Source organism: Eulemur rufifrons, chromosome 19 (assembly GCF_041146395.1).
Source record: "Eulemur rufifrons isolate Redbay chromosome 19, OSU_ERuf_1, whole genome shotgun sequence".
In the NCBI taxonomy this organism is placed as follows: domain Eukaryota; kingdom Metazoa; phylum Chordata; class Mammalia; order Primates; family Lemuridae; genus Eulemur; species Eulemur rufifrons.
In genome coordinates this window covers 101,162,541-101,306,719 of record NC_091001.1, presented here as the reverse complement: position 1 = coordinate 101,306,719, position 144,179 = coordinate 101,162,541, and the positions used below count along the sequence as shown (strand labels likewise).

General features: G+C 41.0%; 3 protein-coding genes across 3 annotated transcripts; all 3 read right to left on the bottom strand.

Annotated features, from left to right (window-relative positions):
- Positions 1-42,174: 42,174 nt before the first annotated feature.
- TTC32 (tetratricopeptide repeat domain 32) lies at positions 42,175-48,147 on the bottom strand. Its single transcript, XM_069494489.1, has 3 exons — positions 47,654-48,147; positions 43,408-43,574; positions 42,175-42,655 (listed from the first exon to the last, which is right to left on the bottom strand). The coding sequence occupies exons 1-3, from the start codon at positions 47,803-47,805 to the stop codon at positions 42,516-42,518; spliced, it is 459 nt and encodes a 152-aa protein (XP_069350590.1). The 5' UTR covers positions 47,806-48,147; the 3' UTR covers positions 42,175-42,515.
- A 4,706-nt stretch (positions 48,148-52,853) lies between these two features.
- On the bottom strand, positions 52,854-111,302 carry WDR35 (WD repeat domain 35). Its single transcript, XM_069494342.1, has 28 exons — positions 111,251-111,302; positions 110,448-110,565; positions 105,445-105,516; positions 103,979-104,071; positions 102,000-102,128; positions 99,295-99,428; positions 97,889-98,054; positions 97,612-97,757; positions 93,539-93,664; positions 92,180-92,365; positions 88,770-88,802; positions 88,336-88,396; positions 82,000-82,144; positions 79,145-79,214; positions 76,028-76,081; positions 74,230-74,339; positions 73,403-73,613; positions 68,606-68,686; positions 65,899-66,035; positions 65,373-65,576; positions 63,996-64,142; positions 63,212-63,344; positions 60,842-60,952; positions 59,748-59,912; positions 58,724-58,864; positions 57,982-58,138; positions 53,329-53,569; positions 52,854-53,004 (listed from the first exon to the last, which is right to left on the bottom strand). Exons 1-28 carry the CDS (start codon positions 111,272-111,274, stop codon positions 52,854-52,856), a joined length of 3,546 nt encoding a protein of 1,181 aa, XP_069350443.1. The 5' UTR covers positions 111,275-111,302.
- A 3,280-nt stretch (positions 111,303-114,582) lies between these two features.
- MATN3 (matrilin 3) lies at positions 114,583-135,501 on the bottom strand. Its single transcript, XM_069494971.1, has 8 exons — positions 135,276-135,501; positions 130,242-130,808; positions 127,166-127,291; positions 126,232-126,357; positions 124,733-124,858; positions 121,787-121,912; positions 116,138-116,248; positions 114,583-114,638 (listed from the first exon to the last, which is right to left on the bottom strand). Exons 1-8 carry the CDS (start codon positions 135,499-135,501, stop codon positions 114,583-114,585), a joined length of 1,464 nt encoding a protein of 487 aa, XP_069351072.1.
- Positions 135,502-144,179: the final 8,678 nt, after the last annotated feature.

The following is a 144,179-nucleotide window of genomic DNA, read 5'->3' as shown; positions in this document are numbered from 1 at the left end:
GCAATGATCCTCTGCCTCGGATGCTGCTGCCAGGGGATGGGTGAGAGGCTGGGTGAGAACGGAGTGAGAATGTAAGACAAACTTCTGACCCACAGAAAAGAAAGTAAGCAAACACCATGTAAGTTTTATTCTTTTTAATGTTCAGAGTTTTAAAAATAGAAAAATATTAGAGATTCCACATAATCAGTTTTCACTTTAAAGAAAAAGAATTCAAGTCCTCCTTTAAAAATACTTTGTCCAAATGGATTGTGTTTTGCGATCAGTTAAGAAAAAGATATTAGAAAACAGCAAAAGGCAATGATAGAAACATTTATATAGCACTTAAGGTATGCGGACCACTATTCTTAGCACTTTGCATGTATTAGCTCATTCAGTCCCCACAAGATAGGAGATTGAATAACACTCTTCTGCCGTGTTACAGGTGAGGGAACCTGGGTAAAAGAGAGTGAAATAATTTGCCCAGAGCCCCGTGGCTGGTAAGCGGTAAAGCTGGCATCAGAACCTGGGCAGGCTGGTGCCAGAGACTGTGCTCCTATCCCTGTCTGCGCTTAGTGGCCCTAAGACAGGGGTGTGTACACAGGGGGAGAGAGACTTTTCAGTAATTGACTTTAAGGGCCTTTAAAACAGTCACAGTTCCAAAATCACTGGGCTAAAACACAGGATGCACACTTAGTGTTAACACTTGCTCTCACCATAGGTGAACTAGGCCAAGAGCCAGAGCTTTCTGACCCCACTCACCTAGGTGAGAACTTTGTCTTGTACAGGTACATTAAAGTCAAACACTTCACAGTCCCCCCTCTCTCCCTGGGGTTCTGAGAACGTCCTTTAGAGACCCCGCGCTTCCTGAAAGGGCTACCTGCTGTCTGCCCACCTGGACCGTGCCACCCCAGGACGACTGTGAGAGCCAGTGGCTGTGCCCACGCGGGGCAGGATCCACCTAGAAGAGTGGTTCTAGAACCTAGATGGGTTTGAGGTTTTTTCCCCACTCAAAACATATCATGAATATCTTTTCCCTTCAATAGATTTGAAGATACTTTATCATAGCTTAATGATTGTATAGTTTACCTTTATAGTATGAGCCATAATTTTCACCAGTCTCCTAGCCATGAACATTTAGAGTTTTTTCAAGTTTTTCATTAATCAGAAATTAATCAATAGTCCAGTGCATTTTCCACAACTTTCTCCACTTGAACAGTTTCCTTCTTAGGACAAATGTGGTTTTTTTTTTTTTTTTTGAGACAGAGTCTCGCTCTGTTGCCCGGGCTAGAGTGAGTGCCATGGCATCAGCCTAGCTCACAGCAACCTCAAACTCCTGGGCTTAAGCAATCCTTCTGCCTCAGCCTCCCGAGTAGCTGGGACTATAGGCACATACCACCATGCCAAGCTAATTTTTTATATATATATATTTAGTTGGCCAGATAATTTCTTTCTATTTTTAGTAGAGACGGGGGTCTCGCTCTTGCTCAGGCTGGTCTCGAACTCCTGACCTCGAGCGATCCACCCGCCTCGGCCTCCCAGAGTGCTAGGATTACAGGTGTGAGCCACCGCACCTGGTCCAGGACAAATTTTTTAAAGCAAGATTTCTGGGCCAAAAAATACAGGCATTTTATATTGTGATACTTGCTGTCAAGCTGATTTACACAGAGGTTGTAGTAATTTATACTCTCATTAACTAAGCATTTCTCAACACCCCAACTAATTAATACTGTTCCTTTTTGTTTTCAATCTGTTCACCTTCACCAGTAGGCAAAACAACATTTCATTTTTAATTAGCAGTTCATCATTAGTGATGTTGAATGTCTTTTTACATGTTTCTGACCACTTTATTTCTTCTTTTCTGTAAATTTCCTGTTCAGTCTGTTTGTCCATTAGTCTATATGGGTTGTTCTTTCACCTTTTTTGCTTGTAAAGGCCTCGTGCATATCGGCTGATTAACTCTGCCATAAATGCTGCACGTATCTCTCCCAGTTTGTCATTTGACTTTAAACATTAATAGGATTTTCCCAGGGCAGATTGCTTTTTCATTTTGTTAAATAAAACTTATACATCAGGAACCTCTAGGGGGTTTTCTTCTGATTAAAAGAGTAAATATTAAAATTAAATCAGACCCGTATACTCCTAAATAGCCCACACATAACGCAACCTTCCCTCCAAGAACAATGATTCTAAGCTCTGGGGAGAATAAAGATGATTAGGTGTCTCGGTGACACACACCCCTGGTATCTACACTTTTCCCCTTCTCAGCCTCTTTTCTTTGACTCATAGAGCTCACAGTAAGGCACTATAGTAGCCATCTATATGATCATCTCCCTTCCAAGGCTCCTGCTTTTTAAAGGTGGTATACACTCAAAGGTTTAGTTTTAGCATTGGAACTTAGCCCTCTGACTTCTTGCATTTATTTGAATAATCTTTAAGACCTGCCAAGCACCCTGCATAGTTTGGGCCTGTGTTGGATGGCAAATCCATTGAAGTTCCTCTCTGGTTGATAGTGGAGTCACTCTGTACCATCCCAAAAAGACAGAGAAGACAGGAAGACAGACCAGCAAGGGGAAAGCCCCAAGCAGGGGTCTGCCAGCTCAAGGCCTTGCCCCAGCCTGACTATGACTGTGGTGGTAAATGGAGGTTGTCGCCTGTGAACAAACCCAGCCCTCTGCCAACAAAGCCCAACTACTGCCAAACTTCCGAGGCCTCCAAGTACACCATGGCCAGAGCCTACTTGAAAGATGACTACACAGGCATAAAGTAGAGCCAAGAACCAAAATACTTTGTCTTCTGCTGTTTATTCGAAAGTCACGATTGTGTGTTCCCTCGTCTTTCAGGGACATCAAACATGTAATAACATTGTACAGGGACTTCTGAAGGCCTGGCCACTGGCACAAGCACAGAGGAGATGTCAGGCAGGTGCTGGGAACAGTGTATCCTTGGCAGATGTTCAAGGGGCTGACTACACTTGGCTAGACTTGCTATCTAAGAAGTGTGTCTCATCCCAAAACTGTGGTCATCTGGGAACAGTCATGGCACACGGTTCCCCACCCTCAAAACCAGTGCTTCACCTGCTGCCTCCTCAAGAGGAGGTTGGTGAAGATCCAGACGTGAGGTAGACATCTACCTTGACTTCTCACGCTCTTCCAGACCCATACTTCTTCACCCCGTTTGTACAAATCCTGGTTCTCTGGAGGCTCATACTGTCAAGCAATATTACCCACTACCACTCCCTACCACTCACTCATCCAAAACTCCAGTATCTGGCTAGCAGTCACCTCCACCAACCAAAGTCCTCAGGTGACCTCGCATCTACAAGGATGTGCTGGCCAGCACTGGGCGGCTTCCACTTTCTTGAGCTTCTAATCAACAGTGACCTTCACCTCCTCCTCTCCACTTTAACAATCATTCCTTTGGTACACCCCAGACCTTGTCTTTATCTGTACCATCTCTGAAATCTCAAATCAGTCACCTACCCGAGATTCCACCTTAATCCCTCTCTTGTCAATATTCTCAGACCAAACCCTCCTCCATTGAAGTCCCACTGCAACCACCTAACAAAACGGCAACCCTGGATCTTTTGACTCTCGAATTCCCTGTGCCTGAGCCTAGCTGAAGCAATGGACTCACTTCCAGGTTTAGAGTAGCTATGAATGCCTGGCCACCAGCTCATCCAACACTGCTCTTGTTTTCCTGAGGAGCTACTTCAAATGTCCTCCACTGTTGAACCTTGGACTCTTGCCCCCATGCTCTTTCACCTCTCACACCTGGGAGATGACCTCACCCCTACTTCACAGGACAGGCAGCAGCCACCGGACAGAAGCTCACCAGCAGCTTACTGCCAAACCTCCAAACTGTCCCCTCTGCCACCCTTCCTTTCTTGCTCCCACTAAAATATTTAATAGGAGAAGTTTTCCTTCTTCTGCCCAAGGCTGATCCTTCAACATGTTCTTCCCCCAATGCCCTTCCTCCTTCAGAGTCTCATTCTGTTGATCATGTCCTGTCTCCAACTCCTCCTTCATGCTATTTGTTCTTTACCATTAGTGCTTAAACATGCTCCGATCTGCCCCAACTTTGAGCAAACAAAAACAAAGCAGCCTTCCTCCACTCCAGGCACCACCTCAAACCTCCTCGAACTCATTTCTCCAGTTCATAGCCAGACATTTCTAACCTTTTTTATTCTAAAAGACAGATACAGAAAACCAATGTAAGTGTATAGTTTAATGAATTATTATAAGGTGAATAACCTTGTCGAGGTGTTCAGAAAGGTGTATTTTTCCAGCCACTCCAGAATCCTTACAGGTGCTCCATCCCAATCGTAACTTCCTCTTCCCCTAAAAGGAGTTATTATTCTGACTTTCATAGCAATCACTTTCTTGTGTGTTTTCATAGTTGCACCACCCAAGGTGCATCTGTAGTCACTACTGTTTAGTCTTGCCTGCTGTTCATTTGCCATCTCTTCTAAGTATCTGTTATCCAAAAGTTCCCCCTTGACCCCTTTCTTCTCCTTTCCTTACAATGTGTCAGTTAAGGAACCTTGGCCATGTGACTTGAAGAGTCTCTCACGGTCTCTACGTTTTGGCAATTGCACACTCATGGTGCAGTTCAACATGTTCCTGTTTTTCCTGTAAATTGACAGCCAAATCCAGAGGCTTGATCAGGCTCAGATTTGATCCATTTATCAAGAAATTAACTTACATGTTGATAATTCTCAAATAAGTATCTCGTGTTAAGATCTCTCCCCAGAATATAAGGCCCAGCTACCCAATTCTCCACTCAGATGTCCTGCCTGAGATGTCCAGATACCTGTCACGTCCCCAGCATGCTTCTAATGCAATGATTCACATCTCGGTAATTGGTGCCTCTACCTACCTAATCACCCAAATCAGGACCCAGGCAGTCCCCTTTGACTCATTCTTTCCCTTTATCTCCCGCAATCCGATCAAAAACTGAAACCGACTCGTCCATGTTGCTGTCTGGCATCATCTGCTTCTCTCTGCCCACAGGCTCCTTACCCCAGCGCACATTGCCATCACCTGGCTGCATCTCGGAGGCAGCCTCCCACCTGGCCGTCAGGTGCAGCCTCCCACCTGGCCACCCGGACTCTGGTGCGGCCCCTGTAGTCCATCCCCTGAACTGCAGCCAGAGCAATCAGCCTGAAACACAAACTGGATCACGTCAAGCTACTGTTTAAAAGTCTTCACAACGCTCTTGGAATAAAGTACAAAATTTTTCTTAAGAAGTTTTTTACAAGGCCCAGCATGATCTGGCCCCTGTTTGCGTCTCCATCCTCTGCTCTTAATAACCTTCACTTTTCACTACCCACAGCTCACTCCCAGCTCCAGCTGTAATGAACTTTGATGGCTTCAAGTGGCACCATAATTTCCTCCAGGAAGTCGCCCCGAGCCCTGGAGTTTGGGTTTGATGCTTCTTTCAACATTAATTACACAACTTCATAATTCCCAGTCCGCTTGTCTGCATTCCTGACTTCCCCAACTAGAGCAGAGTCTCTCCTTACTGCCAAGACTCATGCCACAGCGGCCTTACCAACTGCCAGGTCAGGGACCCCTTTCTCTGGGTCCACCATGTGTGCCTTTGGATGCTCAGGTCCTGTCTTAGATGGTCCTTCACATTTAGCAGACTGTTCTCAGTCAGAGATAGGTTGTCCTTACTGGAAAGTCCTTCTAAAAACATCAAGTCTCACCCTCTCATTTTACAGAGGAGAAAACTGAGGCACAAAAAAAAGACCTCATAGAAGTGGTAGTTGAGTCAATACCAGAATCCAGGGCCATTCAAAGGATGTTTCCTTCTACCAGGAAGCCCAGGAGAGCTGCTCCAGGAGGCCCTGGGGAAAGGAGTGGGCCATGAGAGGTTTCTTAGTTCAAAAGAAGGTAAAGCCACATTGTTCTAGGAATCTGGCAAAACTACAGCTGCTGATCCTAACTGGAGTCTACTCAGCTCAGTGTTGGGACTAAATCCCAGCTCTAAAGGGCATGACCATGAAGCACCCCCCCCCATGGTGACTGAGTGACTCCTCCAACCAGTCAGGTGGCATAGACAGAAACATAGACGTCGTCATAGGACCCCTGTGGATCCCATTGTGGCCACAGACGCCAGATTAGCCAAAGAGAAGGTAAAACAAACAACTGAACCAAATCTTGGCCTTGCTTACCTCTGAATTATCTTCATTCTTGGACTCTAAAGTAGCAATGTAACCACAGTGGCTCTCAGCTAACACTCCACCAGCTTAGCACCCTCATGGCTCCAATAAAAGTCCGAAGATTCATTCTGATTTGCTGACTTGCACCATTTGCCCATTCCTGAACCAGTTACTGTGGCCAGGGAGATGGAATCAGCAGCCCTGGGTCACGTGTTCACTCCTGGAGCCTATAGGTGGATGGGGTGGGGTCAGTTGTCAGTCCCACCTGAGCCTCATGGAGTGAGAATGGAGGAGGACTACTTCCCCCAAGGAGAGCTGAGGTGCTGTTACCTGCAGCAGGGAAAAGGAATGCTGGATGTGCAAAAATGGCAGCGTCTACTACATTCCTGTGTGGTGCCAAAGCTGCTTCTGGAGTGGAAACAGCAGAAAGCAGGGGAGCCCCCAGCTTTCATGAGAAATGACTCTTCGATGTCTGTGAACCCTCAGAGTTCAGGATAAACAAATGTTTCTACTAGATCTCGGCTCTCTTCTGAATCACAGGCAATTGCTTTTCCAGCTTTCATTAGTTTTCTCCCACTTGGTGAGCCATTCTGAACCAGTTAGAGAAGCAGCTGAAATGGTTTCAGGAAATGCCTGGTCTTCTTTTCATACAGAACACCTGGTGCATTCATTCACACCCTGGCTGCAAGCCTCTGCTGCATTCAACATTTCATCTTCTAACTTGTCCAAAACTGCTAAGAACTCATGCTCCTAACCCACTTAGTTTTTCTATATGTCTATCCCTGGCAGTAGCTTTGACACTCCTTAGCTGTCATTATTTTTCACATAGGAACCAAGGTTTTAATCACCTCATAGCAGTTACAGCGTCCATGATGAACAGAGAATGTGAGCTACCCTGAGATGTGGCAGCCTGCTGGGAGCTAAGGTCCAGGGGAGAAAGAGCTGTGGCCTCTGCCCCAGGCACCTACTCACCCTCTGCTGATGGCTGCATCATCTCCGCCACTCTTGGCCCCTCCACTCCATACCCAGGACTGGAGCCCATGATGGGAGCCCAAACCAGTTAGGTCATCACGGTTCCCAGTCACAGTGATTAACCTGGGATAGATTTGGGAACCCATCAGACCCAATGAGAGGCAACAGTGTCATGTCCAGGAGAGACTCAGCTGCTACTTCCTGCTGAACTTGAATCTCAGGGACTGTCAGGCTGTGAGCTAAGGCTGCCATCGTGTACCCCAAGGGAGGGCTCCTGCCTCCAGATGAGTCAGCCCAAGGAAAGTAGAGCTGAGAACTGGAGAGAGACAGATGAGAGGGATGCTGGATCCCGTCGACATTGACGGAGTGAGGTGGTTCCTAAAGTCAGCCCAACCTTTGCCCTTTCAGAGAAGTAAGCTGATAAGTTCTCTTTTTGCTTACGCTAGTTTGGCTTGGGATTTCTGTCCCTGGAGATCAGAAGTTCCCAAGTGGGTACAACCCTATTGTAGCTCACACCCTCTCAGGCTGCACCAGCGCATGGCTAATCATCTGGTCACATTAACAACAGCACGATGGTGGCTCTTAGCTCCCACCTATTGCACAGGCACTCAGCGTTCCTCCAAGGCTCCCTCAGTTATTTCTCAGTGGGCATTTCCCCGGTGGGTGTCTCACATGTGTTCAGGGACTATTCTGGTTGTGTTCTTTTATAACACCCCTTGTAAAATGACTGTGGCCACAGGAGCGGGATAAATAGATTGACTCACCATGAACATGGGCAGGGCTGGAGGACAGCGGTTGTAGTTGGCAGCCTCCAAGAGGACCGTAAGATTAACGTGGAGGAGAGGCTGCCCGCTGAAGAAGGGGGCACCGTTACCAGAAGAGCAGGGAAGAGCGAGCCAAGCAGACAGACAGTGGGCGCCCCCCGGGCAGGCAGGCAGGGAGCACCGCCATCACCAGCTCCTCTGATGAGGAGAGGAAGGCCCGGGGAAGGGAAGGGACTTGCCAACGGCTGCTGCATGAGGACGTGGTGGAGCTAAGACTGGAGCCCGAGGTCCAGGGTCTTCCCCTGATCACCCACTTCCTTTGCTGGAGGGCCTGGCACAGACTGTAAAGAGTCAGGAACGTGTACCTGTTCACACTGCCAGTTCTGCCCAACCCACTGTCGAGTGTGAGCGCATTCCCAGATGGTGGGGCAAAGGCAAGTCCAGTTGACCTCCCCAGCATCCCACAAGACACCAGGCCCCTGCTCTGCGGCATTTACTTCAGGGCCAGGATGAGTGCGGAAGGCCTCCCCTCGGAAACAGCCATTCCATGGAGTTAAGATGTGGTCTTTTTGCCTCAAGCTTGACTCAAATACTACGTGACTCGCTGGCACCCCAGCCCTCTCCCACCGCACTAAGATCCTACAATTCTCTCCTGACCCGGTGCGCTCGTTCCCCTCGTCCTTAGCCTCTCTCTCCATCATCCTGGGATTCCCTTGCCCACGTCTATAACCCAAGGCCTTTTCTCTTTTTCCTCTAAGTTTTTTCTTCTTCACACCAAACCCCACTTGGGCGTTCAAGCCTCAGGCTCCTCAGAGGGAAGAGCGGGGACTTGGGAGCGGGAGGCCTGGGGCCAGGAGCTGGTCCTGGTGCTGCAAACCCTGGTGGCTGAGCCAGTTCCGCACCTCTCGGGCTCCAGCTTGCTCTTGCCAGGACCACAGGCTGCAACGTGAGGACTTCCCCATCATCTGGCCCACTGCAGGCACCAAGAATTCCCCCCTCTTCCCCAGCCCTGACCCCAATCCTCGTGAAACCAAATTCTCCAGCCCTCACACCAGGGCTCCTTTCTGTTCCCAGGTTAGACCTGAATGATGGGGAGAGATACTCATGCCCCCAGAGACAGGGCAGTCCAGGGCTGTTTCTGTTTTAAAAATAAACCATATGACTCTTTCAGATTTGGAGGTTGAAGAGCAAACAGAAAGGGGATATAAGAGAAGCTTCGGGGCTGATTGCCAAAAATGTTTCCCACCCTCCAATTTCTAAAACTGGGAGCATCTCAAGGGGAAGCCGACCACATGGTCTTGATTACTAAAACTTCACTCATCAGGCTGGTATCCTTTCAAGCATCCGGGATGGCCAGCAGGCGAGAGGCTTTTCAAAACCCCTTCCCCTCCACACTGGGGCTGGCAGGGGTCCAGGAGAGGCCCTGGAGCAGGAGCACTTGTGCAGCCCCCTAGGGAGCTGAGCCAGAGGAGAGCTCTACAGAGGATTCCACGTGACCGAGATGCAGTGACCCATGACACCAAAGTCCGAGTGGAAGCCTCGGCACTGGACCCAGGTATGATGGACGCACAGGTGTGCCCAAGGGTGTGGATGGCAACGTGTGCCACACCACACACAACCGGCCCCCTGCGGGTGTCACTCACACACACACACACACACACACATATGCACACACACAGCAATGGTCCCTGCAGGCTGGAGAGGCACATCCAGGGAGCTCAGTCTCTGCCGCAGCCAGAACACCATCTGTGAATTAGATGGGAACCTGTGCGTGGACTCTTGCCACACACACACTCCTGAGAGCCCATCACCATCATCAGTCATTGTAGCTGTTCTAAGAGTTAACGTCCCTCCTCCCCATTCCGGGCACGGAGTCCACACAGCTGTCGGCCAGAGCGGGTCTGTGCTCCCTGCGCCCCGGCCCTGTGATGGGCTTCGCAGCTGACACCTGTGCCCCACAACAAACAGGTGTCCACAAAACACCAAGACCCTCAGACACACAAAGAGGAAGAAAGTCCCCCAGGGCTCCGGAAAGTTCCCTCTGGAGTTGGCTATTAGAGGCCAGGGAAGAACTCAGGGAAGCCAAAGGAGGAGATGGGGCCAAATGGCTCATGCAGTCTCTTTCCTCAAATGGTGGCCTTTATCTAGGCACAAAAGACAGCAAAGGCACAAACCCAGTAGAATCTAGCACCGGGGAGATGTGTTTTCCCACCAAAGTGTCTTCAGGAGAATGTCCTTTCCCGTGAGCTGATCAGAGCCCACACTCCCTGGGATCTGAGCAGAGCCCTGCCTGAGTCACCCATCCTAGCCCGGAGTGCCTGCACCCAGGTGGCCAGCCTAGCACGACTCCACTTACAGGCTGCAAACCGGCTCTTCCACTCTGTCCTGGGGACTCCTCCTGGTGGGCGGAGGCTCCTGGGCTCAATCTATACCCAGCACTCAAGCGTGGAAGCCCCACTGTGAGCACCAAAGGGTGAGCCGCCAGGGACTCCCCAGGGCCACCTGGCTGAGGGAGGGGTGCGGTGCCAGCAGGGAAGCTGAGGTTCATTTTCTGATTGAGAAACACACAGATGGTGACAGCAGAAACAGTCAAACCCAGCAACTGATTACTCCCCAGATACGAAATTCTAGAATATGCTGCTGTCTGCTCAGAAAGGGCTTGCTGCTTCCCTAAACACCTCCCAGCTACATTCACTTTTCAGGAAAACTGCAGGGTGAGATCACAGATGATGGCTCTGGAAGGCGTATATAGGTCCGATATAGGGTTTCAAACGGGAAACTGAGGCCCAGAGAGGAGAAGGCAGTCCTGTTCAAGGCAGTGCAGAGCTGGGCCATGAAGCCAGGCTAGTCCAGCAACTGAGAACACAGGCTTTCAGGACAGGTGGTCCTGAGTTCAATTCAAACTCCACTGTTGCCGACAGCTAACACCAACTTCTCTAGGACTGGAATCCTTATTGGCGACATGAGAACACCACTAACCCACAGAGTTAAGTGAGAACTAAATGAGGCACATTAAAGAATCCAGCATATAGTAGGAGCTTAATAAATGCCTATCTCTGACCCTTCTCACTCCCTTCGTCCACCACTCTGAACATAGCCCTGGATGCTTCTTGAGCATTTGACTGGCTGATGCCTGGGAGTTCTGGCCCAAACAGAAAAGGCTGCCCTCAGAGAGTGGACCCTGTCAGTTCAGCCCTTCCAGAACGGGGGCCAGTGGAACCTGACGTGCCAGGGCCTGCGGAAAGACCCACAGCCTCCAAGTGGAGCCCAGAGCCCACTTCGCCCTCCTCCTTGTGCTCTGAGCCTGCCCGAACAGCGGCACTGAGGCTCCTTATTTTATTTGGCAGCCTTGGTAGCCCTCCCCCAGAAGAGGAAGAGGAACCTGATTCACAGCATCACGAAGCCCCAGGTCTGGCTGGGGGACTGGGAGGGGCCCTTGCTGGCTGCAGAACATGAAGGGCCCCCTGGAGCACAACAGGCTCTGTGGCCCGGAAGACAGAGCCAGCACCAGGACAGTACAGGCCTTGGGCAGGTCATAGGGGCATCATACTGCCTCATCTACACCACTTCTCAGTTACCAGATGCTTCCATATCCATCTTCTCAGCTCAGGCTCTAATGGGACCTCTCAAAAGAGGGTGACTCTAAGATGGATCCTAGCAAATGAGCACCTGCAAAGATCGTACTAGGAATTCCTCTAAGGAGTAAAGGTAGAAGGAGGTGGCTTTGAGGTCCCTCCAAGACCCATGTGTCTGTGAGGCCACCAGAGAGTTAGAGTCCAACTCCATCAAAGGTTCAGGGAACTGAATGGACGACCCCAAACATCACTTACTAAGAAGCTGGTTACTTTTATGGGGTCCATAAAAGACACCTCTTCTCTCTGGGCCAGGTGTGTCCAACAATGTAGCTACAAGCTAAAAAGCCAGACCTCCCTACTCAACCCAGAAATTGGAAACTCTCTTGCAACGTGAGCCCAGCAAAGCCAGATCTGCAGCACTGACCCAGTGAGGAAACTAGGCCACCCAATGGGGGGCCGCCGGCAATTGGCGCCTGCCAGTGAAGCAGTCCAGGCTGAGCCTCCCGGGACACACACATCTCTGTCCGCTCAGTCTCCACACCATTAACAAGCGGAGGTTCCCGCAGGCTGAGCCTCACCAGGCTCATTGGGCAGGAGGAAGGCTTCTTTTCCAAGACAAAGAAAGTCACTTTGCCTGGGAACCTGCCATCGCCAAAGTGGGCCATCTGTCTCCCCTAGATGCTGAGACCTCCCTGCCAGGCTGGGGAGGTGTCTATGAAGAGGTCACAGGGTGAGGAGGGACATTCGGTGCCATTCTAATCCAGGCCCCCACCTGGCTTCCACCCTGAGCATCTCTGTAGCTCTGAATCAACACTGCCAGCACCCAGGACTCATGAATGAACGCAGCTTAGAAATGTTCTTCCTTCGTGTTGAAATCTGCCTGCCTGTTTCCCCCACCACACCTTCATTTATTCCACAAACAGTTATTAATCACCTACTATGAACTGAGCAGACATGGCGCCTGCCCAGTCTAGAATTTGAAAAGAACAACTATGGGCTTCTGGGTCCCCAATTGCCCATCCCTCCCTCTGTCCTTCCCTCTGTCCCCCTCTCCACTCCCCATCCCCCTAATTCATCTCCTCCTTCAGCTACTCCTGCTGTGGGGGGGCTTCACAGGACTCTGCAGAAGAGGCGGGAAACCCTGATAACTCACCCCAACATGTTTGCCTTGAGGGGTTTGAGGACCGGGGCCCTCCAAGGCAGCAGCTGCCCTAGGTCAGTGGAGGGCGACCCGAAGAGGGTGGGCCCCCCAAAGGCCTGAACAAACCCACCTGGCTGACAAGGGAAGGCTCTGGGAATGGAGATCACCAAGCAGTGGACAAGTAGTTCTTTAAACCACACAGGAGGAGGGCGCTCCTCCTGCCTTCATTCTTGGGTCTTTGGGAAGCTCTGACGCCGTTTGTTTTGCTGAGCTAGGGATGGGGGAAGAGTCAGAACGCCACATTCTCCCATCCTTATAGGTGCCCCACCCTGTGATTTTCAAGCGACGTTGATGGAGCCCCCGGGAGTGCACAGAGCCCTTCTGGGGTGCTGAGGGAGGGGCCATAGGGACAGGGTAGCCACGGCCCTGCCCTACCAGAAGAGCAATTCTGAGCTTATCTATTCTACATGTGGGGCTTTTTGTTTGAAGAAAGTCTCCCGTGGATCTTTTTGGATGCCTTGCTTCTTAAAAGAGAAGATAAAACGAGGGCCCAAGGAAAGAAGGGAATGGCAAAGGAATGGTTGGTGGCTGTCTCCTGACGGCCCCACCAGACTTCTTTTCATTTCATTCAGCAAAGTGCTAGGACCACTTAAGGGTAAAAGGAGCTGCACAGGACACCGGAAGTGAGACCAGGCCAGGGTGAAAATTATTCCCTAATTGTGAACCATAAGAAATGCAAATAGATGGGCTCTCTTCACCCATGGAAACCACAGCCAGTCCAGGCTTGGCCTGGGCACCTGATACCAGGACCGGTCCCTCTGCTAGATGGTTCCCAGGACAGTTGGTGGCCCCCACACCATCAAGCCAGCTTCAGGGCCCGCTGCCAGGCTCTGCCCTGTGCTCCACCACCTCGGCCCATCTGTGGAATCGAGCGTGGAGCTTATGCTGAGGGGCGTTACCTGGCGCAGGTATGGAATCCTTCGAGGCCCAGGCCAGAAGGCGCTGGGCAGGGCCCCAGGTGGGGGCTGAGCCGGGGAGAGGAGACATGGTGTCAGCGTCTAGCTAGTGCTCAAATAGATCATGAATAATTTGCTGGAAGCAGCTGAAGGCCGTACATATTCTACAGCCATCAAATGTGGACTGTACACTGTTTTTAAACTTATTTCGTTTTCTCTTTTGCCAAAAAAAGAAAAAGAAAAAGACACAAGTTTGGGGCCATGAGAACAACCCTGCTTCCTCTGCTCCGCAGCCCTGTTTCCCGGGGCCTGGGCTTTTATGGGTGTTTTGTCTGCAACAGGCTTTGGCCATGGACATGTGAGCAGAATGAGGTAACTTGCAAATCCTCTGGCTGCGTCGCGGCTGATGCCTCCGAGAGTTGGCAGAAAGAGACAGGCAGGCAGGCAAACACCCCAAACGCGTGGCCATGGACCACAGGCAGCATGTCCCACGAATCAGGGGCTTCAGACCGGGGGTCTGGGATGGGAAGCTCAGGAAGGCAGGACCAGACCCCCCCCCCCCAGCTACAGGAGGACGAACTCACCTCACGTGCGCTGTGGCTCTGGGCGCTGGGTGCCGCAGTCCTGAGAGCTACAGTGGGTCCCCGTTCCAAGTGCATCCCGAGGAGCTGCCCACTCGCAAATGGACCCTGTGGTGCTGGGCAAGAGAAAATGGCAAAAAGGTGGCCGCAGCCTGCTTTTCTACAGCCCATTCCTGTTCCTCCCTGCAGAGGTGAGGCAGGGGGACACCCCAGCAGCCAGGTGGCTGGGCACTGAGGGAGATCTGATTTAGGAAAAGAAATATGACATTTCTTATACCCAGTGGCATGGATCAAATTCATACAGGTGACACGCATTCTGAGGTTTATCACAGTTAGAGCTCACCGGAAGTCCACACCCACAGACACTAAGCACCCACCTTCTGTCCACACCTCTGCCGTGACCTTGGTCAACCCAGCAGGTCCCACGCACCCAGGGAAGCCTGGCTTGCTGATGTTCCGGAGTCTTTCCTGCCCAAGGGAAATCTTGGGATTGACCAAGGCTTTTGCATTTAGTGAGCCATCAATAAACACTGAAACACTCCCAAGTCGAGATAAACACAGCTCTCCCTAGATGAACGGATGTGGACATGGCATTTTTCCTTTTCTCCGTTTACTCACCTATTTGACAAAATTTCTGGGGTCGCCATGGTAGACATAGCCAGTGCTCACAATAGCTGGTTCTTCCCTTCCCGGGAGTGGAAAACCACACGTGTCAGCCCCTCACAGTCAGGTGGGGCCGTGGAACTCATCCTGGCCACTGGGCCGTGAGCGGAATGATGAGCGTCACTGCCGAGCTGAAGCATTAAAGAGCGCTGGGGACCCTGCTTCACTCCCCCGTCCTGCCACGGCAATCAAGAAAGGCCGTGTGCCCCAGCTGGTGCAGCCGCAAGACGGCAGAGCCCCATGACCCTGAGTGGCTTCGTGGAGCAGAATCCTCGTTCCCTGATCTGGATGGATGGGAAATGTGAACAAGAAATAAAGATCGTATTAAGCCACTGGGGTTTCTGCAATAGTTTGCTACCTACCTAGCCTATCCTGACTGCTAGCATGGCAAGCCCCATAAAACCCATCCCCAAAAGAGAAATTAGCAGAAAGTGCAGAGCCCGCATGGAGGGTACAGGGAGGAAAGCCGCAGAAATCAGGGCCTGAGGGCCGCCAAGGGCAGCTTTGCCAAGTTCACAGTCTCTGGAGGTCAATCCACCTTGTCTCATCCCAGCCAGCAGCTACGCCGCACCTTGCTGAGATGCTTTGCCCCTCCCCAGTCACCTGTCAGGCCACACAGCAGGTGAAGGAGACCAGCTGGGGCTGGGAACAGGACCAGCTACATCACTGAAGGGGCCCAGTGCTCTCGTTCAAGACTTACTAAGAATTTCAAAACGGCAACAGTGCGAGGCTCTTCTAAGCAGGGCACGAAGTCAGGAGGCTGCAAGACGGAGGCACCGGCAGGAGTGGGAGCATCACACAGTGACCCTGCAGTCCAGGCTGAGCCACAGCACTCCGTTCCTAAAATGCCCCCAGGAGGGGCTCCACAAAAGACTTCCTCAGGGCCATGGAGCCAGTGGATGGCACTGATGCAGCTCCCAGGACAGGCCTCCCCTCACCCCATGCCAGCTGGGCGACTGGGGATGCTGCAGCCGTGAGCTTAGCCCTCTGGTGGCTCAGCAGGCCCAGTCTCAGCCCCACCGGTGACCTACTGCGTGACCCTCCAAAAGGCACAGTGCTTTCAGGGCCTGTTTCTTCCGTGGCAAACTCCAAAGTTTATGATCACAAAGGCACTGCTGGCTGCAAACTCATGATTCTTCCCAAGAAGACAAGTCAGGCCAGCCTTAGGGGGCCTGAATTTGAAGTCCTCTTGGCAACAGATGGAGAGACAGGGGTGCATGACTTTAACTCCTTCCTGGCGCTTCTGCAGCCAACCTCCTTGTGGGATCCTGGGGCCCACCTGCCTGGCCACAGGTCTCTGGGAGCATCACACCACTGTGGTGCGATCTCACATCGCGGGGGCTGCTCCAGGCCAGAGCTTGGCCATGGAAGTGGCCGTCAGCCTGCTGTCCAGCTGGCAGCGTGTGGGATCTCGAACAAAGGCCGTGTGGAAATTGCCTGTAAAATTACTCTCTTGCTCCCCACCCAGCTCTCACAGACCCCACAGAACAATTTATAAAGCCCAAGTGGGGAAGACTTCATCCACTACCAACCACCCGCTGGCCCCAGGCTGGAACGGGCTCCAACCCAGAGAGGCTGCGTCACTCTGCGCGGGCCCCGCTGTGCAGGCCGGGGTGGCATGGCCTGAGGACAAGGACTTGGCAGAAGCACAGCACCCCCAAAGCCATTTCTCACAAGTCACCATGCCTGGGTCATAGAGCTGAGACTGACATGTTCACGTAGCATTTCATACATTTTTTTCCAAATATCTATTTTAATATTACTATTAAAGTGATGCCTAGACAGAGTTAAAAAGTCAAATAGCACAGAAAGTAGTACATTGAAAAGAAAAAGCCTGCCACCTAACATTAAAAGAATTACCTAAGAGGAGAGTCCAGCCCCCCTCTGCTGTTGCGGAAACTGTAGGAAGAAAGGTCCTGTGGCTTGTCCGAGGTCACTCAGCAGGTCTGTAACGGAGCCCAGGGCCTCCGACCACCAGGGCAATTGGTCCCTCTGGATGGCATTTGCTACACTCTGCGTCCTAGCGCTGGGAGGTCCAAAGTGCCCCCGGTCTATCCTGAGCCCCACACAAGTGCTAAGGCACCACCCACACTGAAAAATCATGGGAAAAGAGGTTGTCCCTGGTTCTTTTTTGCACCTGTGAAGCTCGATGTCCACAAACAGGTTCTTTGCTCCACATGGACCTGGCTTCATTTTGCCCCAGGGTGTGGCTCCTGCCAACCCTCCCCAAGCTCCCCCACGAAACCCTACTGGCATCTCTTTCATTCATCCCCCAGGCTCCTCAGCTGCAGAACCCAGGCCTGGGCACCACAGCCGGTGGGCTGAACCCAGGTCCACAGAAACCTTCAAGCACCTGCCCTGACAGGGTCTGAGCCAGGGCCGACGGGATGGCCGGGACGAGGGGGAGAAAGTTTCCAGTGCAGTGTCTGGGAGATGGGGCTGCCCCTGCAGCCAGAGTGGACTCAAGAGGAGAACACAACATGTCATGGTTGCTTGAGTGGAGAGAAAAGAAATGAATTTCTCATTTGTGGACATGATAAAATTGCAGCATCGTTGGGCCCAGGGGAAAACATCCAGTAGACCACGAGAAAGGCAGCCTGGGGACACAGGGCCGGGCCACCTGCTGGAGGTGCACAGGCTGCCCTGCCATCGCTGGGAGACAGTGTCCTGGAGGCACCGTCTGAGCCCCCAGCCAGAGCTGTGTAACCTGGGAAAATCCCCTTATCATTTGAACCACCAGAAGCACCCAGAATTGTAGGACTGAATTTTAGGAGAGCCCGGGAGAGAACGCTTTATGGATCACAGAGAAGAGGGGAGACTTCTCCCTGTCCTAGGGCAGGAGGCTTCTCAGAGCATCTGTGGCAAGCACCTCTCTCACTTGTCTTGCACTCGTCCGCCAGGACCAAGTGACTCCCCTGGAACTTAGCACATTCTTTAGCTGAAACGTGTATTTTTTTAAAAAGTGTTTCTTAATTTAAGCTAAATATCTATCTTTTTGTAATTATTGCTAACTGGCTAAAGTACAGTCTCTTAAAGCAGTTTTTTGCAACCTTTTTTTTCTATAATGTGTAAGTGATGACCTACAAATGCACATCCATGGGCATCTGTTCATGCATTCATTCGACAAATTGTAGACAAATTGTACTGAGTATCTGCTAGGTGCCAGGCACCGGAGCAGAGAGAATATGCAAGAGACAAAAACCCTGCCCCATGAGCCCTGTATCCATTATTGTTTATAGTAATAAAAATAATAAGTAGAATATACAACATCTCAAACAGAGATAAGTTTAAAAATAGATAAAGCAGGGATGAGACAGTACTGGGATACCTGTTAAATAGAGCAGTCAGGGAAGGGCTCATTGAGCAAAGACCTAAAAGAAGGGAGGGAGCCAGCCAGCCATGCAGACATCTGGGGGAATAGCCAGCAAGCAGCGGGAGCAGTAAGTGCAAAGGCCCTGAGGTAGCAAAGCCAGGGCACACATGAAACAGCCTTAGGGTTGGCACAGTTTCGTGGAGTCCGAATGAAACTCCATCTCCAGCTCTTCCACTCAACAAAGAGCTGACTGAGAATGGAAAGAAATGAGGAGACATTGTAGAGATGAACCTTGAATCTGCTCTAATTCCTCTCTAAAAATGCATGAGTTCTTTATTATTAGCAACAGATTGTGCTGGTGACACACCTCCCATTGAAGACATCTCCCCAGCACATGGCCACAGCTGAGAATAAGCCCAATGGGCTCCAGCCTCAGGATGCTCTTTGGAGAAGAGGAGAAACACTCACGTCCCTCCCTGTCCTCCCGGTCCCCTCTGGACCCCCTCCAGCTTGTCTAGGTCAATCAGTCACTCTCCATCCTTCTTTAAATCATGACGTGCAGCCCACAACATGCGCGATGGAGGAAAAGCACGCGGCACATCCGTTCACACGCAACTCGGGTTGCCTTAACCCAGACGCCTGACCTCCATGTTGGGGAGCTGGCGCACTGGGCCCGCCCGCCCCCTTTGTAATTCACGTCACCTCCAATACCAGAAACATGTATCATACAGATCTTTTCCCTTTTCTTTTTAAGATGTTCCCAAGAAAATCTGTATTTAATTTATGGGCAATTTATAATGGAAATAGACCATATAAAATGTATACAAATGTGTAGGGCTGCATATAGGGCTTGGAAGGAGACAGTTTAGCTTAGCGATAATTAACGTGAAGGGTCTCTTCCCTGCTGCCAGGTAGACGTTTGGATTGCCCCGACTTTCGTTAAACTTAAACCAGAAAGGGCTCGGGGGCCGAGGTCCAAACATTCCTCAAGTCTAGGGAGGATGTCAGGACACGTAGCCGACGACAATACATTTCACCAGGATTGCCAAAGCCCTGCTTAAGTTTACAAGATGCCTGTATTGCATTACGCGGACAGAGGACGCTGGCCTATGCACCACGGTCAGTCTTCTGGAGAAACAGAACCATCTGCAATGCCCCAAACCAACAGGAGGCCACAGGGCTTGCAAAACAGTCAGCAGACACACAGGACACCTATCTGTCCCCACCCCGGGCTCTTCAGGCCTACAGAGCCAAGACGGCTGCCGTTCCCAGCCCAGGGCTGCCCTGCTTGAGTCAAAGAAGAGTTACAGAGACTTCAGAGTTGCCAGAAGCTATTTCCAGGGGACTTTGATCAACTGATGCTGTAATCTCTGAAGGGAAACATACTTCATTTAGAAGGTATTCTTTGGTGTCTTTCCCAAGGAGAAGGCATACTTGTTTTTGGAATAACAGAGCACTTACTCTCTCGTGCGCTCTCTCCCTCCCTCTCTCTCCCAGCCATGAGCACTTTAATTGTGATGGTGCACAAACAACCTTGCTGAACACAGTGAGAAATCGTAGAACATACTGTCGGCCAGAAAATCCTGTTTTCAACAGTGCCCAGTTAGGAGCCAAAATCCTATATGGCAGAAACACCCCAACCCAAGGGCCAAGCCCGGGCTCCAGATTTCACCAGCGTCCTTCCCCATCCCCCAGCCCCATGCAGGGCGAGACCCCATTGTGGGGGAGGTGGGCCACCCTAAAACCCATATGGGTCCCTAGAATCCCCTGAATGCCATGCTGAAGGGTGGTACATTTCAATAAGTTTTTCCTGGCATAGTCTGACATGGTTTTAGATCAATTACCTCATTTTTCAACAATGAAAAGATTAAACAGTTGTTAAGGGTTATAAAATGATTTAATATGCTATTAAGCGGATATGTAAACTATCAAAGTAGAAATTTGCAGAGAGGGACTTAAATATCAATTATATTCATATCCAACGTGTACGCAGCTCCTCCACGCCCCTCCCGGAAGCCCACGCCCGGCCCCCTCCCCGCCGCCGTGGGGACACGCGGCCCCTCCGAGGGCGGCTCTGAAAATCCAGCTCCTCTGCTCTGGGTTCACGGGAATTTTTCGGGCCAGAGAAACAATGAGGTTCAGAGTGTTCACGGCGCTTTTTTTTTTTTTCCTTGAAATGGAGAACAAAATCAAATTTGGGGGAAATTTGGGGGATAAGTATTTGTGCTGAATGATGGGAAGCCGTTAAGTGCCTCCCGTGAAACCAGAGTAGGGCTCTACCTTCTGAACTTTCGCTGGTTTTCACTCATTCACTGCTGGCAACGTTTCAAAGAGTAATTTTTTTTTTCAAATTATCTTTTAAAGCAAAATGAAAAAAAAAAAAATCTTTTCTTCATCTGTCTCCTCTCCTAGCATTAACTTTTAAAAATATTGGTTCTTCAGGCTCACTTTACTCCCCAAACAGTTCTGCCTAAAACACTGCAGCCCCTGACAGTGACCTCTTCTCGGTTTCCATAGCGCCTGGTTTACATACTCAATCTAATGGGGTACAGCACGCACCCCGTCTCAGCTCACCTCTCGGCCCCTGGACAGGTTCCGATGGAGCAGACCTCATCAGGAGGACGACTCAATAACCCATTTTATCAACTCCAACCACAAGAGGGAAGTGAAGGTGGACCCCACGGCGTGGGGAGTTCTGGGTCAGTTTTCATAGAACACAGATGTGCCCCCCCCCCACTGTCTCTCTCCCTGTTCACGCCAACAAGAGGAAATAACATAAGAACAGCACCAGGAAGGCAGACTCTGCAACACACCCGTGTGGTCAGACTAGGTTCCCTGCCCCTGCCAGGCCTTCAGACCCCTGGATCCTTCCCTGGGACCCCAGGAAGTCTTCAGAGATGATGAAGAAGGAATGAGGGGGGCACTGCTGCCCTGCTCCTGGCTCCTGACAAGAGCCTGGGGGGATCAATCTAAAGAACGTTCGGGAAAATGTTTTGCAGAATAAATATCTCCCAACCCCAAACTACTACTGCCCAATGCCCAGAAAGCCCATATCATGGCAATGTTTGGTTGCAATTATTTAAAAAATGCACATTCCATGCTTTTCAAGGAGAAGCTGGACTCCCAAGTTAGCAGTAAATCAAAACAGCCCAAACGGATTGACTGACGTCTTCAGAGCAACACTGGAGTCTCTTGTGCTCCTTAACATCTCCGCGTGTCCCCACCCACGGAGGAGCGTGCCTGGCCGTGTCCTCTGTGGCACTCCGCACAGCAGGCACCACCACATCGTAACAGAAGTTTCCGGAGTGCTCGTCACGGTGACTCACGAGACAGATGAGGCGCGTGTCCCTGCGCGGACGGCCGTCTTCCCCTGCTCAAGGAAGAAACCCGTTCCTGAGCAGGAGGCCGGCCCCGCACGGCCGAGGTGCCTTCCAGGGCACCTTCCCCGCTGGCTGTGTGTATGAGGTCTGTCCTCACCGCCCGCGTGTCAGAGCAATGACTCGTCCCCAAGTCTCCAAGAATGAGGCTGACGGGGCTGGCAGAGAAGCAGCCCAGTGACTTCAAAGTGTCCCCTCCTCCCATCCCTCCTTCTCACACCAGTTCAGCGGCAGATGAAGGGACCCAAAGTTCAATTCCTTCCTGTATGTGATTAGCAGGGAGGGGTCCCAAGCTTGACCCTTTCCCCATTTATCCCAGCAAGCAGCACCCACGGGGCCTCTGGCTCCAAAGGATGGGCACGTGTCTGGGTGAGGTGGGACGTGGTTCCGGAAGTAGCCACGGTGTATCCGTCAATCCCACCTGGAGCGGCTTTGCCAGAGGCCACCGTGAGGTCCTCTCCAGTCTCTGAAGAGTTGAGTCCTTTGCGCTGTTTTTGTACCAGAAAAGCGGGGCACAGGGGTAGCTGCAAATGTCCCCAAAAGTCATTGTCTGGAACTACTGACTCTGTCCTCCCCAAAGGCGCGCTGCACACTCCTCAGGGACATCAGCAGAGCTCCCTGAGGAAGGTCACCTCGGGTTCTGTTAAGTGAGAGCAAACGCTAAGTCAGCATGACTAGGTTGTGCCCCTTTGCGCTTCAGACAGTTTCTGCCATCGGCAAATCTTGTTTGGGGTCTGAAACGGGGCAGAAGTGGGGAGCTGGGTCCCCAGCAGAGGGAGGGGATGAACTGAGGGCTCTGCACCTGCTGAGAGGCCCTGGCCAGGTGTCCCCAGCCCTCACCAAGACCTACCCAGGTCTGTCCCACCTTCAGAGCACATCAGACCCCGGCCAGAGCCTCGGGAGAGAAGGGGGCCCCCACCTCGGGCTGCCCGGCCAAGATTTCCTGAGAGGCAGGTATCAGAGCTGTTTCTAGAAGTGGCCGCTTCTCTCCCTCCTTGTGAAAGGCATCCAGCAAAGCTGGGCACTCTACTGAAATGCGCTGAGCAGGTGCTTATTTTTCGTCATGTGACAAGATGGGATAAAACTGGGCTCTGCTCACAGAGGAGGCTATCACCATGACCCTGGAGGGCTTTTCTCCAACAGGCAGTCTCTGCACTCTCGAGCCAGGAGCAGAGATCCCAGCAGGCCCCCCCTTCCCTGCCTGGCTGCTCTGCACACAATCTGGGTGAGGGGAAGAGGTGGGTGAGAGAGCCTCTGGGACACGAGTGACCCCAGAATCCAGGGTGCCACTTGGGAGATCCAAGGACCCCATGCCCAGTGCCCAGGGAGGCTCAGCTCCCTCAGGAGGCACTTCCAGAATCCCCAGGCTGCCCGAGAGCCCTTCTCCTCTGCTCTTTATACACATATGTCACGAAATGCTCAGGTGACTTTGAGGAAGGGGTCAGGACACCCACACTGCAGATGAGGAGACTGAGGGGAGAGGCCACACAGGTCATAGGTGGTGGGACAGGATTGGAGCCCATTTCTCCTACCTTAGCTGGTGTTGTTTCTCACAGTGACCACACGTGTGCGTGCACGCATGAATGCACATACACACTCACACATACACACACATGCTCCCATGCATGTGTGCATGCACACACTCATACACATATGCACACATGTACACACACTCACACTTACACGCACACATGCATGCATTTCACACACACACACACACACACACACACACGCAGGCCCCCGTAAGGGACAGACCTGGGCATGCGCTGGTGGCTGCTTTCCTGCAGCCACAGCTTCCAGGAGCATCATCGCTCCCTCCGTTTTTCCTGGGGGGAGTGCAAGGTCAGGACGGAGAACACAAATAATAGAAATAATGGATCACCACACTCAGATCGTCTCATTTCAGTGTAACCACAGTTCTCTGACCCTTGATTACTCTCAAAACCATTCTTGTCATATAATATATGAACTATGCATAAACAATTCTGGGTTATGATGTGTTTCCTAAAACTAAGAGAACTTCAGCCATAACACTGACAATTTGTTTCTGGAAATTAAACCCTGGGAACAGTGAAAATAAAGTCCATCAATTTATGAATTGTATTTCCGTACATACTTCAATTCCCAGCGCTTGCGGTGAAACAGAAACACGGTTTTGTTTCTGACGGCGTTGCCCCTGAGACAGCGGGTCTGACGCTCCTCGGTTCTCCGCTTCAGGCCGGGAAGCCAGGCCTTCCAAATAAGGTCCCCGCTGACGACCTGGGTGACCTAATGCTCCAGGAAACGACAAGAATAAACCCCAGCAAGATGGATTTGCTGGTTGCTCTTGGGAAACAGGCGCCTCCGCCTCTGCCCAGTCCCTGGCAGGAAGGGGCACGAGCTTGGGAGATGCTGGGACAGGCCGGCCAAGGCCTCAGGTGGCCAGGATGGTGTCTCGTGAGGAAGCCTACCTGTCCCCGGGACTCCTGCAGGCTCCCTACACCTGGCAAGCTGGAGGCCCAGCCAATGTTTGCCAATGATGGATGAGGGAGGTGTTTCCGTGATTATAGTGGCTAAGCGAGGTGAAGAAGGGGTGGGTTCTGGTGTGGGGGGGAAGGTGGAGAGACACTGGGGAAAGTGATACGAGCACGGTGGGTCTGGACATGCGGCAGGATTTCAGCGTGCGGAGCTAACAACAAAGGGGTGAGGGAGAGCAGACAAGGTACAGAGAACCTCGTGAGCAAAGCTGGGGGGGCAGAGGGGCCTGCAGTGCCCGGGAAGGGCGGGCAGGTCAGTGGGGTGGGAGCTCTGGGCTGAGCTGGGGAGCTGCGAGGTGGGGACGCGGCAGCTAGAGGCATAGATGCCGGCGTGGTATTTCCCAGCAGGGACTGCCTCCCTGCTCCTTCCGCCAGGACAAACCCAGTTATCCTCCAGCTCCACCTCCTCCAGGAGGCTTTCCCTGAATTCCTCGACAGGCAAGGAGCTTCCTCTTCCCTGCTCTGATTTCTACAGCTCGCAGTCTCTTCTGCCTCACCCAGCTGTCAGTTCAGGCCCACGAGGTGTGTGTAGGCATTTCGTGGGTTTGAAGCTCCACGTCTATAGACCGTACTCTCCTGGAGGAGAGACAACTTCCTACCTATGAGCTCCCTGATGGCATGGCTTAACCCAGCTCCAGGCACACCAGGACTTCAGGAGGGACCCACCAAGCCCGAGGGAGATGGTGTGGAAGGGGGCAAGCCACCAGGTCCCACCCCTACCCACTACTCGACTGGCCAGGACTCTGCCTGCCTTCCCAGTGCCTGGTCCAGGAACTCTAGCTTCTAGCCCCTTCTTCAGGGCTCCTGCACCCTGCTCAGAAGACAGCCCTGCCTTCTGCACCTCCTCCTAGACCCTCTCAGTTCCCCACCATGCCAGCCCTCCACCACTAAAGACCACAGGTCGCTGCTAATCAAAGCCAGTGGTGTAGCCTGCCGGGGGCCAGGCTCTCTGGGCATGGCCACTTCCGGCCAGTCCGGCTCCCAGGAGGCACCGTCCAGCCCCAGGAGCAACCGACTGGCCAGGGAGGCTGAAAGCAGCCTAGCCCAGCCAGCTGCCCCACGTTCACGAGGCCAAAATGGGGCCGTGGGGGAGAGGGGAGAAGGGCAGGGTCGGCTGGGCAGGGCTCGGCGGGTCCTCCCCACTGAGGAGGAAGTGGCAAGCCTGGCCCCGGCCTCCTGGCCCTGGCAGGGGCGAGCGGTGGTCTGCACAGGGGGCCCCACCTGTGAAGAAGCCAGAGCCAGTCCTGGGCCTCCTGCTCAGTGGCACAGACGCGAGCCTTCGGGATGCTGACCCCCGTCAACAAGAAAACATGCCAACCTGTTTAATGGGTGTCTTAGGGGACAAACACACTATAAAATTGTTCTTCGTTCAACAAAGACTCCTCCTCAGGAATTAACAAACTCCTCTTTGAACACGTAAGTTCCCCCAGAAGACCTAAGTGAGGCCGTTCCCTGGAGTCACACTGCCCAAGGGCCGATCACTCGGCCCTGAGTGTGACTCGGCTTAATCAGCTGCTTTCCTGCGGCCTTCTGGTAGAGTCAACCTTCTGAAAGAATGGATTCTGCTGGGGACTGGTGCAGGGCGGTCATTTTGGAGCAAGGAGCACAACAGGAGGCTTGGAAGAACAGCGGGGAGAAAGAGCAGGGTCTGGCCCGCTGGCCAGGTGAGGGGACAGAGAAGAGCTGCCGTCTCAGGCGGGAGGCAGCAAGGAGCCTCCTCTCAGACCAGGGCACTGGGTTAGCTCGCTGGGGAGGCCACAGAAAGTGCCACAAACAGAATTTACTGTCTCACCACCCTGGAGACGACAGGTCCAAGGCCAAGGTGTCGTGTCAGCAGCCTTGCTCGCTTCTGGGGGCTGGGAGGGAGGATCAGCTCTGGCCTGTTCCCAGCCTCATGTAGAAGCATCGCTCAGCCTCCACCTTCATGTCACATGGCATTCCTCCTGCGTGCTCCTCTGTGACCAAATGCCCCCCTTTTATAAGGACACCCGTCATATTGGATCAGGGGCCCACCCTACTCCGGTTTGACCTCATCTTAACTGATACATCTGCAACGACTGTATTCTCAAATACAGTCACATTCCGAGGTACTAGGGGTTAGAATTTCAACCAGTGAATTTGGAGAGGGGACACGATTCAACCCATAACAGGGACCTCTTCTAGGCTGAAACTGCAGCCCAGCCCCTCAGCCTGGACTCACTGAGTGGCCTTGAGCAGGTCACTGCCCTGCCTGAGCTCAGCTGGCTCCCCTGTGTCTCCCGTGTGTCCTCCCCAGTGAGGACAGGCTGCATCTGTGACATGTGGGCACCTGGGCAGGGGCTGTTCTAGACCTCAGAGGCTGCCCCATCCCTGCTCAAATAGAGCACAGAGCCTTGTTACCAGCACGCCCAAGCCCCAGGGTGAAGGTCTGGGGAACCACAGGGTGCGAAGTCCAGCCTGACACCAGGAGCCCTGGAGACTCCTTAAACAGGTGAGCTTCCACAGAAAAGCATGTCACTGAACAGTTCCAATAAAATCCAGCTGTTGTCTGCAAACATCTTGCGCTGACAGGGAGCAACAGCACCGTATCTGGCTGAGACGGGCCCGCTGCCTTCAGAGCAGAGCCCAGACAAGGGGACAGCTCCCAGCGCTGCACAGGCCGGCACACAGTAGGCCCTCAGAGAGCCGCAGGTAAGGCAGTCCCACTCATGGAGCGAGGGCGACACCCAGTGGCCACATGGAAAATGGCATGCTCACCCTCAAGGGCTGAGCAATAGAAAGGCAAGTGTGACCTGCCACGCTCAGGCCACGTGTCAGTGGCTGTGTCAGATTTGAGTCCCACAGCCTCTGGACTTCAAGTTGAGACTTCAGGCCCCAGAAGGGGCAGCACAGCCTCCTCCACCTTTACGGGGCCATCTGGCGGCCCGCGTAGCTACTTAAATCATGCGTGTGAGCGGGGCTGCTGGGCCGGCCCATTCAGAACCCTCATGCGACTGCGGACAGCCTGGCTGACCATCCCGTGGCCTTCCGTCCCCCAGAATTGCACACAGCGGGGCTCCCAGCCTCCTCCCACAGGCCCAGCAAGGGAACCCAGTGCTGACCTGGGCCCTAGGCCTGGCCCCACCCCTGCCTGGACTCACTCTCCCCACCCCTGGAGTGGAGAGAAGTGAGTGAGGCCAGCTGCAGCTCTGCCTCTTTGTGAGCAACGGCCTTCAAGGCCCGGAGCCTTGACATCTGCAGAGCTATGTTCAAATCCTCCACTGCCCCTCCCAGGCCTCCCCAGTTCACTGAACTTCTGTGGGCCTTTTCCCCTTCTTGGGTCAGCACAAGGATTCCGTGATACAAGGTAGGTGATGATACAATGTATTAAAGCACCCCCCAGAGTACCTTTCTAGCGCCTTAGTGGCGGACTCTCATTTCACCTTGGTCTTCACGTCAGTGCTGTAGAAAACAGCTGCACCATATACACGACAGCCCCAGGTGCATGGAATTGAGTGATTGAGGAAGATCGGAGAGATCCTCTGCTCTCTGGCAGAGCCTCTGCCATGGATCTCACACAGCCCTGATATCTCTCTCTCTCACACACACACACACACAAGCTGCCCACACAAGGTGCTTACTCATGGACCACTTCAGGGTCAAGTCCACCTTGATCCCCGACCCCGCACAATCCTCCAGCCAGGAACCTCAATTATCCCTCCTAGAAGCCCCGTCCACTGCTGCCCACATCCCCACTCCTCCAGGGGCCTGGAGAAGACTGAGGAAGGCCAGAGAAGAGCAGGGCAGGACCTCTCCACTCACTCCCCAAACAGGGCTGCCCAAGGCAGAGCCCTGGAGCCCAGAAACAGGGGTGGGGAGGGTCCGGCCCCCAGCCTGGCTCAGAGCACTCAGCAGAGGGGCTGGGAAGGGCTCCAGACAGTAAACAGATGTGGTCATTAGCGTATGAGACAGAACCAGCAGGCCAGTCACTGGGTCTGCCTCTTAGGCAGTGGGTATCAAATAAACCTCAGTTTCAGGCCCGGAGAAGCCTCTGCCAAACCCTCCTGCTAAGGGTGGGGGTGGCGTTCCCCTAGGGCTGGGGGCTATGACCCTTCCCAAGGCCAGCCTCACTGGGAGGCCGGCGACCTCCCCCCCACCAAGATCCATCAGCCGGCCGCAACCTGGGGAGGCCCAGCAGGCCTTTCTACTCCTCAGTGACTTCAGACAAGGGGACACAGAGCCCAGAGGGTTTAGGGGAACTGTCCCAAACCACAGAGCTAGTAAGTGCAGAAGGAGGTGAAATTAAGTTTAATATATTTTATTTGACCAAATATATCTAAAATATTATTTTGATACATAATATAAAAATGTTAGAGATATTTTACATTCTTTTATTTGTACTAACTTCAAAATCTGGTATATATTTAACACAGCCTATCTCAATTTAGATGCTAAATTTTCATCAAAAATACCTGATCTGTACTTGAATTTCATCAACTTGGCAGTTGCAGATTCACATACTCTAAATGTGAATTCGTTGTTCCAAACATACTCTAAAATTCTCTGGTAACTGAATTAAGTATTTTTTTTATTTTAAATCAATTCAAATAAAATCAGGGCCAGGGCATGGTGGCTCACACCTGTAATCCTAGCACTCTGGCCAGCCAAGGCAAGGGGATTGCTTGAGCTCAGGAGTTCAAGACCAGCCTGAGCAAGAGCAAGACCCCATCTCTACTAAAAATAGAAAAAAAAAATTAGCTGGGCATGGTGGAGCTCATCTGTAGTCCCAGCTACTCGGGAGGCTGAGTCAGGAGGATTGCTTAAGCCCGGGAGTTTAAGGTTGCAGTGAGCTATGATGATGCCACTGCACTCTATCCGGGATGACAGAGCAAGATTCTGTCTCCAAAAAAAAAACACAAATCAAGTCAGAAATTCAGTTCCTCAGTAGCTCTAGTGACACTTCTAGTGTTCAGTAGCCACGTGTGCTAGTGGCTAGTGTGTACCAAAGTGGACAATGTAGCACTAGATCTTTTACATAATCCTTAAATAGGGCCATTCCCAGATGCAGAGTGCTTAGAAAGCCATGTCTTTTCGTGCCCTGTCCAAGAACTCAGTGTCTACAGACTTCAGATTATTGGGCTGTGTCCCCAGTCCCTCCAGCTGGCTCAGGGGTAGGGCTAATAGAGCATCCAGGGAAGTATCTCATTGTTTTCAAAGGAACTATCACCAAGTGTGGGGGAGGGGGTCTGGGATTCGGAGCCTGGTATTCAAAATTTCAAAATTCTGCTTTGTTATTTTCTTGCTTCCGGTCACACGATTGGTTATTTAGTCCTGCTGAGTTTCAGTTTCTTCATTTGCACAATGGAGAGAATACTGTCTACTTCACAGATTAGTTAGGATTAAATGAGCATCTATGTAAATAAAGCACCTGGTACTTACTAGGCACTCAGTAAACTATTGTCTGCCTTTTTTCTCCTGCTTCCCATGGAAACAATTGTTTGTTGTGTAGTTTCAGCATTGTATGTTTGCTCTTAGCCTTAAAGAAATAATTTGTGGAAGTCCTGGTGTGACCTGGACAGGTCATTTCTCCTTCCTGAATCTTGCCTTCTGCAAAATGGGGACATTAACCTCATTAAAGTAACTGAAGACTTCAGAAGTGTTGATAAAGCATCCAATACATAGATTTCCTGATGCGGAAAGGAAATGTCTCACCCCCGACCAACAACCCCCAAAGTTACCCCATTTTGTGCCTAGATGGAGAAGGCTTGTTATCGTCCCCATCCCATTCTCATGCTCTAACTCCTCTCCTCATGTCTGCTTGGAGAAAGCCCTCCCTCTTACCAAAGTTGGGGGGATGAGGCCCCATAAGGCTTCCATCTTAGGATAGAACATGGCTGGGAAGGAATTGGCCTTGGGTCAGTCCTGGCTTCCTGAGGCTCTGATGCAGGAACTTCTCCTGCTGGAACAGAATGGCCTCTGCCTGTGGGGAGCTCCAGATGCTGTGGAGGCTTCCAGATCACTGGTCCTTTAAGGTCTCTCTCCTGCCATAACGCCGTCTTCTACTGTCCACCCACTTCTGTTCTCAGGTACGGCTGCACTGCCTGGCCCAAGTCTGCCTACGCTTGGGCCCCACGGTGGAGGCCAGTGCACTCCAGAGAAGGAGAGGGGAGCTGAGAGCAGGCCCCTAGCCACGCCGTCCACAGGAACACTGGAGTTCTCCCCCGACAGTCCTTACTGTAAACATCTCTGCATTTCTCCCCTCTGTTGCTCCAAGTGAACCCCACTTTCTCAAAGCTGCCTCAAGTCCTGACCAGACTGACCCTCCTGCAGGGTTCCCTGGACAGCACTGCACATGTCACGGCGTGTCTCGGCTGGCCCTGAGTGCTGTCAGCCTGAGGGGCTCTTGCTTGAAGAGGCCTCGCATGCGGAGCTGGGTGAGTTCTAAGGGCTCTTTGGCCAAAAACGCCTGGCTCTCGCCCATCACGCTTGTCTAGTGTCTGGCTATGCTAATTTGCAGGCATGTTACGAGATGTTTAACAAGTCTGATTATCCTTCTAGAAGACAGTCCTGGTATGAAGGTCATCTGAGCCTGGACAGTCTTCCTGCCTCAGTGACTTCCCCACCCCATGCCCACTTTGAACTCAGGCCAGGAACGTGTGACCATCTGGCCTGGGTTCGGTGACTACGGGGTTATGTGCCCGCGAGCCACAAGAGCCAAGTCTGAGTGGGAACTCTGTGGCAAGCATGGCACTTGACCCTGCCACCCCTGAAATTGCCGTTTCCACTTAGAGAGCAGCCCAGAGGTCCTGGCCGGCCATCTCGCTTCCGGGCATGGTGGCGGCTGCTGTGCGGGTGTTGCCCAAGATGACCTGTAGTCATACCACGAACGACAACGGCCCCCAAGTGTAACGAACACATTTAACTAAGTGCACACCAGCACTGCCGTCCTGTCAGCAGTGTTCTGTCTCAGTGACCCTGCCCCTCCCCAAACACGGGAGAACTCTCAGGGCTCCACAGCAGAGGCCCCTGAAGCGTGTTGGAATCTGCTTAGTGAAGTGAGACGACTCACTGACGCCATCTTGTCTGGCTTCTCAGGTGCCAGCAGACCTATGAGCACAGGAACCGGAATAGTCACCGTACCCAGCCTCACTTAGTGGAGGAGAAGACTGCCCTGGTACAGCCCCAGCCCCGAGGGCTGCCCAGAAGCTCCGAGTTCCCGATGGACACCTGAAGCGGCCCGGCCAGCAGCCCACCTCCACTTCAGTGCCTGTCTGCCCGACCCCTCCAGAGCGTAGCTCTGTTCCACATTGTCCTACTTGTCAAGCCCAGCTTGTCCCACTTCACACGCGTGTTTCCCGCCGTCATCTGCCTGGCCTGCTTCTCCCCGCAGGGTCAATACTCCTCTCAGCCCTGGGAGTCCGACACAGTCTGACGTGGCATGGCTCTCCTCCCCGACGTGTGAGCCAGTGGCCTCAGATCTGGGCCTCTTGTTTGGGGGCCCTTCCCAGCCAGGTCCTGAAGCAGTCTCTCTGAGGGAGGTGGGAAGAATGTTTCCCTCGAGCCTATTACCAAGCTTGCCTCCTTTCCAGATCTTGCTGTAATGGGCTGAGCCCTCGACTCGGCCCACACTCTTTCCTGGCCCGTGCAACCATCTGTCTCAGAAGGGCAATGTTCCTCGCTGTAAAAATGGGTGGTCCATCTTGTTATCCTAGCTGAGCATCAGGTGTTGGTTGGCTATAGGGCCGGGAGGCGGAGGGGGGTAGCTGTTGGCCTTGGCGACAAAGAGCCCTGACCGCCTAAGTCAGTCCCTGCTGGCCAGGACCCCTGCTGGGCCATAAACGCTTCTCCCCGTCGAGGACTTGGGCCTCGTTCCTCATCAGGATCTTAGAGACACCAAGAGCATCAAACAAAAGGCAGAACAGTTCAAGTACAAAGTATTGATTACTGAAAGGAGACCCTTAAAGGGCCCCTAATAAGATGAGGTTTGCATGTTGTCATTGGACAAGACCTGCTTTAAAAAGCAAAAGGCCTTAAATAGCAGGTATAACGTGATTGACGTAAGTACTCGGAGAAGAGAAAACAGCTGTGAGGACAGTGAGAGGCTGTAGCGAGGGAGGAGCAGTCCAGAGGCAGCTTGGGAAGGGAAGAGCCTGCGCGCCAGGGAGCAGACGGTGCAGCAGCCTCGTGCAGCCGGCCTCACCCCTTCTTTCCCCAGCCACAGGGTAGAGTGGGGCGAGAACCAAGCCCATCGCCTGGCCCCTTCCTCTGCTGGGCAGCCTGCTTCAGAGTCTGCTTCTCCTCTCCTCCCTTCCACAAACCTTATCTGGGCAGCAGCCCCCCACACCCTCCCCGACGTGGCACTGCCGGCCACCGTTGGGGTCACATCCAGTTCTGAGGCTCTGCTGGTGCGTCCCCTCTAAGTTATATCCTCCAACCCTGTCCTCCCAAAGAAGCCCAGCGTCCCCTCTAGCTCTGCCTGTCTGCATTACCAGCTGGTTCAAAACCCAGTGCTCGTTCCTGGGCCCCTCCAGACACCAGGGAGGCTTGGCCAGGGAGGACAGGCAGCCAGGCGAGCAGCCCCTCCCACCCTCTCCCCTTCCCAAGATTGCTCATGAGGTGTGTTCTTTTTTCCATGAAACTTGTATCCTTAAAATAAAGTCCCTTTTGACTTGAGCTAATTCTGGGTAAGTTTTTGACCCTTGCACCTGAATTTGTCCCAAGGCAGAAACAGAGCTGGGATTGGCTTCCCCGATGGCTGAGTCACTCGCCTTCCTGTTTGTCTCCCTCGCTCATATCCACTTCTTGTAGGCGTGAATTAAAGTAGAACCAGGCAGGCAGCACTCCTGCTGGTGACCAATGTTCCACAGTAAAATGGAGTGTGACAGCAGCTGGCGGAACAGCAGGCTGCCCGGGGCTGTGGACTGCATCCCACCCCCACCACGAACCCAGCAGCGGCGCCCGCCCTGGCACCAGGCGCCCATCAGCTGAGCAGAGCAGGCCGAGCTCGGGCCCCGTGAGGCCAGGACGGCGCCTGTCAAGAGCAACTGTCCCCTGTGGGGCACAAAGAGGGAGGAGCTAGGTTTGCCCTGGATGAGGGGGTTCCCAGGATGCTGGACTCTGGGCAGAGGGTCACCCTAGAGAAAGCTTAGGTGCAGGAAAAGAATCTGAAACAGCCTGCTAACTTTGACTCCAGCCTAACTTAATTATGATTGCCCCTTTCGATAAAAAAAGAAATGATGCCTGTCTTGAAGGGATATCATGAGGTTTAAATGAGCACACGTGGAAAATGGCAGGCATCTGCCTCACTGGAGGGTTCTCTAGGCCGCCCACCCTGTTTCTCCCTACCCCTTCTCCAGGTAGGCTGCCTTCCTCGCACCTGGGGTTGTATGTGAGATTACGGTTCTCCTTCCCACACTTGCGAGTTACCTTATAACCAGTATTTAAGTGGGTGGCAATGCAATTGCGTCAGCGTCCCCTTCTCCAAAGTTCCTTTCCACACACGCCCCCACCCCTGCTTGAGACACGTGTCCCACCCCTTAACTGCGCCTCGGGGCATCCTGCCTACCACAGGGACGTGATTGCAGTGCCCATAACGTTAGGTTTCTGGGCCTTTGCACAATTCTCAGGGCTGGGCACGTGGGGCTCCGATCCCGGAGGGTGGCCCTGGGCAAGGAATTGAATCTTGAGAGAGGTCTGAGGTTTGCTCTCAGTCATCGTTCTCTTGTTAACCAACTGCTTACCCTTTGAACCGGAACCTTCTCCCCTGCTTGCCCACCTATAAAAGAAAGGAGTAACTGATTTCTCCAGTTCCTGCGAGCTCAAGCATTCTATGACGGACTAAAATCGTACGCCCTGAGGCAATTCGAAAGGAATTGTGTCTGGTAATGTGACATCGAGCAGCCAGCCCGAGGACGTGCACTTGGGGCGAGGACAGTCTCCCCGGCCGGGCTGCTTGCTGCGGTGTTAACTGGCCATGATGGAACATCGCAGCGATTTATGAGAGTTCACGAGTGGGAAGTCTGAGGAGGCTATACATTAGTCATGTCTGAAAATCCCTCTCCCTGACGCTGCAAGCCAGAGGAGCTAGCCACAGCCACGTGCCCAGATGAAGGACTTATCGATCCAGAAAGGGGAACAGTTAGCCAGCATTGCTTTATTTGCCCAATAGCAATAAAAATAACTTTTTCCAGGGAGAAAACCCACATAAAACTATTGGAGACAGTCTGGATCGAGTCGGGCCATGACATAAAATTACATGGTACCGATGATCTCCGACTTGAGGGAGGAAGCACAGTGCCTCCCCTCAAACACTCAGACCCTCGAGAGACTCGGGAGAACAAAGGAAGGTCTTCCTCCCTCTGCCCCTTCCTCCTCTCCCTCCGCCCCAGCCCCCACAGGCTGGTATAGAGCAGGCAGGGGAGGGGAAAGTGGTCAGTTATCCCAGGACGTCAGTGGCCTTCTGCTTAGAGCAGGGCAGAGTGCCTGAGAGACACACAGCCAACTCGGCACCTGCCCTCAGGGTCCCTTTCTTGAGGAGGGAGAGGAGCACATGGAATGAAAGGGCATCTGCAACCAGATCCCAGGCCAGTGACGTGGACTAGTGGTTCTCACACCTGAGTGTGCCTCAGAGTCCCCGGAGGGCACAGCAGATAGCTGGACCCTGCCCCCAGGGAGTCAGATTTGCTTGGTTTGGGGTGGGGCCCAAATTTTGCATTTCTAACACATTCCTAGTTTCTGCTGGTCCACAGACCATGCTCTGAGACCAGCACCGCAGACCAGGGCTCCCCGTGCCCCCGTGTACACATCAACCACCTGGGACCCAGGTAAAATGGAAGTTCTGACCCAGTAGGTCTGGCGCAGGGCTCAGAGTCTACATCTCTAACAAGCTCTCAGATGACACCAGTGTCGGCCGTCTGTGGACCACAGTCAGTAGCAAGGGTGCTCCTTCTAGGCCGGAAGTGCAACGGAAACTGGAGAACGAGATACGTTTGGGTTGACACTGGCAGGGAAGGTTTAATGGCAGTTGTCGGGACTTGGGCTGATCCTTGAAGAATGAGCAGGATTTAAATAAATGAGGGAAAGAGGGTGTCCCGGGAGAGAACCCTGAAAACAGGCGGGAGGTAGGAATGAGAATAGCAAGGGCAGAGGAGTGGACGGTGGCCGTTGTCACAGATGGTGCAGGGACAGAGCGAGGCTTGGGGCCCCACACGCAGGCGCCTCGCTCCATCTGCCTCCACCCACCCTCCCCACTGAGGAGGCTGGTCCAACTCCAATAAGTCTACTGGCAGCTGGTCTTCATGATGGAAATAATTATTGTTCTCCGAGCCCCAGACTGACAGCTCCCAATCCTGCCTGCTCAGCCAACTTGGATATTTTTTCACCTGGCTTGTTAGTAATGGTTTGTTGTTTGGCAGCCTGAAGTAACTCCCACTTTTCCTTTCCAATCGCAAGTCAGAGGAGCCCAGTTCTCCAAGAGCTGAGTGTCTCGAAGCCACACAGGGTGGTGATGAATTTCTCAGCCGGCAGCCAGAGCAAACCGGCATGTTTTGTACGATGCTTAGTCACAGGTTCCTCTCCCGGTCCAGTCAGGGTCATGACCAAATAAAGAAGAGCCGTACCTTGGAAAAAGCTTTCCCTACCTTGGAAATCTTTAGTTTATAAGCTTGTTCTAACCAAAGGCTCACCTTTTTTTCAACACAGCTGCATTTATAGGTGCAAGAACATGAAAGCACACGTGCGAACAGCCTGCCATTTAAAAACGCAACCAGCATTTATTGGGTTTCCCAGCACTGCCATAACTAAGTACCACCAACTGGGTGGCTTATAACGGAAATTTATTCTCTCACAGTTCTGGAGACCGCAAGTCCAAAACCAAGGTGTCGCAGGGCTGCGCTCCTCCGCGGCCTCTGGGAAGACTCCTTCCTTGCTGCTTCCAGTCTCTGCCGGCCCCCGGCATTCCTTGGCTTGTGGCAGCGTCACTCCAATCTCTGCCTCCGTCTTCACAAGGCGTTCTCCCCATGCGTCTGTGTCCAGATTTCCTTCTTCTTATAAGGACACCAGTCACACAAGGTGGTGTCACATAAGGACACCAGTCATACTGGATTAAGGACCCACCCTACTCCATCTATGTCACCTTAACTAATTAGATCTGCGATAACTTCATTCCCAGATAAGGTCACCTTCTGAGGTACTGGTGGTTAAGATTTCAATATGTCTTTTTGGGACACAATTCAACCCACAACACGTCCCTATTTATAAAGCTTTATTCCCTGCTGAATTCCACCTCCTCTTTTCCAGGGCTTTTCTTCTCTGAATTACACCAGAATAGTGACCTGTTTTAAACAAAATGAAAACCGAACCATAAAATGGGCCCTAGTCTCAGTGTCAACTGAGAAGTGGTCAAACACTTGTCCACCCCGTACCTATTAGCCAGTGACGTATCTGCAAGATCTAAACAGCGAGTTGGCGAGCAGATTATAACTGATTCCTTTATCCTTTCCGCATATTTGAGGCCCTTCTGTATGCCCCGCACTGTTCCAGGTGGAGGATATAGCAGTGAACAAAATAGACAGAAACTCCTGGCCTCTCGGAGCTTACCTTCCAGCAGGGGAAGAAAGGCAGGCAAAATAAATAAAAAGATGGTTTGGGTAGATAGAAAAAAAAGTGAGATGAGTATGAGTGGGATTTGCAATTTTAAACGGGGTGGTCAGAAAAGGGCCAGGATAAGGCCGTGGGCAGGGAGGGAACAGCAAGTGCAAAGTTCCTCACCGTGAGCCTCTGTGAGAACTCTGCTCCTTACCTAGTGACAGGAGAAGCCACTGCACGCTCCCAAACCTTCGCTCTGGCGGCTGTGTTGAAACAGACTGTGGGAGTGAGAGCCAAAGCAGGAGACATCCAGTTCAGAGGGGGTGACGTCTTGGCCTGGGTGGTAGCACATGAGATGAAAATTGCTGGACTCTGGGTGTGTTGAGGTAGGAAAGGGAGTCTGGCCTGGGACGTGGGACAGTGCGGACACCGTGTGCTGCGGTGGGGAAGGACACGTTAAGCGTGTGCCACATCAACTCCACGTGTTAGAAAGAGCTTTCTAATTAAGTGGAAATAGGTTCAAGTACATGTGGTGCCAGAAGAATATATATCCAGAGGTATTCTTGGTACAAACTAGTCAAAATTGCCTAGAAGGAATAGAGCCACTAAGGTGGTGAACAGAACTAAAAGGAACTCGTCAAAGGCATGACTAGCAGCCATGAAAACGGAGCCTTACAACGCTTTGTTGCTGGTTGTTCTGGTTAAAAGTAGTTACCTCTGGAGGGGAATGTGGGGGAGGGAGGGTCTTACTTTTCATTTATACCTCCTGTACTGTTTTAATTTTTATTACCATATCCATGTATTAACTTTATAATAAAAAATTGGCAAGCATTTTAATGTGGTTTTAAAAATTATGAGTCTAAGTAGAATGAGGTAGACTTCTATGTTCTTATAGAAAAGAATGTCCAAGATAATAAATGACTTAAGTTACTGAATAATCATATATATACCATAATGCTATGCATGTGTGTGCAAAGGTGTGTCCATGTATTTGTACAAAGAAAAGCTCTGGAAGGATATGAACTTAACAGTGGTTACCCCAAGAAAGTGAGAGTGAGAATACCAGGGAACTTGTGCATTTTACATTATATTTTTCTGCAGTTTTGCTACTTTTAAAAGGAGTACTTTTTACATATGTTTTAATTGAAGGTGAAGGCCTTTCCTTGAGCCGGAGCTCAATTAAACCTCCACACAATCCAAACAAGAATTTTTGAATATTTTACAGAAATAGGCAACAGAAAAAATAGAAATTTTTTTAGTCTCCCTTAGCTCTTATTTCTGCTAGAAATAACATGACTATATAATGTTAAGCTCTATTTAAGGTTTTTGGTTGTTTTTTCAATAACAGTGTCAAAATGTTTTGTTTTAAAGTTAAGTGTGACTCTTAGAAGAATATAGAACGAAAACATGAAAAATGTTTAACTCATTAATGAGAGAACCACCAGGGTGGTAAAAGAGCATTTGAAGAACTGAGTATATATGGGCAATGAAGAAAGAATTTGGGAATAAAGTTGCTAGGTTAGATACAAAACCGGTTAATGTTCTTCAGGGCAATTAAGCCAAAAACTTTGGGGTTATGTTTTCCACCAGACAAAATTTATTTGCAGCTCCTCTAGACAAAAATCTACAAGTTACATGTAACCCCACAGAGTCTGGGCCCTAAGCAAGCACAAGTAGAAAATCAAAGGCCTCCTAAAGAATTAAAAATAGTCCTCGGGTGGGGCTGTGGGTGTGATATTGAAAGGACATGCAAATCCTCCTTTTGCCTCGTTTCTAAGTGTTGGATGCTTTTTCTTAACATAAGATACAAATTTTCACATTGGCGACCAGGGCTTTCAAGTTTCCAAATGAAGTTTGCTTTTAATATTAATCTGCTTTTCACCATGTTTTGTGTCTGTTTTCAATAAGGGAGAAAAATAACCAACAAGCAATTCTAGCACTGCAATAATGTTCCATTATAAAAATTAAACATAGCATTGTTTTGATATTCACCTTGACGGGCACTAAAACATTTTATGAGCAATTTAGATTTTGTATCAAGACAAAAAAATAAGTCCACACATCTGCTTTCAGTTGATGCCAGCAGCAAAAAATCGATACTAATTGCAGTTTCAAATATTTATATGGATTTTGGACATAACTTTGGGCAAATGAATTTCTTAGCCTCAGCTTCTTCCTCCGTGAAAAATAAGAGCCTCTTCACCGCACTGTCGTGTGCATGACTGTATGCTGACACATATACACCTGGGATTATACTGTTGGACTCTTGATTTTACTGTTATATTGATTAATGAATATATGCATATTCATAATTTCTGGTTTTGGACTTTTTTTATCATTTGCCTTTTGCTACATGGATGTGTGCTTTTATCTTCTTATAATTTAAAAAGCATACTTTTTGTAAAGAGTATTATGGTGTCTTCTGAAGTCCCCTAACATTGGATGTAAAATTTAACCAAACATTCTTTCCCTGTCTGAATTATGGGAATCCCATTCCCATAATTTATTGTCACATTTTCGAGAAATGTAGAAAACACCAAAACGGGAATTCATATAAAAGCTGTTAAAATTACACTTAGCTCACATGGCAACTATTCAGTCAGCTTTTCAGTAGGCTCTTGAAAAATTATGTTTGTCAACAATTACTTTTTAAAAAATAACAATCTGTTAACCCAAACACACTAAATAAATTCAACATCACAGTGTCAGGTAGAGACATACCCTCTGATTTACTCTGCACAAGCTTCTAGTCAAAGAGTATCACATGCAACAAGTTGGAATCGTGCTACATATTTAGATGAAACCAGAAGAGGTAACATCATTTAGAACTCTTGGATCTGTTTTGTGCATGTGCTGTCATGTATTTTGAAGCACTCTCAGGCTTAGCTTTTAATTTGCCTAAAGGTGTTTTCTGTGTTATAACTTTATTATTAAGTGCAGTTTGAATGGAAGACCCGGAGACCCAAAAAACTTGAAAAAACTGGTTTTCAAAAATGGTGCAAAATCATAATATACTTTAAACCCACTGAATTGTACATTTTAAGTGGGTGAATTGTATGATTCATTAATTATATCTCAATAGAGCTGGTTTCTTTAAATGCTTCAGAAAGAAGAAAAAACATAGTAAACATTCATGCTATTATAGTTTATATTGAAGCTGTCTACTTTAAAATTGTTACTTATAGAAACTTGTTTTTATTGCTCAATTATTTTTCTGTTAAAAGTGGGTATCTTGGGATAAAATGGAATTCATAATTTTTCCAATTCAAATTAATGGAAATATTTTTTTCATTTAATGGTATTTCATTTAGCAGAAGCATTTCCAGGACAAATTAAAATCATTAAGCAAGAGATAAGGTTTAATTACTTGAAACTAAGTTAAATTTTTAAGGGGGCTAGTCTTGGCAGAGAGGGAGGCACTGCCATGAGGATCGGTGTAAATGCTGAATGGATTTGCCCTGAGTGGAAGAGCTGAAATATTATTATATTCACTGAGAAAGATTTAAGACCTGCAAAATGGTAGGGAGCCAAGACTACATTTAGGATTGAGAGGGTAGAGAGGCCAGTGAAAGACAGAAAAACCAAGAAAGATAAAGAAAAGAGAAAATAGATAATGACTAAAAGCTGGAAATTTAGTTTGCTATTCCACCAGTTGGACTATAGTTTGCTATTATTGAGTTCCAAATTTCAGAAAAAAAACAGCTACGTGCTTTATAACTACTGTTAGGAGTAATTTTCTAAACTCAAAAGTAACTTATTATTTTACCTAACTGTGTGAAAGAGAAACTTTATAACAAACCACAATTCTTTTCTTTGTTTTTGCAGAGAAAAAAACTGGAAAACAATACAGTTTGGGTACTTTCCTCAGAGAAAAGGAAAGAACTCAATAAATACTGAACTATGGGAAATATGAATGATAAACATAAAGAATATCTCTTAAGGTAAATATCAAAGCTATAGGTCAATCAGAAACTTAGAATCTGAATGTGTAATGCCCGAAGTTTTGAAGCTAAACAAGGTGAATGTATCATTCTTTAGTTATTCCCAGTAACATGACAAGAGAAAAATAAGTGCCTGGGTCCCCAGGTAGACAAGTGCTGATTCTGAACTGCAGGGATTTTTTTTTTTCCCTGATAAAACCCAATGAAATTTTTAAGCAATTTTTCTTTTTCATATTACATCTGATCCTAGTCAAAAATAAAGAGAATATGAGCCAAGAGAAAGTTATTTAAGTATTATTTAAGTCCATGATTCTCGGGATGGAATGGCTTTAAGCTCTCCCAAGGTCTAGGGAACTTGCTTTTTAAAAAAACAGTTTTCCTAAAAAGGATTTTTCTACATTTTCATGCAACCTTGTAAGTTCTTTTAAAGACATTTCCAACAAATAGAAAGATAAATCATTTTGGAAAATGTGAATAATTCCAGAAATATATTTTTCATTTCTAGGCCATCAAACTTAATTTCTTAATATTCACTCACCTGCAGCCTAAATTCTCCACATTATTTTGCCAGATATCACTTATTAACTACAAATAGGGCAATTAGTTTTTCTGCTTCATGAGATCACTTATACTCAAATAATATTTTTTATGCTGATGATGGTGATCGCATCTGAGAAGGCCACAGACGTTACTCTGAGCCTTCCTCTGGAAACACAAAGCAAATACACTTTCCTTTCTCCCGATTAGGGTAATTTCCACCCTAGAACAGCTTTCCACAGCAGTAATAAACTACTTTAGGAGATCCAGAGATGCAGGGTCTGAATCTTTGAAAGCCAGACTACACCAATAAAAACCCAAAAAAGGAGATGGGATATGGCTGGCTTTGGCTTATCCTCCCTTCAAGTTATTCCCAGTTCTCGACAGCCTCATCAGAGCCTAAATGTTTGCTGGAAGTACCCAAATAAAACCGACTTTTTAAAGCTTCTATTTACTAAGTGCTTTTTGTCATTTCCTTGCCTCTCTATACATTCCCCCTCCACCCCCAATTTATTATATAGAGAGTTTGAACAGCGCTTGGCTTGTAGTATGTATTCAGCAAATGTTGATGATGAAAATAATTGTCATTACCCAGGAACAGAAAACTGTTCACTATTTAAACCTTAAACTATCTTCTCAATGATTTCTAGAGAAAATCAAGTGTAAGTTAGATTCTTTCCAACTGCTCTCCTATAGGACATGTGTTTATTTTTAAGCCCAAATGTTATGTCTCTCTAGGCTAGCTACATAAAACAGCTTTACTCTCAAGCAAATGCTATGCGGAGAAAAGGGGCAGGGGACTAGACCAGATTAAAAGAACTCAAAGAGACATAACAAAATACAATGAAACTTGATTGGCTCTAGTTCCAGAAATAAAAATCTACCCATTTTGGAAATAACTGGAGAAATCTGAATGTGAGCTGGACATGAATTATTAATTTTATTAGGCATTTTAATGGTATTGTGGTTATAAAGGAGGATCTCTTCAATCGTAGAAGATGTGGGCTGAAATATTTACGGTTGAAGTGTTGTGATCTCTGCACCTTATTTTCAAACGGTTCAGCAAAAATTATATATTTAAATATAGAGAAAAAGCAAATGTGGCACAATGTTAACTGATGAATCTAAGTAAAGAGTTTACAGATATTTACTGTATTATACTTGCAAATTTTCTGTAGATATAAAATTTTTTAATAAAAATTAGGAATAAAAAATAGCAAAAAAATAGTTTTACTGAAGAAAATACCACATGTTTCTTTAAATATTTTACTGTAATAATATGCACTTATACATTGATATTACTTATTTATACTTTATAAAAAGCATACCTATTCAACCTGGAATTAACTTAAACACATTATTTAAATTTCAGTGCTAATGCATGAATCTCTTTATCTTAAATATAAATCAAAATAGCTCAATATCTATTTTAAATTACATAACTAGATGAAAGTGTAAGGATCATGCTCTAGTATTTTAATAAAGTTTAAAATCTCAACAATTATTTCCAATATTTCTTCTTTGTTTTTCTTCTTTGTCTAGAATAGTCTGTTTTAAGCTCAAAGTAGCATCTTGAAATCCAGGATTAATGTCTAATACCTTCTTGAAATCTTCCAAAGCATCATCAAAATATCCTGTACCAGAACCCAAAAAATGGAAAAGAGAAAAAAAAAGCTGAGTATTTCTATCTATTATTCATAGCAAAGTTTGGATATACATACTTTTGCTTTTATATTTACAAGCTTCCAACCACTCCTAGTAAAGGGATTTTTTTCCTCTTAATGATGATGATATAGGGATGTGTACATCACAGTCATTCTGTGTGCTCTTTTGGAATAATACACCTAAAATTACCTATGGGCTTATTTTATTAACATTTAACAGATAAATAGCATAAATCATAAAATTTCAACAAAACTATACTGCCTATGGTTAGATAATTGCAGTGAAATTAAGAAACAGAAAATTTTCTTTTTTTTAACACTTAAAATGAGAAATACTACCTACATAGTCCTTTTAATCCAAGGATCTTTTAAACTTCACTTTCTATTGTCTTATGTGTCTTCAAAGAGTTATAACTCAGAAAAGTTTTACAGGCGACCATCAGCATTACCCTCATTTCACCGCTGGGAATGCACAGGCACAAAGCAATGGGGTCACCCCCGCTCCTGCGCCCAGGTCCAATTCCCACCCCAGTGCTCTGCTGTGATCCACGCCTTTGGAAAGCCTAAAATAAACTCAGGTACGCTTCCTTTGTTCCAAGCTCTAAACCTAAATTTTGTGTAACTTTAAAACTTAATTACCACATTAGTTTACAACATTTGAGAGCTCTGAAATAACAGAATGCAGTCAATGACAAAAGCAAAAAAACAAAAAAAATTCTTACCCAGCCTATACAGTATCAATCCTCTGTTGTAATACGGAACTTCAAAATTGGGTTGGACTTCTATGGCAGATGTGTAGTCATCCATGGCTTCATAAAAATCAACCCTGAAGTACTTGATTTGCCCCCTGTTGTTATATGCAGTAGCCAAATCCTCAGGGTTGCATTTGCTTTAAACAAAAAGTTCACATTAAAAACACCGTGTTAGCAAATTCCTCTCATTTCCACTTTCATTCTCTTTTGGGTATTGTCAAACTTCATAGGCTGTAACATGCAGTATCTATACTGAAAAACCAAGCTGAAGAAACCAGGTACAAATAAATAAACTGAAACCCATTTTTGTTTAACCCCGTTTTCTACTGTTGTAACACTATACCACTACAATGTCAATCTGCAAAGCACATTAATTTTATAGTGTGTTCCAAGCCCCTGTTCACTGCCAACTTGTTTTGCCGAATATTAAAATGATTGTTCATTTTCTAAGCACACACCAGCAGGGCAAAGAAGACAGATCAGATACATGCTGAGCAAAGGGAAAGCCAGCCCAGAGTTCAAGTTTGTTACGGATATGTCACAATGTGAATCAATTTTATTCTCAAATTTTTAAGTGACCTTAAAACAATGAGATTTGAAATCAGTTTCTACCAATAAAGAAATAAAGTTAACCCTAGGTGAAAATTCAACACACTGATCCCCAGGGAGTGATCTCCGGGTACAGAGCTGCCCTCCCTCCAGCCTTAGCTGAGATCCCCCCAACACCAGGCTGGCTTCTTCTGAGGATGGTGGGCTCCTTTAGCCCCGCTAGGACTCTGGCACACTTTGGAGGTCCTGCACGCAGAACTGGCTCTGCACCTGAGGGCGCTCGAGGCTGCCCAAAGAGCTTTAAATCAGCAGACTTTCCTGTAAGGGACCGGATGCCCAGGCAGCTCTGACTAGCCACCAGCTCAACAGGTCACAGCCCCTTGCTGCCCAGAACCTTTCTCCGCACAGGACAAATCAGCTGCACAGAGAGCACTAGAGGCTTTGCTCTCAGTCAGGGACAATTTTGTTTCCCTTTGTTTTTCTCAAAGTGATTTTCAAATTTGCACCGACCAGAGAAGATGCAGGTTAAATTTATCTGTAATTTATTATACTCCATAGTGCAAAGAAATATTTGTGACTACAGTGTTACTATAATAAAAGCTACTTCTCTTAACATCGTGATCCTTGAGATTTCAGACAGGGACAGTCCCTGCTACCAGGGACTACTGCTACCAAAAGAAGCCCTCACAGCCCAGGAGCCTCCTTCAATCTAAGTTTGCCAATAATGGAGAGGGACTGTTGAAATTTCAGAAAATTTCCTTTCTGTGAGCTATGACTGAGAGAGACCGGGTACAAGGATACTTCTGGATGTCACTAGCACCTCTGTTAAAACCTACAGAACAAGAGGACACACTCCCTTCATCTACCTCTGTTATGACACTAGTATATGCTGTCTAGGAGGGTATGAAGAAGAAGGCAGCCTCAGGATGCCAGTAAGGTTTCAGCCATTCAATTTCAAGCTTCAAAGCTGTTACAAATTCTTAATATTAACTATATGTTAATTATATATTAACTCTTAATATATTCAGAGGCTCAGAGAATGTTAGATTTAAAATTAGATCTCATTACAACAAATTCTACAAGCCTACTTTCTGTGTGGAAATTTTGTTTCATATTTAAAAGAAATGAGCTAACAGTTGAAGCTGAATTTTTTTATAATATTAAAATCATTGTAATGATAGTATTTCTTGTAATGGAATTTAACCAAGTTACCTAATCCAAATGTGCATTTTTAACATTTGCTAACTTTAACAACAACAAAAAAATTGGAAATTAGGTTTATGGCTAAGGCTGCACTTTTGGATATTAAAAGAAAATGTTACCAACCATTCAGAGTGAAAGGCAAAGACTGCAAATACTGTTGCAAAATGATTCAATGACCCAATATTTTAAAAATAAATGTAAACTCCAAAAGATTAATCTAAGGGAAAAAGTTGAAATGACAGAATTCAGTTTCAATCCATGAGTTCCTAGAAGAATTTTAGAACTGTGAGGAAACTGAAGGCTCTTTTTACTGATGAGAAACTGTGGCTGAGAAAAGGTACTAATCATGGGGCAGAACCAACACAGGAATTCAGGCATGCTGAACTCCCTTCTGCTGAGATACAGCAAATTTTCTTTCCTATGCTGCTAAGGGGCTAGTATTACATTTGCTGCAGACACTTTTGTTCCAAGGCTGAGATGTGTAAAGGAGGAAGAATAACAAGACTAGACAGCAGCAACATACTTGCTGCTGATGAATACTTTTTGAAAGCTACTAGATAAGTTTATTCTTGAAGCTTGAAACAAGGATAGGAAACTAAGTTTTCCATGTTTACTAATCTCTTCTTTTGGGAGGGGTGCATTGAGACAAGGATGGTGGTACCATCTGCCTGTTCAGAAACTTCTATTAATTATATTCTGGTGTATTACTGAAATAAGAAAGCAATTTTATCTTTCTGGTTTAACTCCATGAGTTTAACAAACAGGATAAGAATCAACTTCTTAGTGTTTAGTTAAGCCTCATACAAAAGAACAGCTGGCATCCTGTCAAGAAAAAGCAAATCCTTGAGGGGAGAGGAGAGTGATGGTGCAGACAACTCAGAACTGTCAAAAAAACGAAAAGAAAAAGAAGCTGTTCAACCAACCTCTCTCTGTTCTTTCTTTTCACAGCCTGGTCCACTTCATACCATCAACAAGCAGAACAAAGGTAAAACTTGGAGTAACAACAAATGCTACATATTCAGGCATAAACCACAAAGATGCCTTAGGCAAGCAAACATTAGCAGGTGAGGCTCTTAAACATCACAAAAAGAAAGACAACCAAACATCATATTCTTCCTGGTGAAAGTACCTACAAAGTATTCTTGCCATATATTTAATCTGAATTGGATCAACTCTCAAGATTTAACTACCAATTCACAAGCAATATGAAACAGATGACTGTATTAAACGACATCAGAGAAATGCATTCAGAAATCTTAAGTATGGAAACACTCAGGACAGAGGAAACAATCTCCTCAACAAATAAACTGAAAGGAAAAAAATGGGAAGGAGGGCCTTATACATTCAGAGAGACCTGATGTGTATCCTGACTTGAACCATTGCTAAATACAAACTAACCGAAGAACAAAACACCTTTTTAGTCAGGAAAGTTCCAACACTGACTATTTGAGATTAAGAAATTACGTGATAATACTGATGTCGTGGTTAGGTCTCTTTAAGAATTCTTAGCCACAAAAAACAATGATAAACTAGCACCTCTTGTATTACTGTGGATAGAGCTAGAGCCCATTTCACTAAGTATCACAAGAATGGAAAAACAAGCACCACATGTACTCACCATCAAATTGGTACTAACTGATCGACACTATGTGCACAAACGGTGGTAACATTCATCGGGTGTCCGGCAGGTGGGAGGGGGAGGAGGGGATGGGTGCATTCACACCTAATGGGTGCGGTGCGCACCGTGTGGGGTATGGACACGACCCCGGCGGGCAAGGGCAATATATATGTAACCCAAACACCTGTACCCCCGTAATATCCTGAAATTAAAAAAGAATCCTTAATATTTAGCAATACATTCTGAAACATCCTGGATGAATACTACGTCTGAGTGAACTAATAATGCTTAAGCCGAGTGATAAATACCTGGATGTTCATTATATTCGTTTCCATATACTTAACTGTTTCTCTTAGCAAGTGAAAAACAAAACCAAAAGCCCTCGCTGTGAGGTTTTGGTCCGAGTCGCGGTACTGCGTTCTAGCGCGGCACCACCTGGCCGTGTCTCCTTCCCCTCCCCAGGTCTTGGATACCCCGCCTGTTACAGTGATGAGTGGAAAAGCCCTGTCGCCTCTAAGTCTCCGGATCAGAGAGTGAGCAACGCGGCAGGCAGGACACCGGGGTGAGAGGCTGCGGCGCGCATGAGGACCGCGCAGGGGGCTCCGCTCCCGGAAGCTCTTCGCACCGTCCCCACAGACGGCTCCTCGCGGGGGGCTCCCTCCCCGCGTTCTCTGCCAGCCCCATCCTAGGCCTCGCCTTGGCCTTTCTGGGAAGACGAGCATCCTCGTGCTGGGTCAAGACACAGGGCCGCCAGTGAACTCAAGTGGCCGAACAAGAGTTGCAGGCGACACCAGCCGCGCACCTACCCAAAGAGAAACCGAGACCCCCATTTCTCGCGATAGTTACCTCCCGGGACTCGCGCGGAAGGAGGCAGCACAGGCGCACTGGCGAATGTAAACGGAGTACAGCGCCTCGGCCTCGGTGTACTCGCCCTTCTTGAAGTGAGCGTGGGCAAGGTCTAGGGTTGCGTGGCTTTCTTGCCCCCGCTGCCCTTCCATAGCGGTCGAAGACGTAGCTTTTGGTGTGGAAAGGGGGTTGATTTCTGAGCGATTAGAGGCGGCACCACAAAGCCACTTCCGCACCCCGGAATTTAATTTGACAGCAAAATTTGGGCGCTAGGTTTGTGCCTTCTGAGGACCCGTCGTCTCGCGAGATAATTGGTCGGCTGCTGGCAGAGTGCTTGGGAGTCCAGAGTAGCTTTCACAGGCTTCTGCGAACTGCGTTTTTATCGTTATTACCGTTGGTTCCGACTGCCTCGTTTCTCAGAAAAACATCAGATCCACAGTAGCAAACTGGCTTCCAAATCCATTGTCTGAATAGCTGGGCGCCCGCCCTTAGTTATAGCGGATTGGGGACTGATCATGCCGGAAGCGGAAGCAGCCACGGTTTGTTTGTGAATGGCTCATTGATCTGCGAACTTTTTGTAGCTCTCTGCGGGTTCCGGCGTCCCTACTTGGCGACACACCGCGTTTAGGGTGTTCTGAGTAGGCTTGGCTAACCTGAGACACTTTGTGTGGAAATTGCAAGAGGTTTATTGTCCCGCAGCCCTAGGTTCGAATTCAAATTCTGCTGTTTATCAGCTCCAGAACCCTAGAGGGCAAACTTACCCGCCTTTTTGACCCTCTGGAATTGTGTTAGGATTAAATAGTATATTGTGGGAGTCTGGGGCTTTTGATCTTACTTTACATTCTCTGGCTGTTTATGCCAAAGGGAAGTCCAAATAGTAATTCAGACGTTTCCTTCAAATTAAAATTATGTAAAACGTTTTGTTAACCACAGTACAGTACATACGTGCTGTCCGGGTCCCTCAGTTGTTTTACTTCCCAAACTGCTCGAGGCCCCTTCCGTCAGAAAAAGTGAAGATGAAAAATATATTTGGGGCGTGATATTTGCATGAAAAAAATCTCACCAGGGAGCAAGCCAAGCAGAAAAAGCAGCACGTGTAAAAGCCATGAGGTAGAAGATTTGTCTTGTTCAAGGAAAAACAAAGATATTCATGGCTAACACCCAGTGATTTAAGGGGAAAGTAGCACGATATGTAGTAAAGACTGGGAATTACAGGCGTGAGCCACCGCGCCCAGCCTACTCATGTATTTTTAAAATTTTCTACTATGAACATTTGTTACTTTTGTATTAAAGAAAAAAGTGAATTGAGAATAATCTTAGACAGTAGGGGCAACATATATTGCTATTTTCATTTTAGAAACTCAGTAGCAAAATCTCAGAGCTACAACATATCAAATTCAATACGTACTCTTGATTTTCTCTTAAAAGTCTAATAACATATTTTCTTCCTTCATTTCTAAATGAGAACTCAACGTCGCCACTAAGAAGTAATTCACTGCAACCTCCAATAATCTGACATTTGCCTAGTATCTTTATAAGGTCATAGGATTTTTTTCCCCATTTGGTAGCAAAAGTGGTATTGTACATCTATTGTACCTCCTGCCCCTTCTCCCTTTCTCCACTCTGAAGCCCAATACCCTCCTAGACAACCACCATCAAAATATTTAAATGAAGACAAAGCAAACACCATGTTATCCATAAGTTATAAATAAATGAAACTTAGAATAAATGCAAGTCAATTTTTCTTCAATATTTATTATTTTTATATTTTTTCACTTAATGCCACATAAATCCTAAGATGTCAGCTCTTGCAATACAGAAAGATAATTTCAAAGTGTATTTTAGCAAAATAACTTATAATGAAATTAGCATTTGTGAATTATAGCAGGTCAACAATGCTGTGTTGCTTGTTAGGCACCTTACTTATCAGTCAAAGCTTTATCAGTCGGTTCCATCATTTCAATACTTTGGCCTACCACACTACTTTGAAACATAATATAATTCAGCGCAGTTTTGTGATGATGAACATCTCAGCAGTACTCAAAGGGAGTCAGTTCATATTTATTGAAAAAACAGAACATAACTGTTTCATTATGCTGTTTTCAATATACTAATTCTGCCTTTCCAACTTCTCTCCAAGTATTTGTTTTGTATGGTCAATTTTCCTTCTTTTTGTCCCTTTCATCAGGGGAAAGTTTGTTAGTGTTGTTATCTTGAAATTTCCTTCCTGTTTAATGAAACCAACTGGATCAACTCATACTGTGAGTTCTTTCTCTAGTACCAATTTCAAGACAAAGGTCCCCAGGACATTATGGCAGATCATTAAAGCTTTCACAGATATAGATCCCAAAGAGTCATAAGCTTTTACAATAGTAGAAAAGATGTATCTGTGAGTATAAATGCATGTGTATACACATATATATACACAGGCACACACATAGACACTACATATGCACATATGATAATTAGTTCCACAAAGTATGAGAGGTTGTTTTTAGAGAATTTGGTTTCTGGATCAAAATTTAACAAGAAATATCCACAGCAAATCAGGATCTATCTGAAATAATTAGAGGGAAAATTCTAGGGCTTAGGCAGCATAGACTTAGTGACAAATAAGAAGGCTCCAAAAGAGAGTTCCCAAAAGATATGTTAGGAGAAGTCTGAGAAGTCAACACATGATTCTGGAATTGAAGCAAATAGGAATATAACCAACAGGCCACAGTAAGAGGTAGCAGCAGGACAATCTAATGAGTTCTCAGCTAATTCCTGTGACAGTAAAGGGAAAGGGAAAGAAGAGATACTTGGGCATTAAACCATGGACCAAGAATCACAACTCTGAACAAACTGTCCTGAAGGAAACTTTCACACAGGCAGAGCTAATAACAAGTGTGCCACCCCTACAGCCTTGAGAATCTCTCTTTCATTGATGAAGCAGAGAATGGTCTTATCCCTGAAAATAGAAAGTCCTACAGAAAGATGTAAGTAAGTTCAACAGGAGATAGATATATTTTCTTGGACAGACCTCTTTGTTAGGATGTGATTTTTTGATCTGGGGAAATATTCCATTCTGGTATAGAAGAAAAAAAATGAAATAGATGAAATTCATTGTGTTAAATTTAGAGAAGTTAGTAATTTATGAGACATATTAGACAAAGTAAATAGAGCATATATGTGTGACCAAAGATAGAAAAGGACAGACGGAGCAAGAGATACCAAATATTCATGAAGCACTAAAAATACAAAGAACAACAAAGGCCCTAAATATTCATGACACAGTAAGTATGCATGAGACATATAAAGCCCTCAATATGTGTAAGGTCTGGATTCAGTTACTCATTGGTGACTTATTCTGGCCTGTCCTCTATAGTAAAAGTCATGACTGCTCAGCAGACTAACTGGCAAGCTACAGCTATGGCCAAGTGTACTTGCCCCTGAGCCCCTCCTATAGAGCAAGTGTACCGCTGGCCTCAGGCACATTTCATCTGATTGTGTGCCCTGGCTCAAACCTCAACCCTGGTCCTCTTCATAACCCCACTATCAGGGGAAAGCTGAAGTGACAGAGTGGGAGTCAGGACATGAGAACGTTATCTAACCCAGGATTCAGGTACTGTGGTCTTTCCAATCCACTGGCACCTACCCTTCTTTTTATCTAATTTTTTTCTTTTATTTTTCTTTCTTCTTTTAGTTTACCCCTCTCACTGCATACTTATTTTATATATTTATATGTTTTTCTTCTTCTGTCTATTTTTTTGTTTGTTTCTACCCTATCCTAATATGTTAATCTACCCCATCACTTTCTCCTTGTTGCTCACTGTGTATTCCAAATTGATTTAAAAACCAAATTGATTTTGAACATCCTCATTTGGTTTGTAAGCCTCTCTGATCCATGTAAGCCTCTCTGGAATAGCTTTCTTGGTAGCATATTTGGAGGCTACCATAGTGCCAATGTCATTTTCCACAAGGCACGTGAGCAGAGACTTCAAAGACTTCTGTTCCTCTCATTTTATTTAGGCACATGAGCCCACTATGTATCCTAAAGTTCACCTAGGCTCTAAATCTCTCCTTATAGTTCACTTCCCAATCTGTAACAGGTATAAATTGTCTCTGCAGGACCAAAAACATGTCACATTGAGAGAGTGAACTAACCTAAGTATTGTAGCTGCAAGAACAAAGTTTAATATTTCTCTCCATTTATTGCCTCTACTAAATATCAGCCAAACTTCAGAAAATAATCTTAATGAAATAGTACTAAAGTCTGGTCTTTAGGCACAAAATGAGAGTCCATGAGAAATAAACAGAGAACATTATTAGCTACATAAAAGGGGTAAGAAATTATCATTACTGATCACAATTTTTCTTTTAAATTAACGATAATAAATCAAAACACATGTATATCAAGAAAGAATCACTCCCTATAACAAGAAAGTTGTTTAAATGAAGGGTCCAGCTTGGTGACAATGTTTCAGCGGAAACTATAACTACAAGTGAATATTTTTGTGTAAATTCTTATCATTATAGATAAAGTCAAGTTTTCTGCACAATAGTATTAAACAGTAAATGCCAAATGCTATCTCTTGAATGAGACTAAAAGGGTAGATTTTTAAAAGGATGAAGAATAAGGATATTGGAAACAATTCATACTGTGAAAATTGTCTTAAAATGCCATCACTTCACTTCTGGAAATAAAATATAGATAACATTCAATACTTAATTAAAGTAAACACCATTAGAAAGAGAGCTCATTTCAGTATTACAACTGTTTAACCTCCTTGTAATACAAGTTATGTCAATTCTCTAAATTGATCTTTGCTCCACTCCCATACTTCCCCCATCTCCCCGCCCCCCTCAAGATATTTTAATGAATTAGTACCCTTGACACTCTGAGAAAAACATTTCTTATTTGGAATATTGCCATGGTATCATGCAACCAACCACAAGATAGATAAAAGATAGATAGATAGACAGAAAATAAGGTTGATTTTGATAAGTTTTATATGAAAAACAGCCTTATTATTGCATAGTTGAATTTCCACACAAATATTATTTTATTATTATTATATATATTTTGTGTAGAAATACAACTATAAGATGATGAGCTTGATTTTCACATAAAACTTAGAAAAATCAACATTACACATACAGTTCTAGCTATGTATATATGCTACCTATATTTTACAATTATATACAGTTCATCATTCCTTTATGCCACTGAACTATGGCATAAGGGACAGAAGTTGTAGTTACTAATTTCCTGAGCAAGAACACAATGCTTGCATACACTGCACATCCAGAACTGATACTCAGTGATTGGGCTCCCTGTGGCAACGCATGTTGGCAGTTTCCCTTCTCCACTGTAAAAGTAAGAGGAAAAGTAATTAATTATATTTTAAAGCTTTTAATTAGTCTAAATTTATTAAATGCACTTTAAAAACTGAAGAATAAAAAAATTCAAGATTAACTTCCAATAAAATACTTTCATTTCAAAAAGTTTTTTCAAGTAAAAATTTTTGCAAAAAAAAAATAAAGCATTAATACACTCATAAGACTAAATAAAACAGGGTATAATATTAATGTAAACTGCTTAAAAATGTAGTACTTTAATTCCCACATTATACATTATACATACACAAATCTAAGCTGCTAATAAAGTAATCTACTAATTACAATCAGCCTACCCTTCCAGAAGGCTATCCAATTCAGATTTTCTGTTATCCTTTGGAGTATGTTTGGTGAAGATTTCTAGAGCAAGGTCTTCATATTGCTGCTTCTGTTCTGTACTGAGGGTGTCCAAAGATTCAAGTTTAATGAAAGCTTTGGAACAAGTACCGAAAGCTCTGCTGGCACATGCACAGAGTGCTAACAGAGAATAGATCTCAACAGCAGGGATAATGTCTTCATAGTCTCTCAGGTGAAGAGCTAGGAAAAAGAGGGCAATTTGAGTTTTTAAAAATAATCAACATATCATGAACATGCATGGGAAAGAATCTATGTTAAGGTGTTTTAGTTTAACCTACATGAACTTTAACAAACATAAAGCAAACAGTGTGAGAGATGAGAGCACCAGTAGGAAGAAGTAGGCTACATGATCTCCTAGGTTCTGTGAAGCCAGCTAACAGCTCAGGTCCCATGAGGGCACATGGCTCGGCCAACTTAGAAATATACACACAGACAAAAACAATTGTGAGGTTAAAACACCCTTCTTTTCTTCCATTAATGTTAGAAATTTCTGTGGCATTCCAGAAAAAGTAAATTAATATCATAATTCTCAAAATGATACCATGTTTCTTTTTGTAAAAAATAAAAAAAGCAAAGTAGTAGTGAAATCTTGTGTTCTCTGTTTCTTTAAAGAGATTATTGTTTTTCTGTCTTACTGAAACAACAGGACCTTGAGAAAAAAGAAGTGAAAATGAGTTTCTAAATGTTAATTCAGATAATTTATTTTGACAGTTATCACACCTTATTTTCAATTTTTCTACAGTAGAGATATAGTCTTTCTTAAAAATATATTGTAGAATTAATATCATATTTGGAATCAATTTTTATCTTTTTCTTCTCTAGACCTTGCAATCATAAAAATATCATAATATATTGAAAATTTCATAAAACAATATATTCATGTAATTTATAATTAGATTTCTATAAACTGGTTCTCAGGTAAAGTGTTTACAACAAAATTTAGTGGAAAAAATTTATATGAAATACAATCATTCAGTTACACTAAACAATACCCTCTAATTTCACATATGGAGCATAATAAGTTCACAGGTAATAACTTACAAGCCATATATTGTTTCAGATCATTTTATCACTAAAACAAAAAAAAAATGAAGCATATGGATATCTTTATCCAGCAGGTAAAGTATCTCAAGTTAAAGATCTAATTTTTCTTTTAATATATGTCTACAAACAGTGTATAACTTATACAAAAAACAACCATAATAAACAGTATCTAATTTATATAATATTAACCACAAAATTAAATGAATGTCAGTTATAAAATAAACATATAAAAATAAAAATCATTCTTATATATAACTAAGAACCAATTAGAAAAAAAATTGTACAGTCCCATTGCTAATGACAACATAAATAGGAATAAATTGCAAAAGAAATGTTCAGAGCATACAAGAAGAAAACTACAAATCTTTAGAGAGAAACACAGATACACAAATAGTTTTTTAAACTGATGTTTCTAGAATGAGAGACCAGGGCAAGATGGCTGACTAGAGACATCGCTTACCAGACTATCCCAGAAGGAAGGAAGGGTTTCAGATAAAGGAGAGGGGAGAAAGGACACAGTTCAGGTGTAGGTCAGAGAAAGAAGTACCAGAGCCCACCAGGGACCTCACAGAGGGAAACTGCCAAGCAGAGGAGGGGGAGGAAAAAGGAAAAAAGATATCAGTAAGGATCAAACCCAGAGAGGCTCAGAGTCCAGTGAAGGGGTGAGGGAGAATCCCCTTGCTCCTTCCCGCACTCCTTCAGTGATCAGCAGGCTACCAAATTACTTGGAAGCTTTTCCACCTCCAGGAGTCCAAGCACTGGGGAAACCATGGAATTGTGGAGAAATTGATGTTTCTGATGAATATCACATGTTCTCACTCAGATGTGTGAGCTAAAAAAGTTGATCTCATGGAGTAGAGAGTAGAATGATGGTTACCAGAGGCTGGGAAGGGGGTGCGGGGAGCAGTGAAGGCAGGTTGATTAATTGGTACAAATCTACAGTTAAATAGAAGCAATAAGTTCTAGTGTTTGACAGCACAGTAGGGTGACTACAATTAACTATTATTTATTGTATATTTCAAAATAACTAGAATAGAAAACTTAGAATGTTCCCAACACACACAAAAAAATAATAAATGTTTGAGGTGATGAATAGCCTAATTACTCTGATTTGAGCGTTACACATTGTATGCATATCACATGTACCTCATGAGTATGTACAATTATTATGCATCAATTAAAAACAAAAAAAAGCAAAATTTTAAATAATGCTTCTGGATGAGGAAATCCATAAACATATAAATGATCCCAATATTCATGTATTAAATTAATGCAATTCTAATCTAAAATTCACTGGGACTTCATTCATTGAGGTGGGACTTCTCCCACCCTCAGAAAGATTGTAAAGTTGTTCTGGATGACAAATACAAGAAAATACCCAGAATATTTTTCAAAAAGAAGAGTAATCTCTGTGGCCATAGCACCCTGAACGCGCCCTATCTCGTCTGATCTCAAAAAAAAGAGTAATAATGGAGATCTTAAATACCAAATATTAAAATGTAAAAGTAACGTGACTAAGAGGGTAGTACTAGAATAGAAATACATGAATAGAAAATAATAGTCTGGGAGGAAGGAATGAAGAATATGTATAATTTTAGTTTCATGAAGGTAGAATTTCAAATCCATGAGGAAAGAATAAATTCTTAATAAATGGTTTTATGATAACTAAGAAGCTGTAATAAAATATAATATTTAATAGCCTTGACATGATGCACTTCCTAAGCATGAGCCCTAAGTGAAAAATATGAACTAAAGACTGACAGATACGACTCTATCAAAAAACATTATTAATATCATCGTCACAGCTACCACTTATTGAGGGCTGATGATGTCCAGGCACCATAATAAGAGAACTTTCTTTCAGGAATTTCTAACTTAATCATTAAAACAACTTTAATCCCCATAAAAGGGGATTTTTTTACACAAAAAAGAAACTCAAGCTTAGAAAGGTTAAGTAATTATAATTTATAAATGCTAGGGAAAAATGAATATATATGAAAGAGCATTATATAATCTCTAAATAGCTCTAATAAAAATAATGAAAAAATAAAAATCATCCCTATAGAATTCCAGAAACAAATATTAATAAAAGAATTTCTCTAAAAGTTTGTTTTTTAAAGATTATGCCATTAGAATACAGGTTCATGATCTATTAGGATTAGGGTGTGACATGCATTTGGTAGTGATGTGAGCAGCAAATGGATGGTTTCCCCAATGTGACGGAGGATGGGTGGATGGTGACAGTGCCTGCACTGCTGTCACGGCCACGCTGAAAGAGCAGTAATGGTTTAGTCACTCATATGCTTTCGTTTATAATATAATTCTCATAATTATGCTCTTTGGAGTTAATAGATCTAAACTCTAAAATATTGTTATTGTTAAGAAGAAATTAAAATCCTGTTGCCACATGTAAATAATCTTCTACAAATTATAGTACAAAAATACCACGGATGTAGCTCTTAAAAATGATCACATAAATCTGAGTTCAACAATGAGGAAAGAAAGTAGAACATATTGTTAAGCAAGCTCTGGCATGGAGAAATGTCTACAGGGAAATTTACCTAAATTTAGCAATGATTATCTCTCAGTTACAGGATTATTTTAATAAATTATTAGATTATTTTACCTTTTTCTTTGTATTTTTCTGTTTTGGTTGAAATTATTAGATAATTTTTATAAAAACAAGATAAATTCTATGGCAATATATGTATAAAATATGGAGATACTTTACAGCATATTATTGTTTTAAAAAAGCACTCCCAATATTGTAAAAAAACAAAATTATTTTTGAAATTATTTTAAAATAAATATATTTAAAAATTAAAAAGTCTTGGCCGGGCGCGGTGGCTCACGCCTGTAATCCTAGCACTCTGGGAGGCCGAGGCGGGTGGATTGCTCAAGGTCAGGAGTTCGAGACCAGCCTGAGCGAGACCCCGTCTCTACTAAAAATAGAAAGACATTATATGGACACCTAAAAATCTATATAGAAAAAATTAGCCGGGCATAGTGGCGCATGCCTGTAGTCCCAGCTACTCGGGAGGCTGAGGCAGTAGGATCGCTTAAGCCCAGGAGTTTGAGGTTGCTGTGAGCTAAGCTGACGCCACGGCACTCACTCTAGCCTGGGCAACAAAAGTGAGACTCTGTCTCAACAAAAAAAAAAAAAAAAAAAAAAAAAAAAAAAAAATTAAAAAGTCTTAAAAATATATGTACATATATATCTCCAAAAGGATACGAACTTGATTATTGAGTGTTTAACTTTGAATGAAAAGCCATATGAATGTTACACATGTTCTTTTTTGCTTATCTAAAACTTCTGACATTTCTGTGAACTATATGTATTGTTTTCTATGTATTAAAAAAATAAAAAGAACTTCAAAAAGTGGAATGCACAAAACAAATTATATATAGCATAATCTCAAACATATAAAAATAAACCCATAGGAAAAAATGTTATTGAAATTAATATAAAGGCAAATTGGAAGAGCTGGCCCTTCATACTCAATTTAAAATTTTTCAGATCTACTATATACATTAGGCGACATGCCCACCTGTCTTCAATGCAGTGTCAACATATCCCTCATAGAGCTGCCTCTGTGCAAGTATAAAGAAGTGGTAAGCCTCAGCCCCTCGCCATGCATTATCTGTGAAACGACTAGTTGTAGACAGAACTTCCTCTTCCAGCAAACCAGCCAAAGCAGAAGTGGCCTACAAGTAAAGCCAACACCCACTTTCTGTCAGCACAAACGCACACAGTATCAACGCCCACATAACAATAGTCATTACAGTTAAGATAAGTTCGTAAATTTTTATTCATTAAAATATCTAAATGAGCAGATTTTATCATTATATAACTGTCATTACTGATTTAATTTTTTATTATAGTTCATATTTTGTTAAACTGGTGTGATCAAATTTTAAAATACAATTGACTAAACTTTAAGTTAATATGCGATTTATTTATTAAAATGGTATACATATTCTATTCTAGGAAAATTTTTAAAACTCACTGATTAGAAAGGAGATTTACCAGGTAACCAAAATTTAAAAAAAAAATAGGAAACTAAAGCAAAGAATACAGATTAGTATTGTAGAAAAAATAATTTTCAATATTGCTAAGTAGAAATTTCTAAATTTGAATAATAATTCTAAGTCATTCCCTTTCTTCATATCATTTAAGGAAACAAATGCAGACATGCAAATTAAATGACTTATCCATAAAGAGAAGTTTGGTAGTTTTGTTTTTTCTTAAACACTTCAGATGATTTAATGGTATTAAATGCGCTACCTTACCTCTGAACTCTTTCCTTTAACTTTTCCTCGTTGGGCATTTTTCATTTGTTCATGGTACTGCTCTATAAGTAAAGCGGACAGTACATAGAGCTTCTTAACACGTAAAGGTTTAGTTCTTTTCTTTGCCTCTTCATCTGCAATCTAAACATTTAAAAAATTGGAGGAAGATACTTCTTAATCTATATTTGTACAAATATAATCATTTCCAAAATTAACTGAAATTTGATTCTCTAAAAAAAGAGGAAAAATCAGTAGGATGGAATATAAACACCATCTGTTTATGACAAATATTTTAAAATTCATTTTTTTTCCTTAGTACTTATATGTACTTAGTTCTTTCCTTAGCATTTAGCCCTTGGAGTTAGAACTCCTATCAATCTTAGAACATAACAGGTGTTGTTAAATAACTAAATCGGAATGAAGAAAGTGTTGATAAAATGGCTAATATTTTCCACAACACAGAGATTTTAAAAATAATGTTCCAAGTACACAAAAACACAATGGTGTTAACATGGCACATCCTCCAGAAGTTTACATTTATTTAAATGATATTGAGGGAAAGTTTTCCTTCTTTCATTAAATCAAATGGGAAAAAAATAGAATAGAATGTAAAATTTGTATACATTAATACCATACTATTAATAGTTACCTTTCCTCCAAATTGATACCATGTAAAGTGTAATATATAAAACTTGTACATTTAGAAGGGCTCAAAACTCTATTATCAACAAAATTTAATTCCCAGTTGTAGGAATTTGTACTTTGTAGCCCAGCAAATTCTTTAACTCTTTGTTAACTTTAGTATTAAATATATAATTGTTTAAGTATCAATAAGTTGCTAGTATTAGTAAATAGCCTTGTTAGTAACAGGTAATAATACTAAAATAATGCATAGTTGCAGTAGTAATAAAACCAGAGGGGTTTTGCTGTAACAAATATTTGTTTCCAAAGAAAATGGAAAATGTGTATATAAAAAGATTTGTAACTGGAACAAACCAAATACTCACCAAGATTATTACATTACCTTAAACATGAGTTTAGCAGCATCAAAAAAGTAATTGGCTTTCCGATAAAGTTCTATGGCATCAAGAATTTTATTCTTTTCCAGTAAATGAGATGCATACCTAGCTAACAGAGATCCAATTTCTTTCATACTGTGATTTTTAGCCAATTCAACAGCTTTGTTCCACTAAGAAAACAATTATACCATTTGGTCACCCAAGTATTTACAGTCACATATGTCATAAAATTCACACAATAAACCCCTTTAAGTTTATAATAAATACTACTACTTCAAAATTAAAAACTGGTATGTTTTTTAAAATCACATAAAATAGAGCAATATGAGTTCTATAAGCTAAATATGTATCAAATGATCTAAAATTCTGATTTGTTTAAGAAGTGCATCTGAAAAAGAAAGTTTCAAAATTTATAATTATATTAATCTTATAATTCTATATTGGCACAAACTATGAGCAAGAAAAAGATACACTTGTTTATATTTTATAGTAAAACAAACATGCAATTTCAGTTAAAATATGTCCTATCAGGTTTAACATTTAAAAGTTATTTTTATAAAGCAAATGAGGCTTTAAAAATACTTTAAGGAAAATATTAAAAGAATACATTGATAGTCAACAGTTTCTATAATAACTCTACACTTTAATTTTATTAAATGTCAGCTCTTAAAAATATCAAATGTATGTTTCCTATAAAGGGAAAGGAAAATAGATTTGCCAAAATAAATATTGATAAAGTAACTCAATTCCTTCCTCAGGCAAGGACTGACCATTAACTGGTCCTTCTTTGGAAACAAAACCTAACCCTAATAAAATACAGAAAATTATGAAATTACTTCCAGACAAAAATTTGCCAGACGAAAAGCACAGGGTCTGTTCATGCTCCCATATTGAGTTAGTTATGAGTGGGTCACCCCTCATGATAGCACTGTAAGAGGAAAGTGCAAACTTCACCACTTTCTTAACCTTATGTCAAGCTCTCCGATGCTTTACGTTAGCAATAATCTTTAAAGGATGACTACTGTGACTTTAATTTTGCTTTGACTTAAAATATTCCTAAAACACCCAGCTGCACAGACAGTAAATTTCAGTTCCTTACTTGGTTGAGATGTACACAGGTATCTACAGCTGCCTTTGGTTGATTACATTTCAAAAATGCAGTCACTGCTTGTTCACACATTCCAACTTTCACAAACATTTGTGCTATTTCCTGAAAAACAAAACAATATTATCAGATTTCACAGACCAAGAAAACCATTTATATTTTAATTTAGCAAAACTCCATAGGGACATATGAATATTAAATTTTCTGGTAGTTATAGATTTTTCTTGTAAACAGACACAGGGGCATAGGCTACAAATCAGAACGGATGCTAAGGCATCACCTTCTATAAAACCAGAGCTTCACAGGCTCAGGCTATGGGTCTGATTTTTAACCAGGCCCTGAAGACACTATACTCCCTTCTTCTCTTGGTTCAGTAACTAGTGTACAGATATGTCAAGCTCCAAAACAAATCCCACACCAGTGGGTGAAAAAAAGAAACTTTTACAGCAATTGGTGATATACTCAATGGTAATCATTAATTAGAGGCTTAAGGGAAACCTCTCAAAGAACTCTATAACGAAATGCCCTAGAGAAGTCTGCCATTCAGCAGTTCAGGAAGCTAGACCCAAAATAGAGCTCCTTCGGAGGGCGGTGGCAGGGAGGGAGAACCACCACCACCACAAATCTTATTTGTTCAGCTGCATTCTCCATTTTCAGATCAATTTTTTTTCTTTCAGAATATCTAATTAGCAAGAGTTTTTCTCTCCCCAAATCCCTTTCTACAATATTTTTGGAAATATAAAAGTATATTTTATATCCAACTACATTTTTAAAAGTAATGCTTATATTTTGCTGATTATAAAGTAATACAATCTAATGGTAAAAAAAAAAAATTACAAAACATGAAAAAGTAAAGTTGCTCATAATCTTACCATTCATAAGAAAGCTCTCTCAATATTCTGGTGTAAATTAACATCTTTGTCCTATGAATATATATGCATGTGTGCGTTTGTGTAACACTGTGATCATACTATACATAATTTTGTATCCTGCATTTCCTGCTTAAATATTATGTACATTTTCCCACACTATTAAAAATTCCTCTATAACTTAATTTAAAATTTATAGTACTACCAAAACTTTTTTATTGTTTTAGTTATTTAATTATTATTATAGTTATAATTACTTAGTATTTACTCAGTAATATTAATATTCTGGATATTCTACAACAAAATCTTTTTCTGCTTCATCAGAGACACCTAACAGAAGACACAAATGTGGGATATACTGTTCCCCATAACCAGGGTTCTAAGTAATTTCAGTTCTTTCCTATATAAGAAAACACATGGGATTGAGAATAAATTAGAGTTAAAATGCCATTACAGAGAAAACTGTTCGAATTCACAATAGAGAAAAACTGAATTATCAGAATTCTATACTTATCTAATAATTTTTTTTTTTTTTTTTTTTTGAGAAAGAATCTCACTCTGTTGCCCAGGCTAGAGTGCCATGGCGTCAGCCTAGCTCACAGCAACCTCAAACTCCTGGGCTTAAGCGATCCTACTGCCTCAGCCTCCCGAGTAGCTGGGACTACAGGCATGCACTACTATGCCCAGCTAATTTTTTTCTATATATATTTTTAGCTGTCCAAATCATTTCTTTCTATTTTTAGTAGAGATGGGGTCTCGCTCTTGCTCAGGCTGGCCTCGAACTCCTGACCTCGAACGATCCACCCGCCTCAGCCTCCCAGAGTGCTAGGATTACAGGCATGAGCCACTGCACCCGGCCCTTATCTAATAATTAACAGACAAAATTTTCGAGGTGGAACTTACAATTGATCTATGTCCAGACTCTGCAGTTGAGAGGTACAGCTCAGTAATTTACATATTCAATAAACAAATAAAATACAAACTCATTTACAGTATTCAACAATTAATTAAAAGAGGCTTATAAAGAACATTGACAAGAAAGTTAGTGAACTCTTTTAGTTTTTCTTTTTTAACATTAAATACTTTATTGTTAATATAACCTAATAAAAGTTGAGCTATCTTTTTAAACTTAAGTTATAACAAATTTTAAACAAATGCAGATTATTTTGAAGCAAATCCTTGACAACATATCATTTTGTCTGTAAATATTTCATGTATTCAGCTAACTTTTAAGAGCAACTTTATAAAACTGAAAAAAACTACACAAGACTGTGTCAGTAGTAGGAATATGACTGATTTTTCCCCCTCCATTTTCAAGCATTCCATAATATTGATACATTGTTTTATAATTAAAATAAAAGCATCATTTCATCTCTAAGATACTGTAAAATTATAGATTAATTTTTAATTTTCTTTATTGCAGAGGATGTTTTCTGACTATAATATAAAATGTTATAACCTAACAACTCCAAAAGCTAAAATTTGCAATACCTACTGGAAGCAATTTGTGGTTTTCTGGAAGTGAGCTGGCAAGATTCTCTAATCCCTCATAATCTTCTAACATATAATAACATTCAGCTAAGCGTGCCTGGTTCCGGCCTTGTACATAATATTGTACAGCATTCAACCTACGGAAACAAAAAAAGAAAAACTTTTAAAACTAATGTGAATCTCCTGAGTAATAAGCACTTTCAGCAAAAATGTTCCTTCATTAGAATTATCTTTACTAGTATTACTCTGTTCATCATCTTCCCTTACAGAATAACTTTGAAGGACATAAATTGGGAAAAGAAATCTAAAAACTGTGTAGCATATTCTAGGTATAGCATTCTTTGAATATTTTTAAGAAATATTGTTTTAATCCAATGTATAGTACTCCCAAACACTGACATAAATAAATAAGTATATTGACCAAAATAAAGAATAAAAGCCAATGATTTCTGAAAATAATATATAATATTAAAACAAGCAAATATAAAATACTTTTTTTACTTTGTTCAGAAATAAATCATATAACATCTTGGAACTGTTTACTATAGTCCCAAACAGTAGAAAGCTGCCTGGAGCTAAGTGTAGATTTTATGTTTGTAAACTCCAAAGTTTTACAGTACTCATCTCACAGCTACAAGGATCTCTGGCTCTCCAACCTGAATCTAGAACTATTTGAATTTTAGGATCCAGGAAGATGATCTTCATTTTCCCAGCACTATCTCCTAGAGAACTCAGGCAGCTACTAATTGTCGCATGAAAGCATGACGTGCTCCAGATAGGTTACATACCACTTTTGTCGATCAGCAAAGTAGTCTCCAATGGCATTGTGGGCTTGTTCAAGGAGACTGTCATCTGCATCACCAGATCCAGTTTTCAAGAGCTGGAGTACTCTAAACCAATCCCCCAATTTCAGCCGGAGGCCAATAGCAAGATCTCTACAAATAATGGCATCAATTTATTCATCTATCCAACAAATATGTATCAAGTGCCTACTATGTGCTAGGTACACTTCTAGGTACTGAGAATACACAGCAGTCATGAGACAGACAAGGTAGCTCCCCAAACATTTTAGAAACAGCCTGATCAGGTAAGAGGCAGTGAGGAGGACCCAGATATTATGGCTTGAATGCGTGGCCCCTCCAAAATTCATGTTGAAACGTAATCTCCATTGTACTGGTATTAAGAGGTGGGGCCTGTTGGGAAGTCCACCCTTATGACTTGAAATTGCCCTTACAGAAGAGGCTTCAGAGTTTGCCACTTTTTGCCCTTCTGCTTTCTGCCATGGGAGGGCACAGCATGCAAGACATCATCTTGGAAGCAGAGCCAGGGCCCTCACCAGACACCAAACGTGTCCTCACCTCAATCTGGGACTTCCCAGCCTCCAGAACTGTGAGAAATAAATTTCTGTTCTTTATAAATTACTCAGTCTCAGGTATTTTGTTATAGCAGTCCAAATGGACTGAGATATCAGAAAAGGTAAATGAAAGCAATATCCTGCCTTCATCTTCCTGGACTTTCAATTTATTTAGCAAAATAATAATGTAAATAACAATCACTTCGTTTCAGCAATTTCTTACACATGATCATGTTTATTTCAAAATAAAACATATATCATAATTACATGTTTGTTTTATGTTTATTTTCAGAGCTTAAGTTCCATTAGGGCTCTCCTGGAAGTATAAATAACATTAATGAAAATTAAATATGTTTTCAGCTGAAATGAAATTCATACATTATTTTATATAAACCACAAATAAAATATAAAAAATAAAACTGAATCCTTAATTACTTTTGATTTTTATTTTATGTTTCTTGACAACAGAAAGTTAAATAATGGCCTAAACCAAAAAGAGAACCGGAACAATGAGCTATGTAATAAATGATAAAAGCTCCAGTCTCTGGAGTCTATCATGTTTTTCCTACCAAATGAAAAGAGATCTCCCACAGTCAGCCATTAGTAGATGTAAAAACAAAGACAAAAGCTGCCCCCAAATTATAAAACATAAATTAATGAGGGGCATGTAGAATATCTAGGCTGTAATCTAAACTGAGAATTAATTTCTAGAAGAAATGTTATGATGCATTTAATCTATTTATATTCCCCATTTGTAAAAAAAATTATGACTCTAGAAGTACTCGGGGATGACCAAGCCATCATAACTTACCTTCTGTCCATATCAAGATACATTCTTTCAGCCTCCTCAAACCTGCCAAAGTAGGCAACAACTTCAGCCTGCTTCATTGAATCACTCTGTAGGTTGCCCAAGCGCTTCACAAACTTAATGCCTTGGTAATCTTTGCAGCGCACAAATGCTTGCTCTGCAGTATACAGGTCCAGTTTCTGAAGAGCTGCTTCAGCCAGTAGGTGCCTTTATTAAAAAAAGAAACAGAAAAGCATATTGCAAATTACTGATAAACTAGTCTCGAATTAGAATTCAATTATTATACCTACTGTTTCTAGTGAAACATGGTGGAAAGTGATTATTTTAACACATGCAAACATTTTTCATATAATATTCTGTTTATATTGAGGCCTTCCAAATCTAAAATGGGTTTCTCCGTTTCAAAAAGAAGAGCAAGAATAGAAGGCTATTTCCATCAGGACACTAGTAGGGGAGCAGGAGATGACGGAGCTGAGACTTTAAAAGCCTACACCTGACATCTTGGAAGGTTTTGCTTTTTTAAAAATACCAAAGTCGGGGGTGTGGATTGTCCTCTATGAATTGAGATGCATCTTCAATTCCAACCTTCTCAATCAGTGCTCGACTGTCTCGCAGGGACCGAATTTCAAAGTTAACTAGATAATCCTTGTTTGGATGTTCTGGATTCTAAAAGTAAAGATGAAAACAAATTCAAATAGTTCCCTTCAGAGTGTTTCTTTTTTACAATTAAAAACAAAACAAAATTTAAAAACTACATCATATTGTGCACAAAACTGGGGAAAAAAGAAATTGCCGTGTTTAGGTCTTAAATTTTAAGTTATCAGAAAAACATCCAAAACCCACAAGTCAAGTTCCTCGTGACGCAGTCAGGCTGCCCATGGGGAAGAGTGGACAATGGCAGAAGGGGCCCTGCTTCCCTTGGGGCAAACTGAGTTTTCCCCTTAAATGAGATAACACATCTCAAACACTCAGCACGATGCCTAGATGTACTATTCACATTATTCATAGTCTCACAACTGACCTAATGTTCCCCTACTTCAGAGCTCTGAACAGGTACACCTACTGACTGAATCACAGCACCCCCAACCCTTTTTTGGTCGCTGAATTACTACTACCCCATCTCCCCAACTCCTCTTCCTGAGGCCAAGAACGGTGTCTTACTGGCTCTCAATTTATATTTTCTGAATCAATGAATAGATGAACTTTGGATAAATCATTTTACCTACTGAGATCCTTCCTCATCTAAAAAACTTCAGAAAAGTCAATATGATCATCAGGGCAATACCACCACAGGTATTGTCAAACAGTCCAAAACTTAAGGCAATCAGCAACTATGAGCCTTTCTTGAAAAACACTACTGATGACAAAATCCATGCAACTAAAAGGCTAAAAAAAATTAAAAACTCACGTACAGAGAAAATGTAATAAAAAGACTAGTAATGGCTTTGAATTCATTTAAATTATAAGACTAAACAACTGGAAATTAGGGTTACAAAACAAAATAAAATGTTCTAAATCTTGACAATATAAAACCAATAATATAGCTAAGAAAAGAGAAAAAGAGGGAGAAAATGTAAGAATGCCATCTTTTAGAGTGCAAAGTCAATCAATACTATCAAAAATTAAAATGTAGTTTAAACCCCTTAGTGTTTCATAATTTTCTTCTTAACCCAGACAAATCATATTGTTTATGGTAAATATATATATATATATACACACACACACACACACACACACACATATATATATATATATATATATATATAAAATCTAAAGGTCTAGAATTCCTTTAAACTCATTTTCAGGTTATTTAATTAAAATTAAATTGAACACTGAAATTGTGCAATGATGCTATTTTTATAAAATTACTTCTGTTCATATATCTAATCTATCAATCTTTCTTTCTCTCTCTTTCTCTCTGTCTTCCTTTCTTTTTTAAGAGATAAGGTCTTGCTATGTTGCCCAGGCTGGCCTCGAACTCCTGGATTTAAGCAGCAATCCTCCCACCTCAGCCTCCTGAGTTGTTGGGCCTATAGGTGCACATCACTGCGCCCGGCTAAATCTGTCTTTCCATATACAACTTAAAGCTCAGATTCGGACTCCATTGTTGATGGTTGACTTTTAAGCTCTACCCCTTCTTCTTTCCCTGGTGCTAAACCTGGCGCAAGCTGATAAGAAAGCCCAGTGTTCCCTCCTTTGGGGCCAGTGAGGTTCACCCACATAATAAGCCCCTATCCATGGAAACCCTCACCCCAGATGTACCCGCTAACTACAGAAAGAAAACCTCAAGCCAGTCTTCTTTCCTTGTCATCTCAAGTCATTTCAGACAGCTTAGGAAGCCTACCTTTTTCTCCCTCAAAAGCCTCATTATGGAAGACACCCTCCTGATAAGTCCCTGGTATCATCAATCTTGACATCCAAACCAAATTTTGGGTGGGGACCTATCCTGCTGCTGCAGGGTGGTTGTAATATAGAAAAATGAAACTGGTTCACAATAAACAGGCTGCAATTTACATATCAAACCAAAATACAAAAACAATCTTCAAGTTGCATCTAACTTTTAGAAGTTTAAAATTTATCCCAATTCCAAAAAATATATATAGTACATTAAGAAAAAGTAAGTGCTTTGGATAAAATGAAGGTAAACTGCTCTCAATATATTCTTAGAGAAAAAATTCTCAAAGGATGGTCAATGAAGGCCAATGTAGAGGATCAAAAAGACATCTGAAGTCAAAAAAGGATTATTTTATAAGCCTCGAAAAAAATGGGAAGATACTCGATCTCCAAAGAAAAAGTTACTCAAGTATCCTAGAACTAGAAAAAGGCTAAAGTAAACTTTTAGATATTTCTTCAGTACCTCCTTATTATTACTATAAAAATGATGAAAACAATTAGCAACCATTTTTTGAACTCTTACTTGGCCTTAGCAGTGTGCTAAGTGCTTTTCACATATTATCATCTTAATAACAATCATAAAAGTACTGTTATTATCCACACTTTATAGAGGTAAAAACGGACGCTCGTACATTTTTATCAACATTTTACAGGAAAGGAAAGTGAAGCTCAAAAAGATGACGGCACCCACATAAAGGCTGCACAGTAACAGCAGAGTTGGACCCGAGATACATCTTATTCCTGGGTCCACACTCCTAACTGGGACACTATACTGCCTGGTTCAGAAACGAAAACTCCCGGCCAATCTAGTAACACAAATATAACTGTTTTTAAAGAATTACCTTTAATATCTCATCCAAAAGAACAGATTTAATTTCTAAATTCTCAAAGTTACAAATATATCCAGAGGTCTGAATGGGTTCCTTTAAAAACAAAAACAAATGTTATATTTCATTATACAAAATTTCGTCTTCTTTAATGAATCATGATTTGAAGGTTTACTATCAAAATTTCCAAACAAACAGAAGAGTAGAGAGAATGTCATTAATACCCATATACCCATCACCTTAATAATTGTTAACATTTTGGTAAATATGCTTCATTTAATTTTTTGGCTGAAGTACTGTGAAGTAAATGTAAAGTACAGAAATTATGACAGTTCACCCCTAAATACTTCAGTACATATCTAAAAGATAAAGACATTCTCCCACATGGCCACATTACTATTATCATACCTTACATAATTAATATTGATTCCCTAATGACATCTAATATCCAGTCCAAATCTTCCTAATTAATATAAAAATGCCATATATAGCTTGATAATTCTAATTCATGCAATTTAATATTAAATTCATCATAAAATTGATAAACATTGTATTTATATCTAAGTACATCTATCAAAGAAATTCTATACCTTACAGAAAAGTCTCTCCTCTGTAACATGAGCCAGAGCACGTTCCTGATACATTTCCTACCTAAGAAGATTTATTTGCCAATATGTAAATACATGAGTCTGTTGTATGCCTGTCTTTTATCCTACATTATATAGGCTTGTAAAAATAAAGTACAGGATATGAATATTATAATGTAAAGCAACTGCCCTAAATCCTTAGTAGAAAAGAAAAAGATATAAATATTATATAAAAAATAAACTGCCAATATACTTAATACCTCTAAGAATACTGTAAAAAGAATAGGATAATACTGTCTGGTAATAAAAATAATGCCAGAATGCAATTTTTAAAAATATATGTATATATGTATATCATAATAAAATAGAAAGTAACCAAAATCCAAAGGAAATAACATATCAGATTTATAACTGAAAGTTCATCCTTCACATATGATAGAAACTACAAAAATTATAATAAAAATAAAATACCAAAAAGATGAAAATAAGAGGTAAAAAGTGAATCATATATTTAGTTTGAGTTTAGTATGTCTAAGTTTAAGAATGAGGCTCTTATATGGACAGTATATGTGTTTACTGGGTTTTAAAATGTATATTTTCCCTTACAAAGTATAAACTGTTGATTAAAATAGTCAAATTATATAAGAAAATTTTATAAAATCCTTCATTGCCTTTTTAAAAGGTTATATTGCATAAAGGCAGATAGTATGCTTTTATGAGCAAGAAACATAAAGAATCAGAACAAAATTTAATTCAAAAAGAAAGCATATGTAATCAGATATTTCTTACAAGTTATAAGGGCTTTCATATACTTTGATTATTTTGATACTGTATGTAAACCAGAAATACCTGTATAAACATGTTTATCATTAGAAAAAATTTTTAATTTGGGCTAGATAATGCAATAAAGCAAGACACTCAAAAGATAAAGTCACAAAAGATGATTTGTGGATAAAAAATAATACCAAAACAAAGAGAAAGGGAGAAAGGTGGAGAAATAAAAAAATTTTTTTTTTTGTGGAGTCAGGGTCTTGCTCTGTCACCTAGGCTGGAGCACAGTGGTACAATCATAGCTCACTGCAACCCTGAACTCCTGGGCTCAAGAGATCCTCCTGCCTCAGCCTCCCAAGTAGCTAGGACTACAGGTGCACACCACCACACTTGGTTAATTTTTTTTTATTTTTGTAGAGATAGGGTCTCACTATCTTGTCCAGGCTTGTCTCAAACTTCTGGCCTCAAGCAATCCTCCCACCTCGGCCTCCCAAAGTGCTAGGATTAAAGGTGTGAGCCACCACACCTGGCCTAATTTTCTTTATTTTTTCAAAATTCATTAGATATACATCCAACATTTCATTTGTATATGAAGTTCTATACCTGTGGTCTACAAAGCAGGGAGCACTAGCCTAAGCAATATGCAAGATACTTCTTTTTATCCAAAAAGTATCTAAAGCTTTACTAATCTACACCAAGAAACACTGGCCCCTCTATTCAGCACACAAGTCAGAAGGCCTCATAATAACATGTACAATATAACTGATATCCTCAAGTACCCTTTCTTCTTCAATTTTAGCAACTGTGATATAATGAAGTTGGCATATACCTAATTAAGTGGATTTAGGGGTTACATTATCTAATTTTGGCTAAGCCTCACAAATTGGACAATTGGCTTAAAAAGCTTTTAGTAAAGAATTTGTGAATGAAAAGTAATAGTGATAATGCAAGCACAAGCAAATAAGAAAAGGCAGACTGCTATCGCTCTTACTCCTAGCACAAATTCTTGGGTCAGTCACATTATAGTGTGAAAACAATGACAATCTACTCAGGTCCAACCAAAAAGCCAGCTGAAAAGTCAAAATTATCAAGTAGAATATTTGAAACATGGGACTTGTATCCACCAAGTTAACAAAACCTCACTCTGCAATGTACATTATGCTGATATACTAGCTAATCATAGTATGAACCATAACAATTAGCATGACATTTAAAAATAAGGTTTATGTCATCCTTCAAAATTTCTCTTTGGGGAACATGATTCATAATATAACAATATAGTAGGTCATGTATGTAATTTCTAAATGCATGTCTGAGGGTGTATATTCAAATGTTTAAAAGCCTCAGGTTTAGAAAAGATGCAAATGTATAAAGATGAGAGCCTGGATGATGATATGATATGAAAGAAATATGAAATAGAAGAACCAATGAGAGGGAAGAGCCAAGAAAAAGAATAAAAGAGCTCAATCAGTACCTTGAGAGGGTCACTGGAGATGAAAATGACCAAGCAGGGAATAGCAACATTACTCATTTCCTAATTCTCAAAGAAAATGTGCTTTATCAGTGAATTAAAACTTTGCACATAGTTTTCTCACAAAGAATCTGAAGAAAGATTTATAAGTTAAAGAAAAGTATGCATCTAGAATTCATAATAACACTCAAATGGTTAAAAATATAGTTATTAACCGTCAAACAATAGCTTTTCTCCAGAATAATCACACAGGGTACTGTGTCCTGAAGGAACCAACTATTCTGTAGCAATGCAGATCCAAAAAATTCTCTGTTTTGAAGAACATGTTCTTACATGATCAATAAGCAGCTAGAGGAACGAAAGCAGAGTGGCCAAACAAGCAGGACCATAGCGAGCTAGTGTCCTCATAAATGAAAAAAAACAGTACGGCATCATTTATAAAGTGAGAAGGTTGTAAGAAATCCATCTAGCTCTAAATCTAATGGAAATTGAACTACGTGCCAAGCCAGCAAATAAACTCATATAAAAAATAATTTTTTAAAAAAAGGTTGTTCTGTTAAAACCACTTAAGAAACACTTTCCACCAGGCAAAGATTCCACTTGGTATTAGACTGACGATGTGTGCAACACACACATTATGAGCAGCCAGATACGACAAACACTCTCCTTCTCTGGGCATACGATAGTATGAGCAGGGCCAAGGACAGAAAAAGGTCTCTAACATTCAAAGTACTCTACTCCCATCCTCAAAGTTATCCTGAGGTTACCTGTCATATTTCCACAACTGTTTTGTGGCAAAGGTCTTGGACTCTTGAAAGAAGCCCAAGTTTACAGGTCAAATGCAGCAGCCCTGAATTCATTTCCTTTGAACCATTTCTCAGGGTCTAAGAATTACAAAGATCCTGAGACTCCTAAAAGTTTTGACATAGCCTTTGAGAGCAATTTACATCAGGTCATTTGCCAACCCAAAGATTCTGAGCAGGGCTCAAATGAGGAAATGTGAAAACAATTTAGGATACTAAAGGGGCAAACAGTTTACCCCTAAATAAATTACACTAGAAGATCTTTGGCAGCTTGGGGACCCAAGCATGCAATTTCTTCCCAAGAAGGAAGCATACAAATGCAAACAAATGGAAATCAGTGATGTAAAGCATTTAATAACTCATCTCATTATTTACAGTAGTAGAATACAGAAGAAGTACCGAAAATTCCAAATTGAAAATCCATTACTAATTCAAAAATCATTTAAAAGGTTTATCTTCTTAATGATGTTTTGATTAGGCTACCACTCAAATCATTTCATATTTCCTAAACACAACAGCCAACAGCAGGTCCAGAGCAGACTAACAGGAAGATCCAAGAGTATAAAAATTAGCCGATGTGAGGCACAAGTAGAAAATCAAAACGTAACCTTAAAAATGAGTGGAAAAGGGGCTCCTGATATCCAACAGTCTGCACTTACATAGTCATAAGAACATCTGGGTTAAGAAAGAACATAAGTTGGTGGATGATACAGTGAATGTAAATATTAATATAAATAAGGAAAGCACAGAATAAAGTGAATAGATAGGCAGAAGAGAAGGAAAGGACAGGGCAATTTCAAAATTACACTTTTTTGGTTAGGTTGTTTTAAGAAATTTTGGTGAATAAGACTACTTATTTTCTTTCTTTTTCAACTTCGATAAATAAAAAAAAAAAAAAGACTAGTGACCATGGTTACACCTTTTAAAAAGAACAAATAAATTCCTAGGAAGTACTTTTCAGAGAAAACAGAAAATATTTAAAAGATAAGCATTATTCCCAGTTAAGATCAAATATTTCAAAAGTCTACAGAAATGTTTCTATTTATTTTCAGAAATTCATGCAGCCGTGTTGGTATGGTTGGTGTTCAACAAACCTCTTAAAGAAACAAAGGGGAAATATCCAGGTTTTTATATTTGGCCCATTATTTATGGACTGTTAACACTCATTTCTTGTTTTTACCTCAGGATCCAAGTTTCTGAAAACATACATTCTTGTCTTCTCCATCATTGCAAACAAATCAGGATTATCCTTGGCCCACTTCATATCCCAGACGTCTTTTCGCTCCAAGTTTAACAACTCGCCAATTACTTGCTGTCCTGTACTGTCTGTCACTCGAGCATCCAAGTCAAAGAAAGTTAGAATTCCTGAGATGTCTATGATAGCAAGACGACTAAAAATAATGCAATTGGAGAAGGGGAAAAAAATTATAAAATTACCATCAGTGATCATAAGAATAATTACTTATAATTACTGTTCTTCAAAATCAGTTTATCAGAAACCTAGGATATGATATGATAGAAACGGCTTTTTTAAAATTTTTTTTATAAATTTGATAGAAAATATGGACTACTCTTCATTTTGCTCCCTTGTGAGGAAAACATATCCAAAGAGATTAAACCAACTGCTATAAAATATAAAATAGTCTCAATACCCTTAAAAGCTCTAAAGCTTTTTTACTATTAATAGTAAAAAAAAAAAAAAAAAAAAAAAAAAAAAAAAAAACCTGCATTAGAATTTCTTTTTTTTTTATTTCAGAACCTTACAGGGGTACAAACGTTTAGGTTACATATATTGCATTTGCACCGCCCGAGTCAGAGCTTCAAGCGTGTCCATATGCCCAATTAGGGAAAGATATTTAAACCAAACACATTATAGTAAAACCACACTGAATTTTAAGACAAGTTTATAACAAACATACCTGTCTTTACACTTACTACATAAATCCAACAATCCCAATAAATAACTACTAAGTCTAACATCTACATGAAGAGAGTTTTCAGGCTTACCTAGAATTGCAATTCAAGGATAACTGGTAGGCTCGACAGTTAAGGGAGTATTTCTGAATCAAACCAACATTAGGAAGACTGTATCTCTGAATGATGCCAGATTCACGACCCTATGGAAATTACTTTTGATTACTAAAGCATATTTGCCATAATAACATTAAACTACAACTATAGGTCTCTCTGTACATCCATACATTTGTTTTAAAATCAAAGTGATATAGTATCATAGCAAATTCCCAATTCTGATAATGAAACATGTTATTAAGTACATACTTATCCAGAAATTTAATTAAAACCTTTTTAAAGCAGGTGAAGGTCTAATTTTTTTTCATGTAATGTTCAAGAAAGAAATCAGAAACATTGCTCTTTGGTAATACACAAATTCTTACATCACAAGGTTATTTATAGCTTTTGTCTAGGTTAATATTCAGGGTACATTAAAAGCTAAAACATATAGCACTGGAATTAAATTTCACATACATGTATGAAAAATCAATAGAAGATCATGATATGAAACAGCGGGATACTGAAAGTCTAGGTTTTTATCCTATAGCCATCTATCTGATACCAGTTTTTGGCAAGGAGAAAGATGATCTGAAAGCAGTGACATTGACTGCCACACTAGAAAAAAAATTTTTTTTCCTCGGGGCCACAGTGTTTTATTATGAAAATACAATAAAAACTTCAAAAACAAAATGATCCTTTCTAATTTAATGAAAAATTTGTTATTTTTTGTTTTCTGTGCATGAGTTATATGCAACTTGATAAATAGTTCACACAGCTCAAGGTAAAGAGATGTGTGAGTTACATATGTTTCACGAGGCCCCGAGTTCAAAACTAGCGTGAGTTAAATACAACCCACATGGCAGTTAATGTGTTAAGTATGTTTAAAAAATAAAACAGAATGTAATTTTCTATGCAACTTTGGGCAAACCTAATCAAGAGTAAGTACAATAGACAAGAAAGCTGTGGTTTTCAAACTCTTCTGTGCCTCAGGCCGTGACAATGAGACAAAGTGGAAGGCTGCACACAGCCAATCTTTACCTCTCCCCTTTTTACTCAGAGCAGCACAGCTTTTGCAGCATGATTCTCCAGAGGGCCTAGCAGAAAGGCAGCAATACTATAGAATCCTATGCTGTTAAGATTTTTCCCCCCATAAAATGAGCTAATGGCTAAAGAATGTAACTAGAACTGGAATATACACTTAAGGCTCTGTTTACATAATTCCAATGCAATAATCCCACCAGCATTACTGTATTAAAGTAAACATTTGTTTCTAAAATTAATATTTTCAAAGTGAGAGCTCAAGAAAAGACACTATGCCATTGATTCTATTTAAAAAATTGAGCAGAAATTTGCCATGGACTTCTCTATTTTACTGGCTGGCAAACACACTGCCTCTTCATTCTATGTCTTATGAAAGTAGCAGATCCAAAGTACTTTCTTCAATATAAAATAGCAGGCTACATAAAGGAGGAAACTTTCTAAGACCTACTACCACCATGTAATCTACTCCACATCTGTTAACCTTTATAGCGCTCATTCACCCCAGTATTAAAAATTCTCTGTGTACTTTATCTTCTCAGCTGGCCATCATTCTACTGCTTTTATCAATAGCTATTTTTGCAAATAATTAGTAATCTGTGAGGCAAGTTTTAAAACCTTCTTATTTCTTATATTGCATTTAGTAAAACCTGGGGCACCCACAAGATGATATTCAAATCCAAAAGTCACTGTTTTACTCTATTTCTATAACTTAAATAATTATTTTTCATAAAACAAGTTTTTTACAACTCACCACAATCAATATCTTATCAGATGCAGTTATAGCACAAATTGGATCCCTTGTGCCCTAAAATAAATTAATCAATCATTATTATTTAATAAATATTTACTGAATGACAAGGTAGTATACAATTCAAGAAGAATATGTTAATAATACATTTATTAAGTTAACATACAGTTATTTACTGAGCACCTACTATGTGCCAGCCACTGAACAAAGCACTAGAACTACACAGTAGAACTAAAGTCTACTGAGGAAGACAGTGAACTAAACACCTAATTACAGTACAGCATGAGGTTATAAGAGCACAGAGGAAGGAGCATTTAACTTACACCAAGATGGGCAAAACCCAAGTTTAGTCCTAAAAGATGAACAAACAGCAGAAGGACTAACACATACCAAAATGATGAAAGGTAAAATGTCATGGCAGTGCAACAACCTGGATGGATGTCCATTGCATTATGCTTAGTCAAAAGAGCTAACCTCAAGAGGTGACATATTAATATGATTCCGTGCATAAAACACTCTCAAGGTAACAAAACTACTGAGATGGAGGACAGAATAGTGGTTGCCAGGGGACAAGGACAGGGCTGGGGAGTAGGTGAGAAAATGAACCAGTAGCATGAGGGGAGTTCATTTACGGTGATTAAAGTACATAAAACTACACACGCACACACATACATAAGTACACATAAAAACAAGTGAAAAGTGAATACAAAATAAGGTCATAGTCTAGACAACAGAATTGTACCAATCTTAATTTCCTGGTTTTGACATTCCACGACACTTACATTAGATGTCACATTAAGGAAAGCTAAGTGAAGGGACTATTTTTGTAATTTCCTGTGAGCCTATAATTATTTCAGAATAAAATGTTTTTAAAAATCAAAAGAAAAAAAGCTAGCATGGCATATTCAGGAAACTACAAGTGGTTTGACACAGCTGGTATCTGAGGAATGTGCTGGGGAAGAGAAGTGGGCCAGGGAGGGGGAGTAGTTGAGGATATCTATACTTTATTCTCAAAAATATGGGAACGTATCGGAGGTTTATGACGTGAGAGGGCAGGGGCTGTATGATCAGATTTACATTTTGGAAAGGTTGCACAGGCCAGTGGTCTGACGGCGGCCAGCAGCGTGATAACAGATTGGCAGAGTGAATATGGGGAAGACTGACAGTAGAGAGACTATTCAGTGCTGTCCCGTATGGGAGCCACTAGCCACATGTCACTATTTGAATATAAATTTCAGCTAATTAAGGTGAAATAAAATTTTAAAATTCAATTTCTCAAACTAGTTACATTTTAAGTGCTCAAAAGCCACATATGGCTAGTGGCTACTGGACAACATAGATAGACAATATTTGCATTATCACTGAAAGTTCTATTGGGCAGTGCTAGATGGAAAGTTACTGCAGTGATCTCAGCAGGAACTAATGATAGACTTAACTGATACAGAGATGGAAAGCAAGAGGCCAATTCCAGAGAAATTTATGAGACAGAATCAACAGGTTTGGTGATTTATTTATTAGGTATAGAGAGTAAGAAAAAAGAGTTCTCATGATTCTTGCATAGATAATGGAGCCAGTTGCTGATATACTGAATATATATGGAGATATGGATTTGCAACAAAGAGGAGGTCAGCCTCAGACAGGTTAAACTTGCAGTACTTTTGAGCCACTCAATTTATTACTGTCCAGACAGCAAGAAATATCCAGAAACTGGAAAAACTCAACATTGGAAATATAGATATTGCAGTCATCAGCATATAGTTAAAAGGGTAGGTTTCAATAAGAACTCTAATAAGAGTATATTGATAAATGAAAAAAAGTAGATTGCCTAAGATGGACACTAGGGAACAGTACAATAAGACATGGGTAGATGAGCCCTTAACAAAGAAGACTCAGAAGAAAAAGTCAGCTAGGGATAAAGCCAAGAGTGTGGTTTCACAAAAGTCAAGAAGAAAAGAGTGGTCAAAAATATTAAGTGTCATGTATAGATCAAATAATATAAAGACAGAAAAAGACCTATTTTTGGCAATTCAAAGGCCTCTGGAAACCAGAATGCAAAGGAGTGAAGATGGAATGTGTGGTGAGAGAAAGATGCATACACAATAGTCTTTCAAGAAGCTCAGCTATACAAGGATGAAGAGACAAGGAAGTAACTAGGAGAAAATATGTGGCTGACAATGCAGACTTCTGTTGTTTTTAAGATGGGAGAGATTTTATTATATTTTATGGAAGGATGTGGGGAAAGAGCTGGTTGATGATGAATCAGTTCGAAATTTTCCAAAAGTCCCCTAATGGAAGGGACTGTTTCTTAATCACCAGTAGATTCCCAGTACCTCCTCCAATGTCTAACACATAATAGACATTCAACGAATACTTATTGAATAAATGGATGGATGTGTAGATAACTAGACAGACTCCGGCATATTCTAGTGGATGGGTCACTAGATCTGTTGCCAAAAGATCTAAGCTTAAACCCTCACTTTTCTACTTAAATCACTTTATGATCCTGAGTAAATCAGTGAAGTTTTCTATCAGTTTTCTAACCTGGAGAGGAGACTACATGCTATTTGACTAACAGAGTTGTGAGCATCAGATAAGAAATTAGATAAGAAAGCACTTTATAAACAATAGGCACTGCTTTAAATACTCTTAGAAAATCATCAAAAATTGTTTACTAAAATATTAAATTACATAAGCTTGTAAAAAAAAAGCATATTTCCATAAAGAGACAGTAAACTATGTTATCTGCAAAAATATGCCTACTCATTAATAAGCCAGAGGTGACAGACCAACCTATGGTTGACTGATAGATAAAGAGGAATAAATAGATGGCTGCTGACAAGGGAGGGATGAATAGGGGAGGAAGAATTATGTTCCCCAATATTTTTTGATAATATGTTTTTCTAAGTAGTATCATATTAGCTACTCATCACTACCTATCACTTTTATTTAAGAATTTTTAAGATCTAAGGAAAGATTTTCAGAATAGAAAATTTTTTAAAGAATTGTTAAAATAATATTCTATTCACTGGGGAAAAATTCTTTTTCAGGTCTCAAAATAAAATTACAGTATTTCCAAATTTATAAATATTAATATTTTATGGTAAAAATAAAATCACTTACTTGAATAGTTTTGCTATAATCAAGCACTCCATCCATTGATCCAACAGGAGTATCATCAACATGATAAATCCTGTAAAAAAAAAAAAATTCAGAATTTCAAAGAAAGTTTAAATAAGGATTGTACCATTCATAATCTCAGTAACAATTAAAGGATTATATGATGCCAAAGAATAGTGTTATTTAACATAAAAATCCTGATGATTTTCAAGAGTTCTTGATACAGTTAAATCTTATAAAGGTAGAAACTATCTACCATGTGTTTACTACTTATACAAGTGATATGTTCCTGAAAGTCATGCCAAAAATCATATATTGCCAATGAATTTCATTAAGTCCTGAGGGATATTTTACATTATTCTTCAGCTGAACATTAGTCAGGATCAACTTCTTACACACTTTCTCTGTTGTTAGCCCATAATTTCTTTTCTATCAATGTGTTTAATAAAATTAAAACTTACATGAATTTGGGGAGCTGTAATTAATGGAATTTTTGTTTAGAAGTAAAGCAGCCTTCCCTACCCTTCCTCTGTTACGAATATGCACTACTTTTGGATGTCCACCATCTCTCTGGTATCCACCCTGAGAGATATTTACGTTATTATAATACTGTATTTTATTATATTATAATCCTTATTCACATCACAGTGTCACTCCTGGTTTACCTGCCTCTTCCACAGGGTGGTGAGTTTCCTAGAGGCAAAGGCCATACATATATATATATATGTATCTCCAGTCCTTAGCACAATGCCACACATTGTCAAGCACTCTATAATGTCTACTGAATAATTATTAAAATGAATGGAAGTGAATAGGAAAGACAGATCACAGATCAGCTCTGAGGCTCTGCGCAAATTACTTAACTTCTCTGAACCTCAGTTTCTCCATCAGTAAAGTAAGGATAACAAATTTCCCTCTGCAGTGTTTCTGAGAGTCATAAATAAAATGATGTTTGTAAAGTACATTAACACAGAGCCTGACACATAAAAGGGGTTCAAAAAATGGTAGCTGTAATACAATCATAGGAAAATCATGCCATTTTCTATTTTTTAAATGCCATGAAATTTTATAATTGTAAATTTGAAATCATAATTGAACTTTCATCAATATAATAAAGAGATCAAATTGTAAAATTTAATAGAAATGTGCTAAAATGCAAAAACGTGGTATCTCTAAATTAGTGTATGTGTCTGTATTTTAATACATTTCTATTAAGTATATCCAGTCCCACTTATCACAAAATAAAAGTCAAAGATGTTAGAAGAGGAGGTCCCTCAAGAGATCATTTGGTCCAGCTCCTTCTCTTAAAATAAGAAAGACACCATAAGAAAGGCCATTCTGAGTAAAGTGGTTCAGAGTCAGTAAACCTGGCTTCTTGTACCATCCCTACTTATCAGCTGGTGATCTTTGGCAAATAATGTAAACTCATGTGTCTCAGTTTCCTCTCTGTGAAACAAGAATAATAAGAGTGTCAACTAGACTTACAAAGTACACATAAGAGGTACTCAATAAATGTTGGCTGTTACCACCATCATCAACCATATTTTACAGATGAGAAACTGAGGTAGGAAGAACCCTCCCAAAGTTATTAAAACCAGTCAGAATATCCCAGACACAATTATAAGGAAATGCTGCCTTCCTGATGTAAACAAAAACCAGAATCTCTTTAGCTGGCTAAAAGAGGACATGTACCCTACGGAGAGGCTAAACTTTTTTGTCCCAACTTTGTCCTAAGATCCACCGTGTTCTTGAAGACTGCAGGTCTCTGCTTATTATTGCTACCACAATAAGTCCTACCAGCACGAGGACCTCAAACAGACCAAAGATTCTTTCCATTTAGTCTTCCAGCACCACTGAGAAGATAAGATACAATATTTTTCAACTGTTTTTTCCTGCTTCCACATGAATTCACACAACCAAAATCCTTTTACTGGGAAGACAGTGCCTATCTTAGTACACGGGTGAGTCTTAAAGGGAAGGGAAGGTTGCATTAAGATCTCAAGTATATGCAGCTGTAGGTGAAATTGGGGTTAAAAAAAAAAAAGATCTCAAGTACATGTGAGTGAAGATGATGATTTGAAAAAGCAACCTGGGATTTCTGACATGACTGCCCCCAGCTCCTCCCACCAATACAGACCTACATCCTTATTAAGAATCATTAGATTAAAACATTCAACAAAATACTTTACTTAAAGGTTTAGGGTAACAACAAAAGGGCAAAAAACAAAGAGTATCACTAACAGAGACAATATAACTTACAAAATGCGTCTTCACCTTGAGACTTAATTATAGGGTATCCCTCCATCCCGGCTCCTGACCTCACTAGATGGTGGAGCCCTCTTTACCCTACTTACCAGAAGTAATTTCAACTCCACACCCCTGGAATCCAGGGAAAGAGAAAGAAGCCAAGTCCCCAGTTCACCCCACCTAAAAATTTTTCCCACATCTGTGTCTGAGAACCTTGCCTCTCCTCTGGTGATTGATAATAGCATCACCCTACCCTCCTGGAAAGATCTGTACCACTAACAATTGGAATGAAGGCTTACTTAGACACCTGGACCCCCAATGGAATAATGGTATTTCAGTATAGCATAATAACCCTAACCTGGTGGGGGTAGGTGAGTGAGGACAGCTATTTCCTTATAAAAACATAGATTTCTAGCCTTTATCTCATGCTACCTCCCTTTTATTTCAATAAATCTAAGCAGAAAAATTTGCAAGACATTCAAATTAATGGAAAAATATTTCTACTAATCAAAGCACTTTACAGTTCCCAAGCATGACAATTTATAATTAACTATGTCTGATTTAAATGGGATATGGTTGAGCTACTAAAAATTATGTATCAAAAGATATACCTTTCTCTCCCTTCTTTTCGAGACCGCGTGATCTGATTAATTTCCAATGCTGTGAGCTTCTTTGCCACACGATATTGCCAGATATAAAATGCTTCTTTCGAAGCTGCTATCACATGGGTTTTAGTCATTGCAACAAACAATGGTACTATTAAAAAGAACATTAAGACAATTAAGTAACAGTTACACAGAATCACAGAATGTTTGTGCTTTGAAGGACTTTAGTAATCACTGAGTCCAACCTTTCATTTTACAGATAATATACCCACACACAGTCTCTGAAATCAGAAAAGAATCAAAAGCTTATAGGACCATACAAAAATATTAACTCACAATGGATCAAACACTTACATGCAAGAGCTAAAACTATAGAACTCTTAAAATAAAGCTTAGGAATAAATCTATATTTCCACTTAAATCGTTGTGACTTGGGATTAGGCAATGATTGATTGGTTTCTTAGATATGACACCAAAAACACAAGCAACAAAAGAAAAAGTAGATAAACTGGACTTCATCAAAATTAAAAACATTTGTGCTTCAAAGGACATCATCAAGAAAGTGAAAAGACAAACCACACAAGGGGAGAAAATACTTTCAAATCATATATCTGATAAGGAATTGTATCTAGAATATATAAAGAACTCTCATCATTCAGTAACAAAAAGACAAATAGCCCAATTTAAAAAATGGACAAAGGATCTAAACAGACATTTCTCCAATGAACATATACAAATGGCCATTAAGCAAATGAAAAGATGTTCAGCATTATTAGTCATCAGGAAAATACAAATCAAAACCACAATGAGATAACACTTCCCACCCACTAGGATGGCTAGAATCAAAAAGTCAGACAATAACAAGTGTTGGTGAAGAGGGGGGAAAATGGTGGTGATGTAAAATGGTACATCCACTTTGAAAAATAATTTGGCAGTTCCTAAAAATGTTAAATATAGAGTAACCATATGCCCCAGCAATTCTGCTCCTAGGTATATATACCCAAGAGAAATGAAAACACATGTCCACACAAAAACTCATGCACAAATGTTCATAACATCATTATTCATAATACTCAAAAAATAGAAACAACCCAAAAGTCCATTAACTGATGAATGGATAAACAAAATCCCACTCCTTCCTCCCCCATCCCCACTACAATATTGCTTGGTTCAGGCCTTTGTTCTTTTTCCTCATCTTTTAAGTTTTATATTTCCACCTTAATTTAGAAAATAAAATTCTCCCAAGAAATAAATTCTTCTACCAAATCCAAAAAAGGTCACAAAAATAAAAAGAAAAAAATATATTCTTCTAAACAAATAATTTTTATTATTCTTAACATATATTAGGAATATATTCTTCCACACAAATTTTTTTTCATCTGTCCCATTTCTTAGAGAACATTTAATTGAGCTCCTACTGTGTATCCTTTTATGAAGTAGATAGCCTCATCAAATCCATCTTATGGATAAAGAAATAGAAGATTAAAGAAGTAAAATAGGCCGGGCGCGGTGGCTCACGCCTGTAATCCTAGCACTCTGGGAGGCCGAGGCGGGTGGATTGCTCAAGGTCAGGAGTTCAAGACCAGCCTGAGTGAGACCCCGTCTCTACTAAAAATAGAAAGACATTATATGGACAACTAAAAAAAATCTATATAGAAAAAATTAGCCGGGCATAGTGGCGCATGCCTGTAGTCCCAGCTACTCGGGAGGCTGAGGCAGTAGGATCGCTTAAGCCGAGGAGTCTGAGGTTGCTGTGAGCTAAGCTGACGCCACGGCACTCACTCTAGCCTGGGCAACAAAGTGAGACTCTGTCTCAACAACAAAAAAAAAAAAAAAAAAAAAAGAAGTAAAATAACTTGCTCAAGGTCACAAAAACACAAAATAAACAATATAATATTAAACACACACAATCACAGAAAATATATAAAAGCAAAAAAAAAAACTCCTTCATAAAAAAACATTTTAAAATCTGTTTTCTAAATTTACAAATAGTTAAAACAGTATAATACCTTATTTTTCAGTTTATTACTACTATGCAAAGCAATCATTAATGGCCATAATAAAGGAATGATGTTAATAGGAGCCACCATTTACGGATTTCTTGCCACTGTCCAAATAAAGGATACTTAAGGCAGTAAGAGACTTCGAAACTAAACAAAGAATTATTATAGAAACTAGTCTGATGGAATGATGTTAATTAAGTGGATTAACAACTCGGGGATTCAAATTCAAGAAGTTTTATATGCTAAATACTCAGTATGCTAGAGCCATTTAAAAAAAAATTCCATCACAATTGTCAAAATATTTCTACTCAAAATACATACTATTACTGACCTCTGGAGGGAGCTCAAAGCCAAGTTTCTCACTGAGAACAATTCACTGAAAGTCAGGCGTGGAGAATGGCATCAAAGTCTCCAGGAGGCGCTCACGCCAGGTCAGTCTTTGCTCTTCTTTCCCTGATCCCATTCATCTTCACTAAATTCTAAGGCATTTGCTAAATATTTAGTAGATTCCACCATGGATACCCGGACGCTGGAAACTATTATGTCCCTAGCATGTTTTGAAGTAAGTTGGAAAATCTTAACTGCTTTCTAATAAAATACAACTTTTCCTAAGCATATAAAAGCATTTTCCAACCTATGTTTACCTACAATTTTAAATTACACTCATGTTTCTTTCTTTTTTTTTCTTTTTTTTTTTTTTTTAGACACTGTTCCTAAGGAAATGTTTCTTTCTTTCTGATACATCCAAAATACTCACAAGGGTTTATCATTAGTCTGATTACTTCAAAATTAAAATGTTTGTGGTTCAACGTAAGAGTCAGACTTCTTGGATTCAAATCACAGGTCCTTCCTAATTCTGTGATCTTGAGTAAATTATCTGTTCTCTCTGAACCTCAGTTTACTTACTATAAATTGAAGGTAAAAATAATGCCAACCCTAGAGAAGTATTTTAAAGTTTAAAAGAGATAATAAAGTATAGCACAGTGCCTGGCATAGAATAAATGCTTAATAATTTTAAAAGTCAGTATTTATTGAATTTTTAAAAATGTATGCCAGGCACTGCTCTAAAGTACATTATATATATTAACCCATAACTGCTCTATAAGGTAGGCATTATTATCCCCACTTAACAGGTGAAGAAACTGAGGCATGAAATAGTTATAATTTGCCTATGTCACACAGCTACAAAGCAGTAGAGCTGGACACAAACCCAGTCAAGCTGGCTCCAAAATGTGTGCTCTTAACCACTATTGCAGACTGACCCTCATCAAGGATTAAGAAGTATTAGTTTGATGTGGTTGCTTATTATTTTTACTTTCATTATCTACATAGCTTTTTATAATAAAACCATATACAAATTCTACAATCAATACAAAAAACAAATAAGAACATATTTAAAACCTATGCTCTTTTGAATCAATATGGTAGTAATTGCAGCAAATTCATATGGGTAGATAATCCTGTCTATATACATTTTGCTAGATCTTTATTTAAAGATCCATCCTTCCCAGACTAAGATTCTAGGAAAAAGAAGACCAAATTTTAACAGATAGAATGTTTTAGGAAAAGAACACAACCAAGATAAAAGCATTTCAAGCCCTTCTCAACTATTCAATACCTGGAAAGAAAAAATTCAAAATATCTAGAAAAGTTATTAGAAAAAAATTTTTAAAGAAAATAAATATGTTTCTATTAATTGAACTTTGTAACACTAATAGGCAGTAATTACTTGCCAAGCAAGGATGTAAAATAATTTAAAACAATCTAGGAATTCACATATAAGTGAGAGCCGCTTGTAATATTTTAATACTAAGACCTGAAATAAATGCCTACATCTATAATGTTCCCCTACTTTCCCACTTACTCATTTCTTAGCCCTTTAAAGAGCTGGTAAACTGAAATTGCACTGAAATGTTTTCAACAAATTAACTTTCTCTGGAATATATGGAAAACTTAGTGCATATGTTAGAGACCATCATTAGAAAGCTGCTCACGTGATTCTGCTAAAATGACTGCAGCACAGGCAACCTGGGACTAGAAAGCCACTTTTCATGCTTTCGTTCCTCTAAAAATGCTGTTTTCTCTCCTTAAAATACCACCTGAAGAAATACTTAACCTATAAAACTCAGCTCCAATGAAACCTTCTCTAAGTAGAAAAGATGTCCCTGACATCCTTATGCACCAATATCCATTCATCCAGCACCTAGTATAATACCTAGCACACAACAGGGAAGCAGTAAGTCATTGTTCAATGGACTGACTATATTTTAATTATTTGTCTACACATCCCACAGGAAATGTCATAATTAATTTCTTATTATTCCCAATGACCAATGTACTTGACACAGTATATACTTGTTGATGGTTTGATAAGTAAATGAATTATCATTTTTTATTTACATGATAAGAAATAAATATTTTCCATGCATTCAATAAACATTTATTATAGGCCAAGCACAGTGTTAGGTCGTGGGAATTTGGAAATTAATTAGACATAGATCTTTAAGAAGTTCAAGCCTAGTGGGGAAGACAGAGGAGAAAATCAGTAATCGCAGTGCAGAATGAGAAGTACTCTGGATAGAAGTACACCAAAGGTACTACGAGGGCTCCACAGAAGAGCACCAAAAAAGGGTACCTGACTCCGATGTGTAGAGTACAATGGAGTCCCACGCACTAAACTTCTATAATAATGTATAAAGTTCTTTTTAAAAGTTACTAAAGAAATTGTCAAAAGGAAGAATAGATAGTAGGTGGCAAAACAAAAATAATACATTCTAAAACAGTATCATTGGCATACTTTTTTTGTTTTAGCCTCCAATCCTCATGAAAATTTGGCATAGAGACTTAAAAAGGAATTTTACAGGATATGTATGAAATAAAAATGTCAAGTCTTTGGCTGTGTTTGCTACAGACCAATGAAAGAACTGTTTGTAAAAATTTCAGCCAGTGAGACTGCAAAAAAAAAAATAGTTCTGAGACTCAAAAATACAAATAATCATGCCCTCAAGTATTTGCCATTTTATGAAGGGGAAGGATTTACATTTAGATTTATTAAAAAAATAGTCTACCTGTAGATAAAAATTACTTTGAGGCTAACCCTATAATCATTATAATTCTATGTTAAATAACTTTTGATATTAAAAGAAAAAGCATATGATCTGAAGAATGACAGAATTTATCCCTTAAAGACCATTATGCTTCTAATAAAATATTAACAAAAGATATTCATGTGATAAGAGTCTGTAATAATTTTAAGCTAAACTTCTTATGAAGGAACACTAATATATGTATATATGTATGTAAATATATACATATATAAAACATGTAAGCATGCCTATGTAGCAATGAATATAAAACATGAAGTTGAAATGTTTCAATATATCAAAGTGAATGAGTTACCAAGCCCCTAAACCATAAAGTATAAAGTCTTTGAGGCCATTATTTCTCACATTTGCTTTTATCACCCAAAGAGCTTAGCAACATGCAAACACTTAAAAGGTAGACATTAACATTTGATTGTTAAGACTGAATGTCCAATCTAAAAAAAAAAATGACTACTTCGCAGTGTCAGAAAATAATTCAATGAGTTTTCAATTTCTCAGATTTAATAATTTTTGTAATACTATATCCAATATACTACCATACACTTTAAAAGAAAACTATTACTCTTGGAAGTTACAGTGAAATGCCAACAAAATATTTGTTAATGATTTTTAATGATCTGCTCAGAATAAGATTTGGAATTTTTTAATGGGTTATTTTCATAGTTATTGGATATAGGGAATGGTAACTCTAAAAGAGCAAATGTCCTTTGAAAACAAAAAGCCAGGAATTTTTAAAAGCTGTCCCTATTAATAGACTTTTCATTAGAAAAATCTGGAAAAGGCAAACTCACTTTTACAAGCAGCTAAAGTGTTTTTATGAAAGAGAGGTATTTACAAGCAGTTTATTAATAATAAAAATGGTTTAATAGCAAAATTCTTTCTATAATCCTAAGTTTATTACATACTAATCATTAGATTGCATACCAATTCCTGTACAATTATATTTCCCATTTAAAGCAAATGATGGCAGTATAGCAGTTGCAAAATTACAGAGAATTTTAGATAGAGTAACCTTATAATTTACTGTGTGAACCAGGATGCTTGTGAGAATGAAATGGGGCATTATTAATAATTCTACCATGATGGTAGATATAAACTGGTACTGGATCGGACAAACCAGTATGGTCATCTTCATTTTAGAGAATATCATTCTAATTAATAAATACCATTGTTAGGTCTTTAGCGTTGCAAATAAAACCTGATTGGAGAGGGAATAAATATTAACATTTCCTTACCAATATCAATGTATTTGGGATCCAAGGGTGTGCCGATAGAATTACAAAGAACTAGCACAAACTGTGAACAGATAAAAAAAGTATCAGAACTCCTCCTCATTAATAGTAAAGGAAATATGCTTAACATATCATGCTTATCTCTTTTTCAGTATCACTGACAGGGAAATAATTGATAAAATTGTTAGGTGCAAAGAATAGCAGACATAAAAAAGATTATCTACAGTATTAAACATAAAGAAACATGAATTAAAATTAAACCAAGGCTGATTTCTCAATATAATGGAACACAGTGGTTTTTAAGAGGACACTTAAGAAACAAAAGTACACTGGCTACTTTCCACCATTTATACTCTCAAAGTTCCTGATCAGCTAAAATCTCAAAACTCATTTTTAATCCTATATCCAGCTATATAAGAGCTAACTTAATTTGTTACCATTGCACCAAATGTCTCCATCTCGTTCTCCTCCTTTGAAGCAATATGTAAATGACATGAGAAATTCAGAAAAAAAATCAGTTAATTCAAAAAGACATGATCCAACCTGGTCAAAATGACTTATGTACAAATAATTATAAATGACTAATATTAGGAAAATAATCAAGCATAATACACATTTCCATCACATTGTTTAAAGTGATAATCTCATTTTTCTTACTGTTAGTCATCTTTTTGGTATCTTGGACCAAGAATACTATTCTACTTAGATGTTTTCCTAACTAAAATAACAATTTCAAATAAGTCAATTCTCTATGTACTATTTACATATAGACTGTTCCTTTTTTCAACATCTCAAAACTTTATAATAATTTCATAAATATAAAATTTATAGTAAAAGTATCATAAATACCCCTTCCATTACCTCAAATAAGCTTATTTACTGCCACAAAATACCACAAATAAATTGTATTCTTAAATATACTTTTCATTTTTACCAGTTATATATGCTCTTAGTTTCAAGAATCAAATGATTCTAGAACTTCTTACTAAAAAAGGCAGTCCCCTCTTAACTTCCCATTTCCTGCTCCCTTTAACTTATCCTTTTGCCATTTACCTCCACAAATCTAAGTCATGTGTTTACAGTACTACTTGTTGTTTGATTTCAATTGACTGTGTTATCTATTGCCTTCCCACTATGAAAGATGAGTAATCAGCTTTCATACATCCTTTTCCCCACCCCACCCCACCCCCACCGCACAGGGGCACATTTCCATCTCTCTATCTTTCCACTTTTAACACAATTTTGTCAGATCAGAATTTAGGGTTTAATGTTTATTATACTTCAACTAAAAGCTTTTTAATTTAATAAAAGCAGTGATTACATCATTTTGTCTATATAAATGCTACTCACAGCTGAGCCATCAAGCATATCATGATTTATTTTCCTTTCAAGTGTGTTTTGCTTTCCCTATAGTTGGTAATTGTCTTTCTTTTTTCCCTTTGCTTAGTTTTCTATGTATTAATACTAACTCAAATCCCCAAGAGTGTATCTCCTTCTCCTCACAAGGGTTCAAACATATGAGGTAGTCTATTCATTTCATCCTCTTAGACTCTTAGTCTATTCACATTCATCCTCTAGCAGTCGGATGACCTGCTCTCATCCGACTCACTGGGCATGCTGCACAACTGTCACCTGGCACACTCTTCACCGCTGGTGTTGGGTTCTGTTTCTTCCTCTTTTTTAGTTTACTCCGCATTTTGGTAAACCACACCCTGAAGTAACTTCCTAAGATAGGGAAGCTTGGAAGATCAATTTTTGGTGACCTTGCACATCTAAAAATGTCTGTATTCTAGCTTCACATTTAATTAGTATTGGCTTTAAGATACGGAGTTCTAGATAGGAAATCATTTTCCCTCAGAATTTTGAAGGCAATTCTCCAAAGTATTGCTGTTGACAAGTAGAATGCCATTTATGATCCCTGATCTTGCAAAATTGTTTTCCTCTCTGAAATCTTATAGAGTCTTTTTTTTTCTCCCCACTGCTCTGAAATTCCACAATGATGTGCCTTGATATGAAAATATGTTTATTCACTGAGCTAGGCACTTCCAATCTAGAACCTCAGGGTCACTTTCTTGGATTTTTTTTTTTTATAGATTTACTCCTCTCCATTTTGCCTGTTCACTTTTTTTTAGAAATATTATTCAAGTGCTAAAACTTCCATGATTGGTTCTCTAATTTTCTTATTTTTTCACTCCTCTTTTCCACTTCCTTGTCTTTTTGCTCCACTTTATAGGCATTTTCCTTCATTTTATCTTCTAACCCTCCTGCCAAAGTTTTCACTGTTACTATATTTGTAATTTCCAAAAACTTCCTTTTCTATAATATCCTTCTACTTTATGGATGTAATTCCTCTTAACTCTCTGAAGGTAATATTAGCAGTTCTTTTGAAGTGATGTTTTTTAAAGAAGCATTCTCCCTGCATAGTCTCTGTTTCCTCCAAGTTATTTTCTACTTGAGTTTATTTTAGGTGTCTGTTAAACTGAATGCTTCCCTCAAATGTCTGACAATTTTTGTGTAGCTGCTTGAACTTAAAAGACACTAAAAAGCTGTTTGGGGGGTCTTTACTGTAAGGTGATGGGGAAGGCCGCCTCCTCGGTATCTTTAGAGGTCTGTTCTCTTGAACGGGTCTTCTCCCAAGACAACTCGTCTAATCCCTTATCTCAAAGCTCAATGCTTGGCTGCCAGTTTTCTGGAAACCAAGAGGAAAAAGGACACTGGGGGTAAATTGAGTATCAAACGTTTAATTTAATTGTCTTCTTTTCAGCAGAGATATCCCACCATCTGCTATGCTTGGTGCCCTTCAGTGCAGGGACTTTTTGATCCTCTTCAAGAGTAAACCCCAGTCTTAATACGTGGTAGAAGGGCAGCTGCCTGTGGGGTCAGGATAGGGGAAGAGATCTGGGGATCTGCTTCTTTATGTGCCTTTTTTTTTATGTTTTCTCCTTCTTGCATAATCTCTGGTATTTCGAAATTGCTTTTATGTTTGTTTCTTTCCCCGCCCCAAGTAGCCCCAAGTCCTGTGCCTTGCTGGGATTCTGTGATGTAAACTGGTTGCCTCTTTGTTTTCTCCATGAATGGCCTATGATTCAGCTTTCTTAGGTCTGCTAAGGTAATTACCACTAATCCAGCTACTGTCTAACCTACAAAATTTTGTTGCCATTTCCTTTCCTTTTTTGGTCCCTATGGGCTTATAACTTTTTAAAAAAATACTGTTCTTTCAGGAAAGAACAAAGTCAAATGTGGCTGTTCAAATGAACACCTTTAACCAAAAACCATACTTCTTAATGGGATAAAATAATTTATAAGAAAGCCAGATATTGGTAGTCCTTTTCTGAAATATTTACATACTTCTGCAAATATTTAGATTGTTAGTATACTTTTAAAAACATATGTTTATATTATTTATTTTATGCTATGACACATTGATTTTTAAAGCAATATAACTCCAAATAAAAGTAAATTTCTCAAGGACAAAAGCTACTCAACTGTTATAAATGGTCATTGTTACATAATTTTTTCAGGATTTATATATACTAGACATCTGAATATTCATTTTTTCTAACAGAATTTTAGATTCAAAAAGGATTATAAAGGACAAAAACCTCCAGTACTGAACTGGTCAATATAAACTGCCAATGATTAGCTGATCGGAGAAAAAAATCAGGGCACACAGAACCAGTGCAGTCACAAAGCTTTCCAGAGCAAGTCTAGACAGACATAGCCAATGGACCCAATACTTTGCTGTACTTACCAGTACAGACACCATGCTTAAAAAACTAAATAATTATATCCCAATTCTGCCAAGTAGTTAACCCATCCGAATCTCAAGATATCAAGGAACACTTACCTGAGGATGATTTTCATCAGCTTTTGTAGCCAAAATGCAGAAATCACCACAGGTAGTAATAGAAATGAGACTCTTCACATATTTAACATATTTCTCATTGTTTTTTGTATCCCAAAAGACAACACAATACTCTGGACGATCAGATCTGGTATACGCATAAACTACAGTATTTGAGCAATAACCCCACTGGGAAGAAAGGAAAGAGGAAAGGAAAGCAATGGAAGGAGGAAAGAAGGGAGGAAAGGAGAAAGGGAGAAGGAATATTTAGCATTGGGAAAGAAAAATCATATTTTACTTTTACTCTAGAAATACTGAAGATATGTGATTTATCAGTGCTGATAAAATATATTCTTCAGAAATAAAAGACAGGATTCAACCTTCAGCTTAAAGTCTTTTCTCACAAAAATAACAAAAATATTTGAAAGTAATAAAGCATTTATAAAAGAATGTGCTACAAAACTAAATTCAGTTTGTCTAAGTTATTAGTTTGTAAGATTTAAACTTCAATGAAGAAAATTTTCAATAGTCAATACTAACTGCTGTGGAGAACAACAGGAGAGCAATCCCTGCCAAAAATTTAAATTCTGGGTCCCCAACACAAAATTCAAAAATAGTTGCTTTGCCTTTTTTCCCCCCCATCCATAGTTTTTATATTTGTTTTTATCAGAGTAACATATGTACATAGTTTATAGTCAAATAATTGTGTCTGGCTTATTTAAAACAAACAAAAACAAAACACAGACCCCTGGCCCAATTTCAAATTAGGAATAGCTGTGTACAACTCTTTTAGCTGTAGCTGTTCTGGTATTTATCTCCATATCACATTATCTATTGATTACAGAACTTACACTCTTACAGCTTTCCCTTCTGTCTAACTCTCACAACATATATATGTAATTTTGAATAAATCAATATTCAATGTCAACATTATTATGATCGTATTTGCTACTACAGCCACAGTTCTCATGGGTTCCAGGAACCTTACTCCTTTGCCTTGCCCCTTCAGGCCCAGGGCTGGTGGTGAAGGCTTGTCACTGCTGCCAGTCCCTGGGTGCTTGCTTTAGCATCCCTTGCTGTTCCCTTTAACCCTTCCCACACCTCCGTAATAAGCCCTTTATAAATCTCTCTTTAGTACTCCTTTGAGTGTGCCATCTGTTTCCTGCTGAGATCCTGACTCATGAGTAATTTTACTAACTATATAGAATATTCTAGAAAAGTTTACTAGTTCTAAGGTCTTCACATAAAAAAGCCTCCTTTCTGCTGGTTTCTAAAACAAAACAGCTTTGAATATACTTTGAGCTATAACAAAGTTATTTAGTAAAAAACACTGTTTATTTTACTACTGCTCTTAATACTCACCTTATAATTAGGTCGAATATTTGCAAAATATATAAAGGAATCAACAGCTAGTGCAATTTTCAGTCCACCTCCCTCCCAAGACAGTCCAGACATTTGCTTTCCAGGAACTTTCAAAGTACCCAGATGCTGAAAAAAAAATTGCATTTAACCTAAAATATCTATTAACTCAAATACAAATTAGCACTAATCACTTTACAGAGATCAAAAGTGATATGAAAATTATTTTGTGAAAGGTTCCTACTTATTTTAAAATCATCTTCCTTGAATTTTTGTAATGAAAAACATGCATATGATAAGAGAAAGTTATAAACTATATCCAAAAAAATCAATATCAAATTTCATCAAATTTAAGATGGCATAGATTAAAATATGCATCTTTATTTTTATCTACAACTAAGGAAAGAAAAAATACACTGCTAATCAAAATATGATAACTTTGATTATAAGATACACCCCAATTTTAGAGTTGTAAAAAATTATACTTAAGAATCAATGAAATATTGTATCATTAATAGTAAACTCAACCCTGATGTCTTGCCTTTCTCTTCCACCCCCTACAACCAACCAGCCACCAAGTCCTGTTGCTTTTCCTCCTTTCTACTCTCCATAATTATCTTTTTACATTTTTTTTAGAGATGGGATCTCGCTATGTTGCCCAGGTGGGAGTGCAGTGGCTATGCCCACTACCGATCAGCACAGGAGTTTTACCTTCTCTGTTTCCAATCAGGGCTGGCTCACCTATCCTTAGGCAACCTGGTGGTCCCCCACTCCTAGGAGGTCACCATATTGATGCCAAACTTAGTGCAGACACCTGACTGGCATAGTACGCTACAGTCCAGAACTCCTAGGCTCAAGCAATCCTCCCACCTCAGCCTCCTAAGTGGCTGGGACTACAGGCACATGCCACCGCACCTGGAAATTACCTTTTTTCTTGACTGAACTATAGTATTAGCATCCTAACTTCAATTCTTACCTTTCATCTCTTTTCTTATTCCCACCCTCTATTCATGCACCCAATTCAGTCTCTACTACACTGTCACAATTATCTTTCTGGAACACAAATCTGATCATATCCTACCTTGGTTTAAAAAAAAAGTTAAATAATTTTTTAAAAATCAATAGCTCCCCCCACCATCGCATTCTTTAGCACAGCACACAATGCCTTTTTCCCACCTGGCCCAAAACTACATTCTTTGGCTTAATCCCCCACTGTTTAGCCATAAGTACTATGTGCCTGTTCATGAAGCAATCACGGTGCCTCCATACCTTTGGACCATACAATATCCTTTCTGCCTGAACCTCCTCTCCTTTCCTCCACATCTCCTCTGTCCTCACTGGTCCTTGTCCTCCTGGACCTTCATCCTTTAAGATACAACTTAAATATTGCTTCGCTAATGAGTCATGCCTTCCTCCTTCCCTCTACAGTTCCAGAAAACTAGACAGTGAGCTTCTTAGAGCACTAACTGCATCATATTTACATTTATTTCCCTATCCCATAATAGATTACTTGGTAAACAGGTATTCAATAAATATTTGGTAAGTAAGTAAGGGTACTGTACATTCAAATTAACTTCTTCATATACTAACACAGTACATGTTATTACTGAATTAATGAGTAAATAAATGAATACACTTTTTTAATCTAGCCATAAAAAGATAAATATTTTTAATCTATACTTCTCATTTGACAGAACAGTATTACCCCAAGAATTTCAATAAATTATACTAGCATCCTTTGTTCTTAAGTAGGTATGCTCTAAAGTCAAATTAAATGTTGCTATGGTTTGAATGTTTGTCCCCTCTGAAATTCATGTTGACATTTAATTGCCATTGTAACAGTATTAAGAGGTGGGACCTTTAAGAAGTGATTAGATGGGATTGCTGCCATTATAAAAGGGCAAGTTTGGTCCCCTCTTGTCTCTCTCTTGTCCTCTCTTTGCCCTTCTGCCTTACACCATGTGATGACACAGCAAGAGGGCCTTCACCAGATGCCAGTGCCTTGATATTGGGCTTCTCAGCCTCCAGAACTGTGAGCCAATAAATTTCTGTTCATTATAAATTATCTAGTCTGTGTTACTATATTATTGCAGCACATAATGGACTAAGACAAATGTATTAAACTCCATTTTGCCAGGGAAACCAATGGGAAAAAAAAAAAAAGTTTTAACCTAACAGGGTCCAATCTGTCTTACTGCCTATATAAGACCAAATGGGAATAAGCAAGCTCTCACATCCACAGTGGGAGGAGAATAAGGCCATCTCCTACTGCAAATCAGCCAGGTGGTGGCAACAGCAAGGAAAGAAAACTGGCTTTTAGTAAGCATTCACTAAGTGCCAGGCACCGCGGCAGGCATTTCCTAATTGCTATCTCCTCTAATCTGCACCACAGTACCATGAGGTATTACTTTTACTTCAGAAAATAAGTAAACTCAATCTCAGGGGTTAAATAACTTCTCTAAATCAAACTACACTGTGGAAACAGAGTTCAAAGCCAGGTGAACCTGACTACAAATCCATGCTCTGTTATCTCCTACCCTGGCTAAGACCACAGTGCAAGGAGAGATCTCAGCCCTCAGAATCAAAAGCACGTTCTTCCCTGAGGTTTTCTTCAGTTTAAAATCCTTACATAATTCCCAAGTTATCTTACCTGTTTTAACATAATATAGATGCAAAATACAAAAAAAAACAAAAATAAATTCCCCAAATATTCACTCACTCAAAAAATATTAAGTGGCTAATATGCCCTGAGGAACTAAGCTAGACACTTTTAATTATAACTGAACCAAAACCCACTTACAGTTTTCAGTTTAACATTTAACACACTGTTTTGCAAGATACAACAAATAGGCTTTAGAACTCATGTTTTTCTACTTGGAGAAGGCTGAACTAATGAAAATAAACAGATAAAGCAACATAACGATAAATAAGCCAATGGTGACCAACAAAAATAACCAATAAAGAACATGAATCAAAAAGGAGGCTATAAACATAAAAATAAATAGAATTCGTATTTTTAATTATTTAGGAACCTTGAAAACTATGCATTTGGTTTTCCTTAGCCTTTATATCTACCAGAAATGTTGGCTGACAATGTATAGAGAGCACCTACTCTCTACAGTACATTCTGTTGGGTAACTATGAGATACTGATTTAAAAGCATCAGACAACACCATTTCTTACCTTTACAGAAATTATTAAAATACATAAAAATATTAATATAAAAATATTAAAACAACTAGTACAGGCTTTTATGCAGCCAAAAATACTTATTACTATAGTCTTTGGTGAATTTATAAAAACCAACAGGGTATCCACATGGGATAAAATATAGTATCGGGTTAGAAAATCAGATATGCAAAAATACATTAACCTTAGTTATTAATAACCTCTCACTTTCAAAATTCTTTAAAATTCACAATTTATTAATTCTTGTACTTGACGTTTTCCAATGCTACTTCAGAAAATTCTCTTTTAAAATTAAATTTAAGTAGAATACCTGTATGTGCATTTATGAAAACAATGCTTATATTTTAATGTAGCATCACCTAAGATTGATTACTAAGACAAGTTTTCTTCAAATGATTGATTACTCTGTAACAAATTAAGACAGAAGTGTGGAGGAAGGACATACAACTATGCATGTTTAGTATCTAAGCACATTTAAAATATCACATCAAAAATCAGAAAAATTCATCTGAAACAACTACATTACACTAAAAACCATTCAAAAGCCAGCTGTGAAAAGAGACACGCGTTCAGATCACAGAGAAAATACTCTAAATAACTAGTCTTATGTCAAACTTCTGGTTTTCCAAATGTATAAAACTGTAACATTTCATTTTATAATTATAAAATTAGAAGGTCATAAAATAAATTCCATGATAAAATACAACAATGACTTATAATATAAAGATGTTATTGAAACATACACTTGATATGCCATCATTATTACTCAAAATGTCCCTAAAAGAAAATGTGACAAGTTTATACCTTTTCCTCCATTGTTTTTTCCCCTACCTCACTCACTGCACACTTATTTGGAAAGAAAGACGATAAAACTTTAACACGTTTACCTCACCAAATGGAGTGTAGAACTGCACAGTGTTTATGTCTTTCTCCTGCATGACCACCTTCTGGGAGCCCGCCACAGCCAACACGCTGCCAATGTGGTTCCACTGGATACCTACTACGTACATGCCAGTATCAATCAAAACCGGATCTAGTCAAAAAGGGAAAAATGAGGTCACTGTGGGAAAATACTTAGCCTAGAGAACTTTATAACCTTAAGAACAATTTTTAAATATTTTTTTTAAATGTTCCACATTTTAAAACAACAGAAAAAGTACTTACTTTGGTCAGTCTCATGTCTCATTATTTGGCATCTTCCGTTGTCAAAACAAATAGCAAGGCAAGGGCAGTCAGGCTCCACGTAGCCTTCTGTGCCATGGTACCAGTGAATTCCAGCAATACTGATGGCTCCAGTGACGTTCACCAAACAATTCAGTTTCATTTTCATCTAAATAAAATTGGTTATGTTTAATATTTTCCATTTTAAAACAGATCAGCATGAATACAGTATTGTAGAAAGGACACTGAAAGTTGGATTTAAAAATCTGGTTGCAAGTGCAAGCTTAATCCCTTAATGGCATCCCGACCTCGGACAAATCACTTCACCTAAGTCTCCATTTTTCCCACATGTAAAATGAGGATAAAAAGGCATTCATAGGCCAGGCACGGTGGCTCACGCCTGTAATCCTAGCACTCTGGGAGGCCGAGGCGGGTGGATCGCTCAAGGTCAGGAGTTCTAGACCAGCCTGAGCAAGAGCGAGACCCCGTCTCTACTAAAAATAGAAAGAAATTATATGGACAACTAAAATATATAGAGAAAAAATTAGCCGGGCATGGTGGTGCATGCCTGTAGTCCCAGCTACTCGGGAGGCTGAGGCAGTAGTAGGATTGCTTGAGCCCAGGAGTTTGAGGTTGCTGTGAGCTAGGCTGACGCCATGGCACTCACTCTAGCCAGGGCAACAAAGCGACACTCTGTCTCAAAAAAAAAAAAAAAAAAAAAAGGCATTCATAGAGTTTTTATGAGACTCAAATGAAAAGAAATATATAAAAGTACTTTGAAAATAGCAAAGTGTCATTAAAAAGTTAGCTATTTTACTTCTACCAGTTAGTGGATTTATTTAATGTCATTAACCCTTATTAAAAACAAAAATGCCCCATCAGTAAATTAGAGATCTATTATAGCTAAATCTTACAAAGCCAGAATTTTTCCTCCAGATTATACTACCCAAGCCTATTATAATTATCCTTCTTTCCAAGAATTGATTTTTCTCTCCTACTGTTTAAGTCTTCCATTCTTTTTACAAACAACGTTTTGTATCTTGCTAAAAAAATATCTTTGGTAACCGCATGTAAACTTTGGCTTCAGGTACTAGAAGACACTCACAAAGCCTAAACTACACATCATCCTACTCATTATTCCTCTGCTTCAATGCACTGACATCTTGTCGTTTCCAGGTACCAGAAAATCAGAACTAAAAGCTACACTCTAACACACTGCATTAATTTGCCTTGAAGAAACCAAGACTTTTTTATAATTAAAAAAAATATAGATGATTGGAAAAAAGAAAAAACCTGAAGACTTTGATTACACAAACCATCATAACAAATAAATGTATATAAAATATGAATGATATGTATAATAATCATATAAAATTATGTAAATAAAATCAGTAAACACATATACTCACTATAAAATTCCCTTGATTATCATAAATGTGTATTTCCCCATTTGCCATTCCAAAAAGTAAGATTTTACTATCCGCAGACCATGCTACATGGCATAGCTGTATACCCTTCAGGTCTTTTCCCCAAATACGATTCCCTAAAATGAAACATAAACATAATTATTAAAAGTTCAAACTCATGATCCTCTAACTACTGCTTTCAAAATCTTTGTTTTCCTATAGAGCTCTCACATTGTTCATGGCATTCATGCATTCATTCAACTTATTTGATCAATAAATATTTATTGAGCACCTGTATGTGCCAAACACCTGAAGAGACACTTGAAATAGCAGCTGTTTCAAACTCTGTCCCCTTTATTCTAAACTCTGACACAGGATCTCACTCTCAATTAGCAGACGAGCCCATCTTCTACTTTGCAAAGAAAATAAAAGCTCCCAAAAAAGAAATTCCTCAGTCCCACCTTCTAACATTCAGAACATAATTACACCTCAATTACACCTTCTGCTTTACCCCCAATAGAAAAAAAGAGGTTATCTCCCAACCAGACCCATATCCAAAGTTAATACTTCCACCTAGTCTCTGATCTAATCCCTTCCGAGCTTTGCAAAGATCTCCCTCTATTGACCATTCTCATTTTCATTAAACTCCTCTCCAAGCCCCTTTTTATAAGCATTTAAACGCACACAGATCTATTCATGGCCTCAGATAAAAACAAACAAAACACAATAAAACAAAAACCACTTCCCTTAATTCTAAATTCCCCCTCTAGCTACCACCCTACTTCTGCCAACCAGACTTCACGCAAGAACCTCCACTTCCTGCAGTCTCCACTTCCTGGATTCCTACTCAACCCTTACCCCATCCCAATCTGGCTCCCGCCCCCCAACTCCACTGAAACTGCCTTCGTGGAGGTCACTAATGGCCTGTTGCTAAAGCCAACTGACAATTCTCTTTCTTCTTTTTTGACCATCCCTTCCTTCTTGAGATTCTCTTGGCTTCCATGAGCCCACAGACTCATTCATCTCCAGACTTCTACTTTTCAGTATCCTTTGTGAAATCTCTTCTTCTGCTCATTCCTTAAATGTTGCTGATTCTTAACTCCACAGATGGCCCTTAGGTTTCTTCATCTATTCCAATGGTTTAAGTTACCATGCATATGCTGGCGGCTCCCAAAATTTTGCATTCAGTACATATATTTCTGAGGTACAAACATATAACAAACTATGGTCTGGATATGTTTACTTGGATGGCCTATCGTCATCCATTTTGTTGACAAAATCAACATGTCCAAAATAGAAATATTCCCTCAAAACCAGTCTTTCTCCACATTCCCTATTTCAATGAAAGGCATTATCATCCATCCAGTTGCGAAAGCTAAAAATCTGGATATCGCCCTAGGCACTTCCATCCCCTCATGTCCAATCCAATCAATAATGAGGTCCTATCCATTCTAGAAGCCACTCACTTTCATTCCTTTGTCAATACCCTGAAGCAGGGTTCCATCCACCATCATCTCTTACCTGAATTGCCACAGCAATTTCCTAACTAATATACCTGCTCACTATCTTCTTTTCCTTTCACCATTTTCATACTGCAGTCACAGAACTGTTTCTAAATAACAAATCTTACCACATTGCTCCCATTCTTAAAATCCTTCACTGGCTTCATAATGCTCTTAGAGTTAAGCCCAGACTCCTTAATATAATTTATGATCTGCATGATCTGTCCTCTGTTTATCTCTCTAGTTTTATTACATACTACTTTTCACCCTCAGTAGTATACTCTACTGACTGATAATCAACTTTTTTCAATGGCCCAAACATGACTATCTAAGTTCAACTCATCTGGACCTCCTTGAATGCTATTTCTTAGGCCTGAGACAGTCTATACATCAACCTACCTTGTGGCTAATGCCTCAGCATAGACATCACTTCCTCCAGGAAGCCTTCCCTTCAAGTCTGCATTAGATGGTACTTCTACATGTTCCTGAATTTTCCCTGTCTTAGCGCTTATCACAGGGTATTGTAATTGCTTGGTTATTATCTCTCCTGATCTAGGTCTGGAATGTCTTTCACTGTTTTACTCTTGGTTCCTAAAACTGTAGCTGTTGCTTTACAAGCACTCAGAAACATTTGTTGAATACATGAAGTTACATATACACACAAATGAAAATAATTTTAAAATAAATTATTTCTCTATGGATAGAGTTTCAAATTAAAACAAAGGTGTAGAGTCTCAGAAGATCCAGTTTTACCTATGCACTAGAATTTGAAAAACACGGGTTTTAAGGCTATAAAATACAACCAACAATGACATGTTCAGTTCTACTAAAAATGACCACAGATTGTTGTAATTCCATACACTTCTTGAAACTAAAATCTACATATTTATACAGTCTAACCAGAATAAAGATAAATTATATAATTAGGAAGACATATTTAAAATAATGCTGAAAAATTAATTCACTTTTTTCAGTACCACTGTAGACAATCGAAAAATAGAATTTTTTTCTTGCATATACTTAAAAACAAATGGTTAGAACCAAAAGGTGGTTCTTGAATGTCATCAAATTGTATATCAACTGTTTTCTCTTTTTATGTCTATTTTTCAATTAGAATGCTAACATAGGATCATTAACTTCAATTTCTAAAGATAAAAAATATCAGCTAGATGTTGATCTTAGTTCTACGTCCAATCAATGCATTACCATCCACCGAACCAACTATCACAGCCCCATCTTCGTATACAATGCAGATCTTCTGTCCGTCAGCATTCCAGCTCATACTTCTAACCACTGACTTATTTCGATTGTTGATCATCTCTTCATACCAAGAGCCTATTTTCACAAATCAAAAAAATTACAAGTCAAAACTTTCACATCAATTAAAAGGTGTTTAAGAGTTGAAAGCATTCCATAAAGTACACTTGTAGGACAAATAATTGCAATGTTTTCTGCAATCTGAAACATCAAACTATAAAATCTTCAAATCCAACATAAATGCAATGAAAAATTAACTTGGGCCCTAACCAATAACTGCTGAAAAGATTATCACAGAAAACATAGTAAATGTCCATCTTTTTTCTTTTGTTCTTTTTTATTTCCCTCTCTCTTTCTTTCAATTAAAAAATAAACTTCATTTGCTTTTGCAGGGCCCAAACAACTGAGTTTTCTGAAAGCTTAACTTTGTCCACTTGAACAACACACTTCAGTAATAACCAAAAAAAAAAAAAAGCCCCAGAATAACAACAACTTTGTATGTATACATAAACTCTGCAATGATTAATTCCATGCATATTAAATAATGCATATTAGTTTAAGTCTGCTTGAAAAAATTCTTTAAAAGTTCCTATTACATTAGTGATATCACATCACTAACATTCTAGTTGTATGCAGGGTTGGAGTGAGATGTGACTTGTATTGTAGTATAACCAAATTAAAGGCAAAAAAACAGGCAATTTTGTTTTTGTTTTTCTTAAAAGGCTTTACTACATTCTGATATAAAGAAGTCTGGCCTGCAGCCAAGCAAATAATCATGTAATTTGGAATAACTAGTCAGAGTAGGGTATTAAAATCAGGACTGAAGCCCAAAGAAGAATTACCTTGGTAACAAACAATGTTTACTCTAATCTGCTGTACTTTCACATTCTACCCCCTACAGGTACACACACACAAACATTTTTAAAAATTCAAGTATTACAGTATATTTTTTAATGAAGAATTTTCAAATGGTATACTCGGAACCTTTTCAAAACAGCATACATGAACTAAGGTATCCCTTTTGAAGATAATGACTAAGGCCAGCCTCAGGAGAATATGTATTATGAGTTGTTTTTCCGGTAAAAGTGATGCATCCAAGTTAATCCCTCCTTCACCCTCTCTTGAGTACTCTCTTGTGGACAAGAGGCACAAATTGTGAGCCACTTAGAGCTGTCCAATATAGGAAATGAATTATTGCCTTTGACTTCTTACTAAATGTGTTTTTAGCTACTGAGCTAACTCTAGCCAATGACCACATAGGAACTAATTCTTATTGGAAATCTGGGGGGAAAGTAGAAACTATTCAAGTAGAAACTATTCTTTTGCCAAGACTCTACGTTCATTTTGGAGATAACCAACAGTCACTTAATTTACTTTCTTAATACAAGGTCACAGTTCAGAGGGTCGCAGTTCAAAGTGAAAAGCAGGCAGTAATGAATCCAGAAATATCATCGCTGTGCAGTCAGGATGAATTCCTGTTGCTGGGTAAAAGGAGTCTATTTCAGAGATGTTATTTTCCCATCCAAATACTGTGTTCTAGACTCCAATTTGTGAAAGATTAAATAAGCTCTCGGCCGGGCGCGGTGGCTCACGCCTGTAATCCTAGCACTCTGGGAGGCCGAGGCGGGTGGATCGCTCGAGGTCAGGAGTTCGAGACCAGCCTGAACAAGAGTGAGACCCCCGTCTCTACTAAAAATAGAAAGAAATTATATGGACAACTAAAATATATATATACAAAAAATTACCCGGGCATGGTGGCGCATGTCTGTAGTCCCAGCTACTCGGGAGGCTGAGGCAGTAGGATCGCTTAAGCCCAGGAGTTTGAGGTTGCTGTGAGCTAGACTGACGCCATGGCACTCACTCTAGCCCGGGCAACAGAGTGAGACTCTGTCTCAAAAAAAAAAAAAAAAAAAGCTCTCCCAGCATACCTTTATATAACATCCACACAATGATAAGCCCATTTTGATCACTGGTAGTCAACTTCTGATACTGTTCATTCCATATTACAACTTGAACAGAACCTAGAACATTATTAAACAGTTTAGATACTTTAAAAAGGCTACAATTAATTTCAAATTTATATTTTTATATACATAAACACCAAGAGCACAATAAAATCAATACAGTTCCTATGCAACTAAACAGTCTTCAATATTACTTAAAAATATTCATAAGACACAGTTACTGATATCACTAATTTTCTATAACAATGCATAATACTATTTTTCATATCTATCCCAATATTTCATGCCAACAAAGGTGCCTATCATGGCCAGTTCCAAGAGCTGCCATATATCTGATGACAGAAACAAATGTAAGCATGATTTACCCAATTGGCCTTACTCCCAAAAAAACGATGTCCAAAGGACAACATACTAAGTACTTGGTAATCTGGGTTTCTTGTTATTTGTTGATATGTCCCATAATCTCTCTCCTTCCTCTCACTATTTTCCATTCCATTAGTAACACAGTCATAAACATATCTTAAAACTCTAGGTTATATAAATAATAGATTTCTTTTCATTTTTTATCCCTAAATACTTTAATGTATATTTCCTAAGAACAAGGACATTCTCTTTCAAACCATATTACAAATTAGGAAATTTAACATTGATACAATATTATTATCTAACTCATAGTCTGTATTCAAATGTTATCAATTGTCCAAATAATGTCATTTTATAGATACTTGTTTTTCTTATTCCAAGATACAATCTAGGATCGCACAGTGCATTCAATTGTTATGTCTCTTTAGTCTTCTTTAATCTGGAATCATAGGACAGAGTCTAAAAAAGGATTATAAATAGAAACCTCTATAAACAGATAACAGTATTTTTTAATATATAAAATAAAAGCTATGTTTTTCAGATTTATTTAAGATGTTGTTTAATCCTGTTAAAGTTGTTGAATGATTCTAGGTCATGTTAACTGGCTCAATAGAAATGATTACAAACAGTCCTCAATTTAGGATGGTTTGACTTTATGATGGTGTATATACAATGCACATTCAGTAGAAACTATACTTCACATACCCATGGCAACCATTCTGTTTCTTACTTTCAGTAGAGAATTCAATAAATAATATGAGATGTTCAATACTTTATTATAAAATAGGCTTTGTGTCATCTGATTTTGCCCAACTATAGGCTAATGTAAGTATTCTCACATACTTAATGTAAGCTAGGCTAAGCTATGATGCTCAGTAGGTTGAATGTATTAAATGCACTTTCGACTTACAATGGGTTTATTGGGACGTAACCCCATCGTAAGTCAAGGAGCATCTGTACTTTAAATATTATCATTATTTAAAATGTTGACATTTCTGCATTAAGTAGATGGTTTCTAAATGCCTAAATGCACTCAAACATAATTTAAAAGAAATTACATGACTTACCACTATGACCTTCAAGATTCTGATTCATAGAAAGGCTACTAGGGGCTGCAAGACCCCTCAATTTGGTATCCTCTAAAACAAAACAAACAAATCACTATGATAAATACATAAAAGAGAAAGATTATAAGATTTTTGACATTTCTTGGGTTTTTTGTATTCCTGGCAGGTATTAAAAAAAAATTTTTAAGTATGCCTCATTCTGATCTATTTTTCTCCTGGTACAAACATGAACAATAATACATATCCATCCCTTGCAAAGATATTATTCTGGTAAAATGAAGCAAAATGCATAAAAGAACATTGTCTACTCATGTATTAAATATATTGATAATCATCATTGCTTCTTATTCCTTCCCAAAAAAATCACAAATAAAAATGTTTATGTCCCAGCTACTCAGAAGGCTGAGGCAAGAGGAGGATCAATCACTTGAGCCCCGGAGTTTGAGACCAGCCTGAGCGATATAGCAAGATCCCACGTCAAAAAAAAAAAAAAAGGAGAAATGTTTATGGTATACAGATTGGTAACACTACAGCTTTGAGGGATCAAACAGCAAACACTTTGGAAATGGGTTTTTACTAGATTTTTCAGACTCTCATATTCACTCATTAACTTATTCATTCATTCAACAAATATTTATTGAATGTGTATACTGTGCTATGCACTATAAAAGGTTCTGGGTAAAAAAATGATGAACAAAACAGTCATTTCCTCTTTCCCCTTGGAAAGCTTGTGGTAAGATACAGTAACAAAGGAGCTTAAATTAGATTGGAGAGAGAAGCAGAGAAGATTTTCTGAAGAAATGCTATTTAAGCTGAGACTGGGGGATAAACTAGAGATGGTTAGGCGAGGTGGGGAAAGAGAGGGCGTATTCCAGGCTAGGAAACACAAGCACAAAGGCTCTGAGGTAGATGTTTAGGGCCTTTCACAAATGTAAAGAAGGCCTATGTGGATGAACAAGGGGGAAAATGGCCTAAGATGAGGCCAGAGTAACAGTCATAGGGAAAATTATGAAGTCTTTGGAGGAAATGATGAGAATTTTAGATTTTATCTAAAATACAAAAGACTTTTTAAAAATTTATTTATTCTCCTTGATTACGAATCATCCTACAGAGAATAATATTGAAATGCCATCTCAATAAATTAATCCTCACTTAGAAAATCTGATTGTTACACGTAAAAAGTAGTATTTAAAACTTTCATTTAAAAAATATAAATTGTATAAAAATCTTAAGAGTTTGTGAGAATATGAATCACAAAACTCAATGCTAAAGAGAACTCCATTTTCTGACAATAAGTATCTTAAAATATTACAAAAAATATTCTTTATTCTGTCAGAAAAAAATACCGGGATTCCTCTAAAAACCACTAGTTCTAATTATCCAGTTGCTGGTAATTGTTTTGGTAACAGTCAGAGGAATACACATGCACAGTTTAACACTGCAATAATCTGTCAAGCAACTAAGATAAGATGAATGCTGCTGACATATACATTAGGTTGAACATGAATTTTTTAACATGAGGTTCTTTCACTCATTTAATTTTTTAAAAATTGTACAGCACACTTAAACTTTATTCTAAAAATATTTGATGGAAACACTTTTCTTAACTTCTAGCTCTGAAAAATCCATTCTAATGCCTTATCAATAGTCACTATAACCAAGTAAAATCAGTGATATATAGTCCAAAAGGTTTACAAGACCTAATATGTCTGAATGTGTGATATATTCAGTATTAATAGCTCTTTTGTTTATTTTGTCTAAAATCACATTTCTGCATGGTGGACATGTTTTCTCTCTGTTAAACCATAGGGTAAGGCACTCTTGACAAAATATGTGCTGATATGTAAGAATAGGCTTTGAAATTCAGCTTGATTCTCAAAAGAATTTCTGTCTTAGTAAAAAAAAAAAAAACTGAAATTCAGCTTGACATACTGAACAAATATCATCCACATATGAACATGTTTCTTGCTGGCAGCAAGTCAATAACTTGATCATGCAAAAATATTCATAAAACCCATCTGAAAGTTCTCAGATGTCCATAAAAAGGCCAGAAGTTTTAAATAAGGTAGAATAAAGTCAGCAATAACCCAAGATTCCATACAGTTACATTACTACACTCCACAGAGCCAATAAGGTAATGAAACCAAACTGGTATGGGAACAAAAATCAGGTAATACTGATAAAAGTCTTCTAAAAGCTCATACCAGTAACCCTTGGATTTAAAAGGCCTGCTGAAAGAAGGCACCAATAAAACAAAGCATTTCAAACTCATGAAGAGGAATTTCATAATAAAATCAGTAAGTCCAACAACCCAAAGTCCATCAAAACTCCAAAGAAGGATTTTTAAAGATTAAGGTGTAATAAAGCAACTGAGAATGAAAAGTGTAACATAGGAGAACAGAAGATCTTGCAAATACCAGTAACCAAGCACACTAAATCTTTGGAAACTTTCTCTTAGAAAACTTTGGCTGATAATGCTGTTGTTTGCATCCATAGAAGTTGTTAGCAGCCCAATTCCAAAAGAAATTCCTGTTATATGCTGCACAGTAAGTTTGAAACCTGGAATCAAAATATATAGAAGACTTTTTGCAACACTTAAAAGATAATAGAACTCTGAGATGCTACCATGCTCTCCAGACTCCCTGGCAGGATCAGCTGGCTGCCTTACTTCTCTGTGTGAATGACTGACTACAAAGGACTATGTACACATCCCTGGGTACAGCTATGGACACCTGACCTTATATTTCTGGTCAACCTTGTTGTCCTGGGCACCCTGGAAGATTGAGGCATTCTCACTGCCTATAGTTCCCAGAGAACTGTGTAGACAGCTACAGCTGGCTTGCAGGGACCTGAATACTTTTTCTCTGATGCAAATTTTTGCTTCCAGGGCTCTCTATATCCTCTCACAATCATGAGAGGACTGAGGTCTTGGCAGTAGCAACAGGAAAAGCAAATAGTCATTAAAAACTATGCCACAGAGGGTGATTTATTGATGTAGACCAAGGACTGTTGTACTATACTATTGTAGCTAAGCCAGAAAACAATATACATACAATGTTGCATCCTTAGCACAACCTAGTGCTTGATATGTAGTACGCACCCAATATCTGGTGATTGTTACTAGAGGTATCTGCTGCATTACCGTGATTATTATTAAATACAATATATTGATCTTGTCAGAATCTCCTAGCCATATTTTTCATATTTATTTCTTTCAGCATGATTCATAATTATGAAGTTCCAAATTTCAAAGAATACTCTAACCACAGCTCATCAAAAGCACAGAGCTGAAAAAGAAATAGGTTTAAAAAAGAAGTCTTCAATGTTAAACAAAATGAATGCATTTCTTTTTAGAGTGCAGTGGCATCATCATAGCTCACTGCAACCTCAAACTCACGGGCTCAAGCAACCCTCCCACCTCAGCCTCCCGAGTAGCTGGGACTACAGGCATGCACCACCACTCCCAGCCATATTTCTATTTTTTGGAGAAATGTGGTCTCACTATTTTGCTCAGGTTGGTCATGAACTCCTGGCCTCAAGCAATCCTCCTGCCTTGGCCTCCCAAAGTGCTAGGATTACAGGCATGAGCCACTGTGCCCAGCCACATTTCTTAATGTAAGTATAATAAAATTTGCTATGTATGCTAAGCAAAATAAGTATATATACATATATATGCACATACAAATACATACATACATTTGACAAACATAACAGAAAAAATTATTTTAACACAATTTAAAAAACTAAAGCATTGAGAGATTAAATTACAAAACATCAGAAGCCAAACTTTGGTACTTAAGTATCTCCCAAACCTCCTTTTTATTTCATATAATTAACCAAGCACATCAAACAATTACTCTCTTCTTTGCTTAGACTATCCATGAGCCCTTCGTGTAGTAGTCAAAAACAAGTACTTGAAAGTGAGACAAACTTAGTTTCAAATCCCAGCTCTGTCCCTTACTGGCTGTGTGACCTTGGGTTAGTTATTAACTGGTCAGAACATCAATTTTCTCATCTGTAATATCTAGGTCTCAAAATTATTGTGAAGTCAAATGACATAGTGAAGGTTAAACATACAGTACATGGAAAATGCTCAATAAGTATTTATAATTCATACCACATTCAAAGTTGTAAGGCAGTACTAGCCAAAGTGTGGTATAAGGACCAGCAACCCAGCATCACTAGAAATGCAAATTCTCAGGCCCCATCTCAGATCTACTCTGGGAGGTGGAAACAAGAAATCTATTTTAACGACCTCTTCCAGTGATTCTCATGCCTAATACAATTGGAGAAGCAATGCTGTAAGGGATCCAAAATGTAATGTAATTTAACCCCCTTCATTTTACAACAGAACAAACTAAAACCCAAAGACATTCACCTAGTTGCTGAAAGTCATTCAGTAGTCTTGCGGCAGAGTTGAGATTCCAACTCTAATTTCCTTATCTAGATCCCCCATCTAGAGCAATAGAAGGGAGGCTAAAGATACATGAAACTATTTGCTGTGATTCCAGAGAACTAAAAAAGAAAGAAATCAAGCTGCAAAGCCAAGAACCCTATTGACAAAAATATTAAACATATCCCATTTTCTGTTCTTGGGCACTAGGTACATAATCATTAACATACCTGATAAGCAGAAAGGATGATATAGGCCTGTAAATAATCTGCCAAGATTTCTTACTGAAATATTTATTTTTACTAGACTCTTAATAATGTGGTACAATAATTAGACATGGCACAAGACAACATAGTGACTTGGTTTCATTCTTCATTCTTTTTCATTTTCCATCAATAACTTCAGCAAAAGCCATCTGATGTTTACATGCAACATTCTCTGAACTTCATTGCACAAATACTCCCAGAAAAATTCCACAAAATGTTTAGGGTTTTTCCCTCTTAAAATAATTAGAATTGCACAATGACAAATATCATGAGCAAATCTCACTGAACAAATGACTCAGCCCACTTTCTAGCAATTTCAAACATTTGAGCCTGCATTCATTTACCTGTCTGTGTCTCTAATTTCAAAACTTTCAGCAATCCATCTTCACCACCACATGCTATGAACCCTTGGTCCTTGTTCCAGGATACACATTTCAGCTTCACGTTATTGGGAATAGCAATCTGTAAAAGCAACCACAGCCACTCTAGCAACTTTTCAGGAAGGAGTTGGGAAGTAAGTCTACAGGAGATGAAGGCTGAAGAAAACCTTCCGAGAAGAAAAACAGAGGGCCTTGCAGAAAAAAATGAGCTATTAATGAAAATTGACATTGTTCCCTGAACTGCCCCGAGCTCTACCATTTGGCAAAGAAGCGCACAAAAGAGGGCAGTGACTGTGCTGGGTGCCAACTGATGGATTTTTAAAAAGTAAGGGGAGGAACGAGGTATAAATCCTTATCAGCAGTCGCTACTCCCTTTCCCTACACTACGCTTAGGCTACTCTTTTGTTATTTCTTTTCTCTTGCCGGAGGCCTGTGATGATCCAAAGAATTTAAGTCAGGTAGATCAACAACAGGGGGAGGAGGAAAGACAGGGTAGCAAGTGGGGATCTGTCCTGCTGGCCACCCAAAAGGACCTTGCCAGGGGCAGGAGAGGGAGAGTTCGGCGAGAGGCTCCGCCAAGGACTATCTAGAGCTCCGGAACCCGCAGGAGGTGGTCCGACGCTGGACCAGGCGGGAAGGTTGGCAGCGGGATGGCGAAGCCGCGATCAGGGCCGGATGAAGCCGCCTCGCTTCGCGGAAAGGATGCGGGAATCGCCCGCAGGCTGCGCGGATGGAGGAGGAGCGACACCGCCCCCTGGAACACTCACTTTTTTGCTCAGGTAGAAGAACATCGTGGGAACCTAACGGGATGGCCACAGCCGTCAAGGCCCTCAACGGGTAACTGCTTCTACATCTCCAGTCGCGACTACCAGGGCTCTTAGAAGCTCCCGTCGCCCTGGCAACCGCCGCCTCCCGGTCGCATCCGGGGCGCCTAGGGACACTTCCGGTGACACCCCAGCGCGGCGCTCCGGGCGTCGTGCGCCTGCGCGGACGTCAATGGGCATTTGGGAACTGCGGGGCGCAGGGTCGGGGCTGTGGCGCGGCCTGTCCTGGCCTCACTGCCTTGCTGGGTTTTGTTGGGGGCGAGTCCGCGACCCGCCACTGCCAGCCGTGCGCTCGCCCTCAGCACCCTCGGGCGGTCGTGGTGAAGCTGCGCCTCGCATGTCAGTATAAGCTAAGGAGGAGAGGTGCCCATTCAAAGTGAGGCCACAATGATTTGGTATTTTGTAAGCCCCATAGTCCCAACATTTTTGAAAGGGAAAAGTCATTTACTGTTTTTGGTAAGCTGGCGCCGTCGGCCAAATGAAAATGCAAACGTGAGTTCTGAGATCTTTCAAACCTTCCTTTGTGCCTTTGGGTACTGGAGAACTCTGGAGCAATGTGAGTGTAGGAGATTTTCTTTTAACAATTTAATTAAACTGTTCCCTCAGCTCCAAGGTCCTTTTAAAGGAATTTGTTTGAACTTTGGTTAGTTACAGCGTACAATTGCCTCCCACTTTAAAATATTTAAACTGGTATTTACTAGCCTGAGGTCGACTTTTACATTCTCCTTTTTTTTTTTTTTTTTACCTTATTTCTTTCTTCATTCTCCTTTGTCTTTTTTGAATGCCTAAGAATTACAAAGTCCCAAAACCTAAGAGATAGGGCAGAAATCCAAGTAGAACCACTCTCATGAAATTATTTGGTCTCACCCACTTTTTAGTTTATTTCTGGTTTTCCTTTTAACCATAATCTGCTGCTACCACTGTTGATTTGTGTAATCTAGCATGTAATTTATGCATCAATAGTCAATTTCCCCACTTAGAGTCTTTCCCCATCTCGGGCAAAAAAAAATCTTCAAATCTTTTTACCTGGGTCTGTTGCCTTGCCCGGCACATTCTAGAATTGACAATAGTCCCTAGTGCCTTTCCTATAAAATCTAAACTCCATCTAAAATGAGATCTTCCCTCAATCTTAAAATGTCTTTACTATGGAGCTCCCCGCTTCAAGCCAATATACTTTCTTTGCCCCAGCATGTCATCTGGCTCTGCTTCCAAGGCTGTTTTATAGATTCCATGATGTTCCTACCCTCTTAAGAGGCCAGTTGTGCCTAGGGCAAACGGCACAAATCAGGTCTCTCTGAGGAATTCTTTCCAAACTTAACCCTTATCCCATTCAGATAATGTTTGTGTATCTCTTTTTTCAGCATTAAACTGTAAATACCTAAGATACATTGGCACCTGCTCATAGTCTCCCTATGCTGGACCTCTGAAACAAATTAGTATTATCTGAGCCAGGAGCTTCCAGTTAACTGGTCAAGGCGTGATTAGTTGAAGCTAGTTACTGATTATCTTCTCACTCTTGAAAACTCATCTCTCTTTAAATACTTTTCCCTTTTTCTTGCAAATAAGCTCTCATTTATTCCTTCTATACCACCATTTCTTGTGGTATACTAATATCTATTATTAATTCTGTGTTCAGAGAAGTTTAGAAGATAATACTGTAGCTCTGTGTCATGCCCTTTCAAAAATTTTGAGAACAGTGAGTGTTTCACATGACGTATGACTTGTTGTATTTATTTTTTGTTTCTTGGAAGTTTATATTTTCGTCTGAGCCACAGGGAGGTCCCATCCCGGGCACTATAAAACAAGACTGAGACCATAACCGGCCCCTTTTGCTCCCTTCCTTTTGCTCTGCCTTTGCTGGGACAATGGGTCCGGTTGTCATCTGTGGCATAGTTATCACACTCTGTAAACCTATATCATGCTCTTGCTCTATAATCCTATCTTTCTCTCCTCAATAAACCTCATTTTCATGCTTGCCTTAAAAAAAAAGTTTATATTTTAAGTGTATCTGTAGGTTATGTTTGCTTTTCAGAAGCTTGTATTAATGTAAAGCTCATCATTATTTTATCTAAATTTAGATCATTTTATATTATTCCCTCTTCTACCACATACTTGATTGAAGCCTATTTAACCTGAACTTATATTTTACATTTTAGTACAAGATTAAATTATAGGAAGAGTCTCAACATTCTGTCTTTTGACAAGAAACCGTTATACATTCAAAATAACTGTTAATTCAGTATAATTTAAGGAAATATGCTAAATAGACAAAATTGATAAGTCACCAGAAAAACAGGCATGACAATAATATGTAAAGATTATAACTTTTTTATTATATCAAAGACAATACAAACCAAAAAAAAATGAGTAATACACAATTTAAAGGACTGTTTTGTTCTAGAAGTTACAAGCTTTAAAGGTACAAAAAATTATATGTATCAAATATATAAGTGAAAAAAGGTTTATCATTAACACTAAAAAAGGCAGCATTAGATTTTGTTGATTAATAGCAATTTTATAAATATATGCTTTTATCAATTGGATCCTATAGCAAAATGATAAAGTAAACTTAGGATTTTTTGTCCTTGGTAAAAAGTTTAACACCTAAATTTGCAACTATGCTCTTTAGTTGTACATTTCTAAGACCAGAATGAATTAAAAATGGAATGGATGTTAATTTGATCTATGTTAACTATTTTTAGATATGTTTATTACATATAAGCCTTTGATCACAGTTTCAATAATGCTCCAGAAAAAATAAGCAAAAAACAGAAAGTTTTAAACAATTCTAAATTATATTTATCTCAATGTAATTAAATGAACTTTTTATGCGTGTACTTAATTTGTACAATTTGCACTCTCGGTAATAATTGGTTTATATTATAAATACTATCAAGAGAAAATAGATCTAAAGTTTCCTTTGTGAATACGGTTATCTTATGAATAAAAACATTTAAAAATTAAATGGCTCAATTAGTAGATAAAGAAACATTAAACTTTCATTCTATTTTCTACCAACCATTTCACAGTCATAGCTTAGAGACACTAAAGTTTGCTCTTAATAAGGATCTATGCATTTATTTCCTTGGAAATAAAGATACTGGAAAAATGATACTATTTTCCAGAAGATCCTCATACTATTTATTCAGTAATATTCAAGCATTTATACAGGTAATGGCAAATTATTAGCAGGAACATTGGAGATACAGTATACAAAAGAATGAGTGCTAAATGCACCAAGTTGTCCCCATTTCCGGATGAGAAATTTGAGCAATTCAACGATGTATTTGTCCATATTCATTTATTTGCAACTTCTTCAAAATGTCATCCAGTGGCTAGTTGTTAAGGCCAACATCATTTATTTTTACTCATTAAAAAATGTAAACACGCTTTCAAACACTTCAACACAAGATAAAAAAAAATTATGTCCTATAAGCGAAGAAAAAGCAAAACTGTTTTCTCACCAAAAGCCTAATTTAATCTAAAACTCAGAAATCCTGTTCTTCAGAGCTCATGATAAAATTAGACCATTGCAGTGGTCTTTTTTTTTTTTTTTTTTTTGAGACAGAGTCTCACTTTGTTGCCCAGGCTAGAGTGAGTGCCGTGGCGTCAGCCTAGCTCACAGCAACCTCAAACTCCTGGGCTCAAGCGATCCTCCTGCCTCAGCCTCCCGAGTAGCTGGGACTACAGGCATGCGCCACTATGCCCGGCTAATTTTTCTGTATATATATTTTTAGTTGTCCATATAATTTCTTTCTATTTTTTTTTTAGTAGAGACGGGGTCTCGCTCTTGCTCAGGCTGGTCTCGAACTCCTGACCTTGAGCGATCCACCCGCCTCGGCCTCCCAGAGTGCTAGGATTACAGGCGTGAGCCACCACGCCCGGCCTGCAGTGGTCTTTAAGTGTTTTTGCTCATATAAAATTTAATTGGAAAGCCATCTCTTAGTGGGATGGATGAGGGGAGCAATGTTTATGAAGTCTTGATTAAAGGAATTGTTTAATTGTCCCTTTGGCTCTCTGGAGATTCTACTTTTCTAAGAAATGCATCTTAGTAGATTCAGGGTAAGTGAGAGTTACAACTTTATAGTGTAAAGTTAGGAGAATGGTGATTCTGAAATGAGAGATGGGAAAAGGAAATGCCATCTGATTCCAAGTAGCACCTTAAGCAAGTGTGAAGAACTTGGAAATTGATTCCTATAAAATTGTACACCCCCCCAAAAAAAAGTATCTGCATGCTCCTCAGTTATACTTACCACAATCAAAATTCTACTACCCTCAGGTATATCATAACAGAGTTATTAACTTGAGCTATTCTAAGAAAAAGTAGTTTTCCTGAGTTACTCCTTTGACTAAACAACTGATTTTGAAAGTTTCTGAGACTGTACCATGTTACATTTTGAAATCTGCTTTTTGACCACTTGGCTAGCCAAATTGTATGACTCTGCATAATCTGAGATATCACACCCTGTTAATCAGCTAACTTGTTCTGTACACGTACAGATTCTGAACTAAGAAGGCCATATTAAATAATCATAGCATAATCACTCCATCTGTTATGTAAGAGCCCAATTAGGAGTATATACTGTTATGGAAAAGCACGAGTGGAAAAAAAGGCAGCTTTTACATGTAAATATTGAATGGTGAAAACAGTCTATTAAACCATTAAAAAAGAACTCTAAATTTAAAAAAAAAAAAGTTATGTGTTACTACTGCTCGTCTTAAAACTTAACAAATAAGGCACTTGCCTGTGGAACGTCCTAAAATGTTTGGCTTAATTGTAGTATCTAGGTTTGCTTCAAGCAGAAGCAGAAAACCTTCCAGAAAGGATATGTTTGGTGTTCAGTCTCTGGAGATATGAGCTGACCTTATCCTGGAATGCCAGTGTGGCTTCACATCCACAAGCATCTTCAGTGGAAATGAGTCTTCGTGCTTCTTCAATGGCTGAATACAAAGACAGTACACAAAGTGTCATAGTTATCTAGGAATTATAACAAATCAAGACATCTACAATTCAATTTTTCCATTTTTAAGACTTACCTAAGGGTGCGGGCAAAAAAAAAATTAAATTAAATTAAATTAAAAAAAAGAAAAAAAAAAAGACTTAACCTAAATGCATTTTCCAGGAGGTAAAATGACATAAGAGCAAACAGAAAGAAGAGAAAATACTTTGGAATGTTAATATCACAAAGATTTCTATTAGGAAACATTGGGAAAATGTTTATAATTGTCAAAGCTGAGTGATGATTATATGAGGGTTTGTTATATTATTCTCTATACTTTTGTGAGTGTCAGAAATTATCCATTATATAAAGTGAATTTTTAAAAAGATAGTTGGTGTAGGGGGAGGCCAAGGATACAGAGATAAGACTGTCTTCTTGTAATACTATGTCCTCATTAAGAAATGAAAATGAGGACAACAGTCCTTTATATGGCCAGAATATTTCAAGGATTAAAACTGGGTAGTTCCTGTACAGGATTTCCTATACAGGACTGTTATTCTATTGAATGGTTTTAATTAAGAGTTCTAGCTCTTACCTGTAAATACTTTGTAACTAAAAATTCAGGTTTGTATTGACATTTAATCAAATGTGAGAGAGTGATAAAGGTAATCCCTCACTCAGTGAGGCAGCTAGTCCTAAAAAATATCAGAGCCCCTAAAGCTGCAAATAGAAATAAGGGTAACTTCCCAGGTCTGAAGACTGGTATATAATCTTCCAGTTGAGTAGTACTATTGCCTAAGGACAAGGAATGGTCCTTTGCTGCAATATTTTCTCCCATATTCTACAAAGATAAAATATAGGGCTGGGAGACCATAAATTCATTTAATTAAATGTAATCTACCCACCTGTCCAAATCCTATTGAACCTTTTAGGGACATCCAGCCCAAATCCCAGCTTAATCAGTAAACCAGAAAGTATCTATTGAAAATCAACTACATGCCCGTCATCCCCATACAGAGCATAAAATGGGTACTTATGACACTTGTCCAGTGTCTGTCTTGTGTGGTAGTCTCTAAACTCTATGAGGGCATAGGTTCAATGGAATATTTGAATTAAAACATTCCATAGAAAATTATAAAACTGGTATGTAACAAAATTGAAAGTTGAGAGATGGATCCATTTAAATTTAGAAATAAATTTAAAAGAAGTGCAAGACTTGTACACTGAAAACTACAAAACATTCTTGAAAGAAATTAAAGAAGATGTAAATAAATGAAAAGACACACCATGTTAATGGATTGGAATATTGTTAAAATGGCAGTAATTCCTAAGTTGATCTATAGATTCAACACAATGCCTATCAAAGTCCCAGCTGCCATTTTTGCAGAAATTGACAAGCTGATCCTAAAATTTATATAGGAATACAAAAGACCCAAAATATCCAAAACAATCTTAAAAAGAACAAAGAGTCACACTTCCTGATTTCAAAATTTACTACAAAGCTACAGCAATCAAGATTTTGTGGTACTGGCATAAGGACAGACATATGGATCGATGGAATAGAATTGAGAGTCCAGAAATAAACTCTTACATTTCTGGCCAATTGATTTTCAACAAGCATACCAAGACAATTTCATATGGGAAAGAACAGTCTTTTCAACAAATGATACCGGGACAACTGGATAGCCATATGAAAAAGAATGAAGTTGGACCCTTACCTCACACCATATGTAAAACAACTAACTAAACATAGGTGATAGACCTAAATGTAAGAGATAAAATTATAAAACTCTTGAGGAAAAAATGCAGGAGTAAATCTTCATAACCTTGGGTTAGGAAATGGTTTCTTAAGTATGACACCAAAAGCACAAGTGACAAATGAAAGAATGGATAAATTGGACCTTATCAAAATTAAAACCTCTATTGCTTCAAAGGTCACCATCAAGAAAGTGAAAAGGAAACCTAAAGAATGGGTGAAAAAAATTATAAAATCACTTATCTGTAAAATGTTTGCAAATTACATATTACAACACAATAAAAAAGAAAAGCCAATTTTAAAAATGGGTAAAGGATTTTGAATAGACATTCCTCCAAATAAAATATACAAGTGGCCAATAAGAAAATTAAAAGATTCTCAACAATTAGTCTTTAGGGAAATGCAAATCAAAACCACAATGAGATATTGCCTCACATCACTAGCATGGCTAAAATTAAAAAGACAAGACAATTACAAATATTAGCAAATGTAGAGAAATTGGAAGCCTCATTTCATTGCTGGTAAGATTCTAAAATGGTGTAACCACTTTAGAAAACAGTTCAGCAGTTCCTCAAAATATTGAACATAGAATTCCATATGACCCAGCAATTCCAGTTCTAGGTATATGCCCAAGAGAAATTATATGTCCACACAAGGATTTGTACACAAATGTTCATAGCAACATTATTCATAATAGCTGAAAAAGAGGAAATAACCCAAATGTCCATGAACTGATGAATGAATAAACAGAATGTGGCATATCTGTGCAATAGAATATTATTCAGCAATAAAAAGTAATGAAGCACTGATGCATGCTACAACATGGATGAATCTTGAAAAGATTATATTAAATGAAAGAAGCCAGTCACAAAAGACCACAAATTGTATGATCCATTTATATGAAATGTCCAGAATAGGCAAATCTATATGGGCATGGTTAGAAATTGCCAGGGGTCGGGGGGCAGGAGAGTGTTAATAGTTATAGATTTCTTTTTAGGGTGATAAAATGTTTTAAAATTAGATAGTGGTGATGGTTGCACAACTCTATGAATATATTAAAAACCACCGAAATGTACACTTTAAATGAGTGAATTTTATAATGTATAAATTATACCTCAATAAAGTTTTTATTGAAAGAAAGAAACTCAAACGATGTAGACACAGACTAAAGTGTCATATACCTAGAAGTGATGAACCTATCCTTACTCAATTTTTCAGCCCCTCAACAATCTCTTCTTTTTTTCTAAACATCCACAGCACTTACCATGTACCATGTAAGTAGCATTTATTTTATGCTCTCAATGTTAACATTGTTCTCTACTCTACCTGGAATTTGTCTCCAGTTTGTCCCTCAGGACCTCATAGAGTACTACTTACATAACAGTAGCTCCATGAATACTTACTGAAATAATAAAGTAAGTGCTAAACACATAAAATGAGGTGACAGCCCAAACAATTATAAATCATGCTGATTCCCCACCTTTCAAGAGAAAAGAAATGTCCAAGATTGATTTTTCTGAAAAATAACCACTTAGGGTGACAGCACCCAGACTTACTCAAATTCTAAAAGCAAGCTTTTTTTATTATCCTCACCCTTCCCAAGAAACTGATCCTTACTTTACTTCAAATGAAGAAATATCTGCTGAGTACCTAGTATGTGTCAGGTGCTATGGTTCATGCTAGAAATGCAGACAAGATCACTGCCCTTGGGGGTCAGAGTTTACAATTTGTGGGAACATAAAAACACAAGTCCAAAACTCAATTCTTGACTTTTCTCCCCCAAATCTGATCTGCCTTCAATCTTCTCCATCTCAGTAAAGGTACCCCACCCTCCAGCTGTTTGAGTCTGAAGTTTGAAAGGGATTCCTATTCCTCCCCTACCCCAGCCCTCACATACAATTTCTAATCAAGCCCTGTTCCCTCTATGCTCCAATATATCTTGGATCAGTTTACTTCTATCACTGTTGTCACCAGCCTAGCCCAAGTGACCACTGCAAGAGCCTCCTAACTGGCCTCCCTTCCACCCTTCATCCTCTCCAAGTCACTCTTCATAGAGTGGCTGGAGCAACTTTTAAAATCTAACAATCATGTCACTCCACTGCCTAAGACCCTTCCATGGCTTCCCCTTGCCCTTCAAATAAAATATAAACTCCTTTCCCCTGGGCCCAGATGACCACATGATTTAGCCCCTGCCTAACTCTCCAAACCATTTTATGCCCCATTCTCCCTGCCTGGCTGATCATACTCCATCACACTGGCTGCCTGTCATGTCTCCCCATGTGAGCCGCCACACAGGACTCTTCACTGCCCTCCCTCCTCTCCCCGGCATCCCAATGTCAGGCTAACCACTGCTTATCCCCAGGTCCCAAATGTGGCTTTCTCAGAGAGACCTTCCCAACCTGAAGCAGGTTCTCCCAACCCCCTTGGGCACCCTCCTGCTCTTCCCCAGCACTGCTCTAAGTGAACTTGTCAATATGTTTTCACTTGTCTTTTTCCCCCTATATGGTTATCAAAGATCAGACACGTGTTCACAACTGTAAACCTAGTGCCTAGGGCGCAGTAGTGCTATATACATTTATTAGGTGGATGAAGGGATTATTGAAGGAACAAACACAAGTAACTATGACACAAGGTGTCCTGTGCTGAAATATAGGACAGAGTTCAATGAAAGAATACAGGAAACTCTGGTAGAGAAGGGAAAAATGGAGCTAGCCCTGGAAATTTTTTTAAAAACATGATTTTGTAATATTTGATTCACACAAAGTAATTTATAGAACACATACATAAGTTATGAAGCATAATAAAAATAAATATTAATAAACCTACTGCCCAACTCAAAGCTTAAAACATTATGAATACTGTTAAACAGACATCATTTAAAAAGTAAAATGATAAACACAATATAGGAGAAAATATTTGCAATACATAAAAACATGGATTTATAATGTGGAGTTCCTGTGAATCAATAATAAAAATACATACAACCCAATAGGAAAATACAAAAAGGGCATCAATAGCATTTGCAAACATGAAACTCAATGACCAGTAAACAAAGGAAGAGACGCTTCATCTCATTAGTAACCAAGAAATGTAAAAACATCCTCTAGATTTGGAAAAATTTAATTCAGCAAAACCGAATGTTGGCAAGGATGTGGTTGGTTCTTGGGTTCTGACAAGCAAAAGAGGTATGGGAGGGGGATCTCAGCAAAGTGCCGGCGAGTGCAGGGCATGTTCCTGGAACAGCAAACAGCCCACCTCAGCTGCACCACAGGATTGGGGAAAAGGAGTGAATCTGGGGGCAAAGGTGGCAGAAAAGACAGAATGAAGAACACTAGTTACCAGGGGCTCTAAGGGGGTGGGTGATGTCAGTTATTCTTTCATGGGCACAGAGTTTCAGTGTGGGATGCTGAAAAAATTCTGGAGACGGATAGTGGTGATGGTGGCACAACAATGTGAATGTATCTAATGCCACTGAACTGTTCTCTTAAAAATGGTTAAAATGGTAAATTTCATTTTGTGTATATTTTACCATAATTAAAAAAAAAATGTAGACAGGGAGACTTTAGGAAGAAGAGAGAGAGTGAGAGAGAATAGAATCAGATCATGGAGGACAGGCTGTGTAGGGGAGGAGTATAATTGTCCTATTCTGTAGCAACTGGGAGCCACTGAAGGCTTCTGAGAAAGAGAAAGAATTATAACTGTGCTTTAGACACAAAGAAAGAAAAACTTGCTCCTAAAAAATTTTCCTACCAAAAGAAATAGGCTTATAGAGCTAATCTTCACCTGAACATGTCTTCTTGTCCTCATTCAGGGTGTAGCCAGGAAAGCAATCACAGTGGTAGGACGCCGCCCCGTCACTCACACAAATGTGCTGGCACCCATGAGAGCCCAGGGTACACTTGTCACGGACTGACCACAAGTGGTGCAGGAAAGAAAATATTTACACGTTCATTAAATAGAAAACCAAACACAAACATGTAGGTGAGAAAAGCTTCAATTCAGATGCAATGAGTGTTGGGAATGACCCTTCAGTAGTTACCAACAGGCCCCGCGTGGCAGGAGAAAGCCTGTTTTCCTTTCTCACATCTCACATCCCTTAGCCTCACAGTGTATCACATACACTCCATTCCTTTTTATCTCTCGCAGGTATCTGAGGGTGTCTTCTCTTTTTTTCTGCCCATGGCACTGATCCTTGATAAATTCCAGAACTTACCTTCAGCCTTTCCTGATGACTATCAGTGCTTCCAACATCTCCAGCTACTCATGGATCATCATCACCATCACCAAAAATAATTTACTAGGGACCTAATTGCACGTGGAGCTAAGTTTAATGCTGCACAAAAAGGACTATATTCACCAAGGGCCTGCCCTTGATAGTTTACAAAGTGGAACAGAAAACATTGACCTGGAGACACACGCACACACACACAAGCACAGATAGAAAAATAATACAATGTTAATACTACCAATAATGATGGTATGTATGATTGGATAGTGAAGTACTTACTATCTTTCACAAGCAAATAACATTTCAAGGATCAAGACAGTTTGCCCAAATTTGAGTGGAGAGCAGAGCAAAGTGCCATACTAGTCCTGTGTCCAAACTGGCCCAGGACAAATGAAAACAGCAATTCTTTAGTAAGCCCATAAATGCTTCCTGGGAGACATACATTCTTCTTCTGCCATTGCAGGGGGCCAAAGTTTATTTATTCTCCTGTAACTCTCCTCTTAAATGTCATTCTATACTCAAAAACCTTCCATGGCTCACTCTTGCCTATGTTATAACTTTGCATGAATTGCAAGGCCCTATATAATCTATCCATAAAGTGCCTTTCTTTCCAACTTTATCATGGATATTCCCCTGCATCACTACAATTTAGATTTTTTTTCCAGCAAAAAGGCCTAATAGCAGAGTGTTTCATTTTTCCCTTCATCCTAGCTTAGTACCCACTCTACAGATAATAGTTGAACATGACTCCGGCCCCTGGCCCTGATCTGGAGCTCCACATTAAATTTAACAAGCCTTCCTGCCACCAACAGAGGGAAAACAGTCCATTAAAGACAGTCTGACTCCTGGTGGGTACCCCTGCTTTAGAATAGTAATCATTGTTACTTTGAAATGCATAAATACTAACCTTCCTGCCATCTAGACCCTATGTAACCACTGGAACAAGTACCCGGGTTCAAATCCTTACTCTGTTACTTACTAGCCAAGTAACCATGGGCAAGTTACTTAATCTGCCTGTGCCTCAGTTTTCTCCTAAAGTTGCTAAAAGGATCAAAGGCATTACTGTGTCTAAAATGCCTAGAACTACGCGTGGCCTATAGTAGGCACAAAAGAATGTTGGCTACCATCATCTGGGACTGTTGCCTGGAGTAGTCTGCCTTAACTGAGACTTTTCTTTGATTTATGGGCCTTTTTTTTTAACATAAATTACTTCATTTTATTCCATAATATCTGTTAGTTTAAATGGAATTTTTTATTATTTGTTTTGTTTTCCCAGGTCCTCAATATTCCTGGCAGCTTAAAGTACCAACTGAGATACTTGTCACCAGTCTGAGAAGTGCAGCCGTATGTGAGCCCTCTAGTCCCGCTGCCCTGAACAAACTGGCACAAGCCAGTCCTCTGCCAGGGCCGCTTTCTACTTCTCTTGATCTAACACTTCAGCACCACCCTGTGTCCTCCCCAGACCCCTGCCTACCCCGCGTCTACTGCCCTTAGCTCTGTCTGTCCCTCTCCCTGGCTTAGTCTCTGCTTTTGTAAGGAGCTGGTTCTCAGTTCACCCAGGCTGTAAGTTGCTAAGAGGTAGGAACTTGTGCTTCTTTAGATCCTCACAGTGTTTAACGACATCCTTGGAATACAGTAGGCACTCAATACTCTTTTATTATTTCATTTTTTAAAAAAGGGAATTAGTGATATGCCATTTCCCTTCATCCATCTTGACAAGATCCCATGATATAGCTCCTCAAGGGAGAAGAAAATATACACAAAATCCAAAACATATTCAATATGCCAAAGCTAAACACCATGTTGAGAGCTCGGAATTGCTCTTAGGAGTGTTTTTACATTTATAAATGCCACCCTGTCCTGCCAGTGAGTTTAAATCAAATTAATGAGGATTAGCAATACTGGCATAGGCTCATTAGCCAAGGCATAAGGCTCAGTTTCACTGAAGATTGATCGCCTAGAAACTGTCAGGGAATGACTTGCTTCATACTTACTGGAAGATCTGCATGGGTCTAATTCAGGCACTTACAAAGTCCCCTTTACTAACATGATCCAGCTTTAAGATTAACGCTACAGAAAAGTTCCAGGCCAAGCTTTAACTGGAAAAAGATCAGTTCAGCCTATCACTCCAAATAGTTACTGTCCAACTGACTTCCTCTATAGCTTACTATTTGCTTAAATAGCAATAGTAAAAGCTTAGAAGCCCCCAATGTACAGAGCTATAAAATTTTCCTGGATAAGGACCCGACATTTAATTAGCTTTTCTCATATCCCCCACTCCTTTCCTATTTCCCGGTAATTTTCTGAAGTAATCTATGTTTGCAAAATCCAGTGAGCTCACCACCCTCTGAGCAATGTGTGCTTTTGCCTATAAGCATAGTAGATTGTCTGAACCCTGATTCTTCAAGTTACCTTTAAGAACCTCTCTCCTGGTGAATTTCAAGTTGGTTTCCCTGCCACAGAAAGAGCCAAGTATAGAGAATTTGTTGAGTGGACCTTACCTGTACATGTTTTTTTATCTGCATTCAGAGTGTAGCCCTCATAGCATTCACAGTGATGGGATCCATTTCTGTCATTCACACAAAGGTGCTGACACCCATGAGTACCCAAAGCACATTTATCTTGAGCTGTCAAACAAAAGTCCAGGAGAAAAGAAACAGAAAGTGGAAGAGTGTTTTATTACCAGAGACAGAAATCTTATTTGCAGCTAGAAATATATAAGAGGAAAACTTATTGGAAACTATTCAAAGCCATTGGCTCTATTTGTCCTAACTAGAAGTTAACTGAGTTAAATAAAATCCTGCATAATAATTATTCTCTGACCTTGCCCAATTCCTTTTCAAAATCATCAATATTGAGTTTTTGTAATCTAAGTATCTCATAAATACTCAGCTTTCCTTTTAGCTTCATTGTGTTAATCCCAACCCAGAGGGATACCAACAGTCATGTGGATAATTACACTAGATTCAGAAAAACAGAGTTTGAAGAAATTGTGGTTCAACCCTCTCCTATTTTATGATGAAAAAAATGCGCCCAAGGGAGACCAATTGATTCAGAACAGCATAAGAACTCAAGACCCAAATTTACTTTCAGTGCACCTTCCTCTGTACTGATGTTCTTAAACTATTTTTTATTTTTAAACATTTCATTTTGAGATAATTGCAGACTTATGAAAAGGTTGCAGAACAGTGCAAAGAGTTCCTGTACTTCACTCTGTTTCCCCAAATGTGAACTTATGGAACTATAGCATGATTATCAAAACCAAGAAATTAACATTGATGTGATATGCTTTACTAATCTACAGACTTTATTCAGATTTTGATGATTATTCCATTAATGTCCTTTTTTTTTTCTAGCCCAGGATCCAATCCAGGATTCCACATTGCATTACACTCTCATGTCTTCTTTAGTCTCCTCCAATCTGGGACATTTCTTCAGTCCTTCTTTATCTTTTATGACTTTGACAGCTTTGAAAAGTCCTAGAAAATTATTTTGTGAACTGAGAATGTTTCTCAGTTTGAGTTTGTCTGATATGTCCTCATGATTCTGAATTTTTAGCAATAATACCACAGCCGTACTATTTTGCCCTCAGTACATCATGTCAGAAGACACATAATGTCACTCCGTGTCATCATTGATGATGTTAACTTTGATCCCTTGGTTAAGGTGATGTGTGCCAGGTCTCTCCACTTCTAAAGTACTGTATTTCTCTTTGTAAGCACTAAGTACCTGTGGGGTGCTATGTGATTTTAACTTACCGAAGTGTCCTCAGCATTTGGAAAGGACAGTTAGGGCTGGGTACAGAGCAGGAAATGAGCAACGTACTCACACATTTGGGCCGTGATAGGTATATGTTGCCATATCTAACATTTTGGGTAAGACTGAGAAATGGGAAAAGCTCAAGGACGGCAAGAGAGAAAAACAGACCAAGTTTCCAGGCACTGTAACCCACCTCCCAAGCCTGGATAGTAGCAATAGTCAAGATTCCTCTCCCACTCACCTGAGCAAGTTTTCCTGTCTTCATTCAAGGTATAACCTTCATAGCACTCACAGTGATAAGAGCCAGTTCTGTCACTCACACAGACGTGCTCACATCCATGAGTGTTAAGAGCACACTTATCGATAGCTATCGAAAGATGACCAGGACAAATGTGAATACATGGAAAGCATGCTGGAAATAAATAATTAATTATGGACCATGCTACTTACACACACACACACACACACACACGCACACGCACACATAGAGCTAATGAAACAAGGGAGGGGAACAGCTTGGCGCAGACAAAGGGTACTGGGCTGAGAGTTAGGAATTAACCTCCTAACAGCCCCCGTGGTCACTAACAGATCCCATGACATGGATAAGTCTTTTCCTGTCTTCCTGTGTCAACTTCATTATTTATAAAATAAGCAGGCTGAATTGAACAGTCTCTAAGTTTTCTTCCTCTCAAAAACTTTTTCTAGGATTTAAACAAATAAACAAGAAAGAATCTAAATCCCATTCTTCATTGACTATATTAGTGTGCATGTACCAGATGAGTGAGGACCTGTCTCAGTTTTCTTCTACTTCTAGACTCCATGAGCATCGATGGTCATAGAGAGGAAGGGGATCGTTTCTATTTAGATAATATCCAGGAAAAATTCCAATTCCTCAAAAGGACCAAGAATTTTGGACTCCTCTCTACTAACCTTTTCTCCTACTAACGCTTTTCTCTAAAACTAATAATAAATACTGTAATCGACTGACTTATGTATCATCTGACTTTTCTCCCCACATTCCTTTTCAAGGAAAATTGTTGATGAACAACAGTAAACCAGGCAAAGGCAATTAGGTGAAAAGAGGTCTGAGAGTGAAAGCAAGAGGCCAGTCCAAACCTTTAAGAGTGCAGGTCCCCGAATAACTGAATCAGCCATGGCCCCCCAAGCAGCCTCACCTGAACACGTTTTCTTGTCAGCATTCAAGGCATATCCTTGGCTACACTCACAGTGGTGTTTGCCGTCCCCGTCGCTGATGCAGACATGCTGGCACTGGTGCGTGCCCAGCACACATGGGTCCACAGCTGTACAGAGGACGTTTACAACAGTCAGCAGCAACGTGGAAGACACATTTCATATACTTTCTCCCATGTCAAAAAAACATCACTCTCTAGGTTCCTCTGATTCTCTCTATACATCACTATAAAAATTGGCTATTTGTTTTCTGCCTCTAGGTTATTAGAAATACCAGTCTTAAACTAGAAATGTTGCTAATTTAAAATTATAGATCTTGCTGTAGACTTTCTGAAAGGAGAAAGAAAATTGGAATTTGGAGCTGAAGCCAAACACTTACACAGGTCAAGTGTAACTGATGTTTTATTTGGTTGATGTTTTATTTGGCTTACCCACCTGCCCATGAAAAATCTTTTTGCTTCCCCATCACACAGAATGGGAAGAGCAATCATGTACTGCCTGAAGTGCTGTGAGCTAATTGCCCTATTGCAGCCAGAATCTGGTTTCCAAGGGCTCTATAGTCTGTGTCTGAACAGAATTCCCACACAGGCATGCCTCTAGGCCTGGAACTCACTCATTTGGGCAGTGATACATATTTGAACATGCAAATGGTGGAGGGCAATTCAGGTAACTGCCTTCTGAGTATGCAACATGGGTTCTTGAGCCCACATATTTTATATATATATATATATATATATATATATATATATATATGTCTGCAACTCTGGGGCCTCAGATATAAGGAGAAGGAACCCATATGCTAATACAAACAGGTAAAAAGAAACAAAAGAACAAAATAAATGAGATTACATTAGCTGAACCACACCTCCATCATTTTGCTCTAGTGGAGCCATTCATTGGATTTTTTCCCTAGTGACGTGTTTTGAAAAATTTAGTCATTTCTGAGAATCCAAGGAGGCCTGTTGGAGGAGGCTGGCACTCCTGTGGCAGGTAACCCAGCCTCCATTGCCCTTGGCAACATGACAAGGCCAATATTTTCCCAAGAATGGCCTTTTCATGGAGTGATCTTTCCAACCCGTTGACTACAACAAGCTACCCCTCAGTCTTTTTTTCCATAGAGAGGACATTTTTCCCCCAGAACAAGCAGGTCTTTTGTACCAAAAGGAAAAGATTACCACTCACCACTTGTTACTTTATGGCCTTCAAGCCCAACCCCAGGTGCTAGCTTTGAAATCCAACTTTGCCACAGACCAGCATCTTGATGGAAAAGTTCTCACCCGCAAGCATGGGTGGGGAGGGGGTTTCCTGGGAGAAAGAAAGCTACTTTCTTTTTGAAAACCAGTGAATGCCAAGTAGATGCCACAAAAGCCAACAACAGCTTGTGAAGGCCCACTGTCCTGGGTCAGGAAAAACAAGGGGAGCCCAGCCACGTCTGGCTGAAATAAGGCCAGACTTTGCCCCAAAAACTTTATCTCTCTTTTCCTGACAAACTGGTGATTTCTGGGTTTCACATTGATTTAGATATAAAGCGTCCTTAGAATTTACAATTGTAATTATTGGTTCACTTGTTTGTTTCACTCCCACACCCAGAATGTTACTAGATGCTAGGGAGGGACTACCATTATCTTTATATCATCACTGATCAGTAAGTGCATGCTAAATAAATAAATTTAGAATAAATTATATAGCAAAAGGTATCTATGTTTAAAAATTCACCCCAACTAGAAATTTGTCTGCACCTGCTTGGATAATCCCACAGAGAGCTTCAAAAGATTATCTCCCGGTGGGACACAGTGGCTCACACCTGTAATCCTACCACTCTGGAAGGCCAAGGCGGGAGGATCCCTGGAGCCCAGGAGTTCGGGGCTGCAGTGAGCTATGATCGCACCACTACACTCCAGCCTGAGCAACAAAATGAGATCTTATCTCAAAAAAAAAAAAGATTATCTCTAAATGATTAAAAAAATGAAGCATGAGTTCCACAAATCATAATTCTGATCAGTGACTAAAAATAAACTCCAGCATCGAATGGATTTGTATTCAAGGATTTGCCTAATTCACGCTAAAAATTCCAGTGAAGTTAGCGTGTTCATATTCAAACTCCATCTTAAAGGAAGAAAGGAGTAGAGGGAGAGTAACAGATTTTTTTAAATCTGCTTCTTGCTTTCTCTCAAGGGAGCTGAAACCCTACTCCTCCTGGCCGTAATCCTGTTCTTCAACAAAGAATAATCAGAGAAAGAGCCGAATCTGAAAAGGACAGACAGCATTCACCAAAGGCACACTGGGGCTGACAGTTACATTGGAACATAGGCCTGTTGAGCCATGAGCAGACACCACTCCCTGTCTTCTGCAGAACAAGCAGAGTTCTGTTAAGCCTAGAGATGGTAAAGCTAAAGAAAATATGTAGTGGTGGGGCAGAGGGGACAAGAGAGGTGTCTTGAGTTTTGTTTTGTTTTTTCTGAGCCCATCAGGAAACAGCAAGATCATTTATCCTGGATATTTGCAGACCTTCACATTTCTAACGCAAACACAAAGATTTTATGAGCAAACCAAGTTATATATAATGCAGCTCTATATTCCTAAACCAACATAGTGTGTTTAAGTTGGTTTAAAAAAAAAACACCAAAAAAGGCATTGCATATATTTAAGTTTTCCATAAAATTTCCACCAAAAGGCCAGGCGCGGTGGCTCACGCCTGTAATCCTAGCACTCTGGGAAGCCGAGGCGAGAGGATCGCATGAGGTCAGGAGATCAAGTCCAGCCTCAGCAAGACCGAGACCCCGTGTCTACTAAAAACAGAAAAAATTAGCCGGGCATGGTGGCGCATGCCTGTAGTCCCAGCTACTCGGGAAGCTGAGGCAGGAGGATCGCTTGAGCCCAGGCATTTGAGGTTGCTGTGAGCTAGGCTGACGGCACGGCACTCTACCCAGGGCGACAGAGTGAGACTCCGTCTCAAAAAAATTTTTTTTCAACAAAAAAGAAGAACTGTCTTTTTTTCTGGGTGTGCAATATGTGAATATAACATCCTTTCTTGTTGGATGCAAAGATTTACCAACTTACCACAAAAAGTTTCCTGGAATCTGGAGGAAAGTTTCTCAATGACCCCATAGGTCTCCACATAGAAAACATGCTCATCTAGAGGTTCACTGGCCATCATCTTGAGGGATTCCATGTCTGCACGGTCCACGCCCACAGCATAGAGCTCAATACCAGAAGCCCGGGCCCGAGCCGCCACCTCGGTCACCTGGTCCTGGGGCCTCCCGTCTGTCACGATGATGGCCACCTTAGGGATGTTGGAGGCGGGCCCTCGAGCTCCTGCCTCCACAGTGAAGGCTTCATCCATTGCCGTCTGGATGGCCAGCCCCGACATGGTGCCTGTTGACAAGGGTGTGATTCGCCCCACGGCCTGCTTCAGGGACTGCTTATCTGAGTAGGTCTGGAGATGGAACTCGATCTTCACGGTGCTAGCATAGTTCACCACTGCCACCCGTGTGTCAGCTGCCCCGATGTCCAGAGTGTCAATTATCTGGGAGACAAAGGTTTTCACCTTGGTGAATTCCAGGGGCCGCACACTACGAGAACTATCAATGATGAACACCAAGTCCAAGGGCCTGCTCTTGCAAACACCTGCAAAGAAGAGCGTGGGGAGCAGAAAAGACCAAGCAATGATCAGACCACAACCAGAAATGGGACAATCCTCACTCCCAAAGAACTTTGGGATCCCAGGAGGCCAGGTAGCATCCTCTAACCCCAACACCCACTGCCTGTGACCTCGTCCAAGACCATCCTCCCTTCTGGTGTTGAAAGCACCAAGGCCTTCAGAACTCTCTAGTGAGAATTCACATAGAGCTGTGACATTTCCCCAAATACCTCTCCTATAGGCTGGCTGAGCCCTGAAATTTCACTTAGAATCTCATCCCTCTGCTTAAGGTTTTGCTCCCAAGATTCCTTGTAATTCCTAGGAATGAAGAGATCCTAGCCTTTCTTAGGCACGTTGGCTATCTGAGGCAACAGGACAAAGTGTCCCTGAACAGCGTGAAAGGCCCTGGACCCTCAGGGCCAGCCTCACTGCACAATACCCTACCCAGGCCCCAGGCCATGGCAAAGCTTGAGGCAAGTCACTCTGGTGCTCTTCTGGTGGCTTCCTTCTTTCACTCCACTTCCAAGGGGGTGAAAACTGCTCCAGAGTAGCCCTAAATTCTCCTTCCATCTGGTAATTCATCCCTGTTTCACGAACTTTTGGGCCCAACTAGAGCCCTGAGCTAGTTGAAAGCGGAAAGAGGGATGATAGCTTAATCTGATATCTGGCATGTCTGTTTTAAGAAGCAGAGACTGTGACCTGATATCTATCCTCCTGCCCCATCAAACTCTCCTGCTCATCTCACCTTCACTTATTCATTAACCACATTTTTTTAAGGGCCTACATGTATGAAGCCCTGGAGCTGCAAAAGCAAATTAGCCAGATTCCCCATCCTCAAGGAATTTACTTCTTTTCTACACAAAAGTGCCGGGCACACTGTAAAAACACAACAAGGCTTAGTTTTCATTTATTGTTTCCTGTGTCCAGTAACCCTGCTTGCATTCCCTCTCCTGGCCACCAGAATCAAATCCACAAGTCAGGACTAGATGAGAAAGAAGCTGGTTATTTAAACTGCTTTTTCAAGCCATTCCCCCTTCTCACCCAACACACACACACACACACACACACATACACACACGCATGCACACATGCACACATACATTATGCATATGCAGCCCTAAATGGAAAGGAGATCCTTTGGCATGTAGTGTCACTCAGGGATTTTTCCTTTCCTGATAAGGGGCTAGAAAAAGGCAACTTACTCAGTGAGTAGGGGGAAAAAAAGTAGATTCACAAAGAATTCCTAGGCTAAGCAGTTTATGGAGAAAAAGCTATATCTAGAACAGGGAGTATGCCTCTGTATAATTTTCTCTTAAAAGCCGAAAATTATCCTCTCAGTTTCAGACCACTACTTGGAGGTATTCAATTAAGAAAATAAGTAACATCTTACTTTCAGTAACAATTTAGGGATCACAGGGTACCAACATACCAACCATGTGAAGTCAGACGTGCAGAGGTTGTTTTTATACCCATTTTACTGGAGAGAAACCTGAGGTTCGAGGTGGTATGAGAGCTAGAAAGGTGCAGAGCATGGATTGGACCCCCGGTTTCCTGACTCCCAGACCCCGGGGGCTTTCTAAGCGCCCCAGTTACCTCTGTCTGAGGCAACGTTTTCCACCACAAAAATCAACATTATCTCATGTACCCAGTAAACATCCTACTTGTTGACTTTGAGCCACTACCCTTGAAATATGCTGTATGTCATGTATTTAGTTAAGTCAAAAGGAATTAAAAATCTTTCTTTTTTTAAACAACTCCTGAATTTCACTTCATCCCTTGAGATTCCCATGGATCAGGAGAAAGAAAAAAGGACTGTGTTGAAAATCCTTCCTGGAGATGGGTGAGGGAATTTTTGCATAATTGGAGTAAAAGAAAAAAAAACGTGATGATATGAACCTTATACTTGACCATGCCTCGGTTAACACCCAAATGGTGTCCTTATAAGTATCATGGTTGTGTGTGTATGTATGTGTGTGTGTGGGTGAGAAGGGAGAATGGCTTGAAAAAGTAGTTTAAATAATCAGCTTCTTTCTCATCTAGTCCTGACTTGTGGTTCCTTCTCCACTTGGTTCTTCACACTGAATCCTCTACTCAGGGAGGTTATGGGGGTTGTGGCAGGCAGAATAATGACCCCCTCAAAGATGTCCAGGTCCTAATCCCAAGAACACATTACTTTACATGGCAAAGGAGACTTTGCAGGTGTAATTAGATTAAAGACCTTGTGATGAGGTGGTTATCCTGGATTATTCAGTGAGTCCAGTGTAATTACAAAGGCCCCTCAAAGTGGAAGAGGGAGGCAGAGGGAGGAGGTTTGAGTAATTCCATGTGAGAAGGACTCAACCTACTGTGCTGGCTCTGAAGATGGAGGAAGAAGGCCATGAGCTAAGGAACGGGGCAGCCTGCATAAGCTGGAAAGGCGAGGAAATGGAGTCTCTGCTAGAGCCTCCTGTAAAGAAGGTGGCCCTGCTGACACCTCGATTTTAACCCAGTGAGACCAGTGTCAGACTTCTGACCTACATAACTCTAAGATAACAAATGTGTGTTGTTTTAAGCCACTAAGTTCATGGTCATTTGTTATAGCAGAAATAGAAAACTAATACCTGAGGCTTCACTAGGGTGGCAGGAAATTCCGTGAATATCTGGTTCCTTCCTGATTCGTACCCCTTCAGCAATGATCATTCATTGTTTTTAATTATTTATTTTTATTGTTTATTTTTTAGAGATGGGGTCTCACTATATTGCCCAGGCTGAACTTAACCTCCTGCCTCAGCCTCCCAAGAAGCTGGGACTACCACTGCACCCAGCTCATTGGTTAGTATTGAATCTCACTCTCATTTATTAGATAGCAGCAGTTTGATTCTCAAGAACAAAGAAAACGAGAATCTGAATCTCCTAAAATATTCTCATACTTACAATATTGCCAATTTCTTATGGCCTTGCTAGAAATAAAAGTCATAGCACAGCTTAGCAATTTCTGGCTGCTAAAAAAAAAAGGGGGGGGGAATCCGGAAAAGGGTAGAATGTGGCATTTATTAAGGGATTATCGTTCCCAATCAGGATCAGATTTCAGGTAATAAAGGACTACTGTGGCTTAGGGGGGTACATGGCCACCTGGTTTAGAATTCTCCTCCCTCTTCCAGCCCCATCCCTGAGGGAGGTGGGTCAGCACTAGAGGTAAAGTTAATTTCTAGAAGAAAGTCTTTCTCCCAATCCTGGCCTGGAGCAACCAGCTGGCTAACAGCTGAATTGCGGACCCTGGCACCTCCTGCCTCAGCAGTGCTTTTGCCATACTGAGGGTGATGCAAGAAAGAGTCTCTTGGGCTCCTTCCTAACAAACCCAGAAAAGCGCAGGAGGGGATAAACAATGCAAATCAATCGAGGCATGTAGCATCACTGGCCAGATGAGACTGGACACCCAGAAAATGGTTTGGTCAGGTGCAACCTTTCTTTAGCTAGACTGAAGCTGGACTTCTTGGTAATGAAGATAAATTCTTGTGTCAGCTATATTAAGTTTGCAGTGGAAAGAGCCCTTGCTTGGGATTTCGAAGCCCTGAGTTTTATTCTGGGCTCTGACACTGGTTTGCTGGGTCCCTTCACTTTGATAAGCTTCAGTTGCCCTGTATGTGCCGCCAGGGGTTGTGTCAGATGATCTGCCAACTTTGCTGCATTAGGACCTTGGCTCTGCTTCAGGAACCAATTACTGGCCAAAAAGGAAACAGAAGTGCCTTGGATCTTTGAGGCTCTAAGAGAGCATAGTTTGGGGAGTGGGGCCCAGTCAGTTCGCCAGAACAGCTGGTCAGGGGCAGAAGAACGGGGTTGAGACCAGAATGGTTGCAGGACAGGTCCTGGGGCATCCCGGCGCCTCAGGTTTCCTTCCTGGTCTCAGGCCCCGACCCCTTACCTTCTAGTCTGAATTCGGGCCAGATCCTCGCCTCCACCCAGGCAGCTTGAGGGCTATGGGGAGGGGAGGAAGGATCATGAGCTGATCCTGGATGGAGAAGGAGCGAGTTCAAGGGAACAGAAAGCAGAATCTCAGGAAGGGCTTGTTCGGCTGACCGAGAGATCAGGACTGGGACAGCGCAGGGAGGCAGCCCGAGCGTTTCCCAGCTCGCTGTGCAAATCACAGGGTGGGTTGCTGGAGTATGAGCTTCAGGAGACCCAGATTTCTAGCCTGGACATATGAGTGACCCTGGGCATCTCCCTTCCCTTCTCTGGACCTCGGTTTCCCTGCAGGATTCATCCGGGAGGGGATACTTTCTCCCGCACCACGGGTTGCCCGAGGCTGGGATGCAGCGAACGCTTGGCAGGTGCCCGAGCTGTTCCTCCTCCTTCGATGCCCGCTTCCCCTACCCCAGCCCAGTCCGGGCTCTCCCTCCGTCGCCCGCCGGGCCGCCCCTCGGCTGCCCTTCTCCGTCCCTCTCCGACTGGGGCCGTCCCCGCCCGTCCGACTGTACCTGCGCCGCGGGCGCCGCCGGGCTCGCCGGCCTCGGAAAAGGGCGCGCGGGTGGGAGCCGCGGGAGCGGGATTGCGTCCGGGGCTGCCCCCGGGGCCGCGGGTCCCCAGCCTCCGGAAGCCCGGACGGGCCAGGGGTCCGGGGGCGGCGAGGGGCGGCAGCAGCAGCAGCGGCCAGAGCAGCAGGAGGAGTCCCGGGAGGTGGCGCGTGGGGGCCGGGCGCGGCATGGTCTCAGCGGGCCGGTCGGTGTCGCTAGTCCGTCGGGGGCCTGGGGCGCGCGCCCGGGAGGCCGATTTAAAGGTCCCGCGACCTCGAGCTCCGCCCCGCCCCGCCCCGGGGCCACCAGCGCCAGGCTCCCTCTCGAGAGCCCCGCCCGAAGCCAACAAGGAGCCTTGTCCGCGCATTCCAGTGGCAGAAGCGGAATGTCTGGGCGAGGCGGCCAGCGGCGCGGTGGTCACCGCCGCCCCTGCCGTGCGCCCGGAGCGGGCCGCGGCCGGTGGGCTCGGCTGGGTGCCTCCTGGCCCGGCCCTGCGGCCCTCGCGACTCTGCCCTCCCTGTGAAACCCGGGGCGGCGCGAGGCCACCTACCCAGGGCCACAGCCGACCCGACCCTCACTTTCCCCCCAACCCCAGGGGGCTGCGCCCCAACCCCCGCCGAGGGGCCCCCCGGCTCTGCCTTCTGGTCCGCTCCAGCCTTGCCAGCCCCCGGCTAGAGCAGGATGGAACCTTGCTCCTCACTTTACATTCCTTTCCCCAGCCAAGGAACCCAAGTTTGCTGTGGGCTCTTGGTTTGAAAAAAAGAAAAAGCAAAAAAGAAAGAATAGGCCTCACAGATTCTAGCGGCATGAATAGAAACGCTTTCATTCCTGCTTCAAACATCCATAAACATTTATTACTTATATTACCGGGAATAGAAAGTCAAACATACATTCCCCAGAGACCCCAGGTAGCTGAGGGACAGCCTGTTCCCACAGAGGCTTCAAAAGGCTCTCCCTATTCCCATTTCCTCTCCGGAGGAGTGGTGGTGGTGCGGGGCTGGAGCCTGCCCAAGGGACCCCCCAGGGGACTCACTGTCCACGGGAGGGGAATGTGCATAAATGCCCTGCCTGTCTAAGGGAACAGGGTGGATTAGGAAAGAGAGACTGGCTCTGCTTGCGGAAACCAGGAAGACGTCTAAAACCAGGTGGCATTTGAGCTGTGTCTTAAAACATGACAATGAACATGTTCCAGGAGATCCTATCTGGTCTTCCTGTTTCACTATTTCTCCTCCACAATCCATCCTTCACATGGTAACCTAAAAAATCACTTCTCATGTTTGTACACCATGTTCATAGCCCCATGATACCCAATAGCCAAGAGGTAGAAGCAACCCAGGTATCCCTCTTTGGATGAATGGATAAGGATAATGTGGTATGTACATACAATGGAATATTTTTCAGCCTTAGAAAGGAAGGAAATTCTGACACATACGACAACATGGATGAACCTTGAGGACATTGTGTTTAGTGAAGTAAGCTAGTCACAAAAAGACAAATACTGTGTGATTCCATTTATATGGGAAATCTAGAGAAGTCAAATTCATAGACACAGAAAGAATGGTGGCTTCCAGGAGCTAGGGGAGGTGGGAATGGGGAGTTGTTTAATGTATGGGTGGCAGTGGCTTATGATGGCAGTGACAGTAACAGTGAGGAAAAATGTCTCTCAGCTCCCAGTGAGGAGAATTCACCAATTTAGAAGAACCTTAGAAGAAGCTAGAAGTTAATGATAATGAGAGGAGGACACTAAGAAGTTTAAAAGAAGCTATGCCAAGGAGAGAAACGATTGCTAAACACAGTATTTACAAGCTCTGGTGGACATTTGTCTTGCTTTTTGGATGATCCCTAAAGCCTTTCAACACTCTATTAGGATTCTTGAGAGAAACAGAACCAGTAAGAGATACACATCTATATCTACATAATATACACAAGGCAGGGGGTGGCAGGGGGAGAGAGTTATTATGAGGGATTGGCTCATGCAATTATGGAGGCTGAGCAGTCCCACAATCTGCCGTCCATAAGCTGGAGGCCCAGGAAAGCCAGTGGTGTAACCCAGTCCAAGCCTGAAGGCCCAAGAACAGGGGGAACCAAAGGTGTAAATCTCAGCCTGAATCCAAAGGCCCGTTAAGAGTGCTAATGTCCAAGGACAGGAGAAGATGAATGGCCCCATTCAAGTAGAGAGCAAATTCGCCCTTCCTCTGTCTTCTTGCTCTATTCAGGCTCTCAAAAAATTGGTTGATGCCCACCCACATTGGAGAGGATGACCCGCTTTACTCAATCTACTGATTGAATAGATTGGGTAGAGTAATGGTAATGTCTTCCTAAAACACCCTCACAGACACATCCAGAAATAATATTTTACCACCTATCTAGGCATCCCTTAGCCCAGTTAAGTTGACACATTAAAATTAGCCATCACAAACACCCTTACTAAATTTGGGGATTTCCAACTTTATGAGTCAGGACCTCTCTAAGTAGAAGAATCCCAAACTTGCTTCCCTAGGATCTCTTGCAGCTAGGATGTACTGAAATGACCCAGACTTTATCAAACAGATGTGGTGTCTGTGCCCAGCAGCAGTGACTCTAGGTCTCCCACAGAGCAAATCTGCAATATAATTTGGGAGTATTTCATGACTATGTGGCTTGTAAGCTTGACTCTCACACACTTCCAGAAATTACGTAACCCACTTAATATCCAGGGTTACATATGGGTGGTGCAGGTTGTATTAATACACTGCGCAACTTCAGAGGGGCACCATTCACATTCGTAATCAACAGATATTTATAACAATTAGAAATATTAATACACTTCAATGGCAGCAAGGTGTTTTGAGGAATGGATGACTTTTTTATTTGCACTTTGGGCTAGAAGTGTAGCTGATGATACCACTAATATATCCTTTTTCTGCTTATTCCAGCTGGAATGGGTTCTGTTTGCAACCAAGGATGCAGATACGTTAATTTTGCAATTTTTCCCATTGAAAACCACTAGGGGGCATTATATCAAAAAGCTCAAAATATTAATTAAAAAATCTCTCAGCTCTCTGGTGAATGTCAAGACACATTAGTTGCCAGCTACTCAGATGATTTTAGGTGTTAGTATATTAATGTTATGCCATCTTGAATGAAATGGAAACTTTCTGATATGTTGATGTCTCCAGAGTTCTTCCCTCCAGAGTTCACACCGTAGGGCAGTAGTTTTACATCTGAAGTCCAAAGATTGTTAAATAAAATAAAGGTGGTTCTTCTGGAAGAGGGGTCCAGGTGGCTGCAGGGGCTTCTGGCGTGTCACCAACTCGACTGGCTGCTGGCCTAGGCAGTAACTATGCTGCCAGGTGTTTACATGAGAATATTACAAAAGCCACGTTCTCTGCCACTGTAGATGATCTTAGACTACTTTGTCAAGAAAAAGACTAGAATAGTTTTTTGGTAATCTAAAGATATAGGTAGTAAAAAAGCCAAATAGGAATTTCTTGAACTATTAAAAAATTTAAGAAATTAAATTAATGATACTTTTAGCTTTGCATCACTTCTGGTAAGCAAAGGATTCAACATGTTGGGAGAGTTATTTTTCTCACATACTAGGATTTCAGCAGTAGTGTAAGACTTGCAAGCTACCTAAGGAACTAGTTTTCTTCTGCTCCGCCACCCATCATGCGTGGATTTTGTCCCCAAGGCTGCTGGACCTCCAAGTATTGTGTTGGCATTCCAGGCTGAAGGAAGAGGGAAGGCCAGTGGGCAAAGGGCTAAATGTAGAGTTCTGCCAACATCTCGTGGCCACCCCTGGCCACAAGGGACTTCTGGAAAGGTCAGTTTTTAGCTTTTCAAGTCTACAAAGAAGAAGGCAAAAGAAAAAATGGATTGGAATGGGTGCTGACAGCTAACCAGTGGTATTTGCCACAGGTGTATAATGAAAAGGAACTATCCTTACCTCCTTCCTCCATTTTGGTGACAACACTGTTGCCAATGTCTTGAATATACATAGCTTTGTAGCTATTAATGTAAACATTGAAAACTATGTATGTGGACACTGAGTGTTCTATTAAAAGAAAGCATGTTTCTAACTTTTAGACCTTCCCCCAAGCAAGTTAAAAAGGTTTTAGATTTCACAGATGTATTAGAGAAAATGTCAAAAAGATGTCCCAAGGCTTCTTAAATCTGGTAAAGAAAATGCCAGGCGATGAACTTAGTGAACAAATTTGTTTTGTTTTCAAAACCATCTCAAGCTCAAACTGGAAGTCTTTTCTGGAAAATATAAGACTCTTTACTTGCTGTATGTATTTTTGCAACAGATCCACCTGAATAAAACCAAGTAAATAGGCAAAAGTGAATGTGTTCCCTGGCTTACAAGTTGTGTTACGTCTTTGTTTTTTAATTGCTGCATGGGTTAATATGGTGATTTTACTAAATATTTGAGAATAAGCAGAAAACGTGGGAAATAAATCTAACCTGAGTGTTCTAATGCTTGTGCCTGTTTTTAATACCAACTTCCTAGCTACGTGAGAGTTGCTTATGAATGGGATGAGGTTGAAAGCAAAGGTGACTACTCTGGAAAAGAAAAGGACTATTTCTGAAACATAGGAAGCACATTTTATTATTGCCGATAAGTTCTGAAGAGGCTTGTTAATGACCTACTACTATTAACTAACATTTACAACTTAAGACATATTTCTATTAAAAATAGTAAAATTAATATTTGAAAGGAGCAACTCATAGCGCTTTTGCTTCCTTTAATAAAAAGTTCATTTTAATTTTTATTGTTTCATTTTACAAGTACAAACATGAGCCTTAAGTTTCACTAGTTAACAAAAATAAAATACCAAGTCCGCCAATTCAGTGGTAATCATGTAATGTCTTCCTCAGAGTAGGCGCCCCTGAGGCCGTATCTTAAACAAGTTTTTTCAAACTTACTTTTGCCACTATCCACTGTAACAACGACATTATACATTCTAAGCCAGTTACAACGTAAATATATAATACATATATGCAGCAGAAAAGATAGTTTTATAAAACAATATTAATACTTAACACATAGGATACACTCTAATAATTTCTATTTTATTCAATTCCATTTCTATTCCATTTTTTTAACAGTCTAAATAGAATTCATGATTCACTTAAATAGATTCTTTCCTTTTGCCTTTGCCCTAAGTCTGTTATTAATACAATGTCTGGTTTGTGGCATTAGTGGCCCTTACTCACTTTGTGATTATTTAATATGTATTAAATACATTTATTCTATCTGACTCCGCTAGAATATGTTCCAGAAGTGCAGAGGCAATGCCTGCATTATTCACTGCTGAATTCTCAGAAATTGTACCTTCCCACGTGCAGGTTCACAGCCTCTGGTAAGACTGAGACGTCAGGAAGTAGAAGATTATAGAACAGGGCTGATATTTAGTCTTGCCTTGGCAGGGTAGTCAGTTGGCATGATAGATTGTAGGAGAGGAAGCAGCCTGGCATTGCTTTTTCCACGAGTCGAGTGATGGTGAGGAAAGGCTTTGGTCGTTTTCACTTCACTGACTGGCAAGAGGCTGCCGTGCGCTGGGCGCTGGCTCCACAGACCAGCCCTTCCTCGGCCTTCTCTAGCAGGGGAGTTGGGTCCTCCTCCACCACCAGGCTCCTTCCTCCTGGGTGGGGAGCTTGGGGGAGACGCAGCATAAAGTGGAATGTTCTGTTTCAGCACATTGGCACGTGAGCATCTGTAAAAAGTCAAACTATTTAACCAAGGCTCAGAAATAAAATAGATAGCTTTTCTTTTAAAAAGTCACTTTAATGTTGCTATATTGTTTTTATAATTCTTAAAGACTCTTTAGTAGTCAACTCTGGCTAGGTTATGTTATGGTAACTAAGGACCCCAAATGCAGGGTCTTCTGACAACGAGCGTTTATTTGCAGCTCTGCTATGTGTCCTTCATGGGATGTCTGTAGGTCTGCTCCACATCTTCTTCCTTCTGGCACCCAGGTGGAAGGAGCAGCCCCAGTCTGGGACCTGCTGGTCTGTGGCAAAGGAAAGAAAAGAGATGGCAGAACCAGATGACGGATCTGCAAGAAAGTGGCAAATGAATCCCACTCACGTGTTATTGGCCAAAGCAAGTCACATGGCTGAGCCTGATGTCAGTGAGTGGGGAATACAAACCTTTTACTGAGGGATAGCAAATCTTTGCAAACCATAACACGACCTGGCACAATTCATTTATACATCCTATATGATGGGGAGGGATGGGTGCCCTCTGAGGGCTCCTTATTTAGAAGATGTAACAAGAACCTTGGGTCGCTTTGAATACAGATCAGTTTCTCATCAAGAGGCCCCTCATTTTGGCTGATCTAATTCTAACCACTTTCTAATGGCTTTTCAGCTCCATAGGTAGATAGCCTCAGTGGATTGGTTTCTTTGTTCTTGTCACTTGGTATCCTGAGCGTAGGAAAGGGAACTACGCTAGCTCTCAGCTCAGCTGAATGGGAAGCGTGGTTGAAATCCTCTTCCCACAAGTTGTCATTTCCTGGGAGCCACACTCTTTCCCGCCTTTGGGTTTGATAGGGTCTAGCTGAAAGAGCTTCCAGGACACACGCAAGGGCAGGATCCCAAGATATATTTTCTTCACATCCTGGACTCACTGATTCATGACAAAATCATCCAGCAGAGCTGCTTACCGAAAGTCCCAAGAGAAGCCTACCCACTTCCCCACCAGGTTCAGCCCTCTCGGACTCCAAGTGCAAAGGAAACTGAAGGTGAAGGCGGCCTGTTGTAGACATCCCCTAACGCAGATGTTCCGCAACTGGACTGTGTCAGAATCCCCCAGGAGGCCTTCTGAAAGACAGATTCCTGGGCTTTTTAGATGGTTGGGGACTGGCTAGGAATCTCCAGTCTCTGAAGGCAACTGCTATGCTGAGGGAGTGTGTGATATCTGGTTCTAATGGTTTCAGCAACAGGCCTGGATCTACAGTAAGAGCAGGTACAAGGAAATGGCCACCCTGCAGGGGAAGTGCATGGTGATGCCGCATCCCTGTTACAAATGGGCCTTGCTGGGGGTCTGGATCTGGGGGTCATGAGACATCTGGGACCAGGGAGTGACCACCTTCCCTCCTCCTCCTCACCATACTTCTTAACCCACTCCTCCAGGCCTGTCCCTACACCATCCCACGAAAGTGCTCTCCTAGGTGCATAATGACCTAGAGCACCAAACCAAACACCTCTTGGGAGAGTTCAGACAGCCCAATTTTTGGCAAATGCCCCAGCTTTAGCCCCTTCCTTGCAAATCTGTCTCTTGTTCCAACCCTACTCCTGGGCAATAAAACTACATTTGTTAACTCTGCCTTTTGGACTCCTCTATTTGAGGGTCACAGGAGCACCTCAAGCTAAATCATATCCAAAAGTAAACTCAACATCTTCCTCTTTATTAATAACAAACTCCTCTCCTTCATGCCCCATTCCTGCCACTCTTCTCCTGGCCACACAGAGGAAACAAATCTTGATGTTCTCATTCCCCTCTAGAGCCCATTGTATTAAATAAGTTGCCAAGTCTTCCATTCACATCTCTACCAGTTCAAATCCTATCCAAGTTTCAAGGCCTATCTTAAATCACTCCATTGTAGGAAGCTTACCCTTATTTTTCCAGCCAGACAGGATCCTTGAAGGAGGGAGAAGAGAGGACATAGGAAATATTTGAAGAAATAATGGCTGAAAATGTTCCAAACATGATGAGATATATAAACCCACAGATGCAAGAATCTCAATGAACCCCAAGCACAAGATACATGAAAAAACAAAAAAACCTACATCAAGGAGCATCACAGACAAATTGTTCAAAAATCAGTGCTTTAAAGTTGCCTGAAGAAAAAAACTGTTGCATACAGAGGAACAAATTTAAGGATGACAGCAAATTTCTCATTAGAAACAATGTATACAAGAAGACAGTGAAGCAACATCTTTAAAGTACTGTGAGAAGAAAAACAAAAAACCTATCGACCTAGAATTCTATATCCGGGGAAAATATCTTTTGAAAATAAAAGTAAATACATGGCCGGGCGCGGTGGCTCACGCCTGTAATCCTAGCACTCTGGGAGGCCGAGGCGGGTGGATTGCTCAAGGTCAGGAGTTCGAGACCAGCCTGAGCGAGACCCCGTCTCTACTAAAAATAGAACGACATTATATGGACAACTAAAAATCTATATAGAAAAAATTAGCCGGGCATAGTGGCGCATGCCTGTAGTCCCAGCTACTCGGGAGGCTGAGGCAGTAGGATCGCATAAGCCGAGGAGTCTGAGGTTGCTGTGAGCTAAGCTGACGCCACGGCACTCACTCTAGCCTGGGCAACAAAGTGAGACTCTGTCTCAACAAAAAAAAAAAAAAAAAAAAAAAAATACGAAAAGTAAATACATTTTTAGACGCATTATACGAAAGCCAAAAGAATTCATCACCTGCAGAACCACACTCCAAAAAAGGTTAAAGGAAGTCTCCCTGGCAGAAGACAAGTTCTACCAGATGGAAGCGTGCACCTGCACAAAGGAAGGAAGGGCACTAGGAATGGTAACTGAATGAGTACCATGGAGTTTTTAAAATTACTTTTCTGTCTAAAAGATAATTAATTGCTGAGTCACAGAAGGTCAGAGGAAGAAGGAATCTGCAATCTCATTTGCAATCCAAATTACTGAAGTCATAGGGTTGGTGGGAGGGCCAAGAATAGAAATCACGTTTCCGGATGATGCCTGGCTGAATGATGACAGAGAGGGTAGTCCCCCCTTATCCACAGTTGTGCTTTCCATGGTTTTAGTTACCTGTGGTCAACCACAGTTAGAAAATGTTAAATGGAAAATTCCAGAAATAAACAACTCATAAGCTTTTGTAAAAAACAATTTATAAGTTTTAAAT

Bases quoted from the DNA above. Each gene is read 5' to 3' on its own strand.
- TTC32 (XM_069494489.1), bottom strand. From the start codon at position 47,805: ATGGAAGGGCAGCGGGGGCAAGAAAGCCACGCAACCCTAGACCTTGCC. The intron at 43,575-47,653 runs GTAACTATCGCG...TTTTGTTTAAAG, and splicing joins TTCCGCGCGAGTCCCGGGAG to CAAATGCAACCCTGAGGATT. The intron at 42,656-43,407 runs GTAAGAATTTTT...GTTCTGGTACAG, and splicing joins ATTGATACTGTATAGGCTGG to GATATTTTGATGATGCTTTG.
- MATN3 (XM_069494971.1), bottom strand. From the start codon at position 135,501: ATGCCGCGCCCGGCCCCCACGCGCCACCTCCCGGGACTCCTCCTGCTG. The intron at 130,809-135,275 runs GTACAGTCGGAC...TCTTCTTTGCAG, and splicing joins CGGCGGCGCCCGCGGCGCAG to GTGTTTGCAAGAGCAGGCCC. The intron at 121,913-124,732 runs GTAAGGTCCACT...ACTTGTGGTCAG, and splicing joins AGATAAAAAAACATGTACAG to TCCGTGACAAGTGTACCCTG.
- WDR35 (XM_069494342.1), bottom strand. From the start codon at position 111,274: ATGTTCTTCTACCTGAGCAAAAAA. The intron at 98,055-99,294 runs GTGAGTATATGT...AATTTTATTTAG, and splicing joins ATAATCAAGGGAATTTTATA to ATGAAAATGAAACTGAATTG. The intron at 76,082-79,144 runs GTAAGTGATTTT...AATTTATTTTAG, and splicing joins ATTATAGCAAAACTATTCAA to GGCACAAGGGATCCAATTTG.